This window comes from Thunnus thynnus, chromosome 12 (genome assembly GCF_963924715.1).
Source record: "Thunnus thynnus chromosome 12, fThuThy2.1, whole genome shotgun sequence".
NCBI lineage: Eukaryota > Metazoa > Chordata > Actinopteri > Scombriformes > Scombridae > Thunnus > Thunnus thynnus.
Window position 1 is genome coordinate 19,676,968 of NC_089528.1, and position 144,179 is coordinate 19,821,146.

Genomic DNA, 144,179 nt, shown 5'->3' on the forward strand with positions numbered 1-144,179 from the left:
GATAAAAGAGGAGGGGGAGTTAACCGATAATTAGAATAGTTATAATTAGAATTAAAATAAGTACTCTTTCAAATCAGACATCCCAAGATATGAGTGGAAAGTATTGCTCTTGCAACTGCATTCACAACATTTTTTTTTTTTTTGAGTCAAACGTAGCTTAATCATGTCATGTCATTTGTTACTTCACTACACTACACAGCAAATATTACTGGGATCACTACAGAAAACTGCAGATGAACATTTAATATCCAGGAATTCACATTATAGACACTACCACTGACTATCCCTGTAACAAATTGGCCACAATTTCACACACTAACCATTCACGGTCCAGCCAAATACAAGGTTTTGACCTGTTTTGTTTTACTTTTGTTGTCTGTTGTCACTTTGCTACCGACAAAGAACATGCACAGCTATAAAGTCAAGGACTAATTCAGGCATTCTGGATAATGTAGCATTTTTAAATGTACTTTAAAGGAATAGTTTGATTTTGAGAAATAAACTTATTTGCTTTCTTGCCATGAGTTTGGGGGGATTCAATTTGATGTTGGAGCCAGTTAGCTTAGATTAGCATAAAGATTGGAAATAAGGTTACAGGGCTAGCCAGGTTCTGTCCGAAAGTGACAAAATCTGCCTCCCAGCACGACTTGCTCACTACTTAACAGTATGAGGTTTATTCAATCTGGAAAAAAATCAATGTATGAAACAGTGTTCCCCTGTTTCCAGTGTTTGTGCTAAGCTAAGCTAACTGGCAGCTGGTTTCAGCTTCATATTGAACGGACACATATAAGAGTGGTATGTGCTACTGTTTTGTTATTATTATATTGTTTGTTCTGTTTGTGCTCCATACCATGTGATCTTGAGTCAAAATAAATGAAATTAAATGAATAAAATAGGTTCATTCAAACCACAAACAGCTTAAGTTTTTTTCTGATTAGTTGTGGATCACAGGTGGAGACTGGTCTAATGTTGCCACACAATCAATATTCTTGGAGGCCAAGCAACAAGAAGAGGAGTAAGAGTATCGAAAGACATGAAGCGATCTGGTTTCAAAGGGAATTGCTGATGAGATTTCCTAGAAGAGGTGTCAGTGGGAGTCAGATCCTGCCTGTGAACAGGCCTAGTTGCTCTTTGCACAACGTCTTCATCCCAACCCTCCCACTGGAATCTGATGACAAACTAGGTTTAACCTCCCAGCTATGAGGAACTGGGTTCAGCTTCTTATTGCTCCGTGTGGAGGAGTCGCTTGTCTGGTGAGAGATGGATTCTAGTGGTGGGTTATGATTCAGGGCAGAAGGAGGTTTGGATCGGTGCTCCTTCTTGCTTTTTGTGATTTGAGTCACAAGTGCTGTTAGCCGCTAATTGCAAGGGCCATATGAATGACTGTGCAAATTAAAATGAGATTAGAACGGATAACACATACTGTGATTTCTCCTGTTTTCTTCATTATTAAGTCGAATCCAAAAGTTGCATACCATAAACATGAATCCTCACTTGAAGACGCTAGATTCTTTTTTTTCAGTTTTTTTTGGGTGGGACTTTTGGATGCATCAGCAGAAGACAAAACACAACAGTGACATATTATCGTGTAACATGAACATGTTAGCAAAAAAGTTGCCTACAACACATCCAGCAGACACAGAGCAACATGAGCATCCATTTGGAGTCGTGTTTTTGGCCACCTAATGAATGTGAGTCAATATTCACTCTCCTTTTGTGTTTCATGAGGGAAATATCAGGCTCTTTACCATAACTGCTAATTTCTAAATGCACCGCTATGTTCACCAGTTAGTCTAAAATGCCCTTTAGAGCTGAGGGTAACTGTAGAGTCATTTTATCCACATAAAAAACTGATTGGATCAGCTTTAAAGGAGCAAAACATCTATACTTAACATTATTGTTGACCATTTTCAAATGCATGCTGTACCTACTTTTGTTTTATGGGTGCATTTTTCAGTTTACAGTTACAGACAGCAATTGGTTTCCACTCATTTGTGTATGATGAGTGTAATTGTATGAAAATCAATTTGCAGATGCTTGAAGCTTGTTTATGTGATCCAGCATCTAGTCTGCATTATTTTTTGTTGAGGTTATATTGTTATTGTGTGTTAGTGCTGTTATTTAGAGAGTTCTGCAGTGAATTTCTTCACAAAAATGAAATGTTCACTGTGATTTTTCAAGTGTGTGTTAGTGCACAAATAGATTTTACAGAAATTAATGGAAATCAATGGAAACCTGGAATTGTAGAAAAAGTAGATAGAAAAAATAAATAAAAAGTTGAAAATTTGAATAAGAGGTTTGCAAAATGACCAACTAAACTAAGTTGAGTATAATAAAAGTATTAAGTATTAAACGTAAAACATGAATACTATGTAATACTGATACTAATACTTGTTTTAAGTATGTATTAAAGAACATGTAAAAACACTGGTATGATATACAGTATATACTGGTACTGGCATGTATACTGGAATAATGTGTACTATACATGGTTTGTGTTTACAAAAGTCTGGCAACTGGTTTGCTGGCAAGATCTAAATGACGCTGGCCAGTGCACACTGGTTTAAATATAGTCTCTGGAGGAGATAAAAACGAGTGAAAGCTTAATTATCTTTACTTCAAAGCAGCCAAATTGTCAATACTTTCCCCATGGCATTTCAAGTTGTGCCAGTTCTTTCATCTCTGCCCATGGTCCTTGAGGGCCAGGCACTTAGATGGAGTCAGGAAGTCATTGGTACTGCTTGGCATTCTGGGATGTGGGAGGACTGGTAAAGCGCTGTATAGTATATAGTAACAATTATCCTTGATGGAGCATTTAGCCAGACCGTGTTTCTGTGCTTTATGATTTAGTGGTGTCTTTTTCTCAGAGGTAACTTTCTTTTCAGCTTCACTGACTCTCTGAATTAATGACTTAAGACAAGAAGAAATCCTGTTATATATTATCCCTGCTGGGGAAAAAACCCTGACTAATACAAAAACTTCAGCAGCTCTTTCTTATAGTCACTACTCGGTGCCACCAGCTACGCTTTCACATGACAAATCATTTACATTTCCAGCCTAGGTGTTTCCTCCAAAACCATTTCATGGACAAAAGAAACAAGAACAAAAAGTGCTGATGTAGCATGAAGGATGGTGTTTTCATAAGTGGTTCGGCGTCTCTGTCACAAAGCCTGTCACACACTGCCATCCATTATCTTTCTGTGGCACAGGGGAAGTTATCTTGGGGACCTATTGTGTGCCTGGCGGAGTTTTGACTGTGTGAGTAAGTGTGTTTGTGGCACCTCTACTGTGCATACAGGAGGTGTTGGAAAGACCGGGGGGCTGCTGTCTCAGATCCCAGAGGAAAGTCTTGGCTCCAGGGGGCCTGTCCTCCCCTCTGGCCCCTGCTGGGCTGGGGAAGCCATGCATGGAGACAGTAGGATGGGGAGGAGGAGGGCATGGAAGCAAATGAGCAGAGGAGGTGCTGGGCCGGCTCTTGCCCTCTCACTGACAGGATCTGGTCAATGTCCTGCCGCCAAGGGTCGCGGCCCAGCTTACGCACACAAACTTATCTCCAGTGCATCTGCCGGGCCGCCTGCGCAGTCAGGCTGTCTCCATTGCGGGCCACAAGCGTTTTCCTGCTTGGGGTGAGAGGAGGATGGTGGAAGGATAGAGGGAGGAAGGGAGAGGGTGGGGAGATGCAGGGGGGAGAGAGGAGTGTGAGGCAAGGAGGGGAGGGAGGGGGCGGATTCGATGTGAAACTGCTCCTGCAGAGGCCTGCCAAGTCGCTGAGCTATATGGAAAACACGAGCCGCCTCCAGGGTAACAGGACCACTTCTGAATTTCTACAAACAAAAATAGCTCTGATGTCTGGCTACGACCTCTCTGTTCTCTGGCCCTCGTCGCTCTCTGCATGTCTGTCACATGGAATTCCCACACAAAGACCAAGCTCATGTTCGAACCTAAACAGCCCTCAAGAACAACTTCATTTGCTGTAGACCAAGGGGGAAAAAAACCTGTAGAAATTCAATAATTGTGTGGAGCCGAGTGTATTTATCATTCCTTCTCTTCTCTCGGTTGGAGATGACCTCTTGGTGACCAATTGTGTGGACCTCAGTCGAGGTCCCTTTGGTGAGCCATTTCATCATTTGAACAGCACGAGTCCCAATTCTCATGACCTAATGCGTTGTAGAATGCCTGAAATCTGCTGCTTGTGTTTTCTCTTCTCTCCCTCAACCCTTTCTCATCAACAGCAGCAGGGATCCATAACAGGAATTGGTGGTTGACAATCTTCAGTTGTTGTGACAAGGAGGTAAGCTTGCAATTAAGTTTTTTCCTCCATACAGGACTGAAATTTGTGTACTCGGAAACACGTTTATAATGTAAGTAAGACATCATTTGCAATTTTAATCATTGTTTTTCTATTTTTTCCTTTATTCAGTAAACAGGACATACAAGGGCAGAGAGAGAGCGGTATGACACATAACAATGGTCCACATCCAAAATCAAACTAGGGAGGTTGTGATTACATTGCGTGCATCTTAAACACCGTAATTTCCTTTTAAAAAAACGAAACAATTCAGTTTATTGCATCTTGGGTCGTATTTTCTTACTTCTGTTCCTGTATTTCTATTGATAATGATAACATTGTACTTATAATAAAAATAATTGCTGAGATCTAGGAACATGGCAACAAAGCAATAAAAGAGTTATCAGACAATCAGCCATAAACAAGCCTGTTTAGTCAGTTTATTTAGAGGTTTAACTAAAAGTGAACCCACCCAGAACATCTGTCATAATCCCTTAGTAAAAACAAAAACAGTGTACACACAACTACAACAAGTACGGTAGGTCAAAGTTTAACAAGGAAGTTGGCCTGTTAACTGTGATGGATTTTTACAATGGACAATGGATATTGTCATTTGCCTCTGTTTTCTCTTCTATATAAGTTTGGCCAACCTGAGGGTTTTGCTGAAAACCCAATCCTATCGACAGACCAGAGCCTTGATGCATTATGTCCAATGCCTACGTTTTTAATATTCTCGCTTTCTACAATGTCTGCAGATGCAACTATGATACAGTTAGGGTTCGGCAATTAAGGTTAGGGAAAGAATTTTGTTATGGTTAGTAAAAAGGTCTGTGATGGGATGCAAACTCCAGTCTCCTGCATGACATCCAGACTCGCTACACTCCCATTCATACCCCAACCTCCATACTCTTGTTAACTGCGAAAAAAATGTAAATAAATAAAGAGCACACAACTTCCAGCATTGGCGCTTAACGTTGGCATTGGATGTAGACCTTAATCATGGACGTAATTCCTGGAGATACTGTTAAAATTTGTATTTTGATGTTTTTGGCCCAATCAGGCTTCTTTTTACAACGTCACCACATTTTGAGATCTCAGCCATTACTTTGGTGAGCTCAACATTACTATTACCAATAGGAATGGTGACCAAAACTACAGAAACGACACCAAACTTATACAATAAACTAGAATTATCCTTTAATGTAGCAAAAACAGCTGAATCAATTACTTGAATAAACTTTTTGCAGATTGTTTTGCCATAGAATTGACCTTTTTTGGGTTCCTTGGCTGCAGATTCTTCTTTGGTCTGTGGGTCAGTTACCTTCAAGGGTAACGTTTCACATTTTGGCTGTAAAACAAAGCATTATTCCATCATAGTAATCCTCAAGTCCTAGGACCTGCAATAAATCCCCCAAGTCCTACATGACAGCACACCTGACACTGGCACAATTACACCTATAAACCTTACACACCACAACTCCCCTCATCTGCTACTCATTGGGTCCACTGTTAAAGCAGGACCTTTAACACAAAGGTAAAACCCTGCTACGTGTGTTTACAAGGCAGAGTTTAGCCATGTGACCTCCAACGCTAAAACCGTTGTGACTGAAGGAGGAAGGGAGCAGCAGGGCGAGGGCTCGATTATGGCATACTGCTCTTCAACCTTTAAACGCTCAAGATGTTAAGAAACAAAACATTGCAGTAGAATGGTAGCAGAGTGAGTTGGAGCCACATTTTTGGGATCTAAATCATCTCTGATTTCACTGACACACCTGTGAAGCAAATAGGAAGTAACTTAAATGAGGAAGGGCTGACTTTACCCACCTAAAAATTACAATTTAGGGAACTTTTTTGAACCATTGCCATGTAGTTAGGATGGAGGGTGCAGGGAGAGAAATAAAGTAGAAGAAGAGGGGAGGAGACACGACCTCCTTAATGTACATTCTGTTCTGCTTTGACTGTGATTCCCAAGGTTGCCTGACTAGTGTGTGTGTGTGTGTGTGTGTGTGTGTGTGTGTGTGTGTGTGTGTATGCGTGTATGCGTGTGTGTGTGTGTGTGTGTTAGGTGGTGCCAGGCACAGCGTCTCTTCTGGCTCCCTCCGTGTTGACCCTGCCCTGTACTCTCCTCCTACTATGGGCGAGGCTTGGCGGTGCAGCACGTAGCAACTCTGTGCTAATACTGATATGTGCATACACAGATAGGCGTGTACACTCACAGGCCAACAGACAGACAGACAAACGCACACACCTACATGAACACTAATAAAATAAAGACTGCGATATTTGCTCATTGCATAAACACATTCAAAGCTAAGAATCTGCAGAAATGAAGTCCGCTTTCAACTGCTCACTACTGAAACGTTGCTGCTTTTAGCATCAAGCAAATAGCTCAGTTGCATTCTTTCATCATGCAAACTGTTATCTATGAACTAGACAATGGCTAGCTTGCTGCCAATCAAAACAGCGTAGTGGCTTTTATTAATGACGAGGTGTAAAAAAGTCAGCACAGGTCACATTTCTCTTCAACTCTACAGTCATTATAGAGCGACTGCTTCAGAAGAACAGAAGAATTCAAATAAAAGCCTTCTTTCCCCCCCTTCATCTCACTCCTCCATTAACATCAACCAACACTCTCAACCACTGATTTTATAAGTGAGACAAATATTCCCATGTGAAATGAATTGTAAGGCATGTGAAGGTACATTCCTGCAAACGTTCTACCCTGATTTAAGGCTTTCTCGTCCAAGGTTTTTAGCTCGGTTAAAACCCTCCACCTTCATGTGAAAGAGGCCACGTCGCCCCAGTTATAGCGACTGATCGTATCTTGCCACCAGTCCACTTTATGTCTCTCACCCACTCAATTCCAAATGAATATAAATGAGTGTTTTCATTGTGAGACAGAAACGAAAACAGCAAAGTATGTTACCAAAAACATACTTAAAAGGAGCAAACTCGTCTAAAAGAAAAACAAATGCAGGGAAGTCTTACAAAAAAAAAAAAAAAAAGTTGTGGCCAAATTGTTTTTCATGTCTACATTTGTGGAGGCCGGAAAACTGGTAGACAAAAGAAAGACGAGGAAGACGATTTACATGAAAATAAGATACATGGTTGATGATTAATTTTAACATTGTCCAGATGAAATTCTATGTATTCATGCATTTAGCTGTTGAGTTATACAAAGCATTTTATAATAAGTGCAAGTGAAACAAGCCCACATTCCTAGACTAAAAACATTACAAAGTGACTAATAGGAAGGAGTGCAAAGGTCAAAGCAACAGGAACAAGTCACTGGATGTGACATGAATTTGTACAAAAGTGGTTCAGATTTTCACGTACATGATTAACTATAGATCCCTGCTTACTATTTAAAAGGAAATATGAAAAAAATAACTACCCTTATGTTTCCAAAAAGTGATTTCGTCATTACTGTGGAATCCTGAGAGATGCCAGGAACATGTCAGAAATATAAAGGAGGTTTTGAATAACTTTTACCCTGCCTGCCTCACAGTCTGACACAAAGTATGTGCTAATGTGTTTATAGCATTAGATGATATCACTGAGCATTTACCAGAGACTACAAAACCAAATTTATGTATTTATCATTTATAACGTGAGTATCAGAATTTTTTCTTATAGCTTTTAGATTTGGAAGGCTGACGTCACAGAGCCTGAAAGTCGTCTTCTGGATCTTCCTACGATCTGATATTTGCCTCGGTGTAAATCTCTCAGGCCAGGACCCCAGCTGACCCTCAGAGTTAGCCTTTGTTTGGCAGACGCCTTAGCCCCCTTTAATCTTGTGAAAAGATAAATCCTTTGATGGACCTGGCCTGACTCAGTTGAAAGTGCTGCCCAGCCATCTCCATAGATCAACATAATACGGCATGTTTGATGTTGGGGGGCTGTGGCGCGCGGGTGGGCTTTCTCCCTGTGACCTGTTACAGAGTCACCAATCCCAGGGCCACAACCGCAGACTCCACCGCCTCTCCACGCCTCCTGTCCCCTCCTCCTCCTCCTCTAACCGTGTGCCCGGGCCACAACCAGCCCTGCCCTCTTGACCACAGAGAGCTAACACTCAATCAGGATAAGCATATCTGTCTGTGTCAGGCACAAACAGGCAGACTTTGGGACGACAAGCTTTTGACACACAGACACACATTCCTAAATCAAAATATATCGCCTCTTTAGAATAGTTTGACATTTTCAGAAATACATATTCCCTTTCTTGCCAAGAGTTAGAGAGTCAGTTGCCTGGCAACCTCACAGTGACAAGAAGATTCCATGAAGTTACTAGTCCAGCACATCCTAATCCCTGTAAAACCACGCATCCTTGTTTTTACACTTAGTTTTTTTGTACAGATAAAACACATGATATAATGTAAAGTGCTAGGTGGATTTTGTTAATTGTGGATAGAGCCAGGCTAGCCTTTGTGCTAAACTATGCTAACCACAAGAGTGGTATGGATATTCTCATTTAACTCCAGGCAGTAGATCAAAAAAGCATATTTCTTGATGAATCATTGAGTCATTGTCACTCCCTCAATTACAAAAAGTGTGTTTCTTCATCTCTTTGTCATTGAACTTAATTCCCATGAATTTCACACCAGTGAAAGTGAATGATCATTGCCACCAAGTACAATGGGCTTTATAAGTGTCTTCCGAAAGCCTGCGATTAAACTGAGGTGAACTTCAGGGAGCTCTTTAGATTCCTCTGATAAAACCACAGTCCCATTAAGATGAGCTGTCCCTGTGTGAGAGCTCAGCGCTGGCCTCACACACTCGCTCTTATCTAAATCCTTCATCAACACACACCTAATCTGACCACGGCTGCTAATGTTGATAGATTTGATTCTTCGCTGGGGAATATGGGAGAATTCAGTGTCAAAAAATTAAACAATAACAAGACATTTTATTATCCCAACATAGATATGATTAAGTGTCATGGCTCTGCTAAATTAGAGGCATTTTCTACACCCAATTATTATCATAATATAGTTTTCTTGCTTAGGTGTGGTAGCAGCTAAGGAACTCTGTAGGTGATGCTGTCATGCTGCAAAGGCTTTCTTCAGTCTGCACGCGCACGTGTGTGTGTGTGTGTGTGTGTGTGTGTGTGTGTGTGTGTGTGACGTATGCATGTAAAGAGTGTTCCCCAGCAAGACCAACTAAGGCAAGCCACGACATTAGCACCCCTGAAATAGCTTGGCAGGCATTTTAATTGCTTTACCCTGCAATGGCTCAAAATGTTATTGGTATAAAAAAAACAAAAGGGTGAAACCTTTCCCAGGCATAGGATTACCAAAAACACGTATCACATGTCACTGACAGGGAGTTTCTCTCAGTGAGATTTAAATTCAATCATTTTAATAGAACAATAAATACCTGGATGACAAAATTTTATTTCCCAGTTGTGGTTCCTACTATGTGCCCTCTTCCTTCCACATTCTCTCCTCTCACCTTAATCCCATTTGTTTTTCAAACCTCCCCTTTTGTTTTTAGGGCCATAATTATTGCATTACTGTACAATAAGAGACTAACAGTATTGTGTTTTCTACCGCTTAGGGCAGCGAGGGAGAATTTATGATGCATCCTGGCATGTTTGTCTTTAATCATTGTAAAAGTAATAGCAGAGTCATGTGCATGAAGCCTCACAATGAGGTGCTGAAGTACTTCATGAGTAGGAAACTTCACACAAACACAGGAAACTCAGTGTTTCTCACCAAGGGCAGGAGTCTTTGCCGCGGCGCTGCAGGGACTGATGGGCCGCTCAGATTAACTGGGGCCAAAGAACCTGCAGTTCCTACTCTTTATTGTTGCTCAGGCTGTCTACAGAAAGGCATCAGAGCGCAGATCTATAGGGTATAGTGTTGTTAACAAGAGATAAATATTAAATGCAGATATATTGTATATTCTGTGGCATTCTGGTTTTGAATGTTGGAGAAACTTTCACAGTACGTTAAGAATTCATGTGAAAGAATTAAGATTTCTTTGGGTGTTTTTTGGTGAGAACAAGTGAATTTTAATTCATATAAAAAACAAGGAATGGCAAAACCTGGAGCTCAATCATCAGTAATGGTATGAATATACTGTTTATATCATTACCATAACCTTTCAGGATGAGTAATTACTACCCATACAGAGTCAATATCATTAATTCCAGTGTGGGTTACAGTGTTAAAAAAAAAACACAAACACACACACTACACCAGGGGTTTCAAGATACTTATACAATGATATTATGATGTACATACACCCAGGAGCTTTTACAGGAGTTACACCAGTAACTATGTGCCCTTTTGTGTAATGCAAAATGCAGAAATCATGCAGCACAGTGCAGATTTGAGGTGCAACAGCGACATCCAGTGGTGAGAAATGCTATGTTGTTGTCAGTCTACAAAGCACACAACAATAATACCTATTTTTTAATAACTAGCTTAAATTAGACTTATTTACCATGTTTTTTACATTTGTAAGACCAATTTTGTAGATTAGGATATGATATGTGTTGTGGCTTCGAAAATACTCTCTATCAGAAACTATTTCTCTTTATCACATCTAAATGATGTCCATTTCAGCTGCAAGTGTCCTGTTGTAGGGGTTTAAAATGTACTCTTTTAATACACATACAGTGTGGTAAATCCCCTCCCACTCTAACCTTCCTCTACCTGCCTCACTGTTTTTTGGATGGGTGGGGCCTCAGAATCAATATAGGCAACCAGCTCACCTGTGGCAAACTCTTGAGACCAAAGAAACTGGCTGGATGTGGATGCCTCATACCTCCAATAGTTTGATCAGTGTATATGACATGTAAGTCTCCTTTGGTTTAAAATGCACTTCTAGCAGCTTTAGTAATTTATGATCTATTTGTTGTGCTGATTAGGTTTAAGTAGTGTAATAATTATTGAATTAGGAATTTTAATGTCTAGATTAATATCCTTTGTTATCCTTTTTGCTTCTGTTATCAGATAAACCAGTTCAGCTATTCCTCAGTTAAGAACTGGTACCACTGGCAATCGAGGTAGGCAGATATAACGGTATTCTCGAAGAGAAACGTTTATGTGTGTTTTGTGATCTTGGTGTTGTCAAGGATGAATTTCAATTTGTATTTCATTGCCCTTTGTACAATGGCTTGAGGAATTATTTGTTTGAAAAGAAAGAATTGAAAAACCCTGATTTGTTTTGGTTGTCTGATGCTGATGTGTTGAGTTGGCTTTTTAATATGGAGATTTTTATTTGGGGGACAAAAAATGGGACATTTCTTTCATTTAAATGTTCCAAAATGCTTTATTTCTGAATTTGTGTCATGTGGCCATCTTGGTTATTTTTGTCTAGTGTCTTGTAAGCTCATATGGGCTGGGCACCAGAAAGGTGCAGGACACCTAAATAAACAATTCAATCAATCAATCAAAATCCACAATAAAAGATGTTGGACTGGAACTCCAGCCTTTTCTCCTCTGTCCAAACAGACATTGAGTTGGTGATATTCCTTGAACCAGACTATCCTTAGGAGAGATCGATATCCCTCAAGCTAAATATTCTTCATACAGTATATGATCAAACATCAAGACTTATTCACAGAAGACATTTTGACATGTCACATAAGGAAAAGCACAGGTGTAAGTAATACAATTTCAGGGTCCTGGTATTGCACATACTGGCTCACTGTCACTGTGTTGTGGCTTTCTGGGACACAGAACAGAGTGATCATTAATGTTCTAAGTAACACCTGAGTTTTTCCTACAATGAAAGGTGAAAAAGGTCTTTTATTAGATTCTTTCTTTCTTCTTTCTTTCCTTCAGACTAACTTCAATTGTCACAACTACACTTAACACTTAGTCTTGATGGGCTCAAGGGTTTTGACAGCTCAGATTAGTATTGTGACTGTTCTTACTGTCCTTGCATGCATCTATTGAAGTAAAATTAGCTACATTTACTTGCAAAACATACTATAAATAAAGATAATTTGGCATTTCTGTAGCTATTAAAAGTACACAATGTGGCTGATCAGGTCCCTGTTCTCTGCCTCTTTCTTCTGACAGTAGCTGTGTGATTATCCTACACCTAAGTCAGGAGTATTGTTAACTAATTATTAACATGTCAGTTAATCTTAAGAAAATGGTTTCAAGACTTGGGGAAGAGAATCATTGTTCAATGAGGTTTAATCACACATTGTTGAACATAGCAGTTTGGACATGGAGTAAAGCTGCATTACCAATCAGGCAAAGCAGGCAAATGCTCAAACTAATTGTACCAAAAGTCTGAGCTTTACTGTGTGTCAGGTGGTTTGTGGTAATTTGATGAATAGCTAATTTGTTTAGAAGGCAAGACTGAAGTACAGTATTAACTAATGACACTCTGCATTATAGTAGCCAGTAGTATTCATGTAGGTTTAGTTTATTTTGTGCTCATGTGGTGCTTATTCTTCTGGCCATGGCATGAAAGTATTTAAAATGAATCAATTTAAAGACCTGAGAGGGCCAAATAGGGCCAACAACAAGCATGTTTTGTACAGGATGTCCTCTTTTTTATGCCTGTTTCCACAAACATTGATAATGAATTCGGGAGAATGAGTGTCATCATCCATAGACTTAAATTTCTACACATAAGGATATATTCATTTACACCTTTATTACATCCCCAAATCCTGATCATCCTCCAGCCCTGCCTCTCTCTCTCTTTCTCTCTGCACAGGCTGCTGTGGCTGCCAACAAAAAACCACTAGATGGCACATTTAACGGGGTTATATGGCCAAAAACAGCAAACGCAGTCCACGTCAAACAGACAGATGGCGCAATTGCCACAGTGATGCTGACTTGTACAGTTCAGAAAATGATCTGTTTTCTCAAAACAAACGGAGACAGGCCCCATTCTGTCAGCGCCCATTGATCATTGTGCATACAACTGCGCCTTGTGTGGACTGAGGAGACAGCAGGCAGCTCTTTAATCGCAATGCTTTGATGAGATTTGGAAATCTACACAAAAAGTTCCTGCCTTTATGTTAAAAAAAATACTTTGTGATTTGGTATGCAAACCAATGCAAAAGAGGGGAAAATGTGAGTTATTACATGTAACAAATCTGCAGATTTGTGTTATCCAGATTACACAGTGTGGTGCTCAGTTTATGTAATTTTGGCATACCCTGTCAGAGAAGCGAGAGAAGCGAGAGGAGGCTTCAGCAGTCAGGAAAAGGTAAAAAAAAACAAAAAAAAAACACATGTATTCCTGACAGCCCATTGGTCCAAATTTTCCCTGTGATGCCACAATACTGCACACACGTGACCTCCCTGTTTTCACCCAGTTAAACGCATGTACTTAAAAGACAGGCCACTACCATTCACCACCAACACAAGCACGATTAACACAATATTAATGTCAGCAAGGTAAGCTCGCTGCTGCGGGGACTCGGATCACTGGAAGTGGGACCATGGCGGCTGCTACGAGCAGCAACACATCCACAGCCACGCTACAGATAAAGCACTCCAGTATCGAGCATACGCGGAAACGCATAGACCCGAGGAGGAGGCAAGCGGCGCTGTCTTTTCTCAGCAACATTTCTCTAGATGGACGACCCGTGCAAGACGACGCCGACAATCAAAATGAAGAGGAGAACTCGCTTGAAGCTAGGACTAGACATAGCCTGGTTTCTCCGGAGCGCTCGGCGGCGTACGGGGCTTCTGGCGCCCCTGGAGCTGCTGCTGCTGCTGCGGCGGCGGCGGCGACTACGGCCGCCCAGGCGCTCGCCTTTGCAAACCAGGCTCTCCTCGCCAGCAGTCGGGCCAGTTTGGGGTCGAGTCCCGCAGCTGCCCCGGCGGGTACAGACACAGAGGGCGACGCTTTCTTGCCCTCGACGTTCAGCTCGCCTTTCTCTGCGGTCCCAGTCTCGACTAGAGGGAGGCTGCAGACGTACACTCAGGGAATCCTACCTGCCTCTTACTCCAGGCAAGCCTCCCAGAACTACTCCCTGGACGGCGGACAGATAGCCAACTCTGCCATAGAGCTGCAGAGGTCAAGGTAACTGTATGAACAACGGTTATACTTAACTGGGGAACATGCAGTACATTGTTCATGGTGAAATGGGGACGTTAGAGGCGCAGGATCTGCACAGCCAGTTCATTGAAGTGCACATTGATTTGATCATTGGAAACAAACAAAAACTGTTCTCCTTCCCAAAGAGCCCAAAAATCAGACCATCTGCTATTGCAAGCATGCAAAGGTGCAGTCAAGTCCTTATGCATGTTTAGTAAAGTCACAAGAGTCCTGCAGACAACTGTCAAGATGTCATGTTTTCAAAATCATGTTGCATATTCACAGTTAATTACAATATGATGCCACTGCCCCCTATTGCATTTGATTTTGTCAACATAGGAGCAGCCAGATTATGATTTCATTTATTATATTTTAGTCGATCTGTAGTTTCATGTGCATTTCATAACTTGGCAAATGCTGCACATATTAATCAGTTAAAGCCCCCCTCCAGTCAAAAAAGCGTTTTTCTTCTTGTTACTTCACTTGGCTGTTTGCGCTTCACTGTGCATGTATGCACAGGGTTTGACACCAGAAGGCTTTTTTTCACATCCATCTGCTGAAAATGAACAGTTTTGGCAGATGACCAAAAATTTGAATTTAAGGTGTGTATCTTCAAGTGTGATTTGTGACATCACAACTTGTTTAGGACCAATGATGCTCCAGTATACAACGCACACAGGTGTGATGTGGAAACTTGAAACCTCCAGGGCACATACACTGAGAATGGACTTTACAGTATTTCAACTTTTGAAAGAAACAATATTTGCATATTCATAGTTTCTGGATTTTTAATGAGGGAGAAGGAATAGATGTCATTTTAAGGGTTTTTTCACAAGGGAATTGAACTTTTTTGCGGAGAAACCATATCAGACACAATTTATTATACCGAGCAGAGATTTTTTTGCATGTCTTAAAACATGACTGGAGGTGATCTTTAAGGTTTAAAGACTGAATTTATTTGGAACTTACAGTGTGTAAAGAGCAGGGCCCTGAATGTAATGAATGAACCTGAACAGTTTTCTTGCAGCTCTTTCACAGTCAGCTGTTTTTGAAAAGGTACTTTTGGTTCTAAGCAACACTGGACACAGCAATACACAGCAGGAGGAGAAAGTTTGCTGTTTGTATATGTACTCCATGCAGGTGGTTGTAGCCTTATGACAGGGACACATACATATGATCACAGGTCCAACAGCTGTGGAGCTGTAACCTAGTTTTCCCTGGAGAGCGAACTCAGCACACCTAATCAGTTTCTTTCTTTGTTTCTGTTTTCTTCTCTGTCTCGCTTACTTGCTCACATAGACACATATGGCTAGCTCCCAAATTATTTTTAGTGAATGTCATTCCAAAACCTGGCACACACCTGCTGTCACCTTCTCCCTCTGTGTGATGTAAACATCCTGTAACTCTACACCCTTGTTCAACTCCACATTCAACAGGGGCCTGCTCCTCCATGTGGATGCTTTTTTTAATTCGCCCTCTTTGTCTGCTTTGTCCTCACGTCTGAGGCGGAGGAGAGGCTCGGAGGGTCTCGCCTCACAGCAAGACAGCTGTCAGTAACAGTAGTCTCATGGTTCTCTTGCTGTCAGAACCCGCTGTCAAATCCTCTCTGCTCCGCTTTCCTCTCAGAGCCCTTCTCTTACCCAAATCCTCTCCTCCCTCTGGTATCGCTGCCAGACTTCTCAGGAAGCTGTTTCATGGTGAAACACTCAGTAAGCATCTAGTTCCCCTTCCTGACCTCATGGAAAGAGCGCCGCCAGTGTCTTTAATCTGTACTTTTTTAATGAGGTGCATTGAATCGGTTATATAAGACTCAAGGCGAAGAAGTTAATCATTTCTGAATGCTGGTAATGTATAGGAAACGGACAGAATTGCAGAAATACAGTCCAGTACAACAGCACAAACCACAGCTTCAGAAATAAACTGTTGAATTGATACACAGGCTCAAAATAAATTTAGCCTTAAAGTGCCAGAAACACGGAAATTTGGACATCTGCACATCCACAACAGCTCCTTCTGCTGAGGAAGATTGTGTAATACCATCAAAAGCTCTGGAACAGATGCTAAATAAACGTTGTGGTGTGAACTGTCTGTCAACTTTCAGGCTCATAGTGAACATTGTTTGTCTCAAATGGGCACATGGTGGTACTGAATGGTAGTGAATAGTATATGCATGTGGTATTGAATTGCATTATATTGTATTTCACAACAATACTCATTGGATAGTTGAAACACTCCATTTCTACTACAGTTAGCGCAGTGTATCATTTGAAATAGCAATGCTGATGCAATACCTGAGTTTGGGTCGTGATTCCACAAAAATACTTTTCTTTTTTTGACACCTTTCTTTGAGGAATATATACATGTTTTCCTGCAAAACCCTTTTTTATTCAACAAAATGTTAAACACAAGCAGCCATACAGGGAATTTTACTAAATAGAATACAATTGAAATCTGGCAAAGTTAGGATTCACATCCATAAATCTCCAATCAAAGCATTAAATACCAGATTTTAATACTCTCTTGATACTCATTGCAGTTGGTACCATAAAAGTATTAGGGTTTAGTACCCAGCTCTAACCACAGTGTTGCATGTTTGACATCCCTTTTCTAGTCAACCGTTCTGTTCTGATGGTAAATACAGTATGAAGTTGTTAAACCCTGACTGTACTCTACTTTTGGAGTGTACTTGGAGGTCGTCCACACAAAATGAGTTCTAACGTGGAGAAGTAAGCAACCTGTTGATGGAGCACGGCCATATTCCACCGACGCGCAGACAGACAAGCGTTCTGCACAGTGCCTGGTTTGTTTTCTGAGGGCAGCTGGTGGAAACGTGTCCAGAGGTTCCTGGCTGGGAGAGGCAGGATGCCCAGGCTTTCTGAGAAGCAGTCTGGCTCTCTGCTCTGTATTTTCTGTCCTCCACTTCCTCTCCCAGGGGCATCAGAGACACACTCTCCCCTCAGACTTTTTGGCCTTTAGTCCGGCTCCCATTCAGGAAGTTGCGGAGCCTCTGATGTGCCGCCAAAATAGACTTTCTGAGGCCAAAGCTGTTTTAGACCATATCCTCATCAGAATCGAATGCATGAAAATGATGGATGATTTCATACTCAGCTTTCCTTCCACTCCTCAGCGTTCATCCATCATGAATCAGCACAGCAAGAGCTGTGCTTTAAATATAGCACAACTATTACCATCTGGCCTTGTCTGCCTAAGGTCTAGAGCGATCTTCATTTCATCCTTTCTCCCCTAAAACATAGCCAGGCTAAATCTTCTCACATCCTGTTACAGTTAGGTTTCCATTACACTATTACAGTGCAGAAGCATGTACTGTATTTTCACAACATTTTTTTAGCATGAGGCAGCAGAAGCTGTGGCTGGAAAACAAGCAGCACACCCATTATAATGGTCCTCTAGAGTTTTTATGTGATTGGGTCACATTCTTCTGGTTATGAGATTGATTGTTGTTCGGTGAAGTCATGGTTGGCATAATCACAGGATTATATAAGAATGCTTCATTTTCCTTCACAGCGTCTCTCAATGCCTGAGTTGTCAACAAATGCCCCCTGTAGGATATGACTGAAGAAACCCAATGCAAATATATGACAGAAGAACAATGGTCAGCATGTGTTTTACTCTATGCATACAGTCAAGATGGACCCCAGAGTTGTCCTGCTTCTCACCCTGACCAGCTAACAGTGCAGCATATTGCTGTTGTAATTGTTTCAGTTGTGTTTCAATATGTTTACCTAAACCATTTATTTTTCAAATCTGCTGATTCACCACATGTATTGTCCCCAGTGCATATTAGATCCAAAGAAGCTGAACTGCCCTGACTGGATTTTATAAAAAAAAATCAGAATAATCACATTTCCGTGAAGAAGCCCTGAACATTACATTTATTTTCACTCAGCAGCTCTCCGGCAAAATGGAAGACTATGTCCTGTGGCAAGCTGCCAATGGGGCGTACGTGTGAAACTGTTTAATCTCCACATCTAAATAGTCCACTTGAGTTTTATAGCTTCATTGCAAGGCACCACTAGGCAGGATTATCAATAGCTTTTTGAAACATTTTCATTGCAAAGGGATGATATTGCATTTGCTGTAGAAATGGGTAATGCAGTATGGGTTGTATTTACTTGAACAAAATTACTTGAGGCAACAATAGCAGGAATTGTTTCAGAGACACTGAAGGATGCTTGTTGTTGCTCTTTTACCACTAATTTATACTGAGGCTTCTTTGAAGCGTCTGACTGGGCCTTGTTCATGTCAAACTGGATAAAAAACGGACTGTTTTAATCCTAGTTGCTAGCGTCGTGTCTGAAGTGAATGAGTAGCCTGGCCCGTGTTATTGTTTCCAGGATTTTTACTGGCCTGGAAAACATCTTTTGCATTAAAAACACATCCTGCTGCTGGTCAATCACAGTGGCTCGATCAAAGTGCTCACAAGCACAGTTCACGTGTGTCCTCGTGAACTGGAATTGTGACCTTCAGCCAACTGGGAATAATTTTTGAAGCATTGGCCTATGGCTTATATATAAGTCCTATATTAGCTTCAGCTGCACTTTTCAATGCTTTTTTGCATGTTCAACTCAGTACACATACAGTATTGGCATGTGAGTAATGTAATAATATAGACTTGGAAAAAATCAAACTTATACTCTTTTAAACATTAATTCATTTTTTAACAAAACAAGCTGTAAACACTACATTGACATATTATCACCTAATAAAGTTATGGCAATGATAGCAAACAGTTGCCTTTTTTACACATTCAGCAGACAGGGAGAAACAATAAAATTCATTTGAAGTAGTGATTTTGGTCAGCTTGTAAATACGAGTTTGTTATTCTCTCTCCTTTTAGCTCTTTCTGTACTCTACCAACTCTTGAAGGAAATATCTGTCTCTTTAGCTGTTAAATGCTGCACTGTGTGAACAGCAAGATGCTAACAATGTCTGTCTGTTGTTTGGTGCCAGGCAGACAGCATAGAGTGAGTCTATCTGAAGCTGATGAGAGCGGTGAGAGTGAACCAAAACAGTAGAGCTGCGGGCCATAAAAACCAAAACAAAGAGCTGAAAGACACTAAAACTGTTTGTTGGGCTGAGGGGAACTGCAGAAACGGGTGATAATTCTCTGTGGGTTTGTTACTATGAGTGACCCCTTTCACAAATATCAATTAGTGCAGCTTTAAGTAATCTCAATTTTAGTCAATTTTGGATTAAAGAAGTTATTATCCTTTCTTATTAGCTAAAGACAGTGTTATATTCCATGCCAAAATCCAATATCACCTGGACATACATCAAAATACAGAAGCAGGACACTATATTTAGACCTTATTTTTTCAGAGAGCTTCATTTGGCATGAAGTAGTTTTAGCATCTGACTAAAATTGCAAATAAAGTGATGCACCATCAGAGAAAACTAAAGCCTTTGTTGTCCTTGACCACTTAGTCGCAGATCCTTATCTAGCCAATCCATCTCAGGCTTGTCACTGGAAGAGGATGATGTAAGACTGACCATAAATCACATGATCCCACAAGTCTGACCTTCAAGCAGAGGTCAGACCCTTCATAATGACCCTTTCGTCTTGCGCTAGCAGAGACTGCGGTGATGTCAGCTGCCCACTGTTCTATTCATTAGGGTCAACAATTTTACTGTTTATGCCCTTTATCAGGACTTGATGTTCTTCCCAGCAGTTTATGATCATTAGAGTCATAATATACAGTGCAGAGGGTTGGCTGATATAATGGCCCTCGGTTTCTTGTCTGCTTCAACAGTCTGGCTCCTCATGTAAACATTTATCCCACCCCATCTCCTCTGGTATACAGCGTTCACTCAGCTCATGTTGGTTTAAACCCGCGGAGATCCTCAAGGACAGAGTCATCTTTTGTTAATCTGTCCTCATGCTCTTGTCATTTATTAACCAGCCACCCTGCGTTACGCTTCGCTGTCTCTCCCCTCGGCTGAAATGCTCAGTGAAGAGGGGTGGGCAAGTGTCATCAGTTTGTCCTCGTGCTGCAGGGTCTACAGCATTACAACACATGTTGCATCGTGGAAAGAGATGGTGCAAAGATGATGAACAGTATGCATGGTGTGAACAGTCAGTTTTTTGCACTTTTACTTGGCTTTTCCGACTGCTGAAGATTAATTTAGTACTTGATGATGGACAGACCCTTTGGGAGAATGTGTCAGGTTTTTGTAATTTGACCACTAATGTGTTAATTTTCACTTGTTTAAATGTGGCTACTTCGTAAGGTCGACTAATGAGTTGGATTATGTTGCTATTGTGGTACTAAACATGCAATTACAACTGAATTTTGGAACAGCTCAGGCATACTTAGCTATCACATGTGGGTTTGTTTCTGAAACTGGCAGCTGATCATATAAAAAGTGGTGCAGCAGAATTAGCCTGTTGAGTCGTGCAACTAAAGTGTGAAATAAAGGCCATCTGTGACAAAAATGTGTTACACAAAGTGCTTGCAGAGCCAGCTCGTTATCCTCTCAGCAGCACTGATCCTGGAAAATTCTCTGTGATCTACGCAAGATTGAGGAGTGATCATGGACCACACAGGCACACGGCGGCGTTGATGGATGGCGATCATAACCGTCCAAGACTCGTTTTTGTAAATTAACCACAGAACATACAGAGACAGGTGATAATTTAACCAAGGTGTTTGACTTTTGTTCCAAGGCTCAAGGTGAACACACGGATACTTATTGCTAGAGCTGGGGATCAAACCCTATACTGAAAAGCGTCTATAGCAGCAAGTATCAAAAAATGCAATATATATAAATTTGTCATTGAATTCTTAGTGAGATTCTACGACTTGTTAACTTATTCTTTGATCAAATATTTCTAAATCAATAATCTTGCCTTTCTTTAAACTATATTTTACTCAGGCAAAGGTCTTGTGCATAGAACAGTTTGTCACACTTTGTTAAATTTGTTGTGGTTTTACATTGTTTACATGTTTATATTCCTCAAACTAAGGTTTTGAAAATGGTATTGTAGAAACTAAGGTATCATATTGGTGCAAATATCGAAAATTATCAAATGACACCCCACCCTAAACTATACAGTCACTGAAAAATGATTGATATGCCATACAGTTTGTTAGTAGTTGTGTAAGTGTGGCGGATGGCAGCTTTATCCATTGTTATTGAGCCATTGCTTTGCACTAAGTAGGTAAATGGAGATTTGGGTAAAAATTCCCTCCACTGTTTGTGAATGCTGGTACCTTGGTTTATTCTAAAAGCTAGACTGACCTCAATTTTCAGGGTAATGACCTCTTATGGATTTTCAGTGCCCACTCTTGCCATTTAGGTATTGTTGTGGAATTGACTTTGGTGTTGTGCCTTTTAATGAAATTGCTTTGCAGTGTGTTTGCTATAGCAAAAATAAAAACTGATCATGACAAGGATTATTATTATTTTGCCAGAGTTATTCTTAGAACTGTTTTGCAGATTGACAGTTATTTATGTAAGGTTTTTTTTGTGTTAATAATGTTTCTTCACATCCCCTCACTTAAAACTTCCTCTCTGTCTGTCTGTCTGTCTAGACGAAGACTCATCTCTCAGCGCTCCTCGCTTGAAACACTAGAGGACATTGAGGAGAATGCTCCTCTACGCAGGTATTTAACTGTACAGATATACCATACACACTTTGTCTGCTACTATATTTCTGTGTCTAAAATGAGCCATTCAACTCAGTGTAATGTATCCGTCATAGTTTCTCAGTTTTTTGACATGTTGATATTTTTGTTTGTTTTACATTTTAGATGCCGAACCCTATCGGGTTCCCCCCGACCAAAGAGCTTCAAGAAGGTCCACTTCATAAAGAACATGAGGCAACATGATATGCGCAATGGAAGGTATGGAGGCAAACAATGTTGTCCTTTAGTCAATACAAGTCCTCAGTGGATAATAGCAAGCTGCCTCCAGTCAATGAACTGCTGTTTGGATGTCTCTCACATTACACATCTCAGGCGAGCAGGCTCGGTCCATACACAGCATGTCATTCAAATTTAGAGGTAAAATGTAATTGATTGAGAATCCTATCTCTATTTAAAATGTTCTATTTTACTTAAATCTTTATTTGATTACCTTTTGTAGATTTGTAATCACACCATGAAATCACTGACTACTAAAAGCTAAATCACATCTCACTCTCACAGTTTACATAATCATCTACACCCCAAATCCTTGAATACAGACATATTTTTGCACAGTGGTTGATGTTTTACCCTATAATCATAAAATAAGTAAAGATCGTTGCAGTCCAGGCCAGGAGACCTATGAAGTTTTAAGGCTGCTCTGGTAATTATTTATCATAATCAGTCACATTCTTTGGATTGGAAAGATAATTTGCTAGTTAGCTTTTCTTTTGGGTGTTTTGTCATGCAGAGTCTAGTTCTGATGCTTTTTGAGTAATGAATCACTTTTGAGTTGAATATTTTTTTAAGTGTATATGTATTTTCCAGTCCTCAGTTCTATCATTATTCAGTATTTGGTTGATATGGACAAGCATAAGAAGATAGCACAATAACCCAGACTGAACCTTGTAGCAGTCATCTTGCTTAAATAGTCAACTGTTTTGGTAAGTTCCACTAGTTCCAGTAAAATTAAGTCATCTGATAGTTCGCCTCTGATGTATTTTTATATCCAGATCCACATGTGATGTGGAAGAATGGTGAGCTGGATTTTCCACACCATTAAGAACTGCTTGTTTATTAATTGGCACTTTGTGACTCATGTGTTGTTTATGTCCTTGATGCCGATTTTGGCCAAGTCGTAAAATTCATCATGTGTCTATGAGCTGCAGCTATTAAATGAAGACTTTTTGAAATAGTTGTAGTGTTACTTAAAGTCAACGCTATTCTGCCCACTGTGCTGTTGACATCTGGTCACTGGGAAACATCTCTGATTGGATACTGCATTCCTGTTTACATGAGTAAAAGCCAATTTAGTTTGAAAATAGCATGTTTACTCTTAAAAAAATAAGATATTGTAACAAAAATGCATCATTTGTTGCCCCCAAACCACTGACTATATACTATATGTACTACAAAACATCACACACCAAAGTCTCAGTTCATTCTCCTCATTCTGATTTTTTTTTTACTGCACACTCTCTCCAACTTTAACCTGTGGATCTTGTCAGATAGATATTGATTAGCTTGTTTACCATTTTTGTTTTTATAGGATAGTCCTTATCAGTGGCAGAAGATCCTTCTATAGTGTATTTTCTGTCCTGCCCTATCGAGATTGTAGCCAAGCAGGGTATGTATCCTACAGCATGCCGAACTTTGTAACTTCCTCCAGCCTGTGCTCCCTCTTTCCCTTTGTTTTCTCATCCCTTTTTTCTATGGATGTACTCTCCTTTGACTGGTGCATACATCACTAAGGGTTGGTTTTGGTGGATGCATTTTTTACCTTTTTAAGGTTTAATAAATAACTAAACAGTGGGTTGCAATGGGCTTTAAATGCTTAATTTCGTAAAGACTACACTGTAGCCTAATGCTTATTGCTTGTGTTGCTTTTTCCATAATGGCTCTGGTGGCTTTTGGGCACTCATCCTTTTTGTTCAGGTCAACCCATTTTTGGCTGTTGCAACTGTCGCTGGCTTTGCTGTGTAGCATTTAAGATTGACCTCTCCTGAGGTGCCTGCTCTTTATAGATTTTTGAAATTTTAGCCCTTTATACCTCAGCAGGGATTCATCATTAATTTACTTTCATGTGTTGTTCACTGGTCTAATGATTCTGGCAGTCTGAAGTTTCTGTTGTGTCCCCACAGCCATGACAGTTTGTCATTAACCATTTTTGTTTGCTCTTTGGCTGGGTTTAGAATTTACATTTCTTGGCACTAGAACAGAACACATCTCTGGCTTATCTGTAGACAACACTTATTTCCTTTTTTTTAAGCAACACCAGACTGCAATGGCTCTCAGAGACTCTTACCTGGTTTACACAGGGATAGCTCTAGTACAGCCGTGGTCCTGACGCCCACCAGTCACATGAAACGGTGTGTTTTGGAGGAAGTCAAAGAGAAAAGAGACAGATAAACACCAGAGAATACAATGCACAGAAAGAAAAGCTCCATACTGGGGCTTAGTGAAGAGCATAAAAGGCTCAATCCGTTTGTGGAATTTCCTAAGCCAGCCAATTAGTGCAAGGTCAAGGGTTAATAAACCCCCAGGGCTATCCAATATGCACATTTGACTGTGGATCACTGCTAATTGACAGTTTACAGTCAGACTTTGGCTGGCTCAGTCAAGTGTTGTAACTGCAAAACATTTCATTAGATGACTGTGCCCAAATGGCTGATTGCCTGCTGCTTCGTTCTTCCTGTCTTTCCTCATAACTATCGTCCGATGAACAAACATTGCCAAATTTTGCATAGCAGACAAGTACAGTCCTAAATTATGTATGATGAAATTTGGGGACAGTTCTACAAGTATAACAGTAAATATTCAAATTTAAAGTAATGGTGTGGGAAATATACTTTTTAGCCAAGATTTAGATTCGAAGATCGATACCTCTCTCTGTAAATATGAAGCTACAGCCGGTTAGCTTAGCTTAGCATAACGACTGGAAGCAGGGAGAAACAGCTAGCCTGGCTCTGTCTAAAGGTAAAAGAAAAAGTCTGCCCACCAGCACATAGAGCTAAAGCTAAAATCTTAAAGCAAAAATTACAATTTGTGGTTGTATAGGGGGATTATGTGCGGGACTATATCTTGGCCGTGTGCACTGACTTCCCTCACAGTGAAAACAAGACTCGAGGAAGTCAAGAAATAAACCAGCACTTAGACCCCATAAAACTGCAACTTGTCATTTTTACACTTCGGTTTTTATATGGATTAAACAGACAAGATATAATGTGTTAATTGGTGAGATTTAGATGTGCTGGTGGGCAGGTTTTTCTTTTACCTTTGGACAGAGCCAGGGTAGCTGTTTCCCCTTGCTTCCAGTCTTTATGCTAAGCTATGCTAACAGTCTGCTAGCTCCAGCTTCATATTTAGCATGCTAACATGAGAGTGGTATGGATCTTGTCATCGGTTGGCAAGAATAAGAAGGGTTGGGCCAATGTAAAAAATTTTCAAACTAGTTTGATATTAAGCCAAATACTGAACCGGACCGGTAATACCGAATTTTACCACTAGATTGGTGTACGTGACTCAGACACTCCTGAATAGAAGATAATGAGAGCCCATGAATGTGAATGTAGCGGCACCACAGTCAAGACAACTGTGTGACACATTCCTTGTGCTACGCCGCAGCTACACACAGCATGGCTATGCTATGCCAACGATGCTAGCCATGCCAACTAGCTGCTAGCCGTCGTGCAGGCTGGTAAACATTTCTGTCGTGTCCCTTCTGTGGGTTGTTTTTAAAACACAGACTGCTGGAAGCTGTAAGCAGCCTGGCCGGGTTTATCCGGGTTATTGGTTAGATCTGTGTCGTTAAGCCGAGTCAGCCCACTTCTTCCAGCTCGTCTTTGGCATCTAACTGGGTGGACAGCAGCAGCTGGCCCTTTCAGCGTCGGAGCCTACGTGTGAGACGCTTAAACGTCTCATAATGACAAATGCCGGTTCAGTCAGTTCACATAAAATCAAACCGGTTTAAGCTTGTACACCGAACCGGATCGGACCAGCAAAACCGGAAACCGACCCAACCCTAATAAGCATATTTTTCAAAACGTCTTAAGTATTGCTTTGAAGGGAAGGAAAACATTAAACTATGCTGGCTGTTTAATTGGACATCTGTTTATGGGGCACAATTGTGTCACAGTTAGAAGGTCATGGGTTTAAACTCCATGGGATCGACTGTGGCTTTTTTGTGTGGACTTTGCATGTTCTCTCTGTGTTGGCATGGGTTTCCTCCGTACACTCTAGTTTCTCAGATCATAAAAAACTTGCATGTTAGGTAATACTTCTGGCAGTGGAGTAAAACTGAAGTTGGTCCAAGAGCCAAAACAATTAGACTGGGTCAATTGCAGAGGACAAGTTTCCTCACAGGAATTCCTTAAGTATAACTTAGTAATTCTCATAATATAGTGTAATGGTTGATGCTTGGGAAAGACTGTGACATTACTATAAGCCAGTCAACCCAACCCCTACCTGATACTAGATTTAGAAACATTTGGCAGGGCACAATGAGCACTTTGCATAGATTATAACACTACTAACATCCAGATGTTTGAAATCAGTGATTCCTATTCATGCATGTTACTAAGCAATGTCAGCTTTCCTTTCATTTCTCCTTATTCTCAGCCGACTGAAGCACAACCTTTTTTATTTTCTGGATGGCTTCATAGAAAAGCTCTCTCCCTTGAAAGCTTTCCGTCTCTTATATTTCCCCTTTTTATTTTATCTCCACTGTCCTATAAGACGTCTGCTGCCTGGGGATCTCCATGTCTCTAATGCATCTGTCAACATTGTGTCCTGACGTGCCTGTCTGCCAGATAACACTGTTTTCATTTTAACAGTTTGGCCCCACATGTCATCAAAACACTAGGAGAGTCATGTGAGGGCCCACTGTGTCATTTGTTCTATTTATCTGGGCACCACTTTGAACAGAAAGCAAGACTGAACGAGGAAAGATAAGCACAGAGTAGGAAAACAAGACAGAGTTACGATTTAGTGTCTGCTGTCATTCTAAACTTTCAGATCAAATATTGTGCTAAAATAAGTCTGAAGTTAATATTTTATAAACACAGGTGGATATTTATGTTGGAAATCTTTGGTTATTAGCTATTATTTTGAAAATATTCACTCTGCCATTCTGAATGTTTTGGTTTTCAAGCGATCTTTTGATGACAAATTTTAGATTACTGGAAAGGATTAGAGTCTTCAGCTTACCATAACCTCTTTGATATCAGTTATTCAGTATGGCAGAGTGTGAATAAAGTGGACTGCAGGCATGTAATCTTTTATGTCAGTGCTCACAGACTGCATTAGCCTTTACTGACTGTGACCTAAAATCATCAAGTGGAGTTAAATCATAGCAGTAGCCAATGTTTAATTAGTTAATTTTATCATTGGGATTACTGCTATGACTCATATTTTACCCTTTTCTCAAATTCAAACATTGAAATGAACTAATTAAATATGACTCAATGTGTACACTGCATGTAAAAGCACCAGTCTGTATGCTCTCAGCAGCAGACGTTAAATACAGAAATATTTGGCTCGCACAGAATTTGTTCAGTCGAGGACTTTCTACTGTTTGCTCCACTGACACACTTTACTCTCCAGCGGTCTGTTTTCTACTTCAGCAGAGCATTTGACCTCCTGCAAATCTCCCACAGCAGTATGGCATTTCAGGCGTTGGTGAGGCAGCAGCAGAGTTTGAAGAGACTGGCCTGCAAGAAGGAAACTGTACTCTCCGCCATCCTTCTTCCCAAGGGTGCACTTTATTTCTGATTGCCCTGAAATGCACCCAAAGACACAGGCAATTAAAGAAACTAGGCCAGCTGATGAGCGCAGATCGATAGAGGGCCTATGTGTGAGGTAGAGATGGGGAGGTGAGCTATAACAGGCCTCAGCAACACGGTTAAGGAAAGGGATGGGAGTTAAAGAAGCTGCACAGATGGTTTGCATGGTGAAAGCTCTAAAAGGTCTTGTGCTCATCAGGGATGTAAAGCTGGAAGGAGGGCGTCAGCGACACCCGTCAGGAGGCGTCAGTGCCAAGGAGATGGTGATCGGGCTGGAGGGAGTAGAATTAGGAGCTGATGGAAAGGTGAGAAACTCACAGAAATGTCTGTGTGGAGGGGGGAAGCTTTTTTACAGTAAATATACAACTACTACAAAATTTGAAAATGGTAATAACTGATGTTTTCGCCAACTTAATCCAAGTACATTCAGTGTTGGGGAAGCAAAATGTAGAACAAAGTTACCAAATATCTACACAAGAAATGGAAAAGGTGCAGCAGAGCGGAAACTGGATAACTAGACATATTTCTTTTGTAGCTAAGAAGCTGCTGTCTGCATTTTGGCTGAATAAACATAATTTTTAAACACAGTTTTTAAAACACAAGCACAAAGCACCATAAGTTAAACTTAACTCTTGATAATATTCAAAATCTTGATGTTTAAAATCTCAGTAGTTGACCTTTTCTAAAATATTTTGTCATCCAGACAATCTTAAAGGAAACTTTTTATCAGTTTCTTATCCCTGTAGCTTGTAACATGCTAGACAAAAACATTTACACTTGTATTCCTTCCAAAACCTCCCAAAAGTAGTAGACAGTATTTATGGTATTTCCCCCAAAACTTTACTCAGTCACAGCTCACCAATGCTTGAACTTTGATGGAAGATTAGCTATCTCACAAACTTGTTAGTTGCTGCCTGCCATGTAGGCTAGAATGGTACATAAGCTATCTAGTCAGCCATTACTTTAAATCCACAGTGAAATAAAAAATACATCCTCTCAGCTCTACACTTACCTTTGTTAAGTATTCAGTTCTTATTCAGTTGAGTTCAGTTCTTGTCATATGCAAATACATCCAAAAATATATATATATTTTTAGTATTTTTATATCAATATCCCTGTCTTTTATCTTCCTGTGAAACATTTTCATATGTTTGATGACTCATCTTGAACTCAGGGGCGTATACAAAGATGTATCCAATCGAATTTGAATTTGGATGACATCTAGCTATCACACCCATCATATAAAACCATGCTTGACCGCTCGTGTGTCATTGTAGCTATCAGAACAATTACTGTGCGCCCACATATTCCATTTCACTGGGAAATCTGTCAAAGTACAGAAGTCAAGGACACACAAACTTCTGTTTCACTGTGACTTTAGATGCTAAAAAAAAACTGTTTATTAATCTTAAACACTACGCTGTGATTTCAATAAATTGAGAAAATAAACTCAGAAGACTTGTTTTTTCTGTATGTGGTGTACAGCAAGATCATTTCTACAACTCAATGCACTTTTTTTTATCATATTTGAACCACACACCATATGCCCTTTTCACAGCAGTATTTTGACATGTCATAGCAGGAAGCACAGGTGTAACTAAATACATTAATAACGACTGCATTCCTTTTAATTGAGTCAGTTCCAGGGCTCTGGTACTGTGCATGCTGGCTCACTGGTATGGCAAACTGGGGCAGTTTTGATAAATAATATTATTAGTTAAACCTGTGATTTCACTGCTATGATAAGTCAAATTGTCTGCTATGAAAGACGTCTATTAATCTAACAGGTGTAATTCATAGAGCAAAAATGTGAAGGTGAAACAAACATTATATCTACACCTGTGTTTTCAGACTGTGTCCTACACCCAGTTCTTATATCCCACTAATGTGCTGGGTGGCCGGAGAAACACCATCGACTCCACGTCGTCCTTCTCTCAGTCTCGCAACGCCAGCCACCGCAGCCTCAGTTTGGGTCGAGCCAACAGCAACCAGAGCAGCCTAGACACAGGTTAGTCAACTTGTTACAAAATGTTGCGGTTTCCTTGCCCTGCGGTTGTTTTCTCCATTATTCTGTATATTAATATTACAAAAGAAATTGTGCAAATATTTACTTGGCTAAACCTCTGTTGTTGTGTTTGTTGTCATGGCAGGGAATGATTTGGTTGACTTCCGTGAGTACGACCCCAATCTTCTGGATGACCCCCAGTGGCCTTGTGGAAAACACAAGAGAGTCCTCATCTTCCCCTCATACATGGTGAGAAAGTACTCTAGCTGTGTCTAACACACACCAACACCAGCAGTAGCAGCAGCAACAACAACAACAACAACAACAGCAGCAACTGCAGCCTTGTCCTCTTGAGAGCAGAAAGGAAAAGTTGTTTTTATCCGGGACATAACTCGCTGAAATAGATCTATCTCTTTTGACATGTTTTGTTGAAATGTCCTACGATAAGTCAATGTTTTTTTCCCCCAATGGTTATTTTTGTTATTATGGATCTTTTTTGCTCAGTTTTCCCACCATGACCAAGAACAATAACACACCGGAAAGATTCGTCTGCCTCAACTGTTTGTTCTAAAAATTCTCCTGAATTTTATCAGCTGTTTTTGAAAAGCAGCCAGGAGGATGTTTCAGACAGTTTTAATCAGCAAGGTCATTGGCCCAGAATCTCTCCCACCTTCTGGGGCCCAAATTAATACACATACTTTATCCCTGTTTAGTGGGCAGTAGCTTTTAAACAGTCCACTCCATCAGAGAAACAGCTAGTGTTTGTGTCTCAGCGCTAATCACTCTCACACTTTTCCGGAAAAGAACGGATGTTTTATTGTGGTTAGCGGAAAAGAACAAAACCCTGACTAGACTCCCACCTCATTCTTTCCTGGGCTCTGTTTTTGTTACGGAGACTGGCAGAATACACAGCAAGGACTGACATAGTTGAAATGTTCAGTCAAGGCCAGGCTATGTTGGGTTTTTTTTTTTTTTTCTACTCCCTTCCTCCAATTACAAAACCCAATGTCTCATAACAATGGCTATTGTGTTTACTACAAGAATGGAACCAGTAAATTCTCAGCATTTCACAGGTTTGACTGGTTGCTCAGAAGACATGACTCCCTGACTACACCTTCAAGTTCAAGCAGAAGATAATACTACCTTTTTTTTTTTTAAACATGGCGTGCAATTGAGGAAACCTTTATGCACGAAAAACCTGACTGTAGTCATTTTAATGTGGTAATGGAGCACATTTGGCTTTCACATTAAACCGTGGTGTTTACTTGTATGAAATAGTATTCTCGGGGTAAATAATGTGTTTAATGTGGTGACATAAAGTAAGTAAGTGTGGGGCTGGTCATAGTAAACTAGATTTTCTGTCATGCAGAATCATTGCTGTCCTGTTTCATGTTCATTTCTCAGGGCTACAACCATTGATAAGCATATTCGTTCTCCTTCGTGGTTCATGATCAGTAGCATGGTGTTCGGGGTGGCTGCCATTATTCATACTTCATGCAGTGCCTGCAATACCATACATGCATACTGAGAGTCATCCTTTTATTTTTAGCACCACTGTATGTGCTGTATGTGTGTCTTTCACTCACACTCTGTAGACACATTATTAAAGGATAATTTCATATTTTTTTTGTACAACTTTGCGCTTATTTTTGTACTTTTGGCCATCATTTCTATCGGTTATGATAACATTATAAACAGTAACACGATAATGCTGAGTTCCGGCAATCACTACGACAAAATCCGTAAGGGCAAAACACACAAGATCAAGGTCAGACAGGTTGTAAACAAACCAACATATTATTAATATTATTTATTTATTTAGTGCGATTTGGACATGGAGGTCGACACAAGATTACCAGTAACTCTTACTCACTCACTGGGCAAAGGGTATGTGTGTGTGTGTTTGGTCGAGATAAAAATTGGGTGTATGTGTGGCATGCGTGGATATACTGTATGCGTGTTTTGATCTGCCAGTCTGTGTATAAGTGTCTAAGGGGCGAGAGAGAAAATGGAAAGAGGGCAGAACAAATGGAAGCAGGAAGAGAAAAGTAAGACTAGATTTAAAAATGCTTTCGTCAAATCACGCGTAACACTTAATTTGGAGGTCAAATAAAGTGCAATAAAATGCAGTATGGAAAATAAAAGTTGAAGCAGGACATCAATCTGTAAACTTTGAGTCTTTACTACGGACAGTTTGGATAATTATTTTAGAGTTTGCCTTTGTTTCCTTCTCCAGTTTTGTTTAAAGCCTGTTTGATCATCTCACTGCTAGTGTTTCGTTCCCTATTGTACTATAGTGTTCCCAAATCTCAGCCATGTTATTATAACCAACTGGAAGGACAATAGATGTCGAACAGCAAAGGTCCTATTTTGCCTCCAGAACAGCTTAAATTTAAGCTTGGATTCAACCAAGTGCTGGAAATGCACTTTTTGTTTGACAAGGCTCTTTGTCCAAGCAGATTTGAATCCCCAAACTCTCAGCCACTCATTATATTGCCTTAATATGACTCACCCATTTGGTACTCGCAGCATGTTATAGCAAGCACTAAGGATTATTTTAAAAAATGCCCTTTGATAGCAGTCTGATTAAGGCGTGGAAAGCACTTAGGATCAACTCTCTTTTGTGTCCTCTTGGTTTTTAAGACACAGGTAACACCAGCGCTCAGTAAAGCCTCATTATGAGATAGTGGAATCTAACACTAGTGTGTGAGGATCCAGTCACCTTGCTCAGTGCTGAAACTGTGTTCGTTTTATGACACCCTCTCTGGTTTTCCTTTCCAGACAACAGTCATTGAATACGTCAAACCCTCTGACCTCAAAAAGGACATGAACGAAACCTTCAAGGAGAAGTTCCCCCACATAAGGCTTACACTCAGCAAGATTAGAAGGTAAAGCAGGCTGAAATGTACAGCTTGTTTCACATACATTAATAAAGAAAATCCCTGTGATTAAACGTAAATGTATTTATCTTGTAGAAGTAAGCTGTTTTACTTATTTCTTCTCTTTATTTCCGCCGCTTTTCTGTTTTCCCTCCCTTATTCTCTTCTTTTTCCCTCCCTGCAGCTTGAAAAGGGAGATAAGAAAACTTGCCCAGGACGAATGTGGGTACGAGGAACCGACAGTGGCCATGGCTTTTGTCTATTTCGAAAAACTCGTTCTTCAAGGCAAACTAAACAAGCAGAATCGTAAACTCTGTGCTGGAGCTTGTGTCCTCCTGGCAGCCAAGATTGGTGGTGACCTCAAGAAACACGAGGTTAAGCTTCTGATAGATGTAAGTAAGACCTAGTATTTATCTAAAAACAGGATGTGATGTTGCTAGTTGAGCAGTTTCCAAAACAAAACAAGATTTTCAGGGGATGTTTCCAGATTCCACTTTTCAAACTTCATGTCACCAAGTCTCAAGCCAAACCCAACACATCTGTTTTCACAGGCTGAGTGGTGCTTCTTATGACAAGTAAACTGATTGTATGTGTAAAATTGGTGGAGTGGGCTCCTTGGGAGGGGGGCCATAAAGAGTCAGGAGCTAAAACAGCCTGTTTCACACAGAGGCTAAACTGAGGGGCTGCATAAAGGACAAGATAAATAAGGAGTTTTTTAAACTCTAAATCATGAAAAGATATTCCAGTAGAGCCTCAGAATAAACACATAAACCAGGAAATGTGCATAATATGTCCCCTTTAACATTACGTGATAATTATTCATGGAAGTTCTCCCATAACTTTGTAGTGTTTGGACATAATAATATTCACGTCAAATCCATCATGTAAATTTTAACTTCGTCACTACTGGACTGGTGTTGGACAATATACTAATAATATAATGAATTGTGGGATACAATTGGCTCTTTTTATTGCTTGGAAGCACTGTTAGAAGCGGTAGCATTTTTAGGTGGAAAAAATGGTGGGGCTACAACTACTTTGGAGAGAAGCATGACCAGAAAATTGCATGATTTTATAATTTGACATAATGCTTCATATCCCTGAAATAGTAATATTTTGACTCTTCTACAGCATAACTACAGGACTAGATAAAATATGGCAATGTGACTGTCAATACAGGCTGCTGGCTTTGCAGGCTGAAGAATAGCAATAGGAGGAGGAGGGGAGTGGCATTTTCTGGGGAATGCATGTTTTAAAGGTGCTATATGTAAGAATTGTCGAATTCATACTCCACCCAAAAAAACTGGGGGCAGCATATCACCAGAAAGTTGAGGTGTCCGTTGCATTACGCTACATTAGCACCAAATCAATAGTGCATTAGCACTCTGTTAGCTAGTAAACTAAGTAACTTACTAGGTCTTTGACTAAGTATGCTAGCAATATCAATTCAGTGCTAAATAAATCTAACCTGTGGAATGAGCTGCAGAGCAGCGCTACTTCCTTATCCTCTCAAATTAGACTGGATGCTACAGTGAATCACTATTGCCTCTTGAGGTATAAATTGGTATTACGAGACAGGACGGGCCATGTTAGCTGGTTAGCATGCTAACTTAGGTAGATATCTCTGCAGCACAATACATAGACATCTTTGACATAACGTTAAAACTGTTAGCTATTTCTGTGGATAGTTTTAGTCCATTTTTGAATGTTTCAAACTAAAACTCTTACATATAGTCCCTTTTAAGTAAATGCAGGAAGGAGAGCAGAAGATAACTGGAGGAAGAGGGGGAACAGTGGTAGACACCTGAATGAGTAAAGGCAAATAAGTATCTCACTACTCACAGGATTAAACAGTTCAGCAGCAGTGAGCTGCCTTTAAATCACCATAAAATCCAGCCAAAACCATTAGTATCCTAAAAACTTGCCCTTGGCAAGATGCCATCCCTTCCGAAAACACACACAGGAAGCAAAAAAGTACCTTCTTGGACAAGCTAGCAGTTAGCCATTTTTTTCCTGGAGAACTACTCCACATTAAATCTGCGATTATTTTTGCCTGTGGTTTGGTTTATAACAGTGTCATGTGGCTGGTGGGCAACAAGGTGTTTAACCTCACGCTTTTCTTCAAAAGGCAGAGTTTCAAATCTGTGTTTAGAAGGTAATTCACTTTGTTAACGATGGCAATTACTTTCCAGGAGAAAAGCAACGGTTGCTAACCACTAACTACAAGTGAATGACGTTTCTAAACCAAAATAGCCAATCAGATAACAGCATTTATTGTTTTTTTAATGCCATTATCTCGAGATCATGAGTTAAATTCGTTATCTTGAGAAAACGAGATGATCAACCTGTTATCACAAGAAAACAAAAGGTTGTTTCTTCTTATTTCTTATAATGTTTATCAGATATCAGTGAGTGCCATGCCAGCATGCATAGATGGTGTCTTGACAACTGTAGCAACTGATTTAAGTTGAAAATGTCAGATCAAGGAGTACCCATTATTTTTTAACAGCACCTGTATTGATGACATCTGTGTCACGGCCAAATGGCAGGTTGATTAACTCCTGGTCATAATATGATGAGATGTTTCATGTAGGAGAAGTACCAAACGATACCTTTTCATTTTGTTAGACTTAATGAGAGAAAGGAAAGTGGGGTGGAGAGAAGGAATAAGAACCAACATATGACAGATTTGAACCCATGTCCTTGGAGCCACCTGAAGGCTTCTTATTCTTGATCTAAATAGCTGAGCTATGTGAACATGAAGAGAAGACAGAATGACAATGACAAAGAAGACAAATGAGAACAAGCTCCACCCATGATAAATTATCAGGTTATCTCGAGAAATCGGCCTTTTGTTTTCTCGAGATAATGAGATATATTAACTCGTGATCTCGAGATAATGGCATTAAAAAAATAATTGGCCATTCTCAGCATCCGTAGCTTGCGTGGCTTGCATGTTGTTGTTTTCCTGCACTCAAAAGCATTTGGTGTCGTGAGAGTGGGGCTATCCCCACATAGCGGCTTCTGAAGTCAAATACAATTAAAATCACCCTATTGTATCAAGCCACTGACCTCAAATTTCATAATAATAATAAATAACAGCAGCGACCGAGTATTTTGTGTCATTCATTAATACGGAATTATGCACCCAGTGTGGGTGAAGTGTAGTGTGTGTTGACATATGTAAGCTGTGGGACACACTTGCCTATCTGGCAGTGCATGAACTTGGGTGCACAAGAGATGCAAGTGTGGGTACTGGGACGCACCCAACATTTCACCCCTGCCACCATTACATTGTTGACATAATGAGTACAAGGATTTCACCAACAGTAGGAATCTCGTCACCCAGTCTTATTCAGATTGTGGTTTTGCAGGACCAGTCCTTATGAAGTGCTGCTTAAAATAAGCGGGTGTGGTTATGAGTCATGGGGAAGCAATTAGGAAGGCAGCGTTCTGTGTATCTATTGTTCAGTCTTAACTTAATTTTTTTTTTTCTGGCAGAAACTGGAGGAGAGGTTCAGAGTGAACCGCAGAGAGCTGATAGCCTTTGAGTTCCCTGTCCTGGTGGCACTAGAGTTCAACCTGCACCTGCCAGAACATGAGATTATGCCCCACTACAGACGCCTGCTGCAGACTTCCTAGCATTAGTGACCCATCAGGAGGACGACCACCAGGTTCTCCTCCTGATCTTTTGGTTCCCACGGTATCCATCCTCCTGCTTCTGTCCTCATTCCCCGTCCCTGTCTGACAGCTTCAAGGTACCGCTGGCTGCCGCTCAGCTGCAGCCGCTCAGCTGCAGCCACTCATCACTACCGACAACACTCTCCTTCCTCTCAGAGACCTGAAATCAGCCAAAGGGACACACATTTCTAAAACTTCTCTCCATTATTTGACTTCTATATTCATCACTACACAGACTTCTGAAAGAAAGGGTTCAACTGTCTGCAAAACAAGTTGTTTTTTCTAGTTTGCATGTTTCCCATCTCTTCATCTTCACTGTGTATATTTTAAATCTCTCTTGTTGATTAAGAGAGCTATTTTGTTTGAATCTGATGGTGGACTTTTTTTTTCTGTTAAAAGCAACCAATGATTGTAAGATTTTTTATCATCTCTTTTCATTAATCGCCTTTGTGTAAACTTTGGTATGATTGGTTGCCTCCTGGCCTGCATAAAATTTAAACAAAGCCTTTTTAAGTGGCTGGTTTTGGCTGGACTGTTATTCCACAGAGTGACTCATCTTTTCGCAAGTCATCGTCTTAAAAAGTGCACTTTTTCCAATGTTGCGAGACTCGGGGGGGGGGGGGGGGGGGGGGAAACATTTTTTCAGACTTTTAATGAGCTTGGGAGCTAACCCTGAAAAATAAGCTGTGTTCATAAGCACCACACACATATCATTCGAATGGACATTTTGATTTGTTTTTTCTCGATTTTCTAGCCACAACTACCCGCATGAAAAGTCACTATTGTTTGTACACAGGTACTTGCAGACAAGATGGGACTTCCTATTTTCATTGAAGTATTCCATTCGTTTTCTACCAGTCAAATGCTTGCTATGGACTTACAGCAACCAGACCCACTTTTATCAGTGTCGAATTCCCTGTGCTCTATGTTAGAGTGTATTGCTAGCACATTTACAGTGCTATAACGGGGTCAGGAAGGTAATTCTTGTTCATGAGTGCAAAAATGCCATTAACCAGTGATCAGGATTTGGTATTTAGAACAGCAGAGTGCTCTAGTGTTGAGAGAGAGAACATCCCTCACCTGTTGGATGCAGGTTAAGATCCTGTATCAGTAATTATCCTCCCTGCTGACATGGCCTAGAGCAAGACTCCAAGTCCCATCAGGATTCAGGGACTCTGCTGTTAAACTGATCCTGACCTCTGACCTCTCTGGAGAGGGGAAGTCAAAACGAGATCCCGACAGGGATTAATGAGAGATCACTCATTTGCGTATAACGTGAATCAGCATTTGTTGATTTGAAATCTATTGAAAAAAAAAACACTGAAAATTGACAACTTTAACAATGACCAATTTTTACAAAAGTATTATTCCATTTATTTGGCATGTATGTATCTCAACTTGATTTTCTTTTTTTTTTGTATTACCTTGAAATGTTCTGGACTGAATTGCGTAGTCTCACACAGTACAACAGAGTATTGAGAGACCACCGAATCAGGAGCACAGGCCTACTTGAAAAATGGTATTTAATGCTGCTCCATGTATTGATGGTATTTGAGTTACAATGATCACAAAGACTAAACCAAATTGTAATGAGAGAAGCATGGATTATGCTGATTTAAGGTGAAAAAAAAACTGAGCTTATTTCTGTTTGCAAGCCCAAAGATTTCGCTGTATGATGCACACTAAAGACTGTGAGGAAAGACTCATGGGCGACACTTATTACCTGTGTATGTTTGTAAATAAATTGCTTTGCTTGTTCAATCAAGACGAGACTCTGACATGTTTTTTGCTTCACCTGAATCTAATCTATATTTAAGATAACCTGCGGGTTGTTTCATAATGCAAGATTACACGTTAAAGCCTGGCGTACTTCAGTGAATCCAACTTGTTTTCAGGAATTTCATTTTTATAAAGTAGGTTTAAATAAGTCTGACCTAAGTTACCATGGAAACGTATCCTCCCCAGACTAGCCTGGTAAAGGTCAGGCTAGTTTTCAGGCTTACTGTGGCTTCACTTCAGGCTGAACCGGGGTTACAATCAATCGGCCAGACTGAAACAGTGTTTTCTCCAAAGATCCTCCCCAAGGCTTCTCTTAACTGCTGCGCTGTGACCATGAGTCAGTTTATGGTACATGTCAAAGTCATCTTGCAGACATGTTACATTTATCACATTTTGACATGGTCTGCACTTCTGAGCTCATATCATTTTCAGTCTGAAGTATTTGCACAGTATTGTAGTCAACTTGTGCACTTCATTGCCAGAAATATAAAGCAAATGATCAACTTTGTTTGTCTGTATCATTGTGATAAATAGGATTTTCACTACTGGTTCTTTCTTAAAATTAGCGAAACAGACACCTGCAACTAACTATATTAAAATCTGAGGGGCAGACAACCAATCTAAAGGTGTTTTACAGTATTTTTACATTGGACTGGATTCTACATCACTTGTAAGTAGAAAAATCCAACTTGTAAAGAACAATAGTTTTGGTTACAAAATGCTATTTCATCAATTTTATTGCAAAAAAATAAATCGCTGGTCTGGGGTCCTATATATTTTCAAAATTGTTCAATGTCATGTTGCATCTTTCACATTATTTTCCAGCATTTCTGATACAAAGACAATTCACATTACTCACATGAGACTTGAACCGACGATGCCAAGATTACAACAGTTCTGACTTCATCTCTGCTTGTGTCAGAGTCTCACTGCTGGTGTTTATCATGCTGCCAAAAGTTATTTTTTGTTTTGTAAATAACCATGGTTTTCTTTGTTTTTGGTTCATTATTTTACTCTCCATATTATATGTTTAATATGTGCTGCTGTGTGGCTGCAAACGTCACTGTTTTGTCTTTACAGTTCTCTTTATTGTGAATTAATGTGATCTGTGCTCAATGTCTCAAGTCTCTGAGTTTCAATTTCATGAACTTGGAGTTCTTGAATAATGGGTTCACAATGTTTTAGAGTCTGTCTTAAAACAATAGTCATGTGCCCAAATGAACATTGACACATGTTTTTCTTGCTGTAATCATTCTACCTTTTAATACTGGCCATTAAGGGATCTCTTCATAATGCACTCTCAATGTAAGTGATGTGGGACAAAATCCACAGCCCTCCTTCTGTGCAGAAATGTATTTAAAAGTTTATTTGAAGCTAATATGAAGTTTACATCCAAATTAGTCAAATCAAGTCAATAACTTTCAAAATTACTGGATTTTGGTGCCAAATTCTCTCTTTTTACAATCCTTCCATTCCAGCTGAATAGGAAAACACTTTCTGTTGACACACAAAGAGGGAATATTATAATAAAAAGACTGTAAATGTGGGAGATATCCACTTTATTTGACTAATTCGGACAGCTGAAGCTTCATATTATCTACAGATAAACTTTTAAATACATTTTAAATAAATAATTTTTCAAATCAAGGACTGAGGATTTTGTCCCCCATCGCTTACATTGTAAGTGTCTTTAGAGGGGATCTTCTGATGGTCAGTATGAAGGAGGAATGTTTACAGTTTCAATATTCAAATGAGCAAAAGAATATTGTTTTAAGACAGACTGGAAAACTCATGTGAACTCATTCTTTAAAACAGATTTGAGTTCAGCTCTGAGTTGACTTTTATGAAACAGCTTAATCATGGTTCATTTTGTTAGGCTGACAAACAAACCCGAAACACCCCACTGACTAATAACTCATGCTTTCAAACTGTCAGGACCGATCATTTCAATACAGTAAACTGGGTGTCACTCCGGGAGCCCTGACTGGAAATGGATTGCACCTGTGGCTCTGATGCAATCTGAGAGCTCGGTTTCTCATCGAGTGGGAACTCTCCACTGCCTGACACACATCCAACGTAAACAAGGCCCACAGTCACGCCAGTCTCGTGCTGCCATCAAAACAAACAGGCCGGGCACGAGTGTGGACACATGGCATACGTGGCTTAGTCCCCTCCATTGACGGCCTAATTCCCCCCTCACCGCCTCATAAAGGGGTCTATTGACAGCCCTTCCTGAGCCCTGCTCACACATAAGTGACCCTCATTGTGAAAATATGTGTACCATCGTTTGGGGCAAGCTGCGGTCTATTGCCCTTCCCTTTAAAATAACAACATTTGGCTGAAACGGCATTTTGCCCCTTTCCTGTCATGATACTGTGACTCAGGGCTTTTCCACCTTTACAGTGATTTGTAAACAAGGAAGTAGTGAACACTGAGGTTCATGGTGTATTAACTTATCTTCTGTTCAGTACCAATATTACAAGATTGACTATACTTGCTCATTTTTTATGTTATCTACACAAAGCACAGAGAAGTCTCTAATGTGAACAGGTGACTCTGTTATCTGTTAAAATCCATTGACCCCTCTCTTCAGTAACTGCAATGTTGTGTTTCATCTACCACCGGCTGGCGGTGAGGAGGGGAAAGCACCGCGGGGTGGACCTGAAAATCTGATCCTCTCTTCATGTTTGACATGGCTACCTAATCCCTTTTGTTCCACCCCAAGAGTCTATTTCAGAGACAACTGAACCCACTGTAACAGAAAACCAAAGCAGTGACGCAAAGCAGGACATTAAACGCTTCTTACACTTATTTATTGATGGATCTGTGGAAAAAAAACACTCAGATCATCTTTTAAAGCAGAGGTGGCTTCAATGTGAGTTCAAGGACAACTGTGGGAGGAAGTTCAGGGAATCAGTTGAGGGCTTACACAGGCCTGTTAGAGAAATGTTTGTCTAAGTAAATTACTAGTAGTTAGAAGCAGATGTGATGATTCACATTACTGAAGAAATTATCCTCTTCCACTAAACTATATTAGGAGGCATGACTGATGCACTCACATTCAAACTTATGGAATGCTTGATTTATGAGCAGTTTTTGGTTTTTCAGTGAAAAGAAGGAAGTTAACATTTCTAAACAGGTATATCACTAAATATGACTTGATTGCATTTTCTAAAAGTGCACTCTTTCTTGGAGGAATTATTTTTCTTTCAACATCAAGGCAATGCGACCATGTACATCACTGATTATATTAAACAGTTAGTATGTATGAGTTGTTGTGGAATCATTTTTATATAACTACTTTTGATATATATAAAAGCATTTGTATCCCACACATAACTGTTACATTTGACAACATAATTGTTGTAATTACAGCTCTTGAGTTGTATTAGTTAACAGATTATTGGCAGATTATTCTCTATATTAGTCCTGTTATCTAAGAGGGGGGAAAAAAATTAATTCCAGGGATTGATAATCCAGGGTCACCATCATTCAGACAGCTGGGAGGGGGATTCAGTTGGCTCTCAGCCTACCGGAGCAAATTATAAAATGAGAACTTCTTTCGTAATAATTCATCCTGAGTGACGTTGTGTGCAGGAAATTACACAACGTACTACAACTTTTTTTAAAAACTGAAATGAACCCACTGTGAGTGCATATGCTATCAGGAGAGCTAACTGTGACCTTGATGCAACAGACTGAGTCTAAAATAAGCATCAACAATAAACTATAGTCACAAAATCCATTTGTATAATAACTAAATGTCACTCTTTTGAATCACAATTGCTTTTAGCTTGTCTTTCAGTTTTGAAATATCTTTAGTTTCACTTGTCGTCCAGGATTTCTTACTTTGACTTTGACTTTCTTAGAATACTTAGTTTTTTTATTTGCATTCATATATCATTTAATATTTCAGAAACCTCTTCCAGAATATGTCTGGCTAATATTTTAAATGAATGCACAAGAGCATGACAATTTTCAGTGAGCCTGATTTAAGGGTGTCACTGGCTTTTAGCCAAAAACGTGACATTTCCATTCTGTTGTCAGAAAACGATGCATATTTAGCATTCCCCCCCTTTTTTCTCTGCTCTCCTTTCTCCTTTCTAACCTACAACACTTTTGCTGTAAATGGTGGCGTCCAGCAAGGGTATTGTCATAATGAAAGATGGGCTCAGGTCAGAGTCTAGCGAGAGGCGAACACTGCACATCTTACATAACAGTACTCTCACAACCTGTATATTCCCCCCTGCAGACAGCACACTAGACCTGCAGAGGAAATTAATATTTTAATCTCTCAGCCAGATTCAAAGAACAGTCCCGGCTCTCACAGGACAGCGGATAAATAAGTCATGAGGTGGAGGTTTGTGTGATAACAGGGCTGGACAGACAGTCACAACAATACATGCTGGGAGGAAGTGCACAACTGAGGGTTTGGCAGCGACTTTCGGTTGGGATGTGAGTGACTGATGGCCAGTCAAGTTTTTGTGTAAATATCCCAAAAGCTTCAGATTTAGATGCAGAACAATCAGATGTTTTTTTTTTTTTTATTAATACGCTCTGCTGTCTTAGCATTTTAAACACTGGAGTCCTGCATATATTCAGTTCACTGACACTGTAAAAACATTGCAAGGCTGCTTCTCTGCAAGACATAAAAAATTAGGTCACTCCCACTACACTACAGAGGGCATGATGCAGGCAAAGCTCCATGAATGGATTCAGGCGCCACACTGTGGTCAGTATGAACAATCTCAACGACAGCACATGCATGATTTTTACTGCAGAAGCATCGGCTGCATTTTCTGCAAGTGGCATTGCATTCCTTTAAAAAAAAACAAAAAAAAAACAACAAAACTACGGCAGAACTTGTTCCAAAATTTTTTCTTCAGACAAGAGCTGAAAAGCAACATATGATTAAAGAGAAACTTTTACAGCAGCTTCTTACTTCATTCTACTGACAGTGTTACATCATTTAAAATCAAATGTACATCTGCAAAAACATTAGTATAGCTCAAATATTTAGGGACAAAAAAAGCAATTCAAAGAGGCGTCTCCACAGTGAATCAGGCTCCACTACATACTTTTCAGAGAAAGTTTTAATGTGTTAAAATTGTTAAAAACTAAAATATCCAAATTGTTGTTTTAGTCTCTCTTTCTACAATCGTGTTCAGGTTGAGTGATGATTCGTCTATATCAATGCACAGCACTGTTAACAAGCACAATTATCAGCATTAATGTTACAACTTGGTCAGTTGCTCATTAACATTTTTCACATCCAGGTTCAAACTTTCTTATTCTTGTTCTTACATTCCAAAAAACATTACCGCGTCGTCGGAAAACTAAAACAAAAGGAATGTTCCTGTTCCTTTAAGTCCCTGCAGATTTTATACACCTTGTGTAAAATGTTAACAACCTCTTCCAGTGATGTCCCAACCCTCCCACTACTAAACCTGCGGTTCTCCTTCAAACCCAAGTGATTGCTCTAGAGGAATTATTTGCAAGGACACTGGAGGAGGGTTTTCACACAGCAATGCATGACAACCAAATGTCAATAGTTAACATAATTAAAAACAATAATAACTTAAAGGTGTAGGGATGGAAAAATCCCAGGACTGTGTCATTAATCCAGTATTTTACAGACTTATGTATGAACACACTCTGCATGAAAGAATACAGATGTCCTGTGTATTTACAGTTATATATAAAGCTTTGTCTCTCTCAACTCTTAATGCAACAAAAATCATGTTCAGTAACTAAAATATTTAATTTACACTTCAGTAAAACCATTATTAGCATTATAGCACCCTTTACACCTGGCATGAACATGTATCTGGACGGACACAGTGGTTTTTTTTGCTGTGACCATTTGTAAAAGCCAAAACAATCTGATCCTGCAAACACTTACAGTATAATGGACACTAAGCACATTAACTAGCTCTAAAAATGAAATGTGACACAGGATAATGTAAATAGCTTGTGGAAATAAAAGACATGGCTGGATGTGATTTGCAGAGCAACATCCAGTGCGCACACATATTTGGACTACTCAGTATTGGCTTTGTATTCCAATACAATGACTATGAGGTTTGAGTTTTGAACGTGTTTGCATCTACATCCGTGTAGAAATGATTCCAACACAACTGAACATCCCAAAAAACCCAGTGAGCTGAAAGTCAGCACTTTGCCCTCATAGATATTGTTTCATTTTAAATCCAGTTGGTTGGAGTGGAGTCAAAACAATAAAAAAATATTACTACTACTTACAAACCGCAAAGAAAAATCCTAATTTCTTCATGTGCACAGGAAACACGTTATTGCTAGTTGAAAATGCTACAACTGACTGTCCTGCTCTATAATACAGTATATAGACAAAGCCCTAAGATTCATGTAAATGCCAAGTATAATGAGGGCCTATGATATCAGTTCTGTTATCTGTTAGCTCAAGTGTGTGTGGTACCCCAGGTGATAAATGATTCATAACATCACATAGTTCTACAAAAGTCAACATTTTCAAAAAAAAAATCCTTTTATACATCGTTTTCTCTGGTATATATATTTTAAAAAACATGAAAAAACTGACCAGTTTTACCCTTTTGAGTTTTCCTAAATCAAAACAACTCATAGCATATGGAACCGACTGAGAGTTTGTCTGTAAACTGATCGTGATGGTGATGTCTCTGCTACTTCCACACTTTTAAAAAGTGTTATTTCTCTTTGTTCTGCTTGTATCGCTCGTGCTTCGAATGCTGAAGTCAGGCCTGTATTGTAGTGTGAGGAGGAGGAGGATTGGTGGTGGTCCACAGTCTTCTGAGGAAATCAAAGTATGCAGTCTGAAAGGCCTCTGGTACTCCTACTCCTGGGTATATTCCTGAGTTAAATCCATGCATAGTAGTTGCAGCGATGATGAGTGTGTCAGTAATCGCAGAAATGGCTTGCGCGCACACCCACACAGTCTCTCCCAGACAGATAGTTAGTTCACTGTTCATTGTCTCTGACAGCTTGCTAGTAGTTGAGGAGGCGCTCCCTTTCTGTACCGGCATAGCGCTGGTTAGCCGCAAACACCTTCGCTTTGTTCACTGACGGACCTGTCAGAGTCAGAACATACAGTATTACATTTAGTATGAACTAGCATTCAATTTGTGCTTAAATCTTGTCTTTTCCTTTTAAATATATGACATTACTGACCTATATAACTGAGCAGTACAGGGAGGAAGATGAGACCGTGCGTGGCCCCCAGCAGCACTATGGCCAGGTACATCCTAAAGTAGAAGACCTGGAAGATCTGGGACTTGGAAAGCGCTAGAATGAGGATACCTCCGAACTTTGTTAACGTGATCCCACTGAAAACCTGCAAAAAGGTAACAGTAAACTTAACATGCAGACAGTTCCAAGCACCAAAATGATTTCATGACAGATTCTTTATCAAATATTAACAACAGCATGACTATTTTCAGCTAAAGCAGACATGTAAATTAAAGCTTCCTCTGAAAGAATTACTGTATCAACAATATCAACATGCAAAATCATTTTTCATTCCTAACATGTCCAAAACCATGTAGCTGATACTTTTAATTGAAAAAAAACTGCCTTTAGTGGTTTTGGTGAGGACTTACAGAGCTTCCCATGTGAGCCAGGGCCTCCTCAGCCCGCTCCACTCTGTCCTTCTTCACGCTGATGGAAAAAGCTCGAACGATATGACTGCAGAACTCTACTGAAATACCAACGCTCTGCAACAGACAGAGGACAGGAAACAAGTCAGCAACAGAAACATGGAAACGCTGAGATGAAAGCCAAAACTGTTGAAGTTAGTTTTTGCTGGCTTGTGTTGAATATTTCATGGGTGAGATTAAGGACAAGTTGTAGTGACTTTTACTTTCCAGCTGGTTATAACAACATTTTCTTTGCACATACTTGTGACATCTAAAGGCACGGTGACATTGCTAGAGCAGAGTCCATTAGGGTAAGTGACAGGAAGGGTCAGACGACCAGACAGATTGTAAACAAAGCCACAGTTTTAAAAAAAAAAGGGACAAACTTGTGCTCCAATTAATTGAGAAACTACCAGTTATTCTCCTATTCTGGTCATTGTATTTGTATGTGTTTGTGTGTTGCATGCTCCTTCTCACCATGACCAAGTTCACAAGCGATACCGCGTTGAGACTGATGTCCCACAGCCACATGACGCCGAACATGTTGACCAGGATCATGGCGATGGTGATGCAGACGATGACGGCTGACCACAGCTCGAAGCCCAACAACACTGTCGTCACAACAAATATGGCTGCCAGGGACACGCTCAAGTTCAGAGCCGTGTCATATGCGATGGTCAGGTACTGCTCGTAAAACACATAGAACACGCTGTAAAAGAAGAAAAGATGTATACGTATTAGCAGGATGAGAAAGTGAGTGTGAAGAAAGTGAGCAGCCATTATTCACAATAATGATAATCCAGTTACTATTTTGGAAAGGACGAGTCTATACTACAGTATGTAAACTATTATTTTCATTCTTTTTAGTAGATACATGTTCTTTCAATCAAAGAAAATTATCTTTTATTATATTATCCAGTCATGCATTTCAAAAGGAGACTTATGAGTCAAATTATTCTAACAATAAATAGACGTAACAAGTCTAATTTTGTATCTGCAAACTACTTTTTCTTGGAATATTGGGGACGACCTCTGTACCTGAGGTTGTGATCTACATTAGTGGTGGCGTGACTGTTTGTTTATATAGGATACAGGGGACAGGAAGATTGCTTCAGTACTTAAGGTTACATTTATAATGTTTTCTTTGCTGTGTGCTTATCTATGACCTACTTTCCTCCCGTCAGTATCCTTGAACATTGAGTGCAAAACAAACAAACCTTTAGCTACAAGTATTTCAACATAGAAAATGTCCACAGAAAACAGTGGGTGAAACTCATTACTTTCAGACAGAAGCTCTACAAAGACAACGGTAAAAATCCTATAACTTATACAGCAGATAAAGCAAAGTCTAGACCACTAGAGGCAGTATAGCAGGATTTACCTGTAGGCAAAAACTTTGTGGTCCATGGACTGACTGATATTTTCAGCCAGGATTCGGGCCATTTTCAAAGCATCTATGAAGTCTGGGGACTCCTTCAGGATGGTGTGATACGTCATAAAGTAAGTGGCTCCGACTCCTGTGTTGTCGGGATGCAGATCAACTGCTGTGGCGTAGGCTGCATGGCCCCTGGAGGAGCATTGTGAATACAGAGGGGAAAAAAAAAGAGAAAATTACAAACCACAATGAAACTGGTATAATGTGATGTGGTACTTTTAAACATATAAGAAACAGAAGTGAAAGTTAAAGAATGTAACGGCATCTCATGTGTTTTCAATAATGAAAACAGAACTAACAGAGCTATAAAATTACCCTTTTCCACACTTGACGTTAGGATTGTCTGACAAGAACATGGGTAGAAACCGCATGAAGTCATCTCCAACGGGCCTCTGCTTTCCGCTGGGAGTCATGGGCCGACAGTGAACGCAGGATGAGTTTACCACTGGAAAACAATATCCAACAGGATGTGAGAAATAATTCAACTCTGGTCTGTAAGACGACACCAACTCCTAAAAACTACATGCCTTTGACTTCTGTGAATCAAATCTTTTCAGTCACAGTGAGACCAGTGAAACATGAATCAAATAAACAACGACCTCAAAGCTGCACAATGAGAACTGCCAATAAATCAACGCAGTGCAGGCATAAAACGGTGCAATAGCAGAATAACAAGTCTTTTTTTAAACATTGAAGCAACATGAAGGAATTTGACATTTTGGTGATCATGATATCATTCATGAAACTGCATTCATCAAAAACCTAAGCCATGTGGGCAAAGAATTTCATGGTTTGATTGTTTCCTTTTTTCTTCCTCCTCAAATAAACTGTCCTATGCTGACACTCTAAGGTGACTTTTAACTGTAAACAAGTCATTTTATGAACTAGGAATCTATTAATAAAAGAATACTTCAATTTGCTGCATTAATTATCATCTATGTAGATTAATGCAAGAATATTGTGATCCTGTTAAACTTGAATTACTTTCAGTCACTCATAGTTATTACAAAAAAACAATACAATACATAATACTTGAACTATAATTACATTAAAATTTAGTTTTATATTGCATTATTTCTGCTATTTTTCTCAAATAATGTTCTGAAAGTTGTTTCACTGTGTTTTCTGTATGAAAACATGGCAAAAATGTTAACTGGTAACTTAAGACAAACATTGGAATCACTACACAAGACTTCAAAGTATGTTGACATTGGATAAAAAATTTACCCGAGGCGTTGCAGAAGGCCCCTGTGCTGTTATAATATCGACAGCAGGTGGACTGAGGCTTCACCCAGTCAAAGTAGTCATCCAGCCAGGAGGACGGAGTGAAGGCAATGGTTGTGCTAGAAGCAAAAGCAAAAGTGTCATCATTGTTTGGATTATAGTGACTATAATTCTTTTAAGTCTTTGTCTGATCTAAGCAAGTTTTCAGGCTGTGGTATGTGGCTGTCACATATTAAAAAGCATGCTGTATGTTTAAAATAAGGTTTGACAAACAGGACAATTTCCAAAAGCAAATTTTTGATTTTTAATTTAAATATCAAGTTTGTCTCATGCGATTAAACCATCTATGAATTTTGTTCTGAGAACATGTATCTGAGACTTACTAGTCACTGATGAGTGAGGCGGCGTAAACTTGTTGGACCAGGGAGTCATTGTTGCAGCCCACCCCTCCACACACAAGATTCTGACCCTCCAGGCTACTGTAGTTGAGACCATCCTCCACCACGAAGTACACTGGAGCTCCAGTGTGGAGATACTCGCTCAAGTTCTTAAAGTAGTCCAACACGTAAGAGTCCTTGATGAAGAGACAGACTGTCAGAATAGACCTCCACATGTACAGGAGTGCAAGCCGGGATATCACATACATTCTGTATTAAATTAATTCATGAAGCCAAACCACATGACACATGATTGATTTAGCTTCTCTGACAACTGATGGGAGCAGTAACTAAATTGTTGAGAAGTGTTTCCACATCTGATTAAGAAGCTCTGGTCCAAACGGTGTCTACTAGCAACCCATGAACACACACAGGTGATGGACACTGTGAAGACTTACATCAGGCATGGAGAGTTTCTGGTCCAGTCCAATATCTACTTTATTCACCACAGCAATACTGAAGGAGAGTATTCCCACAAACACGGCCACCTAAACAAGGAAAGATGAAAAAAAACCTTAATGAAGAAAAACAATTATCATATAATGAACAAACACTACATTCTACTCAATGAAAACACATGTGTTGCAACACATTTGAATAACACAAAAGAGGGGCAGCTGTTCTGTTGACATCTCTAGAGACAGATGTGCGTGACAAAGTATCTATGAGATACATATTATGATCAGACAGATGTGCGTGACAAAGTGTCTATGAGATACTTACTATGATCGGTCGCACCCACTCTTTGAGAATGAATGGGGCATAGACTTTCTTGAAAAAACGGAAGAGTAAGCCGTCTGTTTTCGTTTCCTGACCTTCTGGCAGCTTCACACAGCAGAGGATGTCAAGGCGATTCCCCTTTTAAACACAACAGATAACGCAGCATTTGATAAGTGTAATTATTTAGAACATATTCTCAACCATGTGTCAGTGACGCCCAAGAGCAGGTTTTCACTCCAGTCACTGCACTGATTAATTTCAACCAGAGACTAATCAGTGAAATTAGCTAGTGCAGTGTTTGGTTGGATCTGTGCAGCATAAAACCAGTGGGCTGTTAAAAGCTGTAGTCCCTGACCATCTAAAACCTTACATATCATCATGAATGTTGCCACCGTTTTCCCCAAAGTCTCACCTCCTGTCTTCTGGCGTCCAAGCCGAGCAAGCTGACAAAGCAACTGATCTGCAACAGGAAATCAATAAAAACAGCCAAGCCAGCAAAAAGAGAGAAAGTCCTCACTGCAGGCATGTTGGACAGGGCTCCTGCAGAGGAAAGAGTATTATCAGCATGTGACTATGACATGATGGCACTTTTTGTGGCAACTGTGTCAATCTTTTCCACTAAAATGATTTTCTTAATTCGAGTTGGAACAATATCATTAAGAACACATATTTCATAGTTTATATTACAAATTGTATTACAAATCCATTTTACCCAGGAAGAAGGCCACCGTCTCAGAGAAGGAGGAGAGTAACAAGCTGGGGGCAACGTCTCCAAGAATACGACCGATCTGCTGGTGAAGTTCCTCCTGAGGCATCCGCTCATCTCTCTGTTCAGAAATTAAAATGAAAAAAAAAAAGCATGCAAGTTAATCTTTTATCTGAAAGAAAGATAATGGCACTGAGAATATGAGCTCTTTTTTTAACAAACCTGCATACAATAAAACAAGTTGAGTTAATGATCAATATGGATGCACATACGCATTAAACCACACAACACATAACTGGGTGATGATATACTATTCAAATGGACTGAAAGATATCAAGGTACCTGGTATGTTTGAACTATAATAAAGATGTTATCCACTCCAACAGCCAACACCAGGAAGGGAATGACCTCAATGACAATGAGTGTGAGCGGGATACCAACATAGCTGAAGATGCCCAGTGAGGCGGCCACAGAGCTCAACACGATCAGGATACCTGCTATACCCAGAGAAATCTTAGAGTCCACCTGTGCGGGCAAAAAAAAAGATAAGAGGATCAGTCATCTTCTTTCTTAAGCTGTTCCCTTTAACGTTCGAACGGCAGGAAGTTGTCAAGCATGTTTTACAAGTTCTGTTGACTCACAGACATTTGTCAAGCTCCTATGTCACAATGAGGAAGAAGGAATTCCATTGAGTAATGTGTAAAACTATGAAAACAATGACGTAAATGAATAAGCGCTCAGTCTCTTACCATTACTCTCCTGAAGCTGTGGATGTGACCCAGGGCCAGGGAGATGTAGATGAACATAATGGCATAGCTGATTACTATGGTGCTGATGTCACTGTTGCTCTCTCTGTCGAGTTCATCTTCAACACTCCTCTCTGAGTTAAAGGCTATGGTCAGGTTGGGGTTTTTGAAGTTTTTCATGAAGCGGATGAATCTGAAATGCACGCGCGCACACACACACACAAAAACACAGTAAGTACATAAATAGACCAGAAAAAGTAACTTTTACTGATGCCAGCTAAAAGAGGTCTGACTAATTTTAGAAAAAGATTGATGTCTCACTCTTTCTCCCATGCCAGAGCTTTGCCCATCCTGACAGAGTCGTTCAGGTAGTTGTTGAGTGGAAAGGTGATCACTAGAGCAGTGGCATTGTTGTAGTTGGTTTCTGTAGTACGAAAAAAAATTTAAACATTACCTAGACCATTGTCTGTATCAAACACAATAACAAATATTATAGATCTGGCAGTTAATTAAGATAAATGATAATTTTAAACAGCAAACGTGTAACTGTAACTGCTGCACAAAAGTGATTATACTGTAAATACCCTTCTTATTGCTATTATAGATACTTCAGTAATACCAACAATTCCAAATCATTACTAACTGCAGCGACAGTGTTGTTGATACAACTTTAGTTGTACGCAATCACAAGTGGAAAGTTGATACAGAAATTGGTACAGAAATTCAGTGACCAAAGAGCATAGGTTATTTCTCTTACTGCAATAAAAGAGGTTCTAGACAGACTATATAACTTTATAATCTCCGTAAATGAAAAACAATATCTATTTTCAGTTTCTATGCTCTTCAACAAATGTTTATCCAGCTCACCGTCATAGCCTCCAAGTGCCAGCCAAGGGAAGACGGGGCCTCCATAAGTGCCAAGACAGGGATCATGGAGGAGAGTGGTGTCGTTGAGAGACGCTGGTGCACTTTAAGATGAAAAACAAAAACATAGTTAGAAGCCTACAAAAATTACAATCAACCATCATTAGGAATTACTTGAAATTCATTATAGTACAGTTAAGAACAACTCATATGGAAACAAGCCATGACAACCAATGCGGAACTATGGTTGGGCTATTTTAAGAAGAAACTTTCACCCACAACGGTATTGAGAAAATGCAAATGCCTGCACCTGGGGAAACCAGATTCTCGTGAGCTGCAGATGTTTTACACTAATTTAGGTTTTAACCTTTTCCTCGACTGCGAGCAGATATTTGCTGGCAACTAAAAAAACTGCGAGGAAAGGCTAAATCTAAAGACTGCATGAGCTTATTGGTAAACACATGAAAAAGAAGAAAGCAACTGAGAAAACTGAGATTAAAAAAAAAAATCACCTGACACAGTAGAGGAAGTGGCTGTGAAAGTCAGCGTAGACAAAGAAGTCATCTCCAATGCTGTGGTCCAGCACGGTGTGGCTGTTCTGGAAGTAGTTGAGGACACTCAAGATCGTACAGTTGTCATTGTATGGGGCCAAAGGAGCCAAGCAAATGTCCTTCAAGGTAACGTTTTTCCCCTCGTATGTGGCGACAAGGCCTTCAATCGCAAGCTGCAGATCCAGCACCTGGTTGGTTATGGTTAGAAAAAATGAGGAGGAAAAGAAAGGAGAACCGATAAACCACAGTTTCAGAGATGCAGCTGCTCTTCCAATGTCCCATTTTTATCTAACGTGGTGATGTGTCTCTTTGAATCCTCATAACAGAAACAAAAGCTTATATACAAAACGCTCAGTGGCTTAATAACAACAGACTAATCAATATCGCTCACAACCAATCTTCCAAGTTTGCCTCTCTGACTAAACCCACCTGGTGAAGGATATCTTTGCGAAGGATGGCTCCAAATGGGACATCTGATCCTCCGAAGTAGGGGGAGTAGATGAAAGTGTCATTGATGGGAGTGGTTATAATGAGCTGTGCAGTTCTAAAGAAGGGTCCGAAGTGGCTGTCAAAGTAGTCCTTATCCTGGCGTGCCTGGCTGCTTGGAGACGACCACAACTCAACGGGGTCGGTGGTAATGCGCATATAGACCAGGCCACCAGAGGAGGCTACCACCAGTATCAGGCTGCCCAGTATGACCAGAGAGGGACGCCGCACACAGAAGGAACCCCAGGAGGTAAAGAGAATCCGCAGTGCATTCTCAAAGCGTTCGCCCAGCGTTTCACAACAGGATGCGTATACTACAGAGAGAAATACAATGAGATTTAGTTTGTGTCATGTGGCAATGATAAGAGATTGTTATTACTACCTACAGTGCAATGCAATTGTTGGTATGACAAACTGTTTACAGAAAGAAGAACAATAATTTAAATCATGTGTGAGTTACCTTGGTCAGGATCGTCACTGTTGAGAGACAGTGGGTTATTGCTGTCCAATATGGGGCCATACTCAGACATGATTGTCCTTTTCCTGTATGCACAAAGAACCACACAAGCCAATTAGATATTCACTTCAAAAGGCAAGCATCAGAACCAAAATATTATCATCACAGATGTATGATACGGATCCCGACAGAATATACGCCACAAAGGAAAAGTCTTTTACCTGTAACACCAAGCTGCTAGCACAGCACCAATAAAGATAAGCAGGAAGGCCATGTAAGAGATCCACATGATGACAGTCATGGCATCCATACCAAGGATAGTCCAGGGAGGTGGGAGAGGGGGAGGGACAGGTTTGGGACCACAGGCCTTTGTGCAGTCCTGACAGGAGCAGGGACCTGAGCCGTCCTCCAGGCCCTCTGTGCAGTCATATGTCTTGTTGTTCATGGGAGTGTAACCAAAAACTGGGACATCTAGAAACAGCAAAATATGTACGCTGGATTAATCATCTAAAGAGTAGATGTGACAAAGGCATTAGACAGTTAAAAATGATGAAGAATGTATTTAACTTAAAGAAATAAAGCAGGAGAGATATTTTTTCTGTGGCAAGTATACAGAAGTACAATGAAAAAAAATTATTTACCTGAGAAGATCGGGACGATAGGAAAGGGAGTCTGTCCATTGTTAATATCGAACATGTACTGGATCCAGTTAGTAGCATTGCAGTCCTTTGCATCCTTGCCACACAGCAGTGATAAGGCCTTCACATTGCTAGATGGAGCCTGGACGTCCTTACAGGCATTGTACATGGCTGAAAAAGCCCGATTTGGTTATTTTGTGGCAAAAACTCGAGAGTTACTTTCAATTAATGTACCCATTCACTCTTGCATCTGACCACGAATTTAACAGTCATGACTTTTAGTTACCCACAGAATTACCCAATTGAGAGCATGACTTCATGTTCAAATAGAAACTGTTTCCTCATGCCAGGCACATGTTGCTTATTATTTGGCATTTTTTTTAAATATATCAAGAGGCTGAGATTTGGGAAACCATGAAAAAAGATGTTTTTTTATATTTAACATTTAAGAAACATCTGGCTACTGCTGTGTCAACTCACCGTTAGAGAACGTTTGTCCGATGTAGTACTGCACTTCCACAACGTTAGACTCATTGATCTGGGTGCTATTCATGAACTGACTCTGGTGGGGGCTGCATGTCAGCTCACAGAAGAGGTTCATCAGATTGAAGAAACAGGCGGGACACCTGTACACAGATGCAGTGAGTGTCAGATGCAGAATAATTAAGAAAAAAAAAAACAATTTAAGGTTTAAGAGCGTTTAATAATTGTAAGGAAAGAAGCATGGTGGTAAAAAATGAGGTAAAGTAAAAAGAAAAAAATCTACAAAGATAAGAAAACATGCCAGCCTTGGCAAATGATAGTCATTTGGTCTATGAGCCTGTTTCTGTCTGTCTTTAACCCCTTATTAGCAACATGCAACACCGAAGCTTTGCAGAGTTAGAACAACATATAACATTCGAGCACAACATGTACTTGAAGTTTTAGAAGGACCAACAGCCTACTCTCTGTGAACAGAAATTCAGAAGAGGAATAATGATGCCCTTCCAAGAAAGTCATGCGCCTCATTAGTTAATTTTATAAAAACAGTGCATACCGAGACAGGAACTGAAGGGGAAGCTGGAGACTCCCTTTGAGAGTGCGCAATTGGTCAACATTGCAGCAGAGACTTCGGTTTCCATAGTCATACCCAGGACAAAGCTCCTGCATGTAAACAAAAAGAGCAGTGACGTCACTTTGATAGACTTTTTCCGCGGTATAAAAATAAAGCACCGCTGGAAAGCAGAAGTATGATGCAGACGTTTGGGATGGGCATCATCTGAAAACCATAACTGGACAAAAACATCAAGATGTGTACCGTGAGAAGGTCATAACCCTCATCTTCTAGCGGGAGAGGAGGACCGGTGTAGTTGCAGTTGTACTTTTTTCCAGGCACCTTTGCGGACTCGCCGCACTCACCGTACCACACACAGTGCTGGGCCCCAACCTGATAGTGAGACAACAAAAACATAAAGATCATTTGTGCAGTGTGTTTACAGAGCAAATTCATTTAGCCTTTCAAAATACAGCTCATATAGTCTGATGAATATTATGTAGCCTTTTTCTGAGAGTCTACTTTTTTATCTTCTGAGAATGAGAACATGTGACTTAGTTTTGGTGACTCAAAAGGACGTAACCATTGTGATTTGCAGATGAACCTTTTTACCTCGAGGTTTTATATTTGCCAGGTTAAACCTCTGATAATGTTTCATTTCCTGTGTTTCTAATATCTCATGCTTTGGGTGTCTGAAAATAAGAATCTCACTTCTGCAAAAAAGGTTCCCTAGTAAATCAGACATTTGAAGAGTACAGAGAAACGACAGAGCAGCCCTTAGTTTAGTCATATCGCACATTGTTAATATGACTAACCCAACACATACTGTGGTCAGATTGCTATGGCAACTGCAAATAACAGTGGGACAGTTTTTGTTACAGCTACAATGACCTTTTTTGTGCACTTGTAAGATAAAATACATTGAACGATATATTTTTTTAAAGTGTTCAATAGATTTTATTACCTTTCATAGCTTCTGCAGTTCAACTTTTCCATTATCTGTCTATTCAGCATCACAGTCCTCACATGTTTTTGTTGAGGGGGGTGACTTAGGGAAGTTAATTCACTTACTCTACAAACTGTTTTATGAGTAAGCCCAGTGTCACACTCTGACCTACTTGTGTCTTGTGGTTTTGAGTTAAAGGACAAGATTCAGATGTCACCATTTCCTCAGTTGGGGTTTTATGCAGTAGCAGACGGAGACAGAACTGTAACTATACTAGCTATTTTTACAAAGTCAACTTGAAAGACTCACAACTCAGAGAAAGAGACTTGTTTATATTGAATAAGAACCAAAACCCTCACATATTGTTGTTTGGGTCAAATTTGACCCATCTTGACATTTGAAAGCAGTAAAAGCACCTTAAATGACGTTCTTTAAGCCTGAAATTTTATGACTTTTCCTAAAGTGGCCCAGAATATACAAAAATGGAAATATTACAAAATTATTTATTTTTGTGCTGCTGGTATAAATATTAACACATAGAGGGTGTTCCAGGTCAAATATGACCCATATTTATCCAAAGTGATTTTAAAGACACAAGAGGGGGTTAAATCAAGGTAAAGGGTGGTTATGGGGATTCTTGAAGCAGTGAAACTACAGACTGGCATGTGTGTGTATTTCTGTCTTTGGTACAATGGGGAGAGAGCTCAAGGCAGACTTTGACAGTGTCATGAGAACTGTCCGTGTTCCCAAAATAATGCTACATTTGCTAGGTTTCCCACCCAGGTGGGCATCTGCACCCGCTAACAAGCCTGTACAAAGTAACAAATCAAACCCATCAATTACCAGGCGACCAACAGTCATAGTCCTCCCTGTAGTGGAGGTCAGCTTTCATAGTGCTATAAAAAGTACCTGAGCCCCTATTTTACTGATTTGGCAGAGTGGAAGGAGTGCTTTTGTGGATCTGTAACTCCAAGATGAAAAAGGAGACAGTGAGTTGAAGAGAAAGTATTAGAAGAGGACACTTAGAGAAAATGGAGGAAAGGCCCTTGTAATTTCTCTGCAAGATGGTGTTGCCTTTGCAGCACCATCTTCCCCCCAACACCAACAGCCACAGCAGCATGTACAGTAAACTGAATCTTGCCCTGATCAATCTGCTGTCCCACGGTCAATTTCACATGGGGACAAAAGAGAGGAAGATGCAACTTCTGCACAACAAAAACAGACTGTAAAAGTAATGTTTTTGCAGTGTTGTTTGTTTGAAATCAGCAAATCAGTTTGTTGTTTTGTTTTATAACTAATACACTCAATGCAGAGTTGATTGCGTACAATTGACCTACCGTAACCTACCATACTTCACTTTCAATAAAATTAGAATAGAAATAATTATGGCTGTTTTTTCCTCTGTTTTAGATAACATGAGATCATAATATAGTACGATTGCAAATGTATTTTCTCTATAAACGAATAGTATCAAACATAAAGAAAACACTCTCTCTGCTCTCTGAAACATTAATGATGGCTAAATCATGCATTTATTTATGACTGATAACATATATATGGATACTAAATGCATTTGTGGTTCAAAGTTTGCTATAGGGACTAATTATAAAGGGATACTTCAGCTGGGTCAAAAATGACCAGCGCCATACTATGAAGGGTCAGAACATGAACAGTGTGCAAGGACAATTACATAAACATGACAGAAACCTGTTGCACCAAACACAAACCCACAAAAGAAATCAGCACCCAAACAAGTTTATGGTTATCCACTCCACCCTCTAAATAATCAATACTTTTTTACTCATCCCACATCCTTGTTTTACAAGGACGCTGATAACTTATCTCATTACAGTAATGATTAATCAGACCTGAAGTTTTAGCATAGTTTCTCAGTGATTTGACCAAATAACCTGATGAGATGGAGTACAAACAATGCAGTCAATGCAAAAGAGCTATTAGGCTACTGATGACAAGTGGGCACTATTTAAATCTGATTACTTCAAATCAAATGCATAAAGCAGAGACCAGCTTGTTTTGAAATTAAATCTTCACCAATCAATCGATGATGACAAGTGGAAGATATGGGTAAGTTGGATTTTGTACCTGTATTACACCTTTATGTCCATTATTTGTTTAATGTGAATCATGTGAAGTACACTCCAGGGTGATCCTCAGGTACTTGCTAAGTTTTGTTTTTCCATATGCAGTTTAATTTTATACTTACATAGTCATTATTTATTTTTATCTTCTAATGTACTTTCCCTTCTGCTATGTACTTACTTTTTATATTAGTACTGATCTTACTTCTTCTTACTTATAACGTTACTTTAAGGCAACTGTTTAATGACCCAGTAACACTCAGCTTCCACATTTTATTAAAATGACACTATTATCCCAATAAAAACATAATTACAAGAAGGAAGGTACATCCTGAAACTGATATCATCAATTTATTTGGCTCCAAACCATCTCTGCTTTAAAAAATAACCCGATAACAATCACAACATTAAGAAGCAGTAACACATTTAGTTTTTTTTTCATAGTAAAAACAGGGAAAGGATTTTGATCTGTCAAGGAATGGCATATGAAACTTCTTGATCCCAGCTTCGAGTGTAGACGAACAGTTAGATCCTGTACTAGAAGCACTGCCCGCCTCAGAGAAACGTCAAAGCTAACGTCTTATGTTCTGCATTTCAGGTTTTCGGTTACGTTAACGTTTCCAGCTAGCATTAGCTGTCTTGTTTGAGCCACCATTAAACCAATTACTGTCTATCTTTAACCAGAGGAAACAAATAGCTACACTAACCTGACTCTAAATTTCGCTAGCCGCCCCAGATTAACATCACACTAGCAACGGCGAACTGAGCTGAGTCATGTTTTAGTCACGAGAACACGGACGTTAAATTACACTTACCCATCGAAAATGTCCTTCTGACAGGAGTATAATGAGGAAAAGTACACATAAACTGCTTCTCTCTGGTAAGAGCCCCATCCCTCTTACTGAAAAGACCGAATCGAAGTGTCAGTTCAGGTAAACTTTCGCATATTTTGTTGTTGGTTTCTTCTTCGTCTGATTATTTGTTTTGGGCGGAGACAAAATGTTCCTTCAGTGCTGCCACTAACCGACGCTGGTGACGCACTACACCTGAATACCATATTAACTAAAAACTATTACTCTTTGCACACTGGAATATTTGACTAAATGTTTGACTGTATTTGAATATTTAAATACTTGTGTTTATGTACTTGTCGTCATCTGTAATTTAATGTATCTGGCTGCTATGACGATTTAAGTTCCCTCCGGGGATTGATAAAGTCAACTATCTGTCTATCTATCTATCTATCTATCTATCTAGCTATCTATCTAGCTATCTATCTATTTCATCTCATATCAAGACAGAGACAGGCATTTAATGTCTGACATACAGAAATATTGGAATTTTTATTTTTAAAAAATAGACTAAAAATGTTTTTTTTTCAGGAAGCAAGCCATTTAAAAAGTAGGGTATGATTGACATGCACAAAAGAAATCATGTTAAACGATAACAATCCAAATTTACATTATATCAGTATAGTCAATTAAAACACAATTTAGAGTCATATACATATGCCACCAAATGGGCAACAGAAGGCCGGTTTTGACTTCCCAAGGCAAATACTAATTCCTTTTAACACATAGTAGTATACAGAGCAATAAAAACATGAAATTCTTTACCTCTGTTACTGACTAAATTAACACAAGAATCAATGTTTAAAAAGCGAATAAGGAAACACCAGGGCACATCATATTTGTGGGATGCCATGCATATGTCAATTTGTAGTTTTTGCAGTGTTTTTAAATGTGGACCCAAGGAAGACTAGCTGTATTTTAGGACACAGCTAATGGTGATCCTAACAAATAAACAAATAAACAAGATTGATGCAAACATCAATGTACCAACACACACCCACACACACACACACACACACACACACACACACACACACACACAAACAAACAAACAAACATATTAAGATGTCCATAATCCACTAGGGATTACTATCCAGCAGTAGTTAGGGTTCGCATTTGCCTCAAAGGTAGAAGTGTTCAACTCTTCCTTAATTAAAGGAGGCAGTTTATTCCACTCCATGGCATCATCGTACAGGAAGAAAACCTTGCCCAGTTTAGACTTGAATCTATTAAGTTTGCTACACTGACTCTGTTATTATGACCATGAACTTCCCCAACCTTGTTGAAATACTGTTGGTAAAAAGCTCTAAGCATTGCCATGTAAAATCCTATAAACTGTAACCAATTTAACTGAATATGATTAATGTACATTTTAATGCCAAAGTCAGAGGTATATCTGTGTTGTTTGTCTTTGCTCTTGGAAGTGGACATGGCTGCAGTGAAAAAAGGTGATTTCCATGTATCAAAACTTGTCAATATTATTAATATAATATGACAATATTACATTTATTTTGTCATTGTTATTATGCAGAATCTTTATGGAATTATATCACACTGATAACATTAAAAAATGTTTGGAAAATATACTATTTGGTTTCAACAATTTTGATTAAAAAAAAATAAGCAAAAAATGTATGTAACTAGTTTAATAATAATACTGGGAAATAAGACCATCCACCAGTCTAGATAAGCACTATTTTTATTACTCATTTTTGAAATCTAACAGTAAACTGAACAAACAAGTAGGCTGTTAACAATTAATGTGTGCTCTTTTTTGATGTTTTCATTCAAAGACATCTGCCCGGTCTCTGTTATTGATAATGATATGTTACTTTTTTCTTTGGAAACTGTCAATCAAATCAGATCAAACCACACCAAAACAGTCCCGATGAAGCAGATTAGCTCAGTGTTTGAATATTTAACTGTCAGTTCTTTGTGTTAAACCTTCATTAGATAATAATTACATGTGGGGTTTTTCTAACTTTATTTAGTCACAAATATTGAATTTTATATAGAAATACATAATATTTGAAACCAAGTTTTCATGTGTTTTAAATCTATAGTTATAAATATGTAACTCAAATGTTGTGCTTTTAAACTTGCAGCCAAACTTTATCTTTAACCTAATACTTTAATATAAAAAAAATGTAACCTTAACTGTATAGTAGCTAAACTTACCCAAATCCTCAACTACAAAAATCCCTATTTTAACCATAACCTACTAGATTAACAGTTTTTGATCAGTGAATTAACATACCCATTTCTAACCTTACACCTACATTTAACCATCTTAACCACTTAACTTCATCACTTAAACTGTTCCGAATTTTAGTGTCATTTGCTCATTATAATTGGACTTTTTACGATAATTTCATGGACCTGAGGTAAACATTTAGGTTTCAACAATTTTTCTGTCCCAAACACAGCAGACAGCGCCATATCTTGTCCTGGTCTATTTATTTGATTTAATGACTCAATTTCCCTCTACTGAAAAGGATCCTTAGTTAGGACATAAGACCCCTCAGACTCTCTTTAACAGTATATTCAGAACTATAAAGGCAGATTAAGGAGTATCTGCTGTAAATCTAGACCTGCCTTTGATCTATTAAGATAAAACGTAATTGATTTATTCTATGCACTTTACATTGAACATATACATTGAAATGATTTTGTCCCCTGATGCTTAATCAAGCCTCTTTTATCTCAGTCACTCACCAAACAGATATATGTGGATTTCAATCAGTTTTAGTGAAACAGTAAAGCATTAGGGTGGATGCAGCTCTCATTCAGCTGCTCATCCATTGAAGGCACTTCATCAAATTTAACTTGAAGCGCTGCAGGCACCCAGATAAAAGACTGAGTGGATGAGTGAATCATCCTCGTTTTAAGAGAACAGGGGCTTTGTGTCCCTCCTGTAAATGGCCCTTTACTTACCAAAGCTGTGGAAATGTTGGGAAAACAACAAAAAAAAACCACACAAGATTTATTTCCATAGAAAAAAAAAGATTTATTCATATTCACTTTTGAATGAAAGAATCACAATCCAGGAATAAGTGCATATTCACGTATGATGTGGCAAAACCAAGTACTGATAGTATAAATTATAGATGACTATCTATTTTGGGGTATATTACAGCATAAATCACTACTATCTGTACATGTACCTGTGTAAAATCTGCAAAAGTAGGCTTACAGGTTGCTACAATAGTATATTCCTTTAAAACTAGGAATAATATTTGCAAAGTTAATACTCTTGCAATACTACAAGACTTTAAAGCTAGGAGCAGATTCATAGGTGTCAACCCCCTGTGTCAAACAACAGTCTACACTTTTGTTTAAAAAAATAGACAAGCATAGATATATTAGACCACACACATCAGAAAGATGTGATATAGAGTCATTCAAATAGTCTCTAAAACACATAATGTTTACCGGGAAATACTACTTTTATTTAAAAATTCAAACAAGTTACTCACATGGGCTAAGACAGTTCAAGAAGACCTTTAAAAAAAAAAAAAAGTGATAAAACATAAAAATAGTGAAACATCTATTGGAACGTGTTTGGAAGTGGTGGTTATAAACCCATCTTTTGTTTTTGCGGTCAAGTCAATGTGCTTCTCAGTAAAAACTTGATAAGCTCTTAGTGCAGTCAGAAGATACCATTTGTGGGAAGTTAAGAGTAAAAGAGTAAAAGTAAAAGAGCTTCCTGGGTACAGACTAATGTGCCATTCTGTTATAGACCTCAGAGTTTAACTATCTTTGTGGGTACAAAAAATGAACTCCAGGCTACAAGAGTGCTGCAGGTTTTCAACTACAAAAAAACAGCAGTGTGAATATGACCACAATCACATTTGCCATATTTACCATTACATCGTCCACATATTAATATAGTTAATGTGACACACAGGGGGATACAGGAAACTCTACTCTCTTCTTCCAATCTAAGAGACAGCAACAAATCTGAATTGTCTTAGAGCATAAAGGTAACCTATTCAAACAATGCAATTCGCCAGTATTCCCCTTCAAACTGGCTATACATTCTAGACATCGCATCTTGTTTCCTCATCGACTCATCCTTCAGGAAGAGTGTCATCAGGCTGTCGAGAACTCCCCTTTTAACTTCTTGACTTCACCACAGGACAAATGCTCTGTAGGCTTCACATCAGCGTCAGGTGGGTGCACCACATCATAGCTGTCCAACCCTTTCATATCCAACTTATCAATACAGTTTACAAATTGTGTCTTGATTGTGTGATTCTACAACACATGTACCTTAAGTTGTGTTTGGGTTGAGCTGCCAGTTTCTTTTTTTTGCAGTAGAGCTTTTGTGTCCTTTTAATAGCATTCCTCCACTGACACATTTGGATCGCAGCATTTTGTGCACAACATTTAGAGATATTTTCAGGAGAAGATTTTCACTTTCTGGCAGGGGTTACAACGTGTCCAGCAACTCTCAAGTCAACTGAGTCATTTTGTAAAAGTCAGCTTTTGTCCAGCTTTCATGAAATCATCTGTAGTTTGGTTGTAAAGAAAGTACTCTTTGGAATGAGACGAGTGTTGTGTGACAAGTATGACTGCATGCGAGCAACACGGAAAGCTGCACCTGACTCCTTTTGATGGGAAATGAACATATATGATAATTGATGGTACCACTTAGCTATGCTGTCCCAGCCAAGACATCAATGTCCTTTTTTTAACGGAACAGGAAACAGTCTCTTATTTATTGTCTGTTTGTCGATCCAAGTCAATAAAACAAATCCTCAGTCTGGGCCCAGATACTCTGTGTTCTCTGCTGCTGGGACGTGTCCATTTGTGTGGGTCTTGAAGGTGGGAGTGAAATCCTGTTGGTAATCAGGGTTGTCTATGCTATTCTGGGGCTGGTATTTCTGAATGCTGTGGACCGTGCCGTTGGAGGTGAGCGGGAGGGTGGCGGGGGATGGGACCTCGTTGAGGTACTCGGGTCCATTGGCCTCGTTCTTAAAGCAGTTCAGGTACTCAGTCTCCGTGTCGTCTGAGGAGATGGTGGGAAGGATGGTACGAGGCGGACCGGGGTGCTGGTATATGGGATTCATCATGTCTGAGACTCCATTCTGGTTCATGTAGTCTGTGAGAAAGACAGTTACATTAGCAAGGACACTGGATAGTTTAGTGTATACACTGCTAAAACACAAACTACTAGCTCATTTATAATGGTGGTTTTTCATGTTTTAGATCTTTAGCTACAAATAATACCATTGCAATGCTGATCATTCTCAGATCCCCAAGTCTGGTGATTGAATTCCAACCCTCTAGGCAGTTAAAGGGCTACTCCACCAATTTTACACATAAAGGTCACAGAGGAGATTTCTGAATTTCTAGGAAAATAACTGAGATGATGCTATTGGAGATATCTTGGCCCTGCTGTGGAGAATTAAAAGTCTTGACAAAACGTAAACCTTATAAATTAGGGACATCGAGTTTGAAAGAAGTGGACATTTACCTGGTAGGGTGGATTTAACAAAGTGATGCTATCAAGATGCATTATAGGAAATGTAGGATCTGGCAAATGTGGATCCATAATAGGATATTTAATTCAAGCTATCTCAGCCTCTGCCACATTGACTTTGACCAATCTTTTATAAGATTTTTAATCTTTTAATCTGTCTCTCCCCACTTTCTGGAAGTGGACTATTGAATCAGTGGAGTGCCACTTTAATGGCAGCAGGTGATGAGAATCAGCAAACAGACTTGAAACGTGCCTTAGACAACCAGCCCATCAAGGATTTAATTTAATTTAATTTAATTTGCTTTAATTTCAAAACAAAGCTTGATTATTGTCACATGGCAATGTAGCTGTGAGGAGGGAGTGTTCTGAAAACTCTTTCCTCGTGGTGCATTCAAGGAAGCAGTTTGCCGTCAGAAAGCATTGCATTTATGAGCTATGATTGATTATGAAGAAAAAAAAAGAAAAAAAAGAAAAAACACCTGTTTGGTCTTTAAAAATCTTATATTTAGATCCCCTATTAAAGCAACCTGGATTAAAGATTTGTGCACTTATTGTACTGTAAAAAGTGAAATAGCAATATGCTTCTTGCCCACTAGATGTCCCTCTTCCTCATTGAATCAAACATAGGGACCAAGGCAGAGCTCTGCTGAGATTAACTTGGATGACAGAAAAACAGCAGAGCAACTAACGCACACTTGCCTGGAGCTGGCTGGAAGGCGTCTTCTAAATGTTTGTCCGTGGGGTCAGGAATATACCGGAGAACCATGCTTCCATCTCGGCTCGGGAATCCATTCTGTAAGAAAGAACAGAGACTTTTAGGGCTGTTGCACTCTCAATGAAACCAATTTCTTCATCTTGTTTATGAAAGGATTAGGATTGTTTTCTTACCAATAAGCCATTTCTGCCGTGACAGGTTCCAATGCTACTGTTGAGGCTCTGCAAAGTAGATAGATAGTAAACTTTTGTTAATATCTCCACAGCAGATGCTATGTAGGAAATAGTGTCTTATAGAGCTGTAACACATTTGGATAAACCATTTGGATAATGTAGACACTGTAAGTAAGGAAAGGTTTAATATACAGTCAAACAAGCTGTTTCAGTGCAGTGTATGCCAGAAAGTTGGACTGCTGTGCTCTATTTTGGATTTAGGCAAATCCTTAATTTTATTATTATTATTATCTTCCACTTTGGTTGTCTTTGATTGAAAGACAAAGTGTGTTTATTTCTTTTAGCCATCGTGATTTATTTCAAAACATCTCAAGGGGTAATAAGTTCCTTTTGAATGGTGATAGTAATGTGTTTTTATGGTACCCGAAGAGCCATAGCTGTCATCTCAGTACAAGCTGATAAGGATCGAAATAAACGTCCACCAAGCAGATTCATATTCATTCAAGCAATCTGACAGGCTTTGTTGTGTCTGTCAGACTCTCACAGTCAAAGGGCTGTGAATGGTGTTAAACCAGGGAAACCGAGCGAATAAAGAGAACAGAGTGACAGCTGTGGCAATGCAATTACTTTCAACAAGAAAAGGAAATTAAACACGCTGAAAGAGCGGCCATCTGTAAAAAAATTTCTTGACCCATACTGGGCCATGCCCCAACGATGATATTACAAAAACAGGCTGACTCTGAGCTTTTATTGGACAAAGATTTGAAAGTTTGCATGGTTGTCTGCAAAGGTAATCAAACTTGAAAGCTCATATGAGCTAAACAGGCTGTCAGTGGCCGGCACAGATCCCAGGTAGAAGAGCCAGACCTACGCATGACTTTCACTGAACCTGAGGTAGAAAAGTTCTCATCAATCAAAGGGCACCTGGGAGGAAACGTGGGAGAGGGGATGATGATGAGGCCGAGTGGGCAGGGATAAAAAAGAGGAGAAACAGTTCCATTGGTGACCATTAAACAGAATGAGGGCAAATGGGGTAAGGAGGGTTCAAGCCAGGTATGACTGGACACTTTGATTCAAGTTACTGTTCTGCTTCTGCTGCTTGAAGTTAAAGTTAATTGTTTTTAACAACCTGAAAAATGACTCTGTGTTTATTCCATTCTGACTCACAGGGTAATGATTTATGCAGAAATCCCATTTCCCAAATCACGGTTAGAATAGCCCAATTATATTTTCAAACAGTTGACTTCATGTTGGTAAAGTGTGCACTGCTGGTGTGTGTGGTGCAATTTCTTAATCAATTAATTCTGCTTTTTTTGGGAAATCAGCTTGTACTCCTCTTTCACTTGTTTGGATAGGGAAGTTTTACAGTGACCATAGTGGGTCTGGTGTGTACGTCTGTAGTAGAGGTACCTGTGTCTCATTACTGTACATGTACTGATTGACTCCATACTGGCTGTTAAGTAAAGTAGCAAAGGGTCATGGCATTTAACATTGTGGCAATATTTTGGTTTTGGGTTTTAGATTTCCTTAAAATCTTTTCAAGATTAGAAATAAATGTGGGGGGTCAGGTCAACAGCTGGTACAGTTTAAGTGTAACTGTAGCTTAGTGTTTCCAAAACTTTGGGGAGGGATGAACCTTTTGTTGATATAAAAGTATTGTTATACATACTGTAGTGTATTCCTAATTTTTATAGTCGATATTTTACCCTCTGCGCTAACATCTCATACCCTGGTTTTCTTAAGATTTATTTTAGTTATTTAACTCTCTCTCTTTTTTTTAGAATTTACTTGGTTGGTCTTCCAGCATTCTCAGAGGCCAGCTGTGTTAAAGGTGCAGTGTGTAGAAATTTGTGGCGCCCAGCGGAACGGACTTGGCAGAAATGGAATAAAATACTCATAATTATATTTCAATTTCTGTATAATCACCTGAAAATAATAATTGTAGTGTTTTCATTACCTTAGAATGAGCCCTTTATATCTACATAGGGAGCACATCCTCTTCCACAGAGCCCGCCATATTGCACCGCCATGTTTCTACAGTAGCCCAGAACAGACAAACCAAACACTGGCTCTATGGAGGGCCTTTCATGTTTTTTGCAAGTTTCACGGCCACCATAGGTTCCCCTACACACTTGGAAGGGAGTGGTATTAAGTTGGTTGCAATCGGCAACCTTACCGCTAGATGCCACTAAACCTTACACACTGGTCCTTTAAGTTTGATGATATCATTGTTTGCTTGTAGTAATTAAATCTTACACATCTTTAATTCAACTTTCAACAGTATCAGATCACTCGTATCACAGTTATGCTTTCTGAAGTAAGAAATGTTGTCTTTTAATTAAGACATTCTTCATGGTTAAATATTTGAAATGCCAGATCACAACAAATAGATAAATCACCAATCTCCAAGTTTTCCAAATATCACCAGTGGTGATATACAATTTGATTTAATTTTAAATTTTGGTTTGCCAAAATCTTAGCTGCAGAATCACAAATGTAACCATGATGGACAGACAGCCAATCCAAAACTTTTGATCACATGTGTTGTTTATATAAACGAGCTTACCGTGGAGTGCATCAGCGGGGTGTGAGAAGTGCTCGGGCTGCTGAAGAAGCCATGTTGTGGCACCAGGTATTCATCTGCATCGACAGCGTCCTCCATGTCCTCCCCGCTGATCAGGCTGCGGTAGAATTTAGTGTCCGTGGGACTTGGCAAGTGCATGCGGTCATCACCCTGAATAGAAATAGAAATAGCCTGGTCAGCTTTGCGGATCAAATAGGTCATTACAAATTATCATTAAATAAACTGCAGATTTAAGGAATTTAGTCAGAATTTGTGGTACCTGAATGACAAGATAACGAGAAGGATCTCGAGCCATTTTTGTAAACTCGGCTATTAATTCCCGGAAACGAGGTCGGCTGTCTGCATCAATCATCCAACCTGTGCAGACACATCAGCAGATGTCATCATAAGATAGACGGACTTTACAACATTAATCTCAAAAAAAAAAAAAAGATAAAGGGACTTAACCATTATCTCTGGGGAAATTATTAGAAATTAGCTGCAGCAGCCAAAACAATAAATTCAATGTTTAGAAACACAGATTGTGACGATAATGATTACGTTATAAAACCAGCATTCCATCAAGCTTACATTTCACCATGATCATATAGACATCGATGGTACAGATTGGTGGTTGAGGCAGACGCTCGCCTTTCTCCAGCACGCCAGCAATATCACTGGCTGGAATCCCATCATACGGTTTGGTCCCGAATGTCATCAGTTCCCAAACTGTAACACCTACAGAGAGGAAGACAGTTGGTAAATATCAGTCCAGTGAGCTGTCATTAACTTTGTTTTCCTCCCCATAAAAGGGAGGAAATGAGAGTGACAGGATGTAAGCTTAGCAAATATCACACAGTATCAAAATAGCTATGTTGACAAATTGGCTGTGCCTGCAGGAGTGGGAGTTAGCAGGATGCATCTCTGTGTTGGAGGAAGAGAAAAAGGGAAAAGGAGGAAAGGAAGCCTGTCACTTCTGCCAGGGTCTGCTGATAGTTTTGCCATACTGAGCGGAAGGCATGATCAAACCCCCGGGAAAAAAAGATTTGGAAGCTAGCCCGCTCAAGAAAGCTGTTTAGTTTCTATGTGTATGTGTGTGTATGCGTGTGTGTGTGTGTGCTGGCATCTGTGCATATGTGTTTCCGAGCTGGAAGAACTGTTTATGTGGGTTGAGGCAACAAGCTCTTCTGACGTTATATTGTCCATCTGAGACTGCAGCTGTGTAGGTGTGTGCTACTGTACCTGTGTCCTAAAAATCGCAGATGCAAGCAAGATGTTCTCATTTTGTGCTTTTACATTTTGACAACTACATCCCTATTACATCCAAAAACAACATCCTATCTGAAAACGACTGTCTTCTCTCTGCCTCACTTGCTGTTAAAACACTTTATTTAGCAATGAACACATATTTCTCCAGTGAGACTGTCACCAATACTCACAGGAGTAAAGAAACCCAGCTGTTTTACATATCTGAAGTTACACAAGGATTCAAGCGCAATCTGGGACACTGCATGCAGGATTCATGTGTTAATGGGTTATGCATACAACATGCATTCACAACAGGAAGCACAAGACTTACCATAACTCCATACATCACTCTGGTGTGTATACGTCCTGTTCAGGATAGATTCAAGAGCCATCCATTTTATTGGTACCTGTGAAATGAAAGTTTAAAAAGTAAAACATTGTAGTAATTTTGTATTTAGCACAGTAAAAAATGTTAAAAAAACCCACAAAATTATTTTCCTCTGAGCACCACAGGCACCGAAGATATACATTTATTTATTGAGTGATAGCTTATTAATTATAACTTAACATCTTGTCACATTTGGCTTCTTTACTCAATGTAGCAACGGATTATGAATTTAATTTCATGAATGTCTCTACTACATATGTAATGTAACTGTACTGTCACCTATTAGATCAGAATTGAATTAAAAATGCTAATTTTTAAAACTGATTTCATGTTTAGAAATGTAAACTCTAAGCTATTTGTAGACTTAATTATGTTTACAGTGTATGAGAAGCAGTTTGATGTCATCAGACAAGGCTTACTGTACTTACTGTAAGCCGCAAATGTCCTGTAATATTTAATTGACAGCATGTTTAAGTGTAGCAACTATAGTGAATGGAGGAAATCTCAGCTGTAGCAGATGTTTTTGTCTGTTTTGTCCAGATGTACTGGAACAACTGGACGGTGTCAACATCTGTCTCACTGGTGTGGGCGGGCTATAAAATACAATATAAATCTCTGGACTACAAATGAACAGTATGTCTTGATTATCATTCAGTATCATTAGTTTGGTAAAAAAAACTCAAAATGTCACGAAGTTCCAATAATATAATATGAAGAAAACTCAGTAAATAATAGTTATCAGTTAATAGTTATTTCCAGGACATGTTATCACTTGGTGCTTTGCTGAAATTAACAAACATTCAATATATTATGGAGGATATTATACTAATGGTTACTACAGAGAGGAGTGTGTAGGTCAGCCTGTAGTTTCTCACAAACACATTTTTCTGCAAGTAAAAATAGTGCTCACAAGAAACGCTGATGAGAGAAGGAACTTATTCATCATTTCTCTTAGAACTAAGTTCTCTGACAGGGACTATTTTTATACCACATTACTTACATAAGATGTAATCTAGAACAAAACTACAAATGCAAAAATAAAATCTTTCAGGAAGTCATCTGTCAAACCAGCACCCATTTTTTTCAATTATAAGAGGCTGGAAAAACACAAATAATGTTTAGATGTGTTTTTTTAATTTAGGTTGTATTGTGACTGGATGCAACATCAATCTATGATGATAAAACTAAAAAATGAATTTTGGTGTGAGGTGACTTTTAAACTTTTTAACCAGCAAACCCACAGCAGAATGTGAATGTACAAGAAGGCCTAAAACATTAAACATGGAGAGAGGAATGCTTTACACTTTAAACACTTAAGACAGGAGTCTATATTAACCTCCAACCAACCTTTCCTCCATCTGCATGATACTCCTTTTCATCTGCGTTAAGGAGCTTGGCCAGACCAAAGTCTGTGATCTTGACATGTTGAGGAGTCTTCACCAGGACGTTCCTGGCTGCCAAGTCACGGTGTACCAGGTGGCGCTCCTCCAGGTAGTTCATACCCTTTTGTCAAACAAAAGATGAAATACAGGTTGTTACATAAGAGCAGTACTTTATTTCAGTAGCTATCTAATTTACTGCAGCTGGATTAAACTGTGTCAAAACATGGCAACTTTGCTTGATCAGACATGATAAAAGATCTAAAAATGCTGAATAGTGTCATGAAAGACTTGTCATCATCAAATGATTAGTCACATCATTCAACAGTGTTTCATAGCGGTTAAAGCCTGTGTGTACTTTTCTTTCTAGCAGTGACTGAAAACCCACACAGGTATTTTATTATCACAGCTAATGTTGATAAAAAAGACACTACTATATATCTTTATTACTAACGTAACCCGATGCCTTCATGAGCTTTCTCTCTTACCTTTGCTATCTGCACACACCAGTTGAGCAGGTACTGGGAGCCGATATTGTCCTTGTTCTCTTTGACGTAGTCCAGCAGGCAGCCGTAGGGCATCAGCTGGGTGACGAGCTGCACTGTGGAGGTCAGGCAGATGCCCAGCAGGCGACACACATGGGGATGTTCAACGCTGGCCATCACATAAGCCTCCTGGAGAGAGAATGTAGTGATAAAGAAATGTGGGTTTTTTTGTCATTTTATGTTAATTAATGTTTTTGGGGCAGTCAGGTCATACAAACAGCAAAAACCAACCCTATTATCCAGTGTAAGGGAGGTGCAACGACAAAAAAGCATCTCACAGTTTTTATGCCATCTTCTAAGGAACAAATATTGGTAGAAGTAAACATTTATTATGGCATGGCAGATACTGTAGCTTGAAAAACATAACATTCGCACAGATATCTACAGTTGGACGATAAGTTTATTGGCAGCAGACGTACCCATTTTTTGTGGCTTGGAAACTCTCCATCATCATAATAGAAAAGCGACTTAAAAGAAAAAAAACAAGGGGATAATCCCCATTGACTGGCCACCAACAACAGGTTTCCAGTGAGGAGAACCATGTAAACACTTCAAAATGAGCTTTATTTAGCATGTTTCCTATCATGTGTACAGTACATTAATTGTATCCAAGATATTTTCTACAATCCTATTTCATTGTTCAGTGATTAAACACTCAAATTCTAGGTGTAATTCTGACAGTCTGATGAGAATGGGGTTTCAAAGCGCATTCGGTTTAGTTTTTTTCCTTCAAAATAGAGCCTCTGTCCTTAAGCCATGAAGTTCAGAGGATGTTCGTGTCCACCACAACTTCCACATGAACAGTGACTGAGCAACACAACCACAAAATCACAGGATCTAAGATGCACATTCAGCTGTTTGCATAATGCAGTTTTAACAAGCTGCTTTCTCAGTGTGGCTACAGGCTGCATTCCTTTCCAGAACACCTCAGCCTTGGATTACACACCAACGCCTACACACGGCCCTCCAATGAATTAATCCTATTTCCTACAGCCCCATGAGAGGGTCACCATGTAGAAACATGACACATTCTCCATTACAAAGAAAATAAGAAGTCATTAGTTTGAAATAAATTTGCATGCGCTGCAAATTACAGGATACATTACAGCTAAATTGACATCTGGCGGGCAATAATTGTCACTCACTTTGTGCAACACGATTAGGTTCATCTGAGCCTTTTAAATCAAGTCAAAATAAATATAATATAATAAAATGTGTGTATAAATTTTCTAACTTTAATATTTTGCTGTACAGCCATAGTCCTTTCACACCCGCAACACATACTTTACTTGAGAAGTAACATTTCAAATGAATAGCTGTTTTACTTCTGACACAGTATTACTGTAAGCTTTAAGTCCAAAAAAGTACCACATAAATCAGCGAACTTACGTCCAAGATTTCTTTGTTTGCTTTTGGTGATGTGGCCTCTCTCAAAACCTTGATGGCTACTGGGATCTTCACATCCTCTCCCTCTGGAACCCACAGGCCCTAAATGGACACAAATACGTGGTTTCATAGGCTTTAATTACACCTGAATCATCAAGTGAGGTAAAATACTGCAAACATTAGTGCTTGAACACATGCACGTACACACAAATGTTACAGTATCACGGTAACATTTGTGATACTATAAAAATGTTGACATTCATGTACTGCATGAGTGCAGCCCACCCCAAATAACATTCTACTGTATTCTATTCTATATTTGTGAGGATCCTCATTGACCTCTCCATAGTCCCTAAACCCAGAGGGGGAATGTAATTAATTAGATTTAGTCAAGTACAATTTTGAGATACTTGTGCTTTACTTGAGTACTACTTTATAATTCCACTCCACCACATTTCAGGGGGAGATATTTTACTTTTTTCTTACTTTTTAGATGCAAAATATATGATGAGTTTATAGAAAATGATTTACTGTACTGTTATACAATTCAACATTGAATAAAGTAGTTAAAATTGGCTCCAACTCAATTAGCTAAAACTTTAAAATGCTGCTTACACCTTAATACATCAGTGCAAATAATAATCCACACCTGATGAGTACTTCTACTTTTAATACTTTAAGGACATTTTGCTTCTGCTATTTTCTACTTAAGTAAAATTATGAATGCAGGACTTTCACTTGTAATGAAGTAATTTTATAGTGTGGTATTGCTACTTTTACTTTAGTAAAAGATCTAAATACTTTTCTTCCACCGCTGACTAAACCTTACCAGAAGGGTAGAGGAAGGGAGGCGAGTCCCCATAATGTCAGTGTGTACGCAGATGTCCACACAATGTGATTAATGCAAGTACACACATTGAGAGCACTGAAACTGAGAGTGGAGTCAATGATGCATGATCTGGCAAGTTAGAAATGTGTCTTTTAATTGAAAAATTGACAACAGATGTAGATGAGCGAAAAAACTGACGGGTGTTAGTTAAAAAGACTTGGCACATGCAGTACTGCAGCTTCAGTAAAGCTCAGCACTGGAGAGAAAGTTTGACAACAAGGCATTTAAGGCAAAAACCTGAGGCGTGTTATTTATTACCTTGTAAACTGTACCAAAAGCCCCTGATCCTAGCACTTTGATTTTCTTGAATTCAGGTTCCTTCAGGATTCGCAGCAGAGCCTGATTTGGTGCCTCTCCGCTTGGAGTCAGAGGTTCAACCAACTGGAAAAAAAGGATTGACTGTTTCAAATTCTTCTTCCCAAACAGCACTAGTGATTCTTTTACAATGCAATGTAGCAGATCAATACTACAAATTATAACAAAACTACCAAATACAGAAGGAGACAAGAAAACCAAAAATTGTTATCTGAGCATACAGCAGACCGGTATCTCTGTAAGTTAATCCTTACATCTTGATGTCTCCCTACACACATGGTGACACAGTTTCCTCATCTTACCTCTCTCTCTTGGAGAAGTCTGCGCATGGTCCTCTTCCTCTTGATGTGGCGTCGGCGTAGCAACACAAAGACAGACAGGCCTGCAACAAGAACAGCCAGCAGACCACCAACTACACCGGCCGCAATCATGGAGAGACCAGAAGGGCTGAAAGACAGGAGAGAGCTGATTTGAGAATACAGTTAGAAAACAGAGCACATTTGTGAATTAAATCAACCCAAAGAGATGAAATTAGAATGACTCTATCTTAGGCCAAGGCAACATCAACAACCAGTGTTATTTACTCACCTTTTTCTCTGGCAGCCTTCAAGACCATGCCCAATGCACCTGTAAACAAACCAGTGCAAAGAATCTGATGTAACTATACCATCACTGCAAATTCACAGAGCCATCATAAGTCCATGGATTTCCTATAAAGCTGAATGATGAGGGAAAAATGCTTTGCAATCAGTGTTCACGAAAAACCACACTTTCATGTTTCACAAAATATCTGACTTCACGAACAACAGTTCAATCATGTGTGCGCAAAATAGATGAGAAGCTGATTTCTACAAGTGAAAGCATCCAAGTTCTTAGCAATTTCCTACAAGTCTACAATAGTAAATGCCTCAAATGGATGCATCAATCACTGGGGTCAACTGGGGTCTGTTTATTTCCATTTAGTCCAATGTAGCCATAACATACCAAACTAGTGAAAAATACATAATTTGTGGAAATGCAAATCCTAGTTTTTGTCAGAAAAAATAGCACCAGACAGATTGTAGTGGTTAAAAGGACATTCTAGTATCCCTGAACCACTTCCTTCCACACTCATCAGTATACCACCATGGCTGAATGTTGATAGTCCATCATGGAGAATATTAGGTCTGCTTTCATTTCTGTCAGAGTTATTATTGTTTTGTTCTATACTGCAAGGCTGACTTATTACTGCTGAATACTGAAATGAATGGAAACCAACAGCAAAGGTACAAAATAAGCATTCAGAAATTTTCTAGAATACTGTATGCTTTGGAAAGGTTGTATCAAATTGTTGCAGAAAAATGTACCAGAGCAAAAAAACTCTTTTGAAAATAAAAATCAGAGGTCCAAGCAGCAAAGTGTTCTTTAATGCCGGCAAAAAAGGGGAGCAATCAGCACTTTTACAACGAACCAAATCGCTCCAAAGGTTTTTCCTTCGGGGCGTAGTTTTTATTCCCTTGGGTCGGCATAGGTCACACCTATCATCCACCCTCCCTAATTTTTGACCAATTATTCTGTTACTTTTATCTCTGTCACTCGTTGTTGGTCAAAACTCTTCAAAACAGGTTTTGAGCTGTTTGAGGATATGTACTGGTATATTCAATTCTACCTGATTATATCCAATTTTTATATAAGTATTGGGAATCATTTTACACCATTATTGCCAAGTTGTCTTCTGGCCTTTTATTTTTTTTTATAAATTATTCTAGTCATTTTATACCCTTATTTCTTGATCTCCTCCAGAGAGTATTTTTTTTTAAAAGGTGAAGACTTTAATGCAGACCCAAGCAAAGTGACCTTTTAATACAAACACACTCAAATTTCTCCAGTGTATGATTATGATTCTTCTACCATGCCTCTATACATACATTGTGATTAAATATGGTTCATGAGATTATAACTACACCAATACAAATTGTATCACACTAGCCCTTATTGCTTATAAACTTATAAAATCAATCTGCATAGCTTAATATTGTCTTTAAGCACACCAATGACATTTAATGAAAATACAACACAGTCAGAAGAAGTACTATAAAGCGTATCTGAGCTGTAGTGAATAGGCAAAAATTCAAAAGCCCAAGTATGGTCTGCAACATCTCTCCTAAATTGTCCAATTTCATCATTAATCTGAGAACGAATTGCCTCTTATTGAAAGCCAACCTCACTCTCTAATCCGAGCCAACAATAAAACAGCCTTCAGGCTTGGAATACATTTCTGCATCAACATTACGACAAACAAATGTTTGCTATACAGTTGAAATGTACTGCCAGTTCTCAGGTCAGCTGAACAATGCTTTTACCCTTGAGTGCAGTTTTTGTGGCATAGCTGGCACACTTTCATCTCATCTGCGTATTTCCACACAAGCGTGTCGTCCTCCCCTGGCACGCCTTGAGGACAGCGAGACACACAGAACAGTCCATCTCTGAAGTTGGCACACTTGGTACAGTTTCCAGAACCCTAAAAAAAAAAGAGACTCATTATGTTTACAACTCTGTTGAGAGTAGTAGTAAATATTATGTAAACTGCACTCATAGTAATAATTTCTCAGAGCAAGCCGCATCCATCTTCCTTATAGAGATGGAAATATTTGGCAATGAAAACCCACAGTCAGGTGCTTTTAGTTTAGGCCAAAATAAATCAGTAATCTGAGACACTTTTTGCAATCAAGTGCTGTAATTTAATATTTTCTCTATATTTGCCTATTTCTCAGCCTGTCTACTTCTATTTCCGATACCATATATTTCCCAGAGTTACATTTAAGTACACCAAAAATTGTGCCTGAACTTGCTGTTTTCAATCAAAGATGGGATTATGAGCGTATAAAAGAAGACAGTGAGCCAACTAGATCACACAGCCACACCTCTTATTCAAAACGAAACATGTCTTGAGGCTGCGCTACAGTGGTCTTCTGTGGCTGCTGTTGATGGAGAAATTGGTAGCGCTAACACTTCTGCAGCAGATTCCATGCTGCATAACACTGCGTAATTCTTAATTTTATAATTATAGTTTAGTTGTTGGTGGCACGTACAGGAGCACTGCAGGTTGCTGTCCCATTCATGCGTTGACACTCTGGGTGACATTCCATGCAGGTTTTATTCATGACTGCCTCCCGCGGCTCTCTGCAAAAACAACAACAAAGCTGACAGACTCTCACCACTGACACACCTCATTTCAAACAGTTACAAGTAAAGTGAAATTCTTGATCCCTTTTTCGAGGGCAGAAGTTAAATTGTAAGCACGTTGAGATTCAATGTTTGACAGAGATCTGCAAAGATAAACAGATGTGAGTGAATGTGCCATTTCAGCTACAGTGTTTGTCTTATATCTACTGGAGGTTTAACTTCAAAATACCTTGGATCGTATTTGGTCTTAGCATTGCTTCAAAAACAAATCCCCAACCTCATCTAATATCATGGTCTGGAAATGCTCATTGTATGAAAATAGACTGTGAAGGAGTTATCTACAAAGCAAACAGATCTGATATTGAGACTGTTTGTTTGTCCAAAATAAGGAACATTGCATTTCAGAGCTTAAAAAGGCAAAAAACCCAAGATTCCTCCCTTACCCCTCCAGGATGTTGCAGGAGTCAACACAGCTCCCATCACGGCTGTAGTCACGACAGGCGAAACACATGTCCGGGCCAGGGCCCCAGCAGCCGATTGTGGTACACTTCCTGTCACAAGTGTTGTTCCTCAGAGCTGAAAACAAACATACAATCTCAAGGAAAGATCTTTCCCGCATAATTATCCAATTTTGAAATTAGAAATCATTAATTAAATCCGGCTTGTGCATTGTGTAATCAGAAGTTGAAAAACAACAAAAGGGTCTGACTGCATTTGGCATGGGGAGCTAAATCTATTTACCACATGTGGAAGCATCAGCGATTTCGTCTATAGTGATACTTTGGCTTTTTGATTTGAAGAGCCGCGTCCAGTGGTTTTTGTTGGTATAGCAGAGGTTATCATTCTTAATAATGACCACATCTCCATCGCTGATCTCTTTGAGGGAGCGAAGGCCAAGGTAGTTGATACCGAGCTGAGTCACAACCATACTGCGGCTTCCGCTATCAAGGGAATAGATGGAACAGGAAGAGAAGAAGAAAAAAAGGAAAGATTTTATGACAGCCTTGAATAACACTCAACTTGTGATCCAGTGGTTGTGAATCTACGGGGGGGTCTTTACATGGAACATACCGTTTAGTTCGTCCTCGAATGATCTCCAGATTTTCAAAAGGACTGAGTGAGGTCATGTTCTCTGGCCACGTTTGAATCCACAAGTACCCTAAAGCAACAAATGTTTTGTTAATGGTGAGATGCTTCAGTGTGCATTTAGTGTGTCATGCATTACTCACGTCTTACACAGTCTTACCGGTAATTTCTTTAACTGTCTTAAACACATCAAGCTGGGAAGGGTCCATCTCTGGTGTGTTGGTGTATGAATCCCTAAAAATAACAAGAATGTACATATTATCTGCTATGAGTAAAGGTGCTCAGTAACCTATTGCAAATATAGTTGATAGAGATGGGCATGAAGGCTGTAATGCTGTTAATGTCCTTGACTTACCCTTTAAATGATGTTTGGATGATAGCAATGTGACCATTGAGTTTCGTGCAGTTTTTAAAGGATGCAATGTTGGTGGCATTGATCGACAGGGTGTGAATCAGCTCTCCCGATCCAAGTCCATTACACACTGTTTACAATTAAGAAAACAAATATCGGTATAGGAATAATTTTAAAAGCTCTTGGCCTTATTCTAATTTGGGGAACAAACCTAAACCAAACTGAGCAGGGCATTCTAGAGAAATCAAACTGTGATAGAGGAAGTATTCAAACCCCTTAGAAACAACAACACAATAACAGTAAGAGTACTAATCAATATCAGCAAAATGTGCTTTAAATGTAACAGAACTTGTCATATAGACAGTATGTCCCCTTTGGCTTACTGATGCACTAACATGTAAGCAGCATTTTATTGTTGCAGTTGGCTGAGGTGGAGCTAATTATCTTACGTAGTTACATCTATTAATTACATTTTATAAACTGATGATAAGGTTTGTATGTATACAGATCTGGTAAAGAAAGAAAGTTGCTTTCTTGCCAAGAGAAAAGATTACTACCACTTTCATGTCTGTATGCTAATGATGAAGCTACAGCTAGCAGAGAGGAAAGTGCTTGCTTGGGTCAGTACAAAAGTTGACAAAATCTGTATACCTGCACCTTTATAGCTCACAAATAAACACGTTATATCTTAAAGTTTGTTTAATCCGTGTAAAAACCAAAGTGTAAAAATGACAAGTTGTGGTTAGGGGGTTAGTTCACATACGGCTGAAAGTTTCAAGAATATCTTAGTCGGTAAACTTTTGAATTTAGTGTTTTTATCACAGTAAGAATGAACCTCTATGCTTATGTTGTTTCACATAGATCCTTTCAGTATACTCTATAGTACCTGTCAAATTAATATAATGGCATAAAAAGTGCAGTATGTATATGTACTTAGTGACATTCCACCACTGCAAACTCGCTGTATGAGTCAGAAGGATGTCGCCTGGTTGCACAGTAATAGCTTTACCATACCTTTGGGGCACAGTCCATCACATTTAGCGCACTTCCTGATTCCTCCCTCGTCCACCTCGTATGTGTTACCACTGCACGTCCGCACACAGGCTCCATGATCAGTCACCACATAGTTATCTAGGATGATTGCAAAAAATACAAGATGCTTACTTTATAATCATTTAATATTGAACATTTACAGGCTAATTATTACAAAGCATTTGGGCACACAAAGCCAAAAAGACAATAAAAACAATCTAATTTTACTTTTCAGCAACAATAACTTTTAAGTACAGAGCAATACTGTGGGTCATGCAGTAATACTGGGACATGAACTGTGTAAGTTAAACTGAGAAAGAGCAGTTGTTGCATTAACACGCCCTGAAACTCAATCATTTTCTTTTCATGTTTATACAGTTTATAACTAAACTGAGACAAACTGTAACCACTGAATGTCTAACAACCCTGAAGGACAACCTGGGCATTTGTTCAGCATACTGCAATGTGAAAAAGCTCATATTCATGCTTCATGTGTTTCATATTGGCAAGTGAGGCCTGCCAGATTTATTTAATTTATCTTGACTGTCAAGACAACAACTACAGTGCATGCTTTTGACATGTGGGAGTAAAATATAAATATCTAGAAGCAGTGTGAAAGCAAAACTCTGGCTACTAAAAGAAAAAAAAGGAGGATTAGTTTCTCTGTTTATAGTCATTCTTACGTGGGCAGCTCTTGACACAGGTGGCCCCAAAGTTGTACTTTCCATGTGGGTTGGGTACCAGCTGGTGCAGGTTGGGGTCGTAGCGCATGAGGCCCGGGCAGGAGTCCTTACACACCCCGTCATCCTGGAAGTCCCGACAGGCCTGCAGCACAAACAACAGTCATCCAGTATACTGGGACCATAACAGAGCCTCACACTAATGATAACACTGCATTCCTCTATCACAGCCTCAGCTTAATCCTCAGACTTGCACAGAGACAGAGGGATAACAGAAGCTGATACCCAAGGCACTGCCAAATGCAAGATTTAATCAGCATTTATATGTCTCATTGGTATGGAAACCAATAACAATACTTCTAATCGTGAAAAACAAATGCTGCTGAGTGAGAGCTTTGATTTCTTAGAGGCTTCTCACACAGATTTAACAGAGAAACATTCAGTGTCCTTCTTCATCATCATTATTCCTGTCCCTCATATGAAGGTGTGTCTTTCTCTCACCAGACAGTCGGTGGGCCTGGGTCCTGTGCAGCCTGCGGCACAATGTTCATTACAGCAGTCACTGGGTGAAGGTCCTTTGCATCTCTTAGAGCACTGCTGTGCACAGTTCAGCTTTGTTACTGGAGATAAGAACAAGACAAATTTAGTGGAAGGACAAGTACCAAGTGGATTTTATTAAAGCTGTAAACTATAACATTGTCTATGTTCAAATTATGGCAAATACATTGGAGTGTGTTTGCCAAGTTGTTTCACTTTGCTGTTGGTATATAGTGAAAATGTTAATAATCGACCAAGTAATGCAAATATAAATGTTTTCCTGAAGTGATGAAGTTAGACAGCAAAGATATATTTTTAGTGTATATAATATATACAGTATACAGTGCACAATCAATGATATATTAACTAAAAAGCATTACAGATTTCAGCTTTAATACAGCATACAGTATGTACTTGAATTTTTGTTTTCACATTATGAAGTTAGATCACAGATCAAAGCTTACAAGTCTGACAGTTTTGAGGACCAGGTGCCCAGCATGAGCCATTGAAGCAGCTTGAGTCACACTTTTTACCTATAAAAGCAGATCACAAGAAACAGGGAAAATGTTTTATAAAACCCCTGGAATAAGCAGATATAATGAATTACTTTCAGTCGTCTGCTGTAAAATGTGTTACTTACAAAGTGGATTGTTGCTGGCCACAGGGAGCTCCATGTTGGGTTTGTTTTCAATGTTAACAATATCATACCACTGTATTGTCTCCACATTGCATAGCTGGTTGGTTCCAAACTTCACACCTCCTTTAAGAATTTCTGTAATGGAAAACTTCTACGTGAATTCACATAAATATACACAATCCATTTTAAAACAAACCAATTTTAATATTTACATTTTTATTAAAATACTGTGCTGCCATTAAAAAAATAAAAGCTGAGTTTTATTAGTAGACTTTGTGAGAAATCCTGTCACAGAAAACGTGAACATGGAGAGGCGCACTGACCTGTGAGGCTGGTCAGGAGAAGCTGACTGGTGCCTTGACCTGTGGCTTTGTCACTATTAGCAAGCACAGCGAGGGCAAACCCTCCCTCGTAGAGGGAATGACCGCGAATGATGCGCAGGTTTTCCAGAGGAATCCTGGAAGCTGTGTTGAGGGCAATCAGGACATAGCCTCCCACTTCTTCAATTGACTGTGAGAAAAAACATGAAAAAAAATCTGGTGTGATGATGACTGAAGAAGCAGATGTGCTTGAGCTGACTAAATGAATTGGCAATGAATAGAATTCTATTTCCTGCATTTATATACAGTACATTTATTGTTTTTTTCATGCAATATGGTGACATTGGTTGTAAATTACTGTATTAGTAATGGACTAACCCTATTTAAAATAACATTTTGTTTCACTGATAGACATCACTGCATTGTTGCTAAAAAGATCACTGTCCTTTACTGACTTTGATTGGTATACAGTTCTAGCAACCTTTTCAGAGAACATATAAATACACACTGTTGCCTGTAAATAAAAATTTAGATTCAACCTAAGACAATTTTCTTGTTCTTGTTACCACTCCCAAAGCTTATTGTAGTGAGCGCATGGTAACAATTGAAATATGACAGTTCGATTAGGGAGGTTTTATTGAGTAAAATCAAATTGAAACTGTAATAGTGAGTGGGGCAAAAATCGGATGTTGGATTTGAGGAGGAGCACATGTCGCCCCCGTCCTCAGTGGAAACGCTCTTAGAATTACTGCATGATATGTGCTGACTGTATGCTATTCTGTGTTTGTGTGTGCTTGCTGGCTTGTGAGTGTGTGTGATCCGTAATCACATCTGCCCAGTGTTCACCACCTGGTCGTTACAGCTGGGGTTCAACCGGAACGTTATAAACACTCTGTATCATGCGTCAATACGGGCTCATTCTCCACTGATTTTACTTATCTGTGCTGAAGTGATAAGAACAGTGAAAAGCCTGGGAAGATCCAGAACAGATTGTCTGGCAAAATTGCTTCAGACCACCAAGAAGACAACAAAAAATGATAAAAGAGACTTTTTCCCATATGTCATGTGCATGTTTAGCCTCCACCGCTAATAGAGTGCAGTCTTTACCCTGAGGAAGGACAGGTCGCGGTGCTCTTCCATATAGGTGACCTCTAGATTCTCCAGGACCACAGTGCAGTTGCTATAGGTCTTCACCATGTTCAGGTAGTGGTCCTCTTTGGAACCAAGAAGGTTTAAACGGTTGGTGATGCCTTGACATACTGCAAGGAAAGACAGAGAAAAAAATTGAGAATTTTTCAGACTCATTTGGATGTTACTTGAGACAAAGTTGTAAATCATCTGCAATTGCCTTTGTCCAGCGCCAACGGTGCTATCAGTCAGCTTATGTAACACACTGGCTCAATTTATGACTTTCTATGTCTCTGTTTGTGAATTCAGTCGACGCAGTCATAACTTGGCCAGCTTTTATGTAAAAATAACCAATCTGGGATGCATCTACAATAGGAATCCAATCTCCACGACAGAGTGAGTTCACGCTCATGAGTCAAAGTGAGCTGGCTGTATTTATACTGGCAAAGGCCTGGATCTTTCCACTGCTAGGAAGGCTAGTTAAAACAACCACCGCGACCAGCAGTTCCAGGCTGTTGTGTCATTTCAGAGAAAAGATTTGGTGTGTCACAGATTCCATGAGATTTGTAAGTGTATTTCTTGAGGGAACTTGAGATCTTTAAATCTTATTATAATTAACGGTCTCAATAACTTTAGCCTAGTTTAAGCATCAGATTTTAGGGCAAGTTCTTGACATGACTAAACAACAAATGGAGGCTTAAATCAAATGCAGATCTGTGCACTTTCTTGAGTTTTCAGTTCCAAAAACAACAAAGACATTCACAGGACTATAATAGTGGGCTGATAATGTAGCCTATCTAGCGTTATGCAATAAAGTGTTAAGGAAGGTAGTATTACTGAAGAACAGAAGGCACAAGAGGCTTTTTCTTAATGAATGTAGTCTTGAAAGGAAGATTGCGTGTCTTAAAAGACAGTTTGTCTTCCTCTGTTGCGTGTTCAGTCACCCCCGAGCTGGTCAGACAGGTTCTGACTGGTACTGGTAGAAAGAGTCAACTGTGTTGAACACTGTGACACCCCTCCAACACGCACATGCACACACACACACACACACACACACACACACACACACACACACATACAAACACTCTGCACATATACATTATAATAATATAATAGATTTTTTTTGTTTCAAGTCTGGATCTTATGGGTGAGGGTTCAATGTGTGAAATATGTTCTAAAAAACAAAAGATTCCTCCTCCTGTTTATTAGAAACGCTGGCGTTGGTGTAATCTCTCTTGGGTCACATTCCACAACTTGTCTGCTCTTGACTGCAAAGAAAGCCAAAACATGTGCTCCAGATTCTTACACACACCTCACAACTCTGTACATAACAGTTCACTCAGTTGCAGTTTGGCATTTTAAAATTCCTCACATAAAAGGAAAAAGACAAAATCTCATATTTCATCTCAGTCAGACTAGTATAAGGAGCCAACATTTTGTGAACTTCCTCCTCTGCAGTGTGTTTTACTCATGTTGTTATTTTGAGTTCACACAAACCAACAGCGAGAGGCACCGAATCAGTGAGAATTAGGAGCAAACAGCTGTCACCCACCCTCCCTCTTCTTCCTCCTCATTAGTTTGTCCCTGAGGGATCTCCCTGACATGAACCCTGCAGTCCACCAGTCTCACGCCCAGGCAACAGAGGCAGACTAGCAAAAGCAAGCTGACTGTTTTAATTAGAGGAGCCATGTGAGATGTAATTAGCCCTCTTATTATTACTCAGACTGAGAAACCAAACTGTAATAAACAAAAAGGTTGTCATGACTGCGGGTCTGAATATTAATCAACCTGATCTGGACATCCCAAATGACAGTTTGCTAACAGGGATACTGATTATGGTTAATTGGTTTGTTGTTACACCATATACAGTACAACTATGTATATCAGCTGCATACAGGCTGCTTCCTGTCTGAATGTTTTCTTCTGTTAACATTTATGATGAGCAGTAAAGGCTAAATGAGGCAGGTGACTAAAGGTTCAACAAACTTCCTCTACCAGAGGCTCAGACTTATGTGGCACACAAAAAGGAAACAAAACTGTTGATTGCTCAAGCAAGTGGCAGACACAGAAAAGATAATCCTTGACCAGTTCTTGATTTAATAACTCCATTGCAGGTGGTACAACAACCTGATATTATACCGCCATAAACTGACTTCCTCATCAGATTATACATTATAAAGAAACAAGGTCAGACTCAATATAGAAGTTATAACTGAGAGATATAGTAGCTTCAAGCTGTAAGGATCACCAACTGAATAATTTTAGCTAGTTTTATTTTCTTTTAACAACACAACCCGCTATACATGAAAACTCTTTAATACATGAGTTAGATGCAGTCATAAAAAATTGCGCAACTTGCAAACTACCTTTCTGCTAGTGGAAAGAGACAACAGCTAGAAAACAAGAATATGCAGGTTGGAAGATACAGGAAACTCAATTTTTCCATAGCACCTGAATCAATTTTGACTCATCAAACATATTCAAAACACAACTTGCTGTCTTGCAGTCTCCTTAAATGCAAGGGTGGGGCTTGCAGTGACGTAACTGATACTCTGACAAAGACTAATTCCCGATTGCTTCACTTCCTCCAGCTGTATTGTCGTCACAAAATGTCCAGGAGGTTACTCTAGGAGCAAGGAGTGGCAGTTCTGGTGTATCTCTGCCTAAGTACTGCAAGTGTGTGTGTGAGTGTGTGTGTGTGCGTGTGTGGGTGGGTGTGTGTTCTGGCATGTGCAACACTCTTGCTGAGAGACTGGGCCATAGAAAACATTCCCTGGATTGTGCTGTGCTGATCAGCACCCAGTCAGAGCTTTGACAAAAGACTCGATAAACCCGATCATTAGTCATCTAAGCTTGCAGCAATGTGCGGTGGCATATCACTGTTTTTAAGTTTACTTGTGGACTAGTGTTGGAAGTCAAGGGTGTCAGGGTAGATATTTGTTTCTTGAGGCTATATCTGAGCAACTACAGAAAAAGAAACTGTCTAAGCTTATTATGTGAGATAATTTGTTCATTGTTCTGGTCCAAAAGAAGTGTATACTTACAAAGACAATGAACAATAGAAGCATTCCTCTCTGTCTTTCCAAGCAATAACGCACTCAAGTTGAGAACTGATATGCTACTGTTATAGTGACGGCAGGCAAAATCTGGAATAAGTACTTAAATCTTACCATATAGTGCTTTAAAAAGTGTAAAATTTACTTTTACAAACTAAAATTGTGTATGTAAAAGGGAAAATCACAATTTCAATAGAATGCTTTCAATACAACAACATCAGAAACCACCAGCTGATTTTTGCATTGAATCAACATCTCACAGCAAAATTTGAACTTGAAAGCTTTCCAAATGTGGCATTTACTGAGGGGCTGTTCCATTGAATTGAATATATGTTACAAGTTTTTTTTAATATAATTATTACCATCTCCTTTATTACATAAACAGTGTTGGCATCAAACTGTATTTGACAGAAAAGGGGGTACGAGTGAAGCAGGGTATAAAAACCAAAGTCACGGCAGAGAAAGTTACAGTAAACTTTTGAGACACTTTAACTAAACACAGTAAGATCAAATGAACAATAACCATTCAAGAAAATGGTCAAAATCTGTCATAAATTCACATTTTGAGGTCTCATTTACATGTTTGGGTGAAACTTTGTATTTTTCTTGCCATGGGAAGAAAAAATGAAAGTCCACAAATGCAAACCAAACTTTCCTGGGACAATAACTTCCAAAACCTATCTAATGGTTTCCTTTGGCACACTGAGCCATCTACTATACGTTTAAATCATCCTGCTTTAGACTTTACTACAGACAACAGAAATGGCCCTGCCGCATTTTCTTCCTCTCATTCGTTACCTGCAATTCAATTACCCTGTATCCAGAGTCCAATAATCACATTATCTGAAAACTTATACATAATTAAAGGGAAGGAACAATGCTAACTGACATTCTTGTTTATTTCTCTCTCTGAGTCAACAGCATTACAGCAAAGTATCTTATGTAACTCAATCAGCAGTGTTCCTCCGCTGATAACAAATCAATGCCAGGATTAATTCCCTTATTTAGGTGCAAATAATGGTTAACCCCCTAATATTTCTCGGCAGATGTATATTAAGAGGATGTTGATAAGAGGAAATAAATGCACGTTCTGCTTTTATTGGCCACAGTCTGGGTTACGTTGACTTGCACTGGCTCAGATTTCAAGACCTTCACATTTCAGGGGGAGCATAAATCTCCTAAAGCCCACTATCAGTGAATGAAGAGGAGGGGAAAAAAAACACACTTCCTCAATTCCTTCTATGCATTCAGCTCCTCCTCTTATATTTTCCAACTGGCTGAGATTCAGGAGGAGATGATGTATCAAATGTCATATAAAGCAAAAAAAACATTGGAACAAGAAGGCATGTGGATTCTATGATGGTGTACTATATTTGTAAAAAAACATACTTTGTAGTTGGACTTATAAATTCATGATATCCTGCCCTCTGTACAGGGGAAACGCAATCTTCCTTTGCGTGGGAGATGCATCAATCCCTTAGAGAAAACATCTTGGGGCGTCTAAAAAGAAAAAAGGGGGCCAGTGAAGACTAGAGGATACCCCCACCACCTCCCTCCCCATCCCTATTGAATGCAACAACACAAGCCCCTCTGACATCTCAGGAAGTTGATCTTCCACAGGGTCAGTTCCAGACAGCCACCCCGCGATGCTGAAACAGATGGTAGCTGATTGTCATCTCCAGGGGAGGAGGATAGGAGGACAGCCTAACACTAACTGAATGTACTATTGGAGAAAGGAACGTGAGGGAAAGGAAGTGAGAAAAAATAGAAAAGGGAGAGTCAGGAGTGGTTTGTGGTTTAGCTAACCGACATGTAGATGGGATGTAGCGGCTGGCTGTGGGGTCAAACTGCGGAGAGGGCGTGTAAAGCCTCACACTTGATGTACGAACATTACTGACCTTTCTATTAAGGCTTACAAAGGGGGAAAAAACTTTTTCAGCGCCCAGCTGTAGCACACAAGCAAATGAAGCGTTCCACTGAATACGTCATGTCCTCCTCAGAGTTCAACCCCTGCGACTGGCCCTGCCTCAAGTTTGAGCGAATGTCAGTGGAGTTTGGTCTACTAAAAGCTCAGCAAAGTGACCAAATAAAGACCAAAAAGGCTTATGTTTACTCTCAGCTCCTGAAGAGTGCTCTCTAGCAGTGAGTGAGACACTCCAGATACCTGTGGCTGGGTCCATCATAATGTTTACTCTCTACCTCAGTGTGAGGAAACGGTGGATTTAGGTTCCGCACAAACACAGGAATACAGCATGTATACTCACACTTCTGCATAATGTGATCGCCATTTCTTAGACCTTGTGGCACATAAATGTCTCCCTAATAATGTCACATCTGAGAACCAGAACCAGAACTGACTTTTAGCGCAATTAATTGTTTAATTCTTGGGTGTAAATGAATATACAAACATTCAGTGTGCTAGTCCTTGGGAAGCAGAAATCACCTATATTTTTTTTGACTCAGCATCCAGACAAGGAAGCTGTGTGTGTTTTCAGCACATAGATTGAAGATGAATATACTAAACTATACTAACTCCCCCAAAAAAGGACTAATTTTCTCAATTTCTTCAAAGGGTATGTAGCCATGTTGAAAGTCTTGGATTTATTTGTTTTGGGATATTTGTTACCATTTCTACTGCCACCACAATAAATTCAAGCTGAATGGGTTTTTTAAATGTTCATAGTAATAAAAGAAATTCAACCAGAAACTGTGTCTTTATCACTCTGAGTAATACCCAGAGTTCGATGTCAACAGGTTTCATAGGAACCAGTTCTTTGGAAGAAAGTAGTTCCAATGAAACCTGTTTCCAGTAAGTCTGTGGATTATCCAGAGTAACAGTTACACAATTTCTGGAGAATATCTTAAAGTTGCTGTCATCATTGTTTTTATAAATCAACAATAAGACAAACTATTATCTGTTATGTGATGACAAACTCGTGATGACAAACCCACAGCGAATTATCACAAATTCTACAGTTCCTCTTGGCTCTAGCATCTTTTAGTTCATCATTTTAGTTTTACAACCTGCAACTTTTACTATTTTGAAACCCCTTTTTTATCAGTTTAATTTCTAGCTGCAGCAGGCAGCTGGATTTTTTTTTTTTGTAAAAAAGCTCAGATAAACCAACGGTACTCTACCTGCCAAGCACCACACAGCACACAGACAAAGTTAGTGGAGTGGAGAATTTACTGTAGCAGCTAAAGAGCCAAGTATTTCCCTCAAGCATTGAGAGAGCACAAAACAGAGCTAAAGGGAGGAAATATCAGATTTTTATTCACCTGCAGGTCACAGAAAACAACTCCAATAAATGCTAATGTTGTTATGTGTCTGCCTAAATAGGCAACTCTTTGCTAACACATTCGCCCATAACAACTTTATAAAGTGATAATATCTTAATGTTGTGTTTAACGCCTGTTGCTGTGCCACTAAATGGAAAAAAAGAGAAAAAGATCTGTTGATTCAGGTTTTCAAAGCTGTGGGCAACACAAACAAAATTCAATTCCCCTCCATAATAAAAAGCTGTGGCTAGAAAGTACAAGAGGTAAATGAGAAAATATGTTTTTTTTCATAATTCGGATGAAACAACCCTTTAATTTAGTAAAAATATTAATTTATTAGGTAGTTACTGATTTACAAGAGGATCTTTTATTGCATTCATGCTGGTTATCCTTTGAGCTGCTGCTGTGAATAATCAGCATGCTGTACATTTATCTCAATAGTCAGTGATGCCTTCATTACTCAATAGCAATATCCATTACGGAAGAGATAAATACACCATACATGATAGGAGATGAGTTAAAAAGGCATAAATTACTGAGTACCAAGTTGATGTATTGGAGTTCGGTAAACACAGCTGCACCCTTATTACTCTCCAGCTGTGACCAACACATGATGGGCCCAGCATGATGGCCCAAATAATCAAGCAATACATATAATTAGTCAGATAATTCTCCCATGCACATGCCCTGTTGGAAAGTCCATTATTCCTCCATAAAGGCACCAAACAATCCCACTCCTGTTACCCAAAACTCACACAACCACTGCTAGCCCACATTTAAATTCCAATAATGCACCCACCATTCTCCTGAAATGTTCCAACATTCAACCCACTTCCTCTTTAAAGTCCAGACATTCTCCCTATTGAAGATCATTCTAGCCAAGACAACCCCCCACCCCCTTTTTTTTTTTCTTTCTTTCTCCTTCCCTGTTAAAACCATACTCCTCTTCAATCCCACAGGAAGCACGAGAGGAAGACTGGAGAGGGAGTGGGCGGCGAACGCAGTGCCGCTAACTCACTGCTCAATGTCTGTTTCTCCCCCCTCCACCGGCCGTCACTGAGCCATGCCTGGAAAAGAAGAGCTGAGGACGAGAGGCAGAGAGGGAGAGAGAGAAAGAAAAACAACAACCACAAGCAAAGAAACCCACACATTTCACACATCATTCCAGCAGGAGAAAGCAGCTGTGATTCGGGAATCCCCTATTGGTTTCAGCATTCCCAGAACAGAACAGCAGGCTCAGGTTGGAGCACATCAACAGAGAGGACAGATAACTCTCATTCACTGGACTCCTCACAGCCTTTCTACTTAAGGGTTTCTTATTTTTAGACCGATCGCTGACAGGCTCGTTTCTGTGTAGGTCTAACCGCTGTTTCGCAGCGTTGCCTGCCAACAACTCTGTTACTGCCTTAGTCATGTCTCCAACAACTCTGCCCCACTGGAGTTTTCACAGAGAGAGACCCCATAAAAGGAATATTCTACAAAAGCCCCGGGGTTTGCGTTAGTAAGATTTACTCTGTTGCTCAGCCCTTACTCACCATCTCAACCTCTGCTTTACACATCAGCAAGCCGTTAAATCCACCGATGAGTAGTTTCTTCCTCATGCACATTGGCAGAGGGCAAGAGTCAGGGACAAATGGAGCTCAGGGAATTAGTTTGTACAGCCGAGGAGCTCTCATAATGTTCAACACTGTGAAAGGGTATTCTGTTACGTTTTGCGTTGTACTCGCCAAAAGCGTGACCAATTTAATTTGCACAAGGAAGCTCGGAAGAATTTTTAGCAATGTCTTCCTGATGACACATCAAACTGAAATCCTTGAAATGTAAAGGAGTGCCACTGCCAAGCACTCGGGGTCCCGGAGTGCTCAGTAATCTTCAGAGTATTTTCAAAACATCTCCAACATAGTAGTGTGAACAGCAACAACTGACAGAAAATGGTGCTAGTTTTTCATCAAGCCCACGACTCGCATTTCATCTATTGTTAACATGCTGGGCGTTATCCTGTTCCTGACAAAAAAAGCACATCACACATGGTTAACAAGCTCCAAAACAATGCGTTAGCTTGTTTAAGATGATTATGACTGAGTAGGGTGGTTGTTTCAAGGCCGCCCCCTCACTCCAGAAACACAGAGGGGCTTTTGCACAACCTACGGCCTGGCTGCTTTGTGTCAGTCATCAAAGGCATCAGACTTGGCAGACTAGACCCTTTTCTCGCTATCAGCTACACTGCTGAACACGAGGATCCTGGCTCAGAATCCCTGTGTATGAAACACACACTACGAACTCTCAATACTACTCCAAAGAGTGGATGATCAGTGTATAAAACCTCTCCCATGTTATCCAACATCTAAACCAGGGAGAATCTTAGTAAGAACCCACAGAAAAGAGAGAAATTGGCTTCATTTCATCTTTGTTGTATTATAGACGGAGAAACTTCAACTTTAAGACAATAATTACCTCAATATTGGGGTTAAACATTTCGACTCATATTATACAACCATTACAATTATGGTGAGACGGATCATTCTTGACCTTGGAAACAGTAGTTGACACAACAATCTCACCACAAGGGCCATGTGGCACTGTAGTTGGTCTGGAGCTCTCAACCATATTACACAATCCTCCATAACTTTCAAGCAAATATGAGTGAGAAAGTCCTTAATGTGCACTTAAAAAATGAAAGTTCGAACATCTACAATTCCATAACAACTGGGCAAACTCTATCTGCTGAGAAAGACTGTGTCATACGATCAAAAGCTCCGGCACAGCGACTAAATGGAATTTATGGTGAGATTGTTTTCTCAATTTTAGACATGATAGAAATGCCTCATGTCATCCCTGTGTTACTGCTGTCAAATATCAGCTTTGAATAAATAGCTCAAGGGATGCAATGTTGTTTCTAGCTCTGAATTCTGGCTCTCATTTTGGATGTTTTTCCAATGGCATTCATAACTGTCCAAGAGAAATCTTGGACTGTTCAGATCTCCTTCTTGGAAGCATTAGACGTCAGTGCATAAAAGTATCTAAAATGCTGCCATACAATGGTAGAATAACAACAAGAAGAAAAGGAAAAGGCAATTTCCCCTACCAGTCTAACAAATTCCTCCTGCTTGACTTTTATAAAGAAAGCAATCATTCATTGGGTTGTTTACATGTCCTTTGACCCGAAAACCCAATTAGGTTTTAAGTATTTTTAATCTCTTGGAAATCTTCTGCGTGCCTGATTATTGGAATAATGCTTGGATAAAAACTAAACAAGTGGATTCATATTAAAAAATCTCAGACTACCTTCTAATCAGCTCAGGAAAAGGTTGTTGATGTGGCGGATATAGTGCAGGTCCACAGCATGGATGTATTATACAGTAAGAGGGCTAATCCTTACTGCCTGGAACTAGTCCAACTATGCACTCCAGGGTATTTCTACCAGAGAACCCATTCTCCACATAGCTATCAAGCTGAAGTGGCTTCTCATGAAAATAAAAGGAGAGAGTAGAAGATATCGATCATTTATCGGTGATGCTTTAAGTATCATGGGGCTGTAATATGACACAGTGCATGGGTATATGTTTATAATATATGGCCTTCACTAATGGTTTATTGTGCAATCATGCAATGAGAGGGTCAATTCCACCTTTTTTATGGAGGGAAACATTGCAAGTGGAGCAAACTGAATTCCTTCTTTTTATTTTTACAGGCCTCTGGCTTCAATTATGAAAACATGTGGTAATGAAGATGTTCCGCTTTAAGTCCCACCAGGAAATTAATTCTAAGCTCAACGAAGCATTGGTGCTGTTGAAACTTACTAGGAAATTAGAAAAGGTACTACGGAAGGTGTGTTGTGTTTAGAGCATATTACATTTTGGTGCTCCGGGAGTTAAACATATCACAGATCAACTCCGTAGCCCAGTCTTGCCACTGCTACACTATTATGAGCAATGTTGTCAGCTCATCTAGAAATGGCTGGGGTGAAATACATTTTATGATGCCGATGAAATCCCTGAGAGGTGATGCTGGCCTGTAAAATGCTGGAACCATGGTGAGAAGAAGGGCTGACATCTTCTTTTTCTCATCTAACACACCCCGTCACAATACACTGCCAGCAGCCCTATCATCATTGTCGTAATTCAGACTGAGCTTTGTCACGAGGAGGAACGTCTGTTATTTGCTTGCCAGAATTATAGTTTACTAGTCTATGAGATAACCTGTCAAGGTCCTTCTTGTTGCTGAGTTCTTTACTGTATTTAGGCATCTACTCCCTGGTCTAAAATACTTTTTTTAGCCATGCTAACAAGGTGGCTCTAGGGATTGCCGGTTGGTCGTTCTACCACTTTGGTCTGCACTAATGGACAAATGTTAGCATGCTAACATGCTAAACAAAGAGTGAACATGCTAAACATTATACCTGCTGAGCATGAGCATGCTGAAGCCACAGATATAGCCCAAAGCGGACACATATACAGATAGCTGCAGTCACCAGAGATGCATGGTAGTTCTGTTTCTGGAGTCCGCTTGGAGGACACCTTCCACACATGTGCAGTAGATCGGCGTCTACTGGAAAACGGTGATGTGACCATGCAGACCTGTGTGGACAAGTCCACATGGTCACAACAAATTGGATGTCCGCAAAGGGCCAACACATACACCGTCTGATGACAAAATTTACGTCATGCGGACCCTCGTGGATGCAGAAAATATAATTTCAGCATAACACTAGCATTTAGTTCAAAGCACTGCTGAGGCAGCCTCACAAAGCCACTAGCATGGCTTGGTCTTGTTGCCACTTCATTGCATTTTTTTCTCTACTAATATTTATATGTTGAATTAGATTCAATATAACGCTTCAATACAGCTTAAATGGCTTCTCTTACTATAGCCTTCATAACTTTTAGTCAACAGGGATGCCTTTCTCCTCGCTGTTGACACAGGGCTGTAAAGTCGTGTCTACAGGGCAAGTTAAGGTCAAGGAAGACAGATAAGCCTGTGTCAAAGAAGAAAACAAAGTCCCGAATAAAGAACCTTTTGTCCTTGACTTGGGGTTTCTGCAGAAAAGGAGATGCATATTCAAGTTTGGTCTACACGAGGCACAGGGGCTGAATGCATTTGTCTCATACATGTTCCTTTTTCTTTGTGTATGTTTCTCATTTATGCATGCTCTCTCATTATCTTACTTAGTACCCAGCCACCCGCCCACTATGTATATAGGCTAATTTTCTGTAGGAAACAATCCTGTCAGGAAGCCTGGGGAAGCAGACCACAACAGGCACACTGTAATTTGAGAAATCAAGTCTCACAATCTGCAGATTGTCAATAACAGGCCTTTTCAAAGATGTGACAGGGGGTCTAGACTAGAAGAAACCCGGGGCAATACAGGTATCAGTTAACAAATGTAGATGTTTCCTGAGCTCATTAGAAACTCTGCTCTGTAAAAGTAAGTTTCCGACTTTCCTGTGCACATGCAAAATAATTCACCAAGGTAATAAGCCTTATTTCTCTTCATGCTGGCATCTAAGTGCTACTGAATGCAAGATAAAAAAGGTTATAACATCACTGGGGTTTTATTTATTTTCCTTGAAGAGATTACTGAAAGTGTATAGCAGTCTACAAAGACCAAACATGGCAAAACCCCTTCTGTTTGTATTTGACTAGTTATTACTCATCATTAACAAATAGTGGAAAGTTACATACTGTATGTCTTGATTGACACTGTACCACACCTTTGCAATGAAGCGTGTAATGCCTTAATAACACAAGCAAAAAAACCCCACTCTTTTCAGAGGTAGTCGAGCGATGAAAACTATCAGACAAGCCTGATCAAGATTCCCTTGAGAGGCATAAATAATTATGTATTATATAAATTAAGCAGATGCAGTTTGATATAATCACCCTCATCCTGAGTGAAGTGGTCAGTTGCCGTAAAGTCAAGCTGAATAATTTAATGTCAATGTCTGTTACATTCTCCATTGTTTACAGGTGTGAGCATGGAAAAAGTAAAACCTTTACTATCAACTGACTGCAGACCAGAGCCAATGCAAACCAATGGGAAATACCCTAATGGTTCAGGTTAAAGCTGCTGGAGAGCTCCAACATCCTTTTAATCAGGATGTGAGACAGGAAGCCCCCCTCTTTACACTGCAAATGTGGATAACAAATTAAACATCCTGGATCTAAATCCCAATAGCTTTTGACAAATGCTGGAATTCATTTACAAAATCGGATAAATTAACAATAATGTACCAAAAGGTCTAAACTCACTAAGAGTGAGTCAGAGTTTAAAACACACCATTTAGTTTACTAGTCTAATAGACCACACAGGAAGAGGCTAAATGCTATTAGGGAAGCAAGTTTCAGAGATCAGCCGCCACCCTCGAACTAGCTCTTTCTTCTGAAATATTTTGAGATGGGGATTTGTTTGTGAAGCTATTGTTCTCCTCCCTATGGGCAATTCCTCTTTTGGACAAGCAGTGTTTGAAGCATTGCTCCTCAGAATGGCCTGTAGGTCGCTAGAGAAGATGCCACACCTACATGTCTTAAGGATAATGGTGAAAGACTCTCATCTCCAATTCGGACTCTAAAGTGAAGCAACAGAAACAAGAAAGAACAGATTGAGGCCTCTCTGATTAATGATTCAGCTGGCAAAAATACCAAAAATCTCACCCTGTCTTTCTGATGTTTGTTTGTCTATCCTCGACTTTCCTGTTTTTCTTCCATGCTGTGATCCATCTTTTGATCTGTACGCCACCCTTGTCCATCTCTATTGACTTCTCTTGCATTTGCGTTGTGACAGATCCATAGAGCTAAGCACTGAATACAAATGCACAAATGTTATTTGTCTGTAAGGAAAAAAAGGCCTCAGACTCAGACTACAGTGCGTCTGTTCACCATCCCGAACTGCAAAATTCTCTTTAGCAGGGCTTGCAGTGTGTTAGAGCCATGGTTTTCATCCGAGATGAAAGCCGCCAGGATGGAAACATGTTCAGTGCCCACTTTCCATCTTCACTCTTTCTACTAGCAGTTACTGTTTCAGCAGTTTCAGTCTTACAAGACATTCACAAAATGCTTCGTCAAACAAATGAAAAAATGGAATTCACCCACAACAGAAATGAATTGGAGAAATCTGGAGGAAGTGCTGCAACTAGTATAAACGTAAAGGCTGTATACAGTTAGTGCACTGGCAAACATATACTAACCAACCAAAAGAGAATACTAATTTCTTTAACTCATATCTAAAAAAAAAATAAAATAAATGCATGACTAATGCATGACTAAGTCAATCATGCAATTTTTCCAACACATTTTTTTTTAAATCTTGGAACTCCTTACTAGTCTTTAAAAAATATACTATACAGATGTACATGTATGTATATTTAAATACAGATAACCCATGAAATGAAGGAATGCACCAATATGTGTTTTGAGGATGCTTGTTATACTGTGTCCGCTACTTTTTCATCTAACAAATGCCAATACTGACGTGCATTTTTGTTACAATCTTGGTAAAAAAATGCGGATGCAAAACAGGTCGAAATTTCTGTCATATGTATCTTAAAAGAAGTATTATTTATGTCTTCAATACTGATTATTTTATTGATTGATTTCTCAATGAATCATTTGCTGTAGAAAATAGTGAAAATGACCAATTGCCATTTCCCAAAGCCCAGCATGATGTCTTTTAATAGCTTGTTTTGTGTTCTTTCCAAAACCCAAAGATATTCATTTTTACTATCACATAAGACAAGAAATCATCACAGCTGAGAGGTTGTTTAGTAATTTGGTTTGAAAAATTACTTAACTTTTTAATTGATTACCAAAAAGGTTACTGATTAAATTTCTGTTGATCGACTAACCATTTCAACTCTATTGTTATTTATTTATTTATATCTGTAGATATATTATGAATCCCAAACAAACTGAGAATGACCAGTGAGTCATGTTTTCCAAAGATAAGGTCACTTTTCCCAAAAACAAAGGCTTAGCATCGCCCCAAGAGGCAAAAAGATGAAATCATATGAAATTATGACCACTCCTAAAGATGTGTTGTAAGAGATAGAAACACACAGGCTAAATAACTCAAATGGAGCTGAGGCCTCTTTTCCCTTTTAACACGACACTGCACCTGATGAGATGGGAAGATAGCAGAAGGCCTTTTTTCCAACCTGAATTCCTTGGTCTCTTTCCACTGGAGACACTGAGCACAGCCACTGGATCATGGAAAGGCCATAAATGCAGCGGATGACTTTGTTACCATGTACAAACAAAGGACGCAAATCAGTTCAATGAGTAACCACATTCACTCACTTATTCATGCTGTGCTCTCAGTGGATGTATACAAACTGAAGAACGTCTATGAGTTGAAGTATTTGCAGGATTCCATGCAACACATGGTGGATTACTTTGAATGAGAAGTCAAAAGAAGATCTTTTAATAATTAAAATCGCTAGTGTAGCAGGCAGCATTTCTTAACTCATTAAATATTGATGTCAGACACGAAAACAATACATAAAACTTTATTGTTTGTGGTTTGTTTAGACTGAAAAACATTGGACCCAGACACATAATTACAGCAGTGAACTCAGTAGAGTGCAGATCTCCACCAGGTGTGTCTGGAGGCATGTATAGTCTCATTTTTCTATCAGATGCATAATATAGTATGATGGTATTGTAACCAAGCGTTCTGGGTTTGCCTCACCGTATAAACTTAATAAGGAAACAATAAACGTAACAATAAGTCCAAACTTCTCAATTTAAACCTTGTTATTTATTTAGAATATTTTGTTGTAACACACCACACAAAATGAAACCCCTCTTTTCCTCCCTCTACCCTCCCAAACAAAGAAGAGTTGAATCTCACTCAATTGTCCCTCCCGGCTCCCTTACAGTCAAGATGGCGGTGAAGCTAACAAATACAGGGATTTATTCATCTCCTATCGTGCCTAACTTTAGTGGATCATGACATATTGGGTATGAAATTAATCTGCAGATGCTCAGGTTTAAGATAAGACCCAACTTTTCTATGGATGTCGGTTTTTGAGCCACGACAAAGGCCAAAATGTAGCCTGCAACAGACTTGTTTGTAGCCTAGCCAATTGCTGGAAATGCCTTTTGCTGCAGTTGTTGATGACTTGCAGCCCCTATCTGCTGGTTCAGGGGAGAGAGGAAGCAGCAGTCAATGGCGGTATAAAACGCATTATAAAAAAGGTTTTTTGTCAATTGTGGATCACTGCAACCATGACAGATCCTTGACCATACAGCCATAAATGTGAACAAAAAACGTTAGGCTGATGGGTCCAGTAGTATGCAAGATTAGCTGCGGACAGACACACACATGGACACACACGACCAAGCACATGATCTCCATCAGGCTTACGCTTGGCGGAGAAAACAATTATAGAACAGCAGCACTTCTTGATTTTTTTTGTTACACAATAGATTTACTGTATTTAGAGGTGCTTTTATGGTTAAAAGTAAGAACAAAAGCTGCTTCACTTCTCTCTTGATGACATACATGTCTAGCCTCGGGTGCGTCTGCTGCACGGCATAGTTCTCGGCTGCTCTACAAAAGTATCAGCGCTGCCAGATAACCTGCCCTCTACAGAGGCACTATTGTCTCTGAGTGAAACCAAAATCCTGCACCTCGCCAGCAGCTCTCTAAAATCTCTACCGCTCAGACATGATGCAGTTTATCAAAGCTGGGAGGGAGGGAGGCGAGAAATGATCCTCCAGCTCCCACGGCCCAAAACCCAAAAGCCATATTTGCAACAATGGCTGCAGCAGATGGAAGTCTGGGAAGGTCGTCAGTGGACCAGCAAAACACAGCAGCACAAGTAGTAGCACCAGGGCCACTCTGGACTCTAAAAAGCAGACTAGAGATTCTAGGATTACACAGTATCATAACCTATATTTCACTACTGACATGCATCTAGTCCAAGAGAGTGGGCTTTAATGAAAAGAAAAGGCATGGTTTCTGAAAGTTATGGGGAAAAAAATAGGTGACTGATGAGAGAAGCTGGCTTGTTAGATCCCAACACAATGCAGAAGGAAAAGCACTTACTCAGGATGCTGAAATGCGCCGCAGGACTGAAATTTTGTCGTGATTCAGCTTAACTGTGGCAGGTGTGCACTGAGCAGGCACATTTAAATGTATAAATGATTGAGCTGAACCCATATATTATCTTCCAATCTCATTCTGGTGAGAACTTGAATAATCCATTAACACTGAAAAAACATATTGATATAAGCGGGTTATCCTGTGCCCAAAGCGAACCGGGAGCCTTGCTGTAGAGATTAAGGATTTAACCACCGACATGCCCCTGAGATTAGTTTGATCTTTCACAGGTTTTCTCATATAGACCATTTAGAAGAACTCTCAGAGAGGTTCACCTCATATCTGCACTTGGGAAAGTGACATTTAACAATGAAAAGTAGAAGAGGTTAGAAAATATTTAAGTGTACAATAAAAAAAATTCAATCATCTCCTCTACAGTACAGCTCCAGTCACAAACAGGAGTCCAATTGATTCCGAGACCATTTAGCATTTCATATGGAAATAAATCATCACAGTTATTACTTGTGGTTGGCTGCCGGGTAAAGCCGTGGGCATTATTTACAACCTTCCCACAGATGATGACAGTTAATAACCGAGCATGCCAGCAGCGCGGGACGAGGAGCTTTTCTATTATTCAGCAAGTCCCTGTCTGACTCCCACAGAAGCCATCACGCCCTGCCAGGATGTCACTGAGCGGAGGACTGACAGGTGGGCTTCCTGAGGGAGAAGCTGCTCACTGCCAGGTGCATTAACAGATCTCAAATTCAATTCCATGAGGCCCAAATGTCTTCACCATTAACAGGACTTCAACATGAGGTGGGCTGACAGACGGGGCTAAAAGACCACCTGGTTAAGATTCTGTTAAGATTCTGATTATCATTTAATAACTTTGGGTATCCATCTTTGATTAGAGAAAGGATTTTTTTTCTTTTCATTTGATTTCATTGTGTACAGGACATTTATTTAAATACTTTGTCAAAACTGTTATAAGGCACATCATTAACAAATTCACCATTCACTAGTTGCCATTGAGAAGGCTGACAAGCTTTCTAATTTTGTATGGCACAAATGTCGTTTACAGTGATAACAGCAGTAGATATACCACTCAAAATACTTGGTCATTGTTTAAACAATGGGCCCTTGATTTCAGGCAGAGGTAGAAAAAAGACTTTCATAGTCTCTCAGACTATGCTGGCTGAAATGACAACAGTTGCAGATGTTATCAGCTGTACTGTGCTAAACCCCATGACTGAAAATGTTGTTTCCAGCATCATGTAAAATAATTCCAGCTGACTCTTTTAAAACAATAATCTAGTAAAAGGGGTCTTAAATATGCACTGGCTGCATACATGACGTGCTAAAAGTCAGCATCCTTTCCAGCTGATGACCAATCTAGAAAATGACGAAATAAGGAAACGGCATTGTTCTTGTATTGTAGTGCAGCAGAGCAATGTTTGGAGGGAAAACAAAAGATCAGCATGTTATTTCTTTGAAACAAAACCCTGGTTATTGTTCATATTTTCAAACAGTATTATTTGGCAAACATAAAGCAAACTTGAGTAAGTTGGGTAGCTGGAGTGTCAACTTTGACAAATCCAATTAAGAGTAGAGCTGAGTTGCTAACGTTAACTCCAAACTCTGACAGCAGCCACTGGCTTCCACACGGTGTGGAAATACTTAACAGTGGATGTGCTACTCATGAACAGCGCTTCTCTGTAATCTTGGTTGCCACTGTAGGTAAATGAACTGACATGCTAACGATTGCATGTTAGGTTGAAACAGATATACACACAGTTTAATCCATTCCTTACATGTTAACACCTGCATTTTTGGTTTTGGAAAGACTAAAAAAAACCCCTCCAAACTCTTTTAATGCCTGCTGTGCCTAGATACGGGTTTTAGAAAAGGGTTAGCGACGGTCGATTGAAAAGTAATTGTCTGTGTGTACACATTTCAAATGCAACTGTGTCTGTGATTAAGCAAACACTGAAACATGACTAATGTTAATGATGTTAATGTAAGGTGTTCTCTCTCCAGCTCATTGATCTATACAAAGGTTTGTATTTTTCAGAAACCTTCTGTTAGAGAACACCCGAATACAGAACAATGTGCACCGATGGTCCATTTTTCATCCATGATCTCCATTAATTTGACGTTTTTTTTCCTCAACTTGAAAATCTTTTGCCACTTCCAAGTGTAAACAGCTGACCAGATGTTCTCTCTTGTTTCTTAGCAACACAAACACTTTCAGGTCAAACAGACTCTAAATTAGACCCAATAGTTAACCATCGCTGAAAACCATGTATCTCCTGCTTTGGTGATAAGTCGAAGGATTATTATGCTCCTTTGTGGGTTGAAAAAAATTATCCTTCTTCTTAAGGTTTATAAACCCCTTTCAAACCCCACTGGATTATCTCAGAAATGCTTTGTCACTAAGCTTACAGCAAGACTATTTATCTCTCTTTTTGTTTTGATATTTTGGAGATACTTGTTTTCCACTAGAGATTGCGTCTCATATCACAGTAGCGCAGAGTGCCAGGAAAACATACACCTCTGACTATCAAAACAAAAGCTATATGATGTCTGTTTGGGCAACCGTGTCATAATCCAGTCATTACACAGTGGCTTTGTAACACAATATTTCAAGTAGTCAGCATGCAATTATTTAAGAAAAAACTCCGCCATCTATGGTTTTATTTATCCATGGAGTTAATGGATAAACCAACCTCAAATGAACTGTGCTACCCTCCAGGTACTATTTCTTTAATCAATAACAACGATTTATGTGTGTGTGTTGTGTTCATCAGGATGGAAAAACAATCCACATATTTGAGCTTTTGTTTTTCATTTATGAGTTTTGATGTCATAGGGACATAATTGGCGTTTGACATCTTGTTCAAATCAGGTTTGGACACTGTGTTCTTGGAAAACACGGTGTGCCACATGGAAACATCCGTCTTAGCCACTGGCCAAAAACAGAAACCAACAGGAACAACAACAACTAAAACTGTACCAAATACCATGGCGATCATTACAGCTGCTCATTTCTAATCTTCTCTGGTCTTAATAAAATACCAAAATCCTTATTTACTGTGGGAGACTTGCTGCTGCATGAAACGTGTGCTGTGTAGTTTGTTTAGAAGCCCAGAAATATTTAGGAACTCTGTCTTTTTGGCTGACAAACACTTTTGATTTGTTATGGTTTTCTTGAAACCGGCACTGGTTGTTACTTGTTGGAGTAGACAGGAAAGATGCAACTTGCCTGTGTGCTGCTGGCACTGAACACACTGTGCTTATCTGCTTATAAGCAGGAACAACAGTGCAATGAGCATGCATACAATGATGATTCATGAGAATAGGAAGACATTAGAGAGCAAAGTGATACTTCTGGTCACTTTCTCTCCTCACATCTGGCCTGTATAAGGTCTGAGTCACTTGAATTACACGTGGAATAAATTTGAATATTTTTAAAGTGCTTCATCTCACACTAACATTTAGAAGATGTGTCCGTTTAGACTTCACACTTGGAGTATTTAAAATAAAGATGTCATTTTGTGGAAAATGGAAAAAAAAGTACTGAAGCAACAGTCAAAACAGTGCTGTTTATAAAAATAATAAAAAAGGTTTGTGCGACCTTTACTTCAGGGCCAAAAGAAAGCCTTAAAATAAGCAGAGCAAGAGAATTCAAGAGACCTGCCACTTCAGCGCTAGTTCTCATATTTTCATCAGCCTCCAGGCTCTCTGTTTTATGTTATTTCTGCAAGTAAGTGACTGTCTTCACATTTTGATCTAATCTCCTCTGAGAACCAGATGCAAACTGTGCTCATGCACCAGAGCCTTGTCACTCAAGAGGATGCTCAAATAGAAATATATATATATATGTATAAATAAACAAATGTGACCAGCTGAAAAGGCATCAGAGGCAAATCTAGTATAAGATTTATAAGTATAATCTATAGTATAGGAAAAGGTTAGAAAATATATCAGCAGTATGTCCCAATTTCAATTTAAATTTAGCCTATAAAGAAAAGAAAAAATGTTCACACCCTGCTTAGAAAAAAGATACAGTTTTCTAAAAAATAAAAAAAGAAACATTACGGGACTAGAAAATAAAGTATGCCAGTAAATTGCACAATCCACATCCCCTCCCTGCAGCATCATCACCAAATACTTGGGTCATAGTCATTTCTCATGGGATGTGGCAAAGATGCGTAATTTGCGCAGTTCACTAATTGGCTAATCAATCCCAACTTTAGCGCAACACGCACGCGATTCCACCGTGATTATCAATAACTATATCGCGCACTGAAACTGAACGTTAAACTTTACTGAAGCCTCTTTATAGCTTTTCCCAGGTCACACAGCCTGAACACACCGAGACTGTGAGAGAAACTTTTCTCCCACGCTAGATCAAGTTTCTCCGCGGCTTTCTGAGCACGACTGTGATTTCTGTGAGATTCACGTAAATGCTGGACGGGCAGAGAGGAAAGCGAAAGCCCTTTATATAAAAACCATTACAACATAGCCACGTTACGCGTAGTCTACCAGCTCCCTGACATACCTTTCTTTTCCGCCAGAACAGAAGAGCCCAAGCAGAGCAAAGAGGTGAGAGTGATCCACCTCAGAAAATGCGTTGCCATCGTGTTTTTGAAGCCCCCGGTGAGAAGGTGTCATTCCATACCAACAAAACGCGATATTCCGCTCTATAGAAACCTAACAATCTTTGAGGTTTTCCCTCGTTAAGTGAAAGACTTTTCCTTCTCTAGGAAACTCAAACTTTGACAGCTCCTCCTCCTCGCAGATATCTCCAGCAGTCCGTGCTCCGGCAGTGAGGACAAACCACTGGCTCTGACGTCAGCAAGAGGGAGGATAGATGCGACTCTCAACAGCTCAGGTAGAGACAGAGTGGATGCGTTTTAAAAGAAACCCCCCCCCCCCCCCCCCCCCCACAAAAAAAAAAAAAAAAATCTACTATTTTCCGGAAGTGGTCTGCAGTATGGTGAAGGACGTATAATTTGTAATATAATGGAAAAACACTACACTGATGGGTTTTTTTTTGTTTTTTTTCTGCATCACTGAGACCAAACCAGTTTATCTGAGTGATGCAATGATAAATAAAACGCTGGATAAACTTCCTGTCAATGAGCATATTTTGGCAACAGTGGACAAAAACAAATAGTACTTGCATAAAACTACAAATCTACTATCTTCTTCTGTAAAAGCAGGACTGCAGCCAGTGATTTAAAAAACAAAAACCAACAATTAAGCAAGTAACTGTTTGGTCTATACAATGCCAAAAGATATAGAAAAATGTCCATCATTTAACCCCAGAGTCAAAGGTTAAGTGTTCAAACTGTTTGTTTTGTCTGGCAAACAGTTCACACCTCAAATATATTCAATTTACAATGACATGAAACTGTGAAAAGAGGCAAATCCTGTAGACATTTAATAGCTTTAACAATTAATTATCAAAATTTGGTGTTGATTAATTTTCCGTTCGAACAACTAATCAGTTAATCCAGTGATAATTTCAGCACCGCATAAAAGCACAAGAAACGGCAATTTAATCCAGCTAAACCCACTTTTTCCAACTTTTAAGTGCAGATAAACTTGATATTCACATCTTTGTGCACTTGTTCACCAGTAAATTCAAATAAATATCAAAAAATTACTTTTTTTCTGCAGTTAAAAAGTTGGATAAAATGCATTTAGCTGGCTTGTCCTCTCCTTTTTCTCTTGCATGCAGCTGTGGTACTCAGTACTTAAATGTAAGCGTGAGATTAGATATGTCTGTAGTTGCCCCTAGCTAGCATAAAGCTCTGATGAAATTTCAATAAGGAATTACGCCTTTGATGTGACTACACTGTTTTAGTATTCATGTAAAAAGGAAAATATAAAATGTTTTAATTAATTTTCAGTGACCAACATGAATGTAATAAACGATCACATTAATCTAGAAAAGTAACCGTGGGGTCATCTTACAGACAAATATCTACTTTCAGTTACATTTTTATCACTTACTTTAATAAGACACAGAATCAGATGCAACTGTTTCCGGAGCTTTTTTAGTTGAAGATATAAAAGGTGAAGATGATTCACCTGAGATTTCAAACCTAAATTCTAAAGTTCTCATTGAATTTGACTCATAACAGCAAAGCTCCACAGTAATTTTCTCATCATTATTTCATGTATTTGTTGATGTGAGTGAATGAAAAACAGTCCTCAATATCAGTGTCATACAGGGGTTGAATGGACAAAATGTCTAGACTGTTGACAGAGTGTCTGTCTTATTGGAGCCGAGTCTGATTGGATGTCAAGCTGCTTAAATGTGTTTGTTGTTGTACACAGATCAGACTCTATGGGGACAGGAGTGATAGAAATCATTTTTCACACTGGTGTTTATTTCATTACCGCAGCCTAATGGCTCAGCAAATCGTCTTTGGTTTTACTGTTGGAGGAAGAGGTTATTGTGTTGGGTGAAATTATGACCATTCTCCTCCAGGAGAAATTACTTAATGTGAGGCTAACGTTTCACATGAGAAGGCACAGCGAGCTATTCTGAATGCGCTGTGGATTTGATGCAATTGTCAGTTTGACTGTTAGCTTGAGAAACAGAAGAAAAATCCCTGTTCTCTGTCATATTATCAGTAAGGGGAAGGAAATGTTAACTGAAGGCGCACCATTAAGTGAGAACGTTATTTGCTTCTCAAGGTCATACACTTTAAATGGTCCAACGCTCATAAAGAGGATCAAGAGAGGTCAAATATCTTTTTTTTTTTTTGTGAAAATCAAATTTCATCGTCATTCAGTGTTAAATAATTGAATCTAACTCGGTGGTTGGTTTTAAATGTTTAGAAACTATGGTTTGCCACATACCAAGCCACAATGGAGGCTCATTAAAAGAGAGGAAAAAGAAAGAGATCACCTTGGCTTCTCACCAGCGCATGATTTCTACACCACTAGCCAATGTCTCAATTATGAAATGTTCCACAGAAAGAAAGAAAGAAGTCCCAGTTGTTACAGTCTTTCATATCACCACCCATCACTGTCCTGAGGCTCTATGCGTTTTACACAGGCCTACTCGGAGCCTAACAGCACAGTTGCTTGTCAGCCAAGCAGAAACACCAAACAAACACTGAATAATGGTCATACCACTGGGGATTCAAAAGACAGGGAGAGTTGTTGTGTCCTGGTATTCAGTACCTGGAGACACATTATGGATTAGTATGTGTTAATTAATACAGGCACATTTTTGAGGCTTGAGTTCTTTCAAGTACAGTAAAAGCCTAACCATGTAATATTACTTCTAAGAGCATTTTATTAACTAATGTAAGGGAGTCTTATTAAGTGGTTCAGTGAAGCAGAAAGGTTATGTGACCGTGTTGTGAAGGGAGACTCGTTATCCTGAATGCCTGATCTCTGATCTGCATGACAGGGCCCATATAGACCAGCAACATCTGAGTATATTTTGGAAGACCTGCACAGGAAAGTGCCAACCCCCCTCCGACACCACCAGCACCACCACCACCGCCGCTGCTGCTGCCATTATTCTCTCTCCCATCACACGGAGCGTGTCATACTGTGCACGGTGTAATGATGAGACAGGCAGGACGAGCACAACATACGGGATCATATAGGATCGGCTGTCACTCGGAGGCGCAACATCTGCTGCATCCACCCAAACAGACGTCAGACTGGTGATGTTTCAGAGCGTGAATATGATCATAACCAACAGCTGTGAAGATGTGAAGCAATGAAGAAGCCTCATTTCAAAAGGAGACATTAGCTATGATGAGAACAAATAGAGCTGAACTTCTGTGAAAAAACTCTAACTTTAGGCTGAATTTATATTGTGTTAGAGATTATTTGAAATCAGAATCATATTGCATTATATTTCATTTTTGTTAATTCATTACATTATAATTCTCTAGGAAGTTGATAAGCAACAATATGAATTTATTGGCAATGTGCACAAATGATACAAAATAACAGGAAATTATGCTTAGATCTGGTTTCTCAGACTGAAAACACCTCCACAGAGCAAATCCATTAGATATATTACATTTCCTAAATGTATTCATAAAATTAAGTCTTCAATTTCTGATTACCGGGTGGTTGTTTTGAGTCTCTGCACTATTTGGGGCACTTGTCATTGCTGCCGTATCACGGACATGTGAGATAAGACTTGGATTAGATGTGACTGAATCCATGAAAGCTTTAATAATAGCTTTCTAAATCCTGTTTTCAGCAGTATGTTGAAAGGCCTCAGGCGTTTAAAACAAACTGTCAAGTACTAATTAATTAGGTTTAATTAAAGGAGCCAGTGAGATTACCTTGTATCTCACCATCTGCCCCACTGAAAGGAAATTATCCTTCAGCTAAACTTAAATATTTGAATGCATTGTTGTTTTTAAATCGTGAGTACACACATGTGCGCTCTTTGTTTTCTCAAGAACGATAAACCATGTCTTATTGCGCTGTGTTTTACCGTTTCCTGATGAGGCCCCTGCTCTTTGGCTCTGAGCCATGTTCACTTGCCAGAGCATGTGGTCTCCATGGCAGCCCATTGGGTTACAGTAAACACCTCAAAGTAAATGAATGAACCTGTTTTAATCCAATAGGTATACCTTTCTCAACGTCTCAACCAGTCACATCCTGTTTCAAAACATGGAACACCTTGTTCACAGTTTGAGTAATGTCAATGATTTCCAGAAGGTTCTGTGAGCACAGGTTTCAAAGGTAATGTCAACATATCAATATCAAACATATTTATTTATATGGCGCTTATCTAAAATCAGTGAGTTCTTTACAAAAGCCAAATATAAAGCAATAAAACAATAAGAAACATCAAGTGAACAGTAAAAATGTAACCCTTATGTTCTGACCATTCACAGTATCCCCCCATATTTAGTATATATTCCAAATTTCTGAACCACAAATATATTTTTCATTCATAAATAGCTTCTCAGTCACTAATAAATGGATGATGAACTCTTAATTAGTCTTTCAGAGAGCAGAGGGAGTGGTATTATTTAGATTTAATGCTATGTGTTTATGGAGATAAAACAATCACACTATATTATGGTCCTATAACAGCAATAATGATTTCAATCAATGTGAAACATTTTTGAATGATTTTTCAGCTTTTGAATAAATATGGGTCAAATTAAGTTGAATCTTGAACACCCTCTATGTACAAAAATGTATATCAGGCGCACAAATTTTAATTTTTTTTTTTTTTGTATATTCTGGGTCACTTTAGGAAATATCAGAAAATGTCGGGCTTAAAGTGGTATTTAAGGTGTTTTCACTGATCTCAAATGTAAAAAATAGGTCAAATTTGACCATTATAAACAGTTAAATCTAATTGCAAGAACAAAACATGGAAAAAGAACTAATAGCATTCCAATATACTATTTATACACACACATACTCATTAGCATATACAAATGCACATATGTTAGCCACTTAAAATTTAATGATAAGAATGGCTCATGATCACATTGGGTCTTTGGAAGCGATTTAAAAGTCTGATTTGATCATACCACACTTATTATTATGAATATTACAGACAAAAGAGCAGTCATGATGGTTTATCCAACCTTTATTCATGTGTTTTGAGGATTTTTAAAAGGCCCATTATGGATTTTCCTTCAGTTATTATAGCTGCCAGGGCTGCTGGTGCTGCAACCCATTTGATCCCTGGACATTTAGAGAAAATACGCGCAGGCAAAAATGTTCCTTTTGTGATGGTCTTGGACAGGATAACAATCCACTGTCGAGGCCAGCAGAGTGTTCAGTTTGATATTGTGAAGGTGTCATCTCTACCCTTTCACGCTGTCCTCATGGTTCATGGGGCTTTGACTATACCAGTGTGCACTTATTTGATTTGGTTGAGGGTCTGCATTCCCAGAGCTGGTGCCATGGCTCTCTTACAGTAAAAACATGGCGTGTCCCATTCAAATCAGTGATGAGAAAGTGGCCCCAACTACAGGAATCTCTGAGTCATTCACAAATGGGAATAAAAGGGATCAAAAAATTGACTGTTGGACATGCTGGCTGGAAGTGCAGAAATTGCACGTAGCCAGAAATCTGTCAGCTTGGCAGATGATATTCATTTTTACTCCTTTCTTGTAGCACAAGTGATTGATAGAATGAGATCACGGATGTAATCAGCTCAATTTTCTTCTACAGGTAGTCGCACTCTGTCACAAGATGAGGAGCCCAACAGTCCGAGGAGATTTCACGTCATGTCATGCCACTGCCCCTTAAGGAGATCACTGTGGCACTTATGATGCCTGTAATGAGTGACTCCTTTTGGAAAGTCCATTGACAAAAGACCGTTGGACACCTTGGAGGGTTTAAATCTTCACCAGGCTACTCAGTTCTCCTTGATGCCAGCTCAACACAAACAGATAAATAGCTAGAACTGTTTCTATGTTATGTTATCCTGATTTATTTGGCATATTAGTGCCACAAATACATACACGGAGAAAAAGCATAAACCCAAACACCTGCACTGGCTATATTACTGTAAACATAAAAACCCCCCTCAGTGGTATGAAGATTCTGTGATGAGCCTCATCTCTACGCCTTACCATATGCCCTTTCTGCTTGTCATATCAAATCAGTTTCTCGACTCATTAGTGGGGTGGATTCAGGTTCCTCAGTGTGTCCTGTGTCCACTGAGATTTGCAAGCAAATAGCTGGCGGCCAGATTCCTCAGTGAAATACCGCCATCTTGTGGCTCATTTGCTTGAGGCAGGATGTTGCAGCTCATATCTGAGCGATTATAAAGTGCTATAGGAGCTATAAATGTCTTGCTGTCAGGTCGTCTGTTCTGGGTCTTGAGGCCACAGATCAACACAGGGGTAAACTGTGGGACAGATATTTTAAGATAAGCTGTTAGACTTGGGCTAATGGGAAGATTTAGTTCTGATACTCTGATGTCTGATGGTGCATGATACAATGATGATGAAGATTGGATGACTGATTTATCAGTTATTGGCAAGGTGGAGGCTATATTTTGTTTATTATAGCGCTATTACGCAGTTTTGTTTTGTTTTGGGTTTTTTTGTTGTTGTTTTTTTTTACAGTGCATTGAGGTCATTTGGTTTATCAAAGCATCAGCAGGGGAATGTAGGCTACATCAGTCCATAATCTGGATCCAACCTAGGCCTTTGTTTACTATCAGGAATTTAAGATCAAGCTTTCTGCGCGTCAAATTGCACAGAGCCGTGGCCTCTGCGATGTTAAAGTCAAACGTACAGGCAGTTCTTACGAATTGTATTTCATCTCTCATGCACTCTGTAGGGCAGCTCTCATGATGCTGCCAAGCAGCGCTGCGCTGTGTGAGAAATCAAAGCGCAGGCGTCGAGTCGGGAGGGAGCCTATCTTGCGCAGACTGGGTACTGTACATGGCCATTGATGCTGCTGGATAGATGTAGCCCCTGATGTAAATAAGAATGGCGAGGGCAGCGGGTCTAACATGCCGCGTTATCTCTGCTTGACATCGGAACATTTTATGCCACCATCGGGATTTTATAAAAACGCGGGGTCTTTTTCTCGTTTTCATCTGAATCTGCCTTGACAGCTCACCTGATGGTTTTCATTTGACACAAGAGCCAAAGCAGACGGGCGGCTTCTTCTAATAAACACTCGGGAAAAACAGGTCATTATGACCTTAGTATCCTCCAGTAAAAGAAAACCATCGGATTGCTTTTACGCGGCAGCTTTCTGCTTGCATTTTTTGCTTTGGATTTCGTGTGCCGTGTCCGGAGAGGAGGATCATCAGTTCAGCGTTGAGGTAAGATAAATGGCCTTCCCTCCCTGGCTGTCATAAATGACCGTGCTCTCTCCTCCACATCATCTGCCTCAGCGTGAAAAACATATATATTGACTCCCCACGCTGTCCGTGGGCACAATTACCATAATGCATAACATGGAGACATTGTAAGCCTATCAGGACGGCCCACGCACTGAACGGCGAAAATATCGCGCATTCCTCATTTGTAAGGTGCAATGAAACAGAAGGATGCTCATTTGAGGTTATTACACTGCGGTCCATGAGCTGAGGTGATCCAGCCCACTGATCCTAAATGTGCAACCCAGATATGATTGCACTTAGAGGTCTATTTCAGCAGGCAGAGATGCCTTACAGCACAATGTTTTCATTGCTAGATATAGTTTTGTGACAGGCCAGCGTGAAGTCAGACATGCTTTGGCAGCATCATGGTGTTGGAGGAGATTAAACATTTACAGACACAAGTTGCATAATAGGATTTGCTTTTTTGTACCTTATTAATTGATGTCATTTTCATCCTCACCACAGGCTCCCCTCCCACCACTCTGAAGAAATTAAATGCTGAGGCTGACAGTCACACACACACACATCATTATTCAATTTTATGGCTCACTGAAATCGGCCTGATATCTCTCTGAGAGATCTGTGCCTTTGAACAAACACAACACACACAGGAAACACATCCACAGGAGAGAGAGGAGGGAGGGAAAAAAAGGGATAAACAAGGCGTTTAGCTCAGCAGAAAGAGGGATAGAGTCAGAAGGGGGAGGGATGGACAGATTAGCTAGCTGGAGCATATCTCATAGGCTGTGTTGCGGTGATGGAGAGGCAGTTGGCTGGCGTGTGGACAGCTGTGGATAGCGTGGGCACCTCGTGGCCCTCAGCGTCAGGATTGAGTCTGGCAGTGACCCCTGGATGATGCTCAGTCTCACCTCTCTCCCCTGTATCACTCTCGCGCTTTGTAGGGCAAGCAGAGGCAGGGCCACAGTCCTGCACATGTTCACTGGCCGGCAGCCGCAAGACACAAACACTGACTAAGGTCACTAGTAGGAATTCAAATGCAAACAGCTGTACTCATGTCCGGAGAGCCTCTGAGCAAACAAACACAGATATATTTAAACCTGAACCACTGCTGGATAGACAATTAAAGCAAACAATTGACAGTCTATTAAGCACTAAATTAAAGCTTCTAAACATTCCAACTGCACAGTGATGTTAAATATAAATGTATCCACAGCGGCTCATTCTCTGCATAGTTGTTTTTTCTGCTGATAATAGCGATTGTTAGTTGACTGCTCATCCTCTTGTGAGATGCAGAATAAATGATGCATGGCCGTATTCCTATTGCTTTTTTACTATGGGACTGGCAGTGGATGAGAGGTTGAAGAAGGAAGTTGGTGTCTGGACACTTGCCAGTTTGAACTGGATAGAGTAACTCATCAAACAGTTACTGTTGTGGTGCCCTTGAGCAAGGCACCCTTAACCAATGCAGTGGAGGAATGTCTGTGTTTTTACAACCTACTCGCATTAAGTGAAATATAAATGCTGAATATACTGTGATAATTACAGATAATGGAAAGACACAAAGGGAACTGAATTTCGTTTTTGAAATAATACAACATAATACAGCAGCTTAAGTGATACATGTGCATTTTAATAGTGATTAACTAATTAATTATACCTTTACATTTTGACTTTTAATTTATCATGAACAAGCAAGTGCATCCTTGTGGTTAGGGGGACAGTTTGGTTCTTTCTCTTTCCTCTGAGTTTTCTAATAAAGGCAAACAGTCCAAAACAAGTCTAACCCTAACCCTAACCCCCTAACCCGAAACCCTAACCCAAGTCTTAAAAAGGTCACAAAACTCCAAATCTTTCTCTTTCTTTCTTCCTGCTAGGGATGGCTACAGAGGTATGGCTACCTTCCCCGCACAGAACCGGGAATGTCCGTCCTGCGCTCAGCCCAAACCATGCACTCAGCCATTGCTGCCATGCAGCGTGTCTATGGTCTCAATGTCACAGGGACACTGGATGACAGAACCAAGGAGTGAGTATACACACACACACACACACACATACACACACACATGTGCTGCGGACTTGCTGAGGTGCACACGCACTTTCATTAAGCCGTTGACCTCATACAGTACGAATGCAAACTGATTTATTTAAAATGCGGAAGAGATGGATATTAATATTTCAAATTATTAGTGAAGGACAGAAATAGAAGATGTTAACTTCTCCCGCCGTCACCTCGCCTGAAACAACCTCAGGTGAAGGTTTTAACACTTTTCCTTCTTCTCATTTTGCATGATGATGCAGTGATATCACGCTGAGGTGAGAATTAATGTTTTGCCTTTGTATTGTGTGTGTGTGTGTGTGTTTTTGTATTTGTGATACTCTGATGTGGTATGAATGAGAAACTTTTGATTTAACCCTCATTCAGGTGCCGCTCTTACACTTCATCTGATAGTGACTGTAGTTTAGTTGTAGTCTGCACAACACTCCCTCATTTTTCTGCTGTGATACTTTGGCACCCGTCAGGAAGAGAACTACTGAGTTCACTTCAGTGCTTTATGTTGTTTTGTGAAGGTGTTTTGCCTCCCAAATTTGAGTCAGCAAAGTTGAGTCAAATTCTCTTCTCTTCTCTTCTCTTCTCTTCTCTTCTCTTCTCTTCTCTTCTCTTCTCTTCTCTTCCACTTCCTCTTCCTCTTCCTCTTCCTCTTCCTCTTCTTAACTGTTTTAAGTTGGATGCAAAAACCTCGCTGTGGAGTTCCGGACAAATTCAAAAGTGCGTCGAGGTCACGGAAGCGGAGATATGCTCTGACAGGACAGAAGTGGCAGCGTACGCACATCACCTACAGGTGAGAGACGGTGGAAGCAGTTGTCATGGCGACCATTGAGTTTAGCGGCACTTATTGTAGAGTTCAGATGTGCCAGGGATAATTTTCTCAGCTCTCCTCTGTCTCTCATCCCCTCCTCTTTCACCACCTGGGATCACATGCGCTGTGTTGTCATAGAGACTGCACATATACGTCACATATGAGGGGGCACACACATACACACACACACACATGCAAAAACATGTTGGCACATCCAGAAACACATAAATTAACACATACATTCGCCCATGTGTGCTGTGAGTATGTTTACTTTACAGTGCATAAATAGCTTGCTGGCAAAATGAAAAATGGGATCAGGAAGGTTTTTTTTAAACCCTCTTCCAATTTTTCTCATTTATTCTTTGCTTTTCATAAAGCAAAACAAACAGTTTTAGCTGAGTAGCATGAAGATTGAAGGCTTTCCTCTCGCTCCTATAAAACTGTTTAAAAATCCTGAGAGTAAATTGTCCCTAATCTCAGCAGAAATATTCAAACTCTCATCTTATCTTTCCTGATTAAGCTCCAGTTTTTAATGGGTTCTGAGGAGGACCGATAAACGGGTCCCCAGCACAACTGCAAATTGACAGGTTACAGCAGTAATTGACGATAACACTGTCAATTTATTCAAATCCTTCCTTCCTCCCCGAATTTGAATTGATGAGCCACCTCTCCTAATGGAATGTCAATCAGTGCTGAGCCAGTGCTGCTGCTGACTGCACTTTATTCATGAAAATGAGTGGCAAGAGAGAGAGAAGATTTCCCTTTCCTCTCTGCCTGCCAGGGACTGATAACGACTGCTGTGTTAAAAGTTCAGTGAAAGCTGCCGGGCTTGAAATAGTTGTGTCAAGTAGAACTTCTTTTCAGTGTCTCCTCATTTTGAGAAGTAAAAATGTTCACTCGAAATTAATGGGATAACGAGGCATGGGCTCGTCTATTTTATTTTGTTCACATCAGTTTCAAATTATGTGTATGTGTGCTGCACTATTTACATCCACAATTTATTTTACTACAACCTGCGGAGCATTTTCTCAGCCTGATAATGTCTATCTCAATCACTTATTTTCTTTCTACAGCATAAAAAATGTCACGCCGAAGGTGGGCGCCCGGGAGACTCATGATGCCATTCGGCGGGCGTTTGACGTGTGGCAGGGTGTGACTCCCTTACGCTTTGAGGCCGTTCCGTACAGTGCCCTGGAGACTGGCAGGCGTGACGTGGACATCACCATCATCTTCGCTTCGGGTTTTCACGGAGACAGCTCACCCTTCGACGGGGAGGGGGGATTCCTCGCCCACGCCTATTTCCCAGGCCCGGGCATAGGAGGGGACACGCACTTTGACTCAGATGAGCCCTGGACCCTGGGGAACCCCAACCATGATGGTAAGTGGATGAGTAAATGGGCGTAAACTTGAATCCGTGGATAGAGAAAGTGGTGAACGTAAGGAGTAATAATAGGTGACAAAGTGCCATGAATAAAGGAGTGAGGAAAGCATAAAAAGGGAAAAGCTAGAGCAGCAGAGTGGAAAGAAAACTATTAAAGAAAGAGATTAAGAAAATAGGGGAGAAAGGAAAGAAATGGAAAAAAGAAACATTGAGGTAAGTAAACAAGTAACGGGTGTGGAAGGAGTGAGGAAAGCATAGAGAACAGAAAAAAGGGCGGTCATTGGTAGAGGAAGATAAGGACTGATGGAAAGCAAATAATGGATATACGGACGGCTAGGCAGGAGGGCGATATGACAGAGATGGTATCACAGGGCAGGGCATGAGGGATGCTTAACCAAAGACAAAGAATGCAGAAATGTCTTTGATCGGGCTGTGCTCTGTAAAGACGCATCACCCCATCTGTCAGGATTTTGATGTTTTTTTCTGCATAATAAGCTCTTCAGATGACAGGATAGAAAGCCCTGCTATTTTAAGACATTGGTTGCCATCACATGATTATGGCTATTCTGTTTTTCTGTGAGTTTGATGTATGTTATGTTATGTTAGGTTATGTTATGTTATGTTATGTTGTGTTATGTTATGTTATGTTAGGTTAGGGTTAGGTTAGGTTACGTTAGGTTAGGTTAGGTTAGGTTAGGTTAGGTTAGGTTGTGTTAGGTTAAGTTAGGTTGGGTTAGGGTTAGGGTTAAGGTTAAGTTACATCAGGTAATTATGTTATGTTATGTTATGTTATGTTATGTTATGTTATGTTATTTTGGGTATATTAGGTTAGGGTTAGGGTTAAGGTTAAGTTAGATCAGGTAATTATGTTATGTTATGTTATGTTATGTTATGTTATGTGTATATTCAGTTAAGTTATGTTATGTTGTTATGGGTATATAAGGTAAAGTTTCGGTTATTATGGGTTATGTCATGTCGTTATATGTTATGTTATTTTGGATATCGTTATAACAGGTTAGGTGGGTCATCCTAAGTTATATTTTAATACGTAACAGTGGCCCACATAGCATGTAATGTGGGTCACACAGCCAGTGTAGATTCTGGCAGGGCACTGCAGCCGCCCAGAGAGGGAGATTAGATCTGCCTTTCTTCAGCGTGCATCCAAACACACTTTAATTATGCTACCTACAGGGCGCCAGGCTTGTCAGAGCACCATCAGGCTGCTTCGCTAATACCCATGTGCCATACTCTAACTTTCTATCCACCCATTAGTGGGAGAGGAGGGTTATAGCTCACATTGTGTTTGTTCTTGGAAGCTACTTGCCACCCATCAGCTCCCTACCCTTTCTTTCTTTTGTTCTCATCCTCCAATGGTAATTGTCTCAGACTGCAAGTCAAATTCATGTTCACCCTTGTGAGGTGTCCCATAGTTATCCATGTGGACTGCTGAGGCTGTTTCTGAAAAGCTCCTGTCTCAGCTTATGTGTCTGGAGAGCTGTGCAACCTTCGATGGGCTTTCACAGCGGTGTAATTATAAATGTTGCATGTTGACATATGCGCTAATGGTAGCTCTGGTCTGTCTCCTGGGAGTCCTTATGGGACTTTTTTGGTTTGGTGGAAGAGGCTGGGTGTGTTAGATAAATGGAGGAGGGGGAGGTGTAACCTTTTAGCTGCTGGCTGAGGGTCAGTGGTTGTTCTGTACTGTGCTGCTGGCAGGAGTGGATATCATGTTTTAAAGGGCAACAATCTCCTGGGGACAGCTTCAGTCACAAGCTGTATGTAAATGCTGTACTTCTTTCTAAATCAGGTTGACACTATGAGCTGAGTGCTGACCATGGACACTGACCGTGACATTTTTCTTTTTCATTTGTGCATGTGTTTGAATGTGATACGAACTAGAACCACAATGTTTGCTTGTGCAAGGCTGACATTTGTATGCATTCAGGTGCTTTGTATGAACGTGTGTTTTCTCTGTTGCCTTGGGCAGAAATGTGAATGTGTATCTCTGCTCTCTGTGGCTAACATGAGGCTTATCGTCTGTTATGGAGCAAAAGAGAAAAAGTGCTCACGCTTGGCAATTTACCCCCAGTAATCTTTACTTGCATAGCATTGCACAAGAATAGCCTCATGGATTTAGTTTGCTCTTGACCAGAACACTGACACCAATGATTGTTTTCATTGTTGATTAATCTGCTGATCATTTGTTAATTATTAAGGAAAGAAAGGAGAAAAAAGGACAATTCTGAGAGTGCATTGTCATAAAACTGAGAAAAGTGAAAAAAAAATACAAGACATATATGATTGATTGTGTTTGCTGTCCTCATCTCCTCTTCAGGTAACGACCTGTTCTTGGTTGCCGTTCATGAGCTGGGTCACGCCCTCGGTCTGGAGCACTCCAACGACCCCACTGCTATCATGGCTCCTTTCTACCAGTACATGGACACAGAGAACTTCAAACTACCTCATGATGACCTACAGGGCATCCAGAAAATCTATGGTAACCCTCGATCACACATTAGTCTCTCACTTTAGTCTTTATATCCAAGAGGATGTGGAGGTTGAACAATTTAACAGTAGACAGTACTTAGAAAAACACTTTACAGCAATGCCATATACTTATTCTATTGATCCAACAGTTTTTTGAAGCTATATCACAAATTTGTACTTTAAAAAAATGACTTGAGCCCCGAAGTAACTTAATCTCTATTACAAATCCTGCTACAGTACAATATCATACTGGGTTGAATGCCAATAAGCAGCATTTGTCAGCTGTTAAATAGGCCTGGCAATCGCATGCATGAGTCAGCTAACAGAGCTCCAAATAGGCCAAATCATCTGTGCCAAAATGAAAGGTGCCTTGATAAAAATAGAGACAATGGAAGGAAGAAGAAGTACTTTTATGTTTTTTTCTCTTTAGGTCCACCAGATAGAGCCCCGCAGCCTACCAGGCCCCCACCTACAGCCCCTCCTCCTCGCTTCCACCTTCCCTCAGACCCCCGCAAGCATGACCGCCATGCCAGGCCTCACCGCCCTCCACAGGGGGCCAAGCCCTCCAACCCCAACTCCAAACCCAACATCTGTGACGGAGGCTTCAACACCCTGGCCATCCTCCGACAGGAGCTTTTTGTGTTTAAGGTAAAGTAACATAAAGTAGCAGTAAACATGGATTCAGGTTTCAAAGCAGTTTGTGATGTTGATGTTGACGAGCGTGATGATGATTGTCCATTTCTACAGGACCAGTGGTTCTGGAGGGTACGTGACAACTCAGTAGTCCCTGGCTACCCCATGCAGATCAACTACTTCTGGAAAGGCTTGCCTCCCAAAATTGATGCCGTCTATGAAAACAGCGAAGGGAAGTTTGTGTTTTTCAAAGGTAATAAAAACAAGAGATTTGCTTTCCTTTTTTTGATTTTTTGTTTATTTATTTAAGGTACCCTGTGGAGTTTTTGGCTACTAGTAGCACTGTGGAGCAATGTTTTTATGCCTGCCACTTGCTTCACTCTATTCTGCTGATTGATAATTGGTGGCAGTAACATTCTGAGAAATGTAGCAATGTGCCAACAAAGGCAAAGGAAGAAGACTGCAAGCTAGAAAACATGGAGGTAAATGATGCAAGATTCAAAATATTATTAAAAATTGGCTTTGCAAAGGTTTTTTGAGGGAGGAAAAGCATTCAACTTATACACAATGTGTTTTGGTGAAAAACAATATAAACATTACTCTTGTTTGTTCAAAAGCAAATTTCATACGGCACCTTTAAATTTGAAATTTTTATTAGATTATTCTTCCAAGTTTCAATTTAAAAATATAAAATAAATCAAGTTAATTAACAAAAATAAGAAAAAGTCTTGAACAAAATTGAAACAGATCACACAAACGACCTTTTAACCCTTTACCTTCAGTTACTGCAGCATTTGTAATATTTTTATGCTAAACTACAAGTGACCAAAAATACTTTCTTGTATTTATTAATAAAAAAAATTATATTTTATTGCATACCACTACTACACGTGTATGATCTTTTATCATACTGTAATAGACTGGTTGACTGTGAGGTTGTTTTTGTGTTCTGTATGGTAACAGAACAAGTGCAGGTCCGGTACAGCCATCCGTCCATCAGGCAGATTAACATGACATCTGTCACCCAGTAGGATCAGAGTGCCTCATGCTTTATTTATTCACTCAGGGGGACTTAACTGTGTGTGTGTGTGTGTGTGTGTGTGTGTGTGTGTGTGTGTGTGTGTGTGTTTGTGTGTTTGTGTTTGTGTGTGTGTTTGTGTGTGTTTGTGTGTAAGTGTGTGAGTGCATGTGTGTGTATGTGTGTTTCTAGCTACTTACTGCAAGCACACCACCACACCAGCTCTCCTCACTCTGCCTGAGGCACTCATGATCAAACTGAATCAAATGCAACAATAGCTTCAATAAAACTCAAAACAAGTCTCAGCGGAGTTGCCTTCAGAGCATCATCTTGCTGCTTATTGTATTATAGATAACACTGCATAGATTTTCTGTTGTGCAGATATTTTGTAAATGAGGTGATACATCTGACCTTTGATATCACATGAAGAGAAATAAATAGACTCACTGGCAAAAAAAAAAAACCCACACAGAAAGCTGGAATGAGTAGAGAGCCAGCGGTGTTTCATCTAGCCCTATTTTTGAGGTCATATTTATGATAATGTCTTTGTCCCAGAGCCGCCTAACTTTGTGTATGTATTTTAGGAAACCGTTTCTGGGTCTTCAAGGACACAACTCTGCAGCCTTCGTACCCTCAGGATATCTCGCTGTTCGGGAGCGGCATGCCCACTCAGAGTATCGAGACAGCTGTCTGGTGGGAGGATGTCGCTAAAACCTACTTCTTCAAAGGAGACAGGTCTCTGTGGAATGATTATTAGTACTTTATCTGTTATGAAGTTAATAACAAACAGTTGGGCAGAACTAGAATCTCTCAGAGCAGAAACAAGTACTCTGAAAACCTCAGATGCCTTAAATCTCTATTTAATTTTGTTTTGCTGACAAATTGAGTCCTTTTTACCAAATGTAGTCATTACATGTTTTAGCTTTCTAGTACAGTATGTTGAGTAGTGTTCCTAGAGGCTCATTCTCATCTGTTCCTCTCTGTCAATGTAATTCTTTTCTTTAACATCGCTTTAGGACTGTTCCCTTTTGAGATATTAAATAATTTCACAGATTTGTTGATCAATGCCTCTTTAAGTTTGGCATAGATTCTTTGGCATCCTTGACGCTCTATAAGCTGTCGCATGTTGTTTTGAAAATGACGATTGCCTCTTTAACAGCTGACGAATGCTGCTTATTGGCATTCAACCCAATATGATCCAAAATTAGAGCAATGTTTGTAATGGTGATTACATAACTTTAAAGTTTAAGTGCTTTTCTATCAAGTATTTACATTACGTTGTGTAAATCTTTGGCTTTATCGACGGTTGTACGATGATTACCTGTTACCTGTATTTGGAAGTGAACTGAAACTTAAACTCTTTCCAAAACAACTTAATCAGAGTGTCTGTTGTTTATGCATCTATGTGTGTTGCTGGGGTCTTAAAGTTTGAGACTATGCCAGTGTGACTCACATGTTTGTTCAGCTGTCATGATAAATCATACCCTAAGAGGTCAGGGGACCCTGTGGAGAGAGCTGACAAAATGCTTTGTCATGATACTGTCATCCCTCAACCTGCTGCTGCACATCATGACAAACGGGACACTCTGTCCATCGTCTGAAGCATGATTTTATCTCTCCTCCTCTGTGTGACAAGGTGGTGTTTGTTCTAATCTAAAGAAATGACACTATGTAGCATGATTTATGTGTGTGAGCACCAGTGTATGAAAAGCAGATCAATCACACCAACAGATCTGTGCTGCAGATAAACACAGTATGGATGATTGATTGACCGCTTTCTTTGGTCATGTGAATGAAGTCATTTGCTGATAATTACACGGTCAGACTGAGAGGGAAGACTGTCTAGCCGCGAGGTATAGGCTGTCACTGTAAACACATTGTATAGATGTCTAGTTCAATGTCAGATTTTGACATCTTTTATATTTGTCCTGGTCTCCTAGTCTGGAAATAAAGTCCTCTGAGCTTAGGTGACTTTTCTAGGCGAGTAACATGAACAATAAAAGAATCCACCTGGTAAATCTGACTCAAAATTGTCTCGCGCTGAAGTGCTGTATAAAAGATAATGGAAGATATTTGATTTTGGCACTGTCCCTCAGCGCTAGTTTCAGGTCTGAGGAATCATTTTGATGCTGGTGATGGTTGAATGAGATAGTACAGGGAAGTTAAAATTGCCTTTGTATAGAAGAATGACAAATATGTCTTGTGCTATAAAGTTAACAGATTTGGTTACGGTGACTTTGTCCAATTGTTGGATAAAAAATGTCATTAAACTCTGATTTGTGATTGTGTGTTTAGATTTGTGTATGCCTGCATGCATGGGTTGGCCTCGGAGGTGGCACATGTCTCTACTTGTGTTCATAAACCTTTGATCTGTATTGACTGTAGTATTTCTCTCTGTCATGTTGTAGATACTGGAGGTATAATGAGGACATGAGGACCATGGACCCAGGTTATCCCAAACCCATCACCATCTGGAAGGGCATCCCCGACTCTCCACAGGGAGCTTTTGTGGATAAGGCCAATGGTATGCCAACTTCTCTGACTGTAAAACCAGCTGCCAAGTAGTTTCACAAGATATGTGATACTAGATACTTATAAGAGATCAATCTCATTTCAAGAGCAAGACCTTCAAATTGGGCGAAGCTCTTTGCCAGAGAGATGTAATTTTGTTGTCAAGCATGTGTCGGTATTGTTTAAGTCCTGAATGCAACAACGTGACAGAAGGAATACAAGATGACAGAACAGCATTTGCAACAACTTGTGCTGCAACCTTCTGGTTTCATTTTCTTAGAGGTCAGCATACAGTAGCAGGTGTAAAAGGAGAGTGATAAACAATGGAAAACAGAAACTCAATGCATACACTGCTGTTGCAATACACTACACTCCAGCCAGTTATTAGCAAAGTATAATGGTTTTGCACGGCCTAATTTTGGTAAGAATTTGTCCTTCTAAAGACTCATTAGTGCCTCTGCTACAGTCAGCAGTAAATCTGTGTTTTCTCCCTATTTTTCTATTAATTTTATATTTGCAGAAGATTTACTGTTCTTGTCACAAACTGGAATGCACCGTTCAAAAAACCAGGGTACGCTTCGGTAAAGAGCTGTGAAAACGGAAATTGGTGCTCCTTATCTATATGCAACCAAAAGCATACAGCAGTGACAGAACCTTTATTTCAAAGATTGAAAGACAGTAACATGCTGATTTGACTACTTTGCTGTGCTATAAAATGGTGCAAGCAAATGAAGAATAGTTGGTGTCTTTGTTCATAAAACTGATAAGTAACTTTCTCACAATCCCTCTGTCCAGGCTTTACCTACTTTTACAAGGGAAAGGAATACTGGAAGTTCAACAACCAGCTGCTTCGTGTGGAGCCCAGCTACCCAAGATCCATTCTGAGGGACTTCATGGGATGTGACGGTCTACCTGCGGACCCCGACTGGGACTGGAGCCCCCCGGTGGCGGAGGAGCGCCACTATGACAATGGCGATGTGGACGTTGTCATCAAACTGGACAGCGCGGGGGGAACGGAGAAAGCGGTGGCCATTGCTATCCCCTGTGTGCTGGCGCTGTGCATGATGGTCCTTCTCTACACTGTTTTCCAGTTCAGGAGGAAGAGCACGCAGCGCCACATACTGTACTGCAAGCGCTCCATGCAGGAGTGGGTCTGAGGGGATTGTTACTGTACTGTATAAAGAGAGGTGTGAAGCTCTGATAAAGGTCTAGTTATTGCTTGAAACCCTAAGTACAGTAATTGGAAGCACTGTAAAGGGTCCAATACAGAAAGATTGCCATGTTGGCAGATTTTAAAACTGCTTGAACTCTTAACGTGCAAGCTGCAAGGGAGCAAAATGATCAGCAGAACTCGACTGAAGAAAGTGCGGGAGCCACATCTCCTATGTCTAACTAATATGTATGTATCTGCTTTGACTTTTTTCTGTATCCTGGAATGAACTCAATTAAGTGAGACAGAGTTAAGCTACTGTAAGTGGGACCTTTGTCTATCCTCGTCTCTGCACGCCACTTAAAAAGCCCCTAGCACTAACTTCAGTGGACAAATTAGATATAGGCTTCTACTTTACTTTCGTTTCTTAATGAAATCGCCCCTGAGCTATGCTTTTTTTTTTTTTTTTTTTTTTTTTACATTTAGGGTCCCTGTAAAAGATGATTCATTGTGTGGAGGACTGATACACAGACCAAATATGACCTTATCTTCCAAAGAGGATTACTGCTGGATGTTGTTTTTGATGGGATGTTCCTCCTCTGCGGATCGAACATTGTGGCATCATACTCAGATTTTTCTTTTGCCATTTCTATTCATATCCACCCGTCTGCTCTGTAATCTGTGGGGATGGGAAGCAGCAGTAAGAGCTCGGAACTGAAGACTGTTGTGGCAGTCTGTCTCCAAAACAGGGGCCAAAAACCTCTCTGCAATAGTTATGAGACTGCCTTAATCACAGATTGCTTATACTCCCCCTTCTCTTTCTCTCTATGTGTCTCTGACACAGTAGGGATACAAACAGCGTATGAAGGCATTAATTACTGCCCGTAACGCAACTTCAAAACCAGTAGTTGAGGACAGTTTGATCCACAATGGGTTCATTGCTCTTGAAAATGTGCTAAACTGTGCTAACACCTGATGGCAAGTAGGCTATCATCTTTCATTTACTGCCTCACCGGAGGGTATGAGAGAGAAGGTTAGTTGGGTGTGTGTGTGTGTGTGTGTGTGTGTGTGAAAGAGAGAGAGTGAGAGTAATTACCCACACAATATATGTACTGTACTGTACTCTACTGTCAGTTATTGAACAGCTCCCTTTTTTCCCCTTGCCAAGTTTGGACACTAATACTCCAAACAGTGTCAGTCCATATATTTGAAACAGCTTTACTAATCCATCTTCTGTTTTGTACAAGGTTTGTAAGTTTACATAATATTTCACATAGCACAGTCACATAGAGAAGGGTGGGAGAAAAGTGAAAGGAGGATATAAAAACTACCATGAGACATATTTCTCAAGAAAAAAAACCCCCCATCAACCTCGTGCTATTGCCCAGATTGCTCCATCTTTTCACCGAGTTGTTGCAAATAGCTGTTGAAGAAATACAAAGTGAAACCGTTGTTATAAAAAGGAAACAATAACATATACTAATAAGCAAAAATTAAGGATTTCAAGAAAAAAAAGTTCAATAATAATGGAACCAGGTTATTTTACACACTGTAATAACCATTATATAAAAACTACACATATATTTCATTAGATTAATGACTAACAAATATTTATAGAACTACACTCACATTGTTGAAATTAACAGGCATATTGGAAAAACCAAAACAAGCAAAATTAAGTCTAACATACTTAACATATATATCATGATCTATGATATTACATATATATAACATCATCATCATACAACATATGATCAACACTGTCAAATCAGCAAAGTATGAGAAACAACTAAGTGAAATAAAGCATACAAAAAAGGACAGACTCTTACGATCTGAGGTGAGATAGAGTTAAGCTGAGCAGGAGCTTTTTCTATCCGTGTGTATTGCATTATAAATGCATTTTTTCATGCAATACGCAGCCCGGATCCTATTGTCTCGTAATTGCCTTTGGTTGCCTGCCATACATATAATGATGTGGTCATGTGGTGTTTCTCAGAGTTATCCAGATGACCTGTCTGTGAGCATTCATGATGTAATTTTTTTTAATATATATATATTTGTGCTCCCTGTTTTTGTTACTCTTTTACTTGAAATGATCAAGTCAAACATTAACTGTACAAGACGTAATCTTTCATTGATGTGAAGGCAATGCTGTTTTATAGCATATCAGAGAAGGAATTTGACATCTTGAAATGTACGTTTCTATGAATTCTCTAAAGAAGGGTAAAACAATTGAACTGTGATGGATGGGCTGAACCTTCGTTAAATGTTGGTTTATCCCATCATCATTTGTGACCGTTAAAAACTTAACATAAGGGGCAATGCATGCCATTGTCAAGCTAAGATGTCTTTCATAGCTGTTGACCATGGATCACTCTGACATTGTGCTATTCAATGCTATTATTATGGTCAGATGAAGGGACGGATCATTGCATTGACAGATCCAACTGTCATCTTTTATAAACCATTTGAAATTACTAGCTTCCAGTCTGTCCTCCCCGCTCCGATCTTCAGACGAGAAGATGATAACTTGTCAAACTGATGAAAGAAAACGTACGCATTTTAAAGAAAGAAAACATCTTTGCTTTCCCAAGGCAGCGCCGAATGGCTGCGCACATCAGTCCACGTCGATTCCGTGACCACTGTAATTTAAGGTGGACGCAAAAACCTTCAGCTCAGTGTTGTGTGTGATGTCTTATCAGTTTGTGTGTTTGTGGTGAGGGTCTGATGGCTCCAGTGAGTGTGAATTAAAGACAGCCAGTGAGGAGAGTCGGTACTGTATTTATTGCTGTATTTATTCCTCTGTGCTCAGCACCTCAAATCTTGCTTTGCATCATACTGAGGGCAAGAAGCTGTCAATAAAGTGGGTTTGAAATGCAATGTTTTTATTTTTTTTCTAGTCTCACTGTTACCATGTAATCCTCCTCCTCCTGTTATTGCCTCAACAACAAACAATTCATCTGGTGTGAATGTTGTTTTCCATCTTAGAGAGGTAAAAAGGTTGCACATTGACAGCTGTCTTTTTAAATCACTTGAAATACCTGACATTTTAGATGTGGACTAAGTGCAAGCAGGAAGTGTCTGTGCTTCGACCTGTCCCTGTTTATCTCTGGAGTGCTTTTTTTTTTTTTTTTTTTTGTCTGCCTTGACACACGCTGCAAAGCATTAGGGCTAATTTGGTATGTCATTAAAGGAAGTAGATGGGGCCGATTAGACAGCAGTCGATACACCGGAGAGTGTGGGTGTGGTAGAGACCGCAGTGGAGATTTTATACACCGATACATTCATTATATAGTCCAAGGCATAATGTATGAGAACTAAACGTATTGCATATGTACATAAAGGCAGAGTGTATACTGTCTGCTTGGGAGAATTTTTGTTTTCAATCCATCCATTCCATGGATAAAGAAATGCTGTGTGTTGTAAATAAAACAAGTGCATAATGAGTGCGTCCTCGTATCATGGTCTCACACAAACATTCAAACCAGACACTAGTGAAAAGTTTCATAGTCAACCTGAATAAACTTCTGCAACAAAGTGACGATTTAGATGCAACATTAAAGAGAAATTTATATATGAAACTTGGAATAACTCTTGTTCAGGATACATTTAACTCTTAACAAAGCAAAGAACAATGGAGAACATAATATATATTAAAGTTCAGCAAAATAAAAACACTACAAAACGCATAAAAGAAGCCAGATTTCTATGAGCAGTGGCAGAAGAATCTTGAATACTTTTTTGTAGGCTTTGATGTCCTTGATATTGGTGCCTTTACAGTTAACAACTCAGCATGTACAGCTCATTCTTCACTGTTTCATGTCACTGATTGTTTTGAGGGCCTCATTGCTGATCTCTCTCTCTTCGTCTTTGAAGAAACAACAGATAGACAGCAGCACAAAAAGGGATCAGGTAGATATTGTCTGAGACGCTGCTGTAAGTACGTATGCAAAGTGAATCTCATACAATCAGTTAGATTGTAGAGGAGGCAGCAGCCCTCGATGCATTTTGAGACGTGTAGGAGTAACAGATAGTAAGTACGACATTAAAGGAGCATCAAAATGTAAAATATATGCTGTGACATTATTACTTGCGTAACACAAATAGTGGTCTTTGGTTGTCAAAAAGCAAACCTACCCTCAGTTTGCAGAAGGCTGCAGCAGGAGGAACAAACTCAAAGCAAATGTCAATGACTTTGCCAAAACGAATGGACCCTGCAGCAGAGTCATTATTATTTGTGAGGTGTTTGTTTACAACAAAACAACCCAAAAAATTGTTCAGAAAAAAGAAAAATCTTATTTAACACAGTCCAATCCTCCTTGTCAATATTATCTATGTTTACAGAAAAAATTGAAGAAACTGTACTTCAGCATTATATACTCTTCAGGTTAAATTTGACCCGTTTTTACACGCAATAAAAACATTAAATACTTTTCAAAAATGTCTTTATAACATTCATTGAAATTAGCTGTTATCTTCTCCTGTTTTATAGGACCATAACATAGTGTGATTGTGATTTTTTTTTCCATAAAGAAATAGCATAAAACCTAAAGAATACACACTCTCTACTCTCTGAAAGCTTAATTATGGATTAATTAGCCATTTATTAATGACTGATGAGGTATTTATGAATAAAAATTCAGACTCACAGTAGATGCCTCCATAGTGGAAGCTCTGAACATGGCAAAGGTGTCACATTATCCAATCAGTAACAAGATGCAGCACCTCTCTAGGTTTTGTCAAATTTGGGGCTGTCAGTAATATAGATACAGGAGATATAATGTCTGTTTATTAATGTACATTTTGAACTAAATCATAGAGTCCGCATGAAGTCTAATTTTGTAAACTGAAGAAAACAGTGCGAGCATCACTTTCTGGATTATATGTGTCTGCATATAATACTCCTGCTGCAAAGGTAACTTTTACAGATACTGTCCATGTGATATATGATCATAGTAATCAGTAACAGTCAGTAACTAATTAAATTTCATAATCTTTTCAAGGAAAGAACTAAAATATATCATATTATCCTCAAACTTGTTTGAAAGGGAAAAAGGTTTGAATAATATATTTTAATCATTTTTGAAATGATGATCAACTGTTGTTGTGGATTTTAATGTTATACTGAGTCACACTGAATTGCATTATTCCTGACTTTTTTTTTTTTAAAGAGGAGCTTGGACAAAATGAGCAATACTCTATAGGTTTAAGGTGAAAAAATGAGGTTTGCTTGGAAGATTAAAGCTGTTAAACTGGGGCTTCACATGTCTCTGTGTGATTGTTCATGTGTTTCCTGTGTGTGTGTGTGTGTGTGTGTGTGTGTGTGTGTGTGTGTGTCTGTGTGTGTGGTTTCAGTAACTGTGGCTGTCCTGCGTGAAATCACAGGATTCTTCAATTACATGGTAGGAAACATAATAGTCATCCACAAATCAGACGACTTTTTTTAGCTGTGGTGATTCAGCAGTCTGGACTGACACCTTTTTCTAAATTTTTGGCAGTAAAAGGTACATTTCAGTTCTGAGTATGAATCTCACATTACATGTATTTCATTTTTATGTACTGTATTTCATTGCATTTGTTCAAGAGCAAACTGATAATCTATATATCTGGAAACACTTTTTGGGACTGTTGTTTGGTATTATGGAGGCATAGACTTGTCTGGTGTGTTATTTCTAGAAATAATCATATGTCAGCATTCATCAAGCAATATAATGTGATATTATATGATAACATGCATTTATTTTACGGCTATCTCTAAGTGATTTTATTGATTTAGTACACAAAATATTTGCCCCATCTCTCCTTTGTAGAATGTGCTATATGAATTTGTCATTATATATTTATGTATTTCTTATTCATTCATATGGGTATATTATAATTTACTTAATATATATATATATAGTATTTTTAAATTGATTAAATATACCAGGAGATTAAATTGAGATTAAATTGATTTTTCATACTGGGCATACTGTATTGATACAAATAACTAATTCTTAACAAACAAAGCTTCTACACATGAACAGTTTCACTGGTTTTAGGGGGGAAAAAGGAGAAATTGTTGTTATTGCAAGAACAAAGAAACAAAATAAATAAATCCTAAATAAACAAAAGAGCTCAACTTGTCCTATTTAGGGTGAATGGAAAAAATAATAAAACATTATGTGTCATGAAATTACAGATTCTACAACAAAGAATCAGTAGTCACACAAAATATACTTCATTGTGATGGTTCATATCATCTTACCAGTTATAATAAATAATATTAAGTTTGTTCTGATACTGTTTATCATTCTTATCATGCTGTATGTGTGTGTGCTTTTCTGTGTCTATGCATATAGGTCACTGTGACCACATGAATAACAAATGATGTGCATGAAATCATTTAATCGTTTTTCATTGATATGGTTGACAGCCTGATGGTCATTCACAAATCAGCTGACCAATGAGTTGGATATGTAGATCAGTGAGGCCAGACTGGAGAGAAGAGGAGGATCACCTAAATTCCCAAAGATAATTAAACAAAAACAAAAAACAAACAAACAAAAAACTTCAAGTGGTTTTAAGCTATGCAGATAGTATTGGTTTTATTTGTTTTGAGATATTTGTCTCTGAATTTGTGCTGTTGCAGATCTCTAATTTGGGTTAGGGCTAGGATTACAGATCCTTCAATATAAAACCAAGAGCCCCTTTATAAAAAGACTAAAGTCTAATGTACTTTCAGATGAATTTTATCATCAAACTCTATCAAATAATTGTCCGCAATTACCTTATAGGGAGCCAAAATATGATTTTCTTGAGTGTTTGTCCACCGCAAAATGAGAAGCATTGTCTTGTGTAATTAAAGACAATCACCACAAGACCCACAAGTCATACACTTAAATTAATTTCAAGCATCATCACAAGGCCCTCATGACAAGCCTGATATTTTGTATAAATTGACTTGCAGAGGAATCAGTCAGCACACTCTCGTGAGCTGCACTACAGAAGGAAGAACCTTGCTTCATCATCACCATGAGGACTCTGCTGTTGGCTTCTGCTCTCATTGCAGCACTGTTTGGCTCTTCAGCCTCTGTGCCTGTCACTGTCCCTGTTCCTGTTCCTTACCATGCCTTCTGCAGGACACTCTGGTGAGTCTGGATTGCTGATGTGGTTTAGAGTTTGTCATTTTGTGTCTCCGTATTTGAATGCAACTTCAGAAAGTTTCATATTTCAAACATGTATGTCTTCCAGGCTCTTTGCAACACCTTGTGCTGAAGTCACCACTACACTACTTCAACAGATTCAAGCCTACAACCCTCTGATTGGCTGTGAGGAATGTCAGTATATGGTAAGAAACCACTTTTCTGTTTATGTAAACAGTGTTTTAGATGGATAGAATTTCAAGAATATCAGTTTCAAAGACACAAAAAAGTTTTATGTACCAACATCTACTATCAGTGTAAAAAATATACATATACATATATATATATGTACTGTTTTCTGTTCCAGCTGGTCTCCGCCACCCCTCTATTTATCAAAGCCAACCACACTTCCCCAGACGGCCTCCAGGCTGAGAGCATCACCTTCACATTTACTCCAACCGTACGGACCGGTGGCTGTCGTGTATCTGTGAGTATCAGTGACGCTCATGATTTAGTTTAATGCAACATGACTGATTTGCTACTGATCTAGCTTTAAAAAAAACAAATACATTGGTTGACAGATGATATACCGTATACTCAGTTTGTAAAGTCTTCACAAGTCTGTTGGAAATTAAGTCATAACTAGTAAAATGACTAATATTTGTACTTTTTCTTTTTCTGGCTTTTCTTAACTTATCAGGCACAGTCCACTTCTCTTGGATTCACCAGTCTTCTTGATAATGGCCTCAACTACTGTAACCTCTACAACCTGCTGTCAGGTGAGTTCAGGAGCCACGATCACTTAATTTCCTTATAAACATTTATTATCTTTCCATGTATTCTGTCAATATAATGGACTATGGACAATATAAAGGACTATGGAATATTAGCCATGAATGTGGATTGATCTAATTTCTATCTGTTTGTGTTTGTGAATGAATCTTTTGATTCTAGCGAGTGGCCTCACATCATCACTGGGCTTCATGGAGATGACCAATGAATGGGCTTGTCTGGGCTACAGCCTCGCCACCTGTAAAGCCTAAAAAGCTTCAATGTTGAAACTTCATGATGGCATGATTTTGTTACATTTGAATTAGAAACTTCTTTTTTTTCCCCTTAGGTCAAGCTATCTCTGATAATTTATACTAATAAATAAATATTAGTATCTTGATATATCCTTGTCTAAAGATGAAAAAAAATACCAATAAAAAGTTGCAGTTTCATTATGCTGTCTTGTGTGTGCTTGTGTATTTTCCCATCATCCATGTAGGTCTCTCTTATTTTTCCCATGCTCTGGTTTCTGCATCACCTCATCTTCTCCTTTAGCTGTACTGCTGCCCTCTCCTTATCTATACAACATCCATAATTAGAAGGCAGGGTTTTCATGCCAGACACTGGTAAACTTATAAATCATGACCTGGATTGAATTGGGGCAGCTTGCATGTAGATGTGGAAATTCACACATGCAAACACTTCTCTACCAACTGTTGTCTAAGACTGCAAATACATTCACTTAACTTTTATTGGTTCTCTATTTTCTGGTTCTCTCCACACAGTTCTCTCTTCTTTTCACACAAATATTACATACAATGTATAATTCACAAAACTTTTCACACAACTACAGGCTCTTCGTGTTGGGACTACAGGTGCAAATCAGCTGTTGAACGAACCCCAGAACATTTACAATGATGTTGTTGAAATGTCAATATTAATTAAAGTGCACTGTCCCCTATAAATAAACAAATAAGAAAATCCAACTGAGTCTTCTGCTCACAATATCCTCAAGCTTTCTCACAATGAAGGAAAGTCTGTTTCTGCTGTGTTGGACTATTAATGGTGTGAGAATATGCACACATACAAACCATTTGACTCCATAATCAGTATAAAGGAACACGACAGGTGGGAAATCTACTAAAAGTAAACATAAACCGAGCAAAAACAGTGAGAAATACAGCTGTGGGATGCAGAGGTGTGTAAGTTTAAGGTCAGAAAAACCTGTGCAGGGACAGCAGTTGTTTGACTTTGATTGAGTGTTACTAAACATTTATATGCAACATTGCAGTAAAGAATAATTTACTGTATTTAGGAAACTTGTGTTAAGGAATCATAAATGCATTCTTTCACAAGACGTATAGTCTAGACAGTAAATATTGGGGCAGTTACACAGTTTTGTTCTTCAGGCTCTGTGGTTCAGCACATTCAGTTTGAAATAAATGGATACTACATTAGTCTCAGCTTGAGTGGTTTTACATTTATATAGAAATAACTTTAGTGCCCAAAGTTTAGGGGTTTCAAATGTAATTGGACACTTGGCTACTGATGTTTCTTGGGTGGCTGAGTGTAGTTTCAATGTTACTTCATGAACACAAGAGCTCACATGTGGCTCAGAGTTGAGAGTTCCCATTTAGATTGAGGTGGAGTTGTCTGTCAATATGAGGAGTAAAGAGGTGACCTTACAAGTGAAGAAGATACTAATAAGGCTGAAAAAAATTGTACTTGGTTTACCAAAGTCAACAGTTGGGTACATTCTAAAAAAAAGCAAATACACACAGGAAACGTAGAAAGTATACATTATTTTTATTTCAAATTGCATGCCAGTGGTATAGCAGATATTGCTGTCTATAATGATGATTTTGAGCTTCGGTAATCAATTAGTCCCTATTAAGTCCAATCAGTGGAGTTTTCTAAATTGCAGAACACAGAACAAAAGGGAATCATCCCTGTTTTGAAATTAGAGTACAGTAATGTAGACAATGCTGCTGATATTGCCTTTGCTTCAAAAGTAACTCACACAGAGAAGAATAACAAAGATGAACCAGTGTTTCACATGTTTAATGTCCTTGTGTTTGTTTGCTTGGTTTCCGACTCTGATTCTTCTCAATGTTCTTCTGTTTGCTGTGAGATGTTCACTGCTATGTTATGTTTATGATAAACATTAAAGCCTCTTGACGTTGTTTCACAGTGTATAATTTCACACATACAGTATGTTTCAGCTCAAGAACAAACTTTCAGTGTTCTTTAAAATCTTTGTGGGCAGACTCACCTGGGCTGACAATACTAGAAATAGACACATGAACATTAGTCAGGCAGTATAATGTAACACTCAAAGATGATTTAAAAAAAGTTATATATATGTATTATTATATAAAAAGTACAAACATAAAAGAAGAAACAAAAAATGATTAAAACAAAATAAATTGAGTGGCTCTCCACCTGAGCACCACCTCACCACAGAGACCACATGAATAACAAATGACGATGTGTGAAATTCACTTCATTCGACATTAACATGATGGAGGCCAGATGGTCATTCACAAAACAGGTGACAATTTATCTCATTGTTCTGTTAATTATGTATGTAAATCTGTGAAATCACAGATTGAAGAGATGAGCAGAAATAATCCATTATAGGTTTGGTTCACCCAAATAAAACATTTTAAAAATCTCATAAGTCTTAGTTTTTGCAGTCAGTTTTTGTTTTATTTATCCAAGTTTTTAGTTATCTGTCTCTGAATTTTTGAATTGAAATTCATTTGTCATTCTTTATTGAATGGCATGTTAAAAAATCAACAGCAATGTGTCTTTCCAGAAACAGCCTCCTGGTTATTCAGTGTGAACAGCTTTTCTTGGAACTACTTTCTATCAAAGAAATAGTTCCCATGAAAACTAGATACCACTAGACATTTGAAAAAAGTAGTAATGTAATTTAGATGAACTGACCCTTTAGCAAATCTTGTTGTTTCCCACATTCCAGTGACATTACATGACATATTATTTGTTTGGCAGACCCTTTTGACCAAAGCATTCAAACTCCACGGGAAAAATCAGAAGTTCAGGCCTCCCAATCAAAAGCTTGTTCAGTGCTACACTACAAGTGTTTAGAGTTTTCTTATTTTTCTATAAATGAGAGATAAGTCAGTGTTAGCATTGGAGTCTGCTATCCTGAATGAGTGATCACAGGGTCCTCGGAGTAACACCGCCAGAGGCAGATGAGCATAATGGTCACCACAAGACCCCATAAGTCATACCTCATTCCGAATTAATGTAAGCATCATTGCTGCCCCTCATGACAAGACTTTTCTCCTTTTTGTATAAAGGGAACTGTTCAGTCAGCCGATCCAGATTTACTACGTGAGCAACCAGTGTACTCTCACCAGAAAGGAGAAAGGAACCTACTTCATTGCAACCATGAAGACTCTGCTGTTGGCCTCGGCTCTCATTGCAGGACTGTTTGGCTCTTTAGCTGCTGTCCCTGTTCTTCCTCCTCCTCCTCCTGCTCCTGCTCCTGCTCCTTATCATGCCTTCTGCAGAACACTGTGGTAAGTTTGACTTGCTGATCTGCTTCAGAGTTTTGTAGTTCTGTATTTGAATGTGAGTTCAGGAGGGTTATTTCCTTGTCAATGTTATAACTGTTGGTACTTTTTGATTTTAAGCATGATTGTCTTACAAACTGTGTCTCTTCTTCCAGGCTCTTTGCATCGCCTTGTGCTGAAGTCAGTATCCAACTACTTCAGCAGATTCAAGCATTCAGCCCTCAGACCGGCTGTGAAGAATGTCAGTATATGGTAAGAAACCACTTTTCCTGTTTGTGTAAAAATGCTGCTGGGATGTGTAGAAACTCAAGATATTAGAACATGATTTTATTAGGGAATATTTATCATCATTATGTTGATTTCTGTTCCAGCTTGTGTCAGCCACCCCTCTATCTATCAAAGCCACCCACACTTCCCTCGGTGGCCTCCCGACTGAAACGCTAGCCTTTACCTTCAATCCCATTATGACCGGTGGCTGCCGTGTGTCTGTAAGTACCAATAATGCTCCTTTTAAAACAACACTGATGTCCATAAATCAAGTAGTACAAGGAAAATATAAACTGAAAAAGCGGTAAATAAATTAAAATTTCTTTGGTTAGTGGTTTGTATATTATGTTTGTGTATTATTATTATTAATATTTAAAATGATTGCAGGTTTGATGGCTTATTTGGGGCTTCCACTTGCAGTGGGCTTACAATATAGCAGAATTTCTTTGTATTTATGCATAATGATACATTTTTTGTAAAAATGGCAATTGTCCTGGACACGCAAAACTCCCGGTGGCCCTGAATGCTCCACCATTACTGTGTGTCTACTGGTTTGCACTAATTTAATTGAAAACTTGTTTAGGAATATGCACTGTTAAAACACAATATCAACATTATATAATGAGGGTCTTAAATTGGTCCTGATTTATATCCTAATCCTGAGGCCATGTCTTGATCAGAGTATGTCAGGATTTAATGATGAGGCTTTTAAATAATTCAGTTTTGTTCTTACATGTTGTGTATCCTTAAATTAATTTATGTTTAATCAAATCACTACAATGGCAAACCTGGGACCAGATTACAAATTGCACATTTTGCCCAGGACCCTTATCAGATTAATCCGGCGATGGATGAGCTGCTGGTCTAACTAAAAACAGATAAAGAAATGGGTTGACAGAGGATGGACAGAACCAGAGAGTTTGTTTAGTTAAATGTGGGCTCACAATTGACAACTGAAAATCATTGCTGTTCTGTATACATGTGTAGGTAACCACGCAAATTTATTAATAACAGTATATAAACCCTATAAATTGTAAATATGTATTCATTTATCTACTTACTTACCAGGCGCAGTCCACTTCTCTTGAATTCACCAGCCTTCTTGATAATGGCCTCAACTACTGCAACCTCTATAGCCTGCTGTCAGGTGAGTTCAGAAGCCACAATCATTTATATTTTTTATAAATTAAATTTTTTTTATGAACATGAATTATCTGGACATGCATGCTGCTCTGTGCTATGACTAAGGCCGAATTTACACTGCATGTTTTGATGCCCAGTTCCGATTTTCTGCCTATATCAGATTTTTCTGACCGCCTGTTTACATCTACTTTTACAAGTGACCAATATCTGATACCTTTGTTTACACTTGCTTAACACTAGAAACAACCTGCATGCAGTTTGGTTACCGAAACAGAAATAAACAATTTGTTTTTGTTTCTTTCAGCGGACAGTAGTTGTGCCAGCTGTGCACGTGAAAATAACATTATACGTCATTAAAATGCGAAAAAGTATAAGATGGTCGCATTTTCAATGACGTGTGAATCGCAATGACAGGGAATATCCTATCCGTCCGTTTAGATGACAGTTACATTGGCAGATATCCAATTACTATCAAGTTTATTTCTGCATATGATTGAGGCCCAAAACAGATCTGAGAATATCCAATTCCATGTGCTTTTCTTCTGTTTACACGTTCATAATACATATCCCATCTGTGCCACATGTGAGCAAAAAAAAGGAAATTGGGTCATATGTACCAGGCAGTGTAAACGCAGCCTAAGAGTCTGACACTATTTTTAATGATCAGGGCTCACATTATGTGTCGCTATGCTCCGGTTTTATTTACTTAAAATATTAAATTCAGTACCACCTGTGTTTATATGAGCATAACTCATGAATGTGGAATGATCTAATTTTCATTTTCCATGTTCTGATTCTAGCGAGTGGCCTCACATCGTCACCGGGCTTCATGGAGATGACCAGTGAGTGGGCTTGTCTGGGCTACAGACTCGCCACCTGCAAAGCCTAACAAGCTTCAGTGTTGAAATTACTAAAGTAAATCATGACATGATTAGGTTTGAATTAAAAATGTTTTCTTCCCCTAGGCATAGCTATATCTGATACTTTTAATACTAATACATAAGTGTACAACAGACTAAAAGATACTGTGTTAGAGATTGAAAGAAATACCAATAAAAGTTGCAATTTCATTATGCTCTCTGCGTGTGTACATGTGTATTTTTACACTCTGCAAGCCATTACTTGGAAAAGACTTTAATCTGACCCACATAATCCTCCTATTTTCCCCATGCCCTTATTTCCCCATCGTGTCATCCTGTCCCAGTTTTGTCTGAATGGACTGTTCCAAACAGACAATCAGGAATATTTGTGTTTTGGGATGTTTGGACACTTCTAGAAACAACAGAGAAGCAAAGGAGTCAGACATGTGGTCAAGACTGTCACAGCATGCAAAATAAACATATCAACACTACATTTAGATTTAGACTGGTGCACACTGATAAATCATGGCCTGATATGAAACATCTCCAGTAGAGTTCATTCTCTGGGCTAATACTACAGTCAGCCCATTTAAGAATATCAAGTCTATAGTCCAACATACTCAGCATTCATATTATTATTTACCCAAATCTAATTTCCTGGTCACACTCACTGAGGACATTGCCTGTTTGTTACAAAGCTCTATTTTTTTATTTTTTTGTTTATACAAGGAGTCTGAACAGGCAGAATATTACACTATATGGATGGAAAAATGTAACCCTAATTGAAATGACAGAAAATATATGTAGTAAATAAAAAACAAATGTTTTTTTGTAATAATTGCAGATGTGATTATGATATGACAGCATTTCTTTTTAAACACTATTATGTGATTTTCTTGTTTGTATGAAGAGTTTTGAGAAAAGTTCTGTTCATGCAGTTACTGTTGTTCTGCAAACTGTCGTCTATTCCTAAAACTGGGCTTGTTTCCAACAATGTATCCAAGTACAGCAGTAGAGGAAAAACTTTCCAACAGCAATTAATCGCCATTTGTCACAACAATGAATCAAATGACAATGTAACGTCAGACGCATTGCTTGTAGTGATGAGGACTCTGCAGTATTGTGAGCAGAGGGGGGCCTCGACTTTGAGGAGCTTTATAGTGAGTTTCAGCTTACTGTTTAGCTGTCCAGCTGCAACTCCACTGTTTTGATTCACTCTCATATCGTTGTGTTCAGCTGCAGTAGGCAGCTGTTTTCACTGAAAAAGCTATTAAAAAAAAAACCCACTGCACACAACCAGCTCAGCACCAAATTACAAACAGACACAGTCAGCGACTAGCTGGTGAACATAGTGGAGCATTAAGCAGTTAAAGAGACAGATATTTCCCTCAGGGGTTGGTAGAAATCTAAAACAGAGCTAAAGGAGAGTGAATATTTCATTTACATTCATCAAGTGGACAGAGACATGACTTCAAATGAATGATAATGTTGCTCCGTGTCGTGACCCGGCTCAGGAAGTCACAACAAAAAGGGAGAGCACACCATAGCAAACATTTAAACAAAGAAACTTTATTACACAAAACAACCAAATTAGACCAAATTAAATCAGATAAGAGGTTCCATTTAAACTGAATTTAAGAGGTGATAATTAATTAAAAGTATGGTGTGTGGATGTCAGTGAAATCAATACTGTATGTGAGGTTTTATTGATGTGTGCGTGTAAATGTATGGGTGCGGAAAGTAAAATAACTAACTAAATGGCATAACAAACCAAACCAAAAGCAGGTGTTTGCAAGGGAGAACAAAGAGAGTGAATGACTACAGCTGTGGTTTAAATAACTTCAGGACACTGGGCCCAGGTGCTCTGAGTTACTGCAATTAGTCACCTACAGGGGAGAGACACAGATTAGAAACAGATACAAACTCCAAGATGACACCACAGGGGCCATCACACTGCGTAACTGCTGGATGTGTAAATAAGCAACTGTTTGCTAATATGTTAAACATAATTAAATTGTTACGATACCGTATGCCAATGTTATGTTCACAACTTGTTTCCACTGCCCCCAAGCGGCCAAAACAACCAGTTAATGCAGCCTGCATTAGGTTTAAGATGCAGTAACAATTTATCTAGGACATGGTGGTTAGGAAATACAAATTAATTCATACACAAGACATATTTAACTACATTTTCCTTGAACAAAGACCTTTAAAAACACTACATCATATATGAAAATGTTAAAAAGTATTTTGTATCATTTCAAACGTAAGTTATTGTGTAGTTATAGTATGTATATGGGTAGGTAAAGATATGAATAAACAGCTCTTTTTACATTAATACATTGAAGTTCAGCATGATACAAGAAGGAAACAGAATGTGCATGAGCACTGACACAGAAATCAAGAAACACAAAAAATTGAATCATCTTTTGTAGTCATTGATCTTAGTTCAACAGGAAATGTTCATATTGTAGGGCAACTAGAAATAAGTCTTTTATTTTGATACATATGTGATAGACAACTCAGTGTGCAGGATTCATTCTTTGTTGTTGCATTTTGCTGATTTCTTTGAGGGGCACATTACCTCATTGCAGATCTCTTTGTAGCTTTCCGTCTGTGTCAGTCCACTCCCTTTATGTGTACAAACAGACAGGAAAAAAGTCATTAAGCTCATAAAACCTTTCAGATTATTTGGATTTTTTCTTTTATTGTTTTTTTTCTTAAACACTGCTGTAACAATCAATGCAAAATGAATCTCAAACCATCAATTAGATTGTAGAGGAGACAGTAGTCATTTGGACTGGTGACAATCTGAGATGTAGTGGAAAGGGCCTGTGAAGAAATAACATACACTATTATATTACAGTACAGGAGCATCAGAATGTAAGACACAAATTGATACAGCATGCATAGCGATCTTTGTTTGTCAAACTTACCCTCATTTTGCAGAAGAAGGGCGCTGCTGGGGGTTTAAACTCAAAAGAAATTTCAGTGGTTTTGTAGGTGCTAAAGGATATGTGCTTGATTTCAAGGTATGTTGGGAGCTCCTTTACTATCTAAAGGGAAAAATAGAGCACTTAGAAATGTTAAGCTACAAAACCTTTATAAAACCTTTATCAAAATATGATTATTGTTTGTCAGGCTTTTATTTACATCAAAAACCTCCCAGGATTCAAATTTCTAACACCTCTTACTTACAAAGATAAAGTTATATGTATTATTTAATGACACAGTTGTAAAGGTACAATTCTCCTTGACAGTACCATTTTAGCTGCACAGAAACAAACGTGAAGATGCTTTAATTACCTCATACATGCACTTTTCCTGGCGCTCATGACACTCTTGTGTGCTCCAAGCCTTTACGTCGTTCACAAGAGCACTGAGCAGTTCAGTGCAGGGCAGATGAAAAAGCCTGTGAGGAAGAAGAACACCTTTATTTTTGTATTTTACAAAAAAGAACAAAAGAATAAAAATAAAATTCAAAGCAAATAGCAACCTTCAAAGAATGTGATCCATAAATACTTTATATACTCTACCCTATTGCCGTACATGTTGACTAGTCTACAACTGAGGTGGAAGCTAGCAGCAGTTGCAGAAATAAAGCTGAAGGTCACAAAAATAAATTAAAAGAACAGCAAATAGCAACTGTCAAAGAAGGTGATCCATAAATCTCTTAATAATACTTTACCATATTGCTCTGCATGTTGACGGGTGTACAGCTGAGGAGGCAGCAAGCATCAGTTGTAGGAACAAGTCAGAGGTAGCTAGCAGAGCTTTGACACTCATTATGATCTTAGCTGGAGGCGGTGTCCTCTCGAGTGTTGAGCCCCTCGCTGTAATGATTTTTAAAGATTACATGAAAGGGGTTATTTCTAGAAAACTTTGTCTTCGGTGGCTACCTAATGTATCACTAGCGTAACTAAGCAATGCAACCCATAGTCTGGCCCATTGGTTTACACTTAGGATTGATCCCATCTTGTGGCGCCCTGATGGAATAGGGGCTTAATGTGCTTTGTAACATGTTATTCCCCACCTTTCTCTCCCCTGGTTCCCTTTCTGCTCTTTAATATTCTGTTCTATGGACAGTTTGGGATTGAACTTATTGGAGGTGTTAACCAACATGTTATTAGTTTATGGAGAAAAGTTTGATATAATAGGATATAAATCACAAACATTTGTGATGACTGTATTGGTTGGACACAGAATCCAGTAACTACCAATACCTCCCATGTTGTTGCATGTGGGCATATAAAACAAGTTGTTGTTACTGTGTATGTTCACACGGGTAATTGATAAGCTGGAATTTACATTGGTAAGCTGGTGTAATTGGTAACCACAGTCAATTTCGCCACCCCTCCCAGGTCACTGTTCATTTATCTGAATTTTGCACTCCTGTCATTGATTTTCTACTTCTCATACAAAACTTGACAGCCACTTCTCATAGAAAGTTCTACACTTTTGGTGAGTTTTGTCTCCCTTTCCTTTTCTATGAGAAGTGGTGAGTTGATCGTGAGGAGCACAGTACATTATATTGCTGCATTCACAGGATCCTTAACAGTTCAAGAGTCTTCCCAACAATAGGCTAATCACATGATATTAATATGCGTAGAGAACTGACTGACCAAACACCAGAGACAGGCAAGTCATGTGAAACGTGAAAGCTCTGACTAGCAGATCACATTTTAAAGAGCTGTGAATAGACATGGTATTCATGATCTCACTCGTGCAGTGATTGATGGTGTTTTCTGATTGTAAACAGTATCTCTATCAGTAACATGATGCAATCATCAGTCCATCATTAGTCCAACTAGCATGAGAAGCCATACTACCATATTATTGTCTTCCATCTCTACACCCACAGCTTCATTTAGAGGCCAACTTCAATTTGGAACAAGCAAACATCCACCCATACATACAACCAATATACCATACGAAACTGCAGGAAGTATCTCCAAAATCCGCAAGCAGCAAAGTATCCATAGGCTAACAAGCACTGAGTCTATTGTCTACAGGCTAACAAACTGTGTCTGACTCTGGTAAACATAAACAAATCTAGCGAACCCCTGAGCCTCAGGTGGTGTTTGGTATTTTTCGGCATATGGGTAGTATATCAGCATTTACGGATGTGTCGAGGGCAGCGAGTCTGTACAAGAGCTGGTATAAGTATCAGCAGTTGAATCGAGTCTAGTGTACAGGTTTTTAATATTGAAGGGTCTCAGCGCAGCAGCAGTTGAGTTGAGTTTATGGGTTTTTAGTACTGAACGGTCTCAGACAGCAGCGAGGCGGGCACATACAGCTATGGTAAATCCCCAGGGACAAACATGTGTCAATCAGTCACCACCTGCACTGCTTAAAGCAAGCTACATGTTGTCACACAGTACCCAAGAAAGTTTCATTGTCCAAGTCCAAGTTCATCTCCCTGCTTAAGCCCAGACACAATGCAAAAGAAAGTCATTTTGGTCACTTCCATCCCTGCCCAAATATTTCTCAGATAAAAATCAGTAGCGGCCCTCCCCTGCTGAACATTGCCTGGGCAAGGCCTTGCCCTCCCTTCCTCAGTAACCTGATGGTTTGTCAAAAGCTCTTTGAGGCCTACTGAAACTCCTTCCATGCCCAAGTTTTTGCCTCCACTATCTCAGAAGTTGAAATCTTTTGATCTCACAATACCTGTCTGCTGATTCAGGAGTTCCCCTGGCTATCTAAGCCCGAAAAGCCTCCGTCTTCAGATTGGTGGCTTCTTTCATTAACAGGGTACCATCACGAGAGGCACCAAAGATCCTTTGTTCACAACTCTGAGCAGCTATCTCCACAATGGAGGCTTTGAACATGTCTCACTCAGATTCCACACAGCAGGTGGTGATCAGTTGATGCTGCTGCACCTCTCTACACCTGAGTGTCCAAGACATGTGAATGCAGATGTGATGAAACACAAATACAAACTACAAACTTGATCATCAGTCTTTGGCCTAAAGTGTTCCAAGCAGACTCATGAACTACATTACCTTGTTATTGACAGTCCATGAATAGTACAAGCAGTTCCTTCAATTGACCCCCCTCGAGGTTCCTCATTGAAGTCTAGCAGAACTATAAAGTCTGAAAGTGGCATCATCTCCAGGACTCCACCTAAAGACTCCAAGATGGCCCCTTTGTTGTTGACTAATACATATGCACAGACTCCCCAGTGAGCCCAACTGGTTGGGTATTAAAAAAGTAATTGAATAAATAAGCCAGTTTTCATTACTGGGGGTCAACAAGGCATCCGCCTTCCCTCACCACCTGGCTGGCAAGGCACCGAGCCCTTGGGTCCCTCACTGTGGGTGGTGAGCCCACATAGTGGTGAACTGTGTTTTCTTTTCAGGCCCTGGTTTCCCTACCTACAAGAGTGCTTCATCCATTTTAAGCTGATTTTTTAGGGTTCTTGAATTGCTCTTAATCTTGCCTTTTACTCTGACTATATAAGAAACCCCCAACGATACAGCTCTCAAGGACACACAAACCCTTCCCAGGTAAAGGGGCAGACAGGCTTGTCAGATGGTCAAATAGCATCGGAAACCACCTCCCAGCCATTAGGATTGGGAGGTGGGGGGGTGGGGGGGTGTGCAGGGACCTTTGGACATTTCTGTAACTCTTCAAAACAGACAATCCGGCATTCACAACATGATGGGCCAGTTGTGCAGAGGTGTGAAAATGTCATGGTTTTAACTTCCTGACATAAAGATGAGCTGGGGTTTCACATGCCTCTGTGTGTTATTTTTTTAATGTTCTTGAATCTTAATGCATGTGTGTGTGGATTCAATGGCCATGGCTGATCATGGGCGTCCTGTGTGAAATCGCCATGTTCTTCAATTACATGGTAGTATACACAATATTCCTTCACAAATCAGAGGACTTCTTTTGTCAGCTGTACATCTGGTGATTCAGCAGTCAGGACAGACTCCCTTTTCTCATTTGTGGCAGTATTTTCTGACTTTGATTCTCACATTACATTCATTTTATTTTATTTTTTCATGCATTTCATTTAGTCACAAAACAAAACACATTATCATGATTAGTTTGTGGTCAATGACTCCTTCAAGATGTCTCCAAAAATGACCCAGTTGTCTTCTGATGATATAAATCAGATCCATTTGGGATGTCATTCAAATATTTATCGAATACTTCAAAGAATGAATTAATATACTTAATTATGAAAAGACTCCTCAATGTGCTTCTTTCTGTTACTAGATGTTATGTTTTACAGTGTACAGTGGATTTATGATCAACACTCAGTCCTTTCACAGTGGTTTCACAGTA

At 39.4% G+C, this 144,179-nt stretch overlaps 4 protein-coding genes across 6 annotated transcripts; 2 read left to right on the plus strand and 2 right to left on the minus strand.

Moving 5' to 3' along the window:
• The first annotated feature begins 13,246 nt into the window (after nucleotides 1-13,246).
• Nucleotides 13,247-38,064, plus strand: cables1 (Cdk5 and Abl enzyme substrate 1). Of its 2 annotated transcripts, XM_067606189.1 has the most exons (10): nucleotides 13,247-14,293; nucleotides 21,862-21,933; nucleotides 22,081-22,173; nucleotides 23,504-23,581; nucleotides 27,934-28,039; nucleotides 29,586-29,742; nucleotides 29,885-29,988; nucleotides 32,521-32,627; nucleotides 32,803-33,010; nucleotides 36,120-38,064. In XM_067606189.1, the coding sequence occupies exons 1-10, from the start codon at nucleotides 13,707-13,709 to the stop codon at nucleotides 36,258-36,260; spliced, it is 1,653 nt and encodes a 550-aa protein (XP_067462290.1). In that variant the 5' UTR covers nucleotides 13,247-13,706; the 3' UTR covers nucleotides 36,261-38,064. The 2 variants fall into 2 exon arrangements, with proteins under 2 accessions (XP_067462290.1, XP_067462291.1); XM_067606190.1 differs by lacking the exon at nucleotides 23,504-23,581 and having other exon boundaries at nucleotides 13,250-14,293.
• Nucleotides 38,065-42,817: 4,753 nt separating this feature from the next.
• On the minus strand, nucleotides 42,818-59,048 carry npc1 (Niemann-Pick disease, type C1). Its single transcript, XM_067606191.1, has 25 exons — nucleotides 58,882-59,048; nucleotides 55,286-55,414; nucleotides 55,025-55,131; nucleotides 54,469-54,614; nucleotides 53,992-54,159; nucleotides 53,572-53,821; nucleotides 53,354-53,436; nucleotides 52,837-53,207; nucleotides 52,369-52,595; nucleotides 51,860-51,960; nucleotides 51,314-51,416; nucleotides 50,996-51,185; nucleotides 50,589-50,771; nucleotides 50,253-50,367; nucleotides 49,953-50,080; nucleotides 49,544-49,678; nucleotides 49,219-49,308; nucleotides 48,767-48,957; nucleotides 48,387-48,502; nucleotides 47,475-47,604; nucleotides 47,106-47,291; nucleotides 46,202-46,433; nucleotides 45,689-45,802; nucleotides 45,261-45,423; nucleotides 42,818-45,160 (listed from the first exon to the last, which is right to left on the minus strand). The coding sequence occupies exons 1-25, from the start codon at nucleotides 58,957-58,959 to the stop codon at nucleotides 45,078-45,080; spliced, it is 3,819 nt and encodes a 1,272-aa protein (XP_067462292.1). The 5' UTR covers nucleotides 58,960-59,048; the 3' UTR covers nucleotides 42,818-45,077.
• A 4,174-nt stretch (nucleotides 59,049-63,222) lies between these two features.
• Nucleotides 63,223-104,152, minus strand: egfra (epidermal growth factor receptor a (erythroblastic leukemia viral (v-erb-b) oncogene homolog, avian)). Its single transcript, XM_067606192.1, has 28 exons — nucleotides 103,876-104,152; nucleotides 82,920-83,071; nucleotides 81,816-82,002; nucleotides 81,496-81,627; nucleotides 81,320-81,388; nucleotides 80,820-80,938; nucleotides 80,322-80,463; nucleotides 79,621-79,737; nucleotides 78,610-78,736; nucleotides 78,415-78,488; nucleotides 78,240-78,327; nucleotides 77,910-78,109; nucleotides 77,612-77,744; nucleotides 77,075-77,165; nucleotides 76,346-76,503; nucleotides 74,592-74,630; nucleotides 74,306-74,450; nucleotides 73,947-74,069; nucleotides 72,803-72,901; nucleotides 71,357-71,542; nucleotides 70,837-70,992; nucleotides 69,433-69,508; nucleotides 68,445-68,591; nucleotides 68,134-68,231; nucleotides 67,857-68,024; nucleotides 65,291-65,338; nucleotides 65,102-65,195; nucleotides 63,223-64,021 (listed from the first exon to the last, which is right to left on the minus strand). Exons 1-28 carry the CDS (start codon nucleotides 103,952-103,954, stop codon nucleotides 63,678-63,680), a joined length of 3,591 nt encoding a protein of 1,196 aa, XP_067462293.1. The 5' UTR covers nucleotides 103,955-104,152; the 3' UTR covers nucleotides 63,223-63,677.
• A 6,005-nt stretch (nucleotides 104,153-110,157) lies between these two features.
• On the plus strand, nucleotides 110,158-126,625 carry mmp16b (matrix metallopeptidase 16b (membrane-inserted)). 2 transcript variants are annotated; one of them, XM_067606193.1, is made up of 11 exons: nucleotides 110,158-111,120; nucleotides 113,016-113,164; nucleotides 113,440-113,454; nucleotides 113,865-113,981; nucleotides 115,073-115,377; nucleotides 117,716-117,877; nucleotides 118,298-118,515; nucleotides 118,615-118,753; nucleotides 120,103-120,253; nucleotides 121,927-122,042; nucleotides 122,825-126,625. In XM_067606193.1, exons 1-11 carry the CDS (start codon nucleotides 110,992-110,994, stop codon nucleotides 123,184-123,186), a joined length of 1,863 nt encoding a protein of 620 aa, XP_067462294.1. In that variant the 5' UTR covers nucleotides 110,158-110,991; the 3' UTR covers nucleotides 123,187-126,625. The 2 variants fall into 2 exon arrangements, with proteins under 2 accessions (XP_067462294.1, XP_067462295.1); XM_067606194.1 differs by lacking the exon at nucleotides 113,440-113,454.
• Nucleotides 126,626-144,179: the final 17,554 nt, after the last annotated feature.

Excerpts from the sequence above, each read along its gene's own strand:
- egfra (XM_067606192.1), bottom strand. The coding sequence starts at position 103,954 with ATGGCAACGCATTTTCTGAGGTGGATCACTCTCACCTCTTTGCTCTGC. Across the intron at positions 78,489-78,609 it reads ATCCAAACATCATTTAAAGG|GGATTCATACACCAACACAC; the intron begins GTAAGTCAAGGA and ends TGTTATTTTTAG. Across the intron at positions 64,022-65,101 it reads CGCCTTCCAGCCAGCTCCAG|ACTACATGAACCAGAATGGA; the intron begins GCAAGTGTGCGT and ends TCTTTCTCACAG.
- cables1 (XM_067606189.1), top strand. The coding sequence starts at position 13,707 with ATGGCGGCTGCTACGAGCAGCAACACATCCACAGCCACGCTACAGATA. Across the intron at positions 14,294-21,861 it reads ATAGAGCTGCAGAGGTCAAG|ACGAAGACTCATCTCTCAGC; the intron begins GTAACTGTATGA and ends CTGTCTGTCTAG. Across the intron at positions 29,989-32,520 it reads TCATCTTCCCCTCATACATG|ACAACAGTCATTGAATACGT; the intron begins GTGAGAAAGTAC and ends TTTCCTTTCCAG.
- npc1 (XM_067606191.1), bottom strand. The coding sequence starts at position 58,959 with ATGGGGCTCTTACCAGAGAGAAGCAGTTTATGTGTACTTTTCCTCATT. Across the intron at positions 49,309-49,543 it reads AGTGGGTGCGACCGATCATA|GTGGCCGTGTTTGTGGGAAT; the intron begins GTAAGTATCTCA and ends TTCCTTGTTTAG. Across the intron at positions 45,161-45,260 it reads TGTACTGCTCAGTTATATAG|GTCCGTCAGTGAACAAAGCG; the intron begins GTCAGTAATGTC and ends TGACTCTGACAG.
- mmp16b (XM_067606193.1), top strand. The coding sequence starts at position 110,992 with ATGACCTTAGTATCCTCCAGTAAAAGAAAACCATCGGATTGCTTTTAC. Across the intron at positions 113,982-115,072 it reads CGTACGCACATCACCTACAG|CATAAAAAATGTCACGCCGA; the intron begins GTGAGAGACGGT and ends TTCTTTCTACAG. Across the intron at positions 115,378-117,715 it reads GGGGAACCCCAACCATGATG|GTAACGACCTGTTCTTGGTT; the intron begins GTAAGTGGATGA and ends TCTCCTCTTCAG.